Here is a 139,903-nt window from a genome sequence, read left to right on the forward strand (position 1 = left end):
TCAGGGGCTTCCAGTAGCTTGTCCCTTCCCCACACCCCCACCTGCGGTCCAAATACATGGTGAATGAATGCATGGGTTCTGTTTCAGCTCCGTGAGTCTGGAGGACTGGCTGGACTTCTCCAACACCAACGTGGAGAAGGCGGACAAGCAGAGGAACAACTCCCTGACGCTGAAGGCCCTGGTGGACCGCATCTTGTCCCAGACAGCCAGCGACCTGCGCCGGCAGTGTGATGTGGTGGACACGGCGTTCAAGAACGGCCTGAAGGAGACCAAGGACGCCAGGGACAAGCTGGCTGTTCATCTGGCCAAGGTGAGCTCCCTGGAGGGGACAGGGAAGAGCACATTTGGAAGGTTTCACCCTGGAAACCTAGGATGACCTCTGAGCGCATCATCTAGGGTTAACTGAGGAGTAAAGGTCATTCACCTCTCTCCGTCTCAGCAGCAGGCTTCGGGCTTTGGGGGGCTACAGCGGGACTTGGCCCCACTCCGGGCCTCCTTTGTTACTCACGGCTGCAAAGAACAGGCTATCTCATCACTCTGGGCCTTAGCTCCTCCTTCTGTGGAATATCTTAGACATTTATAGACTCCTGTTAGATTGTTCTCCTGATGTTTACCTTTTAATTCTCCATCACCTTTCGGATTAATCACTCCCAGTCGAAGGGTAGTTAGAAGCTCTTAATTGCATAGTTAAGTGGATTTTGAAGTATGGAAATTTCCTTTGCACTTGCTTTGGGGTCCAAAAAAACACTTCTGGAACTTGGAAAATATTTCTTCTGCAAACATGCATGGGAACGGAGGTCTGGCTTCGTGTCTTAACATTTGGCAGCGTAGGAAGCAAATAAAGCAGCTTGATAATACTTGTGATTCAAATCATGCTAGTTGTTGAAATGTCTTTTCCACAGTAAGCATATGAAAGCACTGTCTTGCCTTGTGATTTTAGGTTGACTCATTAAGAAATATTTTTAAGCGTGGAGCAAAAGCTCATCTCCAAAGCCCCTCAGTGTTTGATAACATTGGTTGAGAGTGGTTGTTTTCGTTCAGAAAAATTTTAATCTTGGCCCCGAGCTAAAAGAAATCACAAGAAAATTTTACCACTACTAAACCAATATGCTGCGGAGCAGTCGGGCCAGCCAGGATAATCAGCTTGCGTTTCTGAACGTCTTCTGTATGAGACTGTAATGGTGGACACGTGACATTGTACATTGGTCAAAACCCGTAGAATGTACAATGCGAAGAGTGAACCCTAATGTAAACAATGGACTTTAGTTAAGAAATAATGTGTCATTGTTGGTTCATCAGCTGTAACAAACATACCACACTAATACAAGAGGTTAATAGTAGGGGAAACTGTGTGTGGGAGGAGATAGGGTATATGTGAAAGCTATACTTCCTGCTCACTTTTGCTGTAAATCTAAAACTTCTTTTAAAACTAAAATCTGTTACTTAAAAAAAAAAATTCTTGTTTCACAGTTTATACAAAAACAGGGAGCAGACTGGATTCGGCCCCCAGGCCATCGTTTGCTGATTCCTGATCTAACCCACAGTATCAGTAATTTTGTTTTAAAGAATCTGTGTATTTTGGATTTAAGTATTTGTAAAATGTAAGAGAATTTGGTCTGATGTTTTTAAACTATGACTTAAAATACGTAATTAAATAGTTAATCCAGCCTTATGATTTTAAGTTGAAATTTTAAATTTGAAGTCTTTGTTAAAATAGTTGAGAACTTAAGATTAATTCTTTTTACTAATTTACTAGATTGGCAAGATCTTTTAAGAACTCTGGAAGGCCTTGTTTAAGACAATTCAAGTATTTATAAAAGTTATATATCACATTTATAAATTCTGCTTTACACAAATGTTCAAACACAAACTAAGTTTGAAGTGGGAGCAACTATTACTCATAATCAATTTAAAGTGATTGTTAACATTTGCTAAATTTAAAAATAGTATCATGTCTATGAGCTGAACTTAAGAAAAGTATAAGAAATGTTAAGAAAATGTTAAAGAAAACCAGATGTAATGTGTGGACCTTGTTTGGCTTCTAATTTGAACAAACCAACTCTTACTAAAAATATATGAGATGATCAGGGAAATTTGAACGCTAGGTTATTAGGGGATAACAAAGAATCTTTCTTTTGTTTGTGTGTGTGATAAAAGTATTGCATTTATGTTTAAAAAGAGTCCTTATGTCTTAGAAACACAAACTCAAGTATTTAAGACTGAAATAATATCTGGGATTTACTTTAAAATAATTAAGCTAACGGCAGGGGTGGAGAGAGGGTATTATAGATAAAACAAGGTTGGCCTGTATTGCTCATTGCTTAATTTGATGGTGGGCCCATGAAGTTCATTATACTATCTGTGTTCATGTATGTTTGGAAATTCCTATAATGCAAAGCTTAAAAAGAGGGGAAAAAAAGCTTACAGGAAAAATAAAATTTTAAACTAAATATTAACCTAAAAACCCGAGTAACTTCTGAGTAATCTTTTCTGTGCACAAAGCCACCGTCAAAGAAACCAACAAAACTCAGATTAAACTGCTCACTCTTTCTTCAGGCCTCTAGGGGGCAGAACTGGTACTAGCAGGTGGATTGATAAGGAAATGGGCAGCTTTCCGCCCATGATACAAAAGTACTTTGTGCCAAGGTAAGTGGGCAGCCTCCAGCCTTTGCTGAGGGCCTTCTCCAGGGAACCCAGGCTTTTGGGAAGGAGATGAGAAAACAATGGCCACTCATGCCCATTCCATCCGTGAGGTTCTGAGGTGGGGTGAGTTACCTTGCCCACCAGCAATCACCACTACAGGGAAGAATTCTGGGGCCCCGCTTGGAGGTCCCCTCTCCCCAACCTTCTAAGACTGTCTGCTGTTGAGTTTTGAGGAACACAGCCTGGCCTCACCTACTCTAATCCTCTTTGGAAGGTCATGGAAGAGATTGCCTCCCAGGAGAAAAACATTACAGTTCTGGAAAAAGCCATCCTCGACCAGGAAGGGCCCGCCAAGGTGGCTCACACACGCCTGGAGACCAGGACACATCGGCCTAACGTGGAGCTGTGTCGCGATGTGGCACAGTACCGGCTGATCCAGGAGGTTGGCGAGATCACCCACAACGTTGCGAGGTAGGCAGAGGGCTCCTGGGGCCCCATTTAAACCTGGATCGTGAGCAGGGCGGGGCAACATCAGCGTGGGTGAAGGCGGCAGTGCGCCAGGGCCTTTGCATCTATAACGTTTGAGGGGCTCCTTCCTAGAGGGCAGTCTCTCCTAACTCCAGCCAATTGCAGGGAATGGATCCCAGGGTTTAAATGTTTCCAAAGTCCAAATCCAGATGCTCAGGTAAAATCTTTAAACATTGGCAGTTCATGGGTTTGTCTGCCTTGTGTATCTGGCCTGCAGCCACCAATTTGAAATCTCTGTCTTAAGGAGGAGACAGGGGAAGACACATCAGTTTGGAGTCTGCACTGCAGAAGGGAATATATATCTCTTTCCTCTGAAATAGTGACGTGGAGGGATAAATTATTCCTTTACGTTCTCCCTCTTGTCCTAGATTAAAGGAAACCTTAGCCCAAGCTCAAGCAGAGCTGAAAGGCCTGAATCGCAGGCAGCTCGCCCTGCAGGAGCAGATCCAGGTCAAAGAGAACACCATCTACATCGATGAGGTGCTATGTACGCACAAGAGGAAGTCCATCCCCCTGCGGGATGGTGACGACCACGGGGAGTGGGCCGGGGGCCTCCGGCCCGATGCCATCTGCTGAGAGGAGGCTTCTCGTTAAGCCATTCTTAATAAACCAGGTCATAAAACAGTAGTATGGAACTCTCATTTCGGCTGGTGCGGTGGTTGTTTAAGGGACCAATTCGCTGTATTTGCACAGGCCATTCTTATGAGATCACAGGACTTGAGGCCTGGGGGAGGGGTCCAAGACATTTTCGTTTAGATTTATTTCAGTTCAGGGGTTGGGCTGGATCCCCTATTCAGACCATGCCCAGCTTCCTCCTGAGAGGACATGCAAACATTGCTCCTGGCTCTCAAGATTTCTCTTCCCTAGAAAACAATGTGGTGATTGCTGCCTTAGACCCCTGCCTGGTCTACAGGAAGCACGTCCAGGTCATACAGAACTTAGATGAGAGACGAGCAGCCCTGGGTCAGGAGTCCCCTGAGGTCTTCCCAGCACCTGTAGGCATCTCTCTGAGCCCTCCCCTGGGTGAAACTAAGACAGGCTGGGACCCGGGACCCTTTACTGCAGTGCTTGCACCTGGACAAACACCTCCTCGAGCAACAGAATACGAAGAAACTAAAAGGGACTAAAAATAACAGGACACATGCCCAGTCAGGGCAGTTATGAACAAGAAGACACAAAAAGGCCACAGACCAACTGCCATTTCTGAGGTGCCGGGAGCAAAAACAGGACTGCCCATGATCCCTGCACACAGTGCCACTGAGGGGGTGAACAGACCACCTAAGCCACCCTCTGGGCCCTGCCCACAGACTCGCCCCTGTTTTTACCCCATTTAAGGAACCAGCTTGCCCCTCCCCAAGCAAGGGCACCTGCTACTTGTTTTCGCTCCCTCGTGCTGCAGCCTGCCTTTCTCACCTGGCCTCTTAGCAATTTCTATTGATTAAAGAGTCCAAGAACCTGGGTGGGTAACAAGTTGATGAGGAAGGAGAAGCCCCAAGGGCCCTCCAGCTCCTAGGAGGTCAATCCTAGTGGGAGGGGTTGAGGAGCAGGCGAACCAGGTTGCTGTTTTCTGGGGCCATGGTGTGACAAAGTCACGCGTGCACGTGCATACACGCACATGCACACTCAGCTTGAGGGGACTGGAGGAAAGCTGACTGCTGGGCCCACATCCTTCCTTGCCTCTTTTTTGTAGGCGCAGCCAGGACTGCTGGGGACAACCAACCTTTGGCGAGTCTCCCAGCACCGGTCCTCAGAAGAGGGACTCAGTGATTGCCCGGTAAACGCAGCTATGAGGGAATTAGTAGAAGCAGCCCTTCTCAGTTCTCAAACCCAGCTACATATTAGAATCACTGGTGGAGCTTTAAAAACTATCCTGATGGCTGAGGCTCACTTCCAGAGATGCTGACTCCATTGGTGTGGGACAGGGGAGGGGAAGGGACTAGGATGTTGATATTTTAAAAAAAAACAAAAAACACTGGAAGTGATTCCAGTTGCAGAAAGCACTGGACTAGCTGGCCAGATAAGGCGGGGGTTCTCAACCTTGGCTGCACACTGAAATCCCCAGGAAGCTGGGGGGAGGGTACAGCTCAAGTGGCAGAGCCCATGCTTAGCAGGCACAACGTCCTGGGTTCAATCCCCAGTACCTCCATTAAAAAATAAATAAGTAAACCTAATTACCTCCCCCCTGCCAAACTAAAATAATTAAATAATAAATAAATAAAATATTTTTTAAAAACACTCAGAAAGCTTAAAAAAAAGATCTCCAACCTAAAGATTCTGATTTAATTATGTAATTGGTCTGCCTGGGTATTAGGAGCGTTTAAAGCTTACAGGTGTTTCTAATGTGCAGAACCGTTAGGACAGAGTTGAGAACTATTAGGATAAGAGAATGAATGAGCGAGGAAATGAGGAAATGGGCGAAGACATCAGTATAGCTGTTGTTTTATAATAACTTTCAATGGAATACAATCTGAAAATACTGAATCACTATGCTGGAACCTGCGACTAATATAATATTGTAAATCAATTATACTTTAATAAAAAATAAATGAATGAGTGCATGAAGGAATCTACAGTCCTACACATCACCCAGAGGACCCTGTGAGGGGGTGTGCACGTGTGTGCACGTGTGTGTGTGTGTGTGTGTGTGTGTGTGATACGTGTGTTTAGTTGCAGGGATGAGGCTTACCCACATCATTTTAGCATTGTAAGGTTCACATGACTAGCCAATCTGCTTAATCATAGGGTTTAATCAGTAACTACCTGGGCGCTTGCCCCCTGCCCCAGCCGCCGGTTTCCCTGGTAACTAATGAGCCAGTCTGACATCAACTCCTGCTAGAAATGGCAGCCTCCTCCTCCCCTGAGTAACCAAGCTTGTTTCCGCATCCTGCTTGCTGTCCACCGTCCACCGTGTACTGTCGCTCCAGGCCTTCACTTCGGACTCGTAAGAGTCTCTACCCAATAAATCATTGATGTCTTTCTTTGGGCTCGTGGCTGGGCAATTCTGAGGCCTGCAGACCTGCAGGGTTTAGCCGACAGAGGCCTGTAGAAAGGAACTCATGTTTTTGGAGGGTCCACTCTGTAGCAGGCATTGGCCTAAATGCCCTAAATGTATTTCCTTGTTGAATCCTCACAACCACCCTGGACAGATAGACCCATGATGGACCCTGTTTATAGACATAAAGTCAAGATTCCCAGACGACTTGCCTGCAGTCACACAGGAGTCAATGTTAGAAACTGGACCAGACCCAGGTCTCCAGAAGCCAGTGCCATTCCCAAGTCCCACGGAAGTGACTGGCTCCATCTGCCCCTGGAGCCCCTTGGCCTGACCACCATTCATCCCCAGAGCCTGTCGGGCATCTAATTGCAGCTTAGCTAGTAGACATCCCTGGGGTTGTGGGGCAGTGCAGTCCAGGCTTAGTGGGAGTGAGAAAGACCACATAGGGAAAGGTCCCAGGACCCAGTCAGTGGAGGTCTTGGTCCCAAAGAGCTTGCCAGGGGATCATTCTAAGGACAGGAATGTTGGCTGGACAGACACTAAAGAATGTCTGCTGGACCAAGAGAGCCCAGAGGCCAGGCTGAGGATGGGGCCAGTATAGACACACAAGGTTCCCAATTGCCTTTTCTTAGGAAGGAAGTACTGACCTTTATTCTGACGTTACAACCTTCCCACAATCGTGTTCACAGAAAGTGAAATCAAATTATATTATGAAATGGGAGTAGATGGTAATTGTGATTTGTCCCAACCCTTGGCAAAATAAAAAATTGACCACTCTATACTAATATATCCAGTTTGTTGTTTGGTTAGTTGGTTATTGAGTTAAGAAATTAGAAAACCTAGAAACTGAAGTTTTCTCTGGGGGGTTGGGGGTGGAAGCCAGCTTGTAGTGAGCTGAGGGGGAAAAATAAGAGGCAAGGCAGAGGAGACAGCAGGTGTACATCTTTTGTAGATCAGTGCTTGTTCTAAGATTGGTGGCAGCAGCATCACCTGGGAGTCAGGAAAGCAAACTCCTGGTCCCTACCCCAGACCTACAAAGTCAGAATCTCGAGGAAAGGAAAGTGGTTGGAGAGATAAATGGGATTAAAGGATGGTTTCTGTGGTCGTTGTTGTAATGTAGAAAACCCTTGAGCTTTTTTCTAAAAACTTTTTATTGAAATGCAACATACCTCCAGAAAAACACACGTGTCACAAATGTACAACAGTTGGGTGCACTTCCCTGTTGAGGAACCCACGTAACTAACCTCAGACTGAGAAACAGAACACCAGTAGCCCTCTCATGCCTCCACCTATCTGACTTACAACGACAGAGACGAGTTTCACCTGTTCTTGGACTTGATATAAATGGAAGCAAATAGGATGTGGTCTTTCCTGCCTGGCTTCTTTCACTCCCTGTGCATTTGCAAGATCCACCTACATTGTTGCATCTGCCCGTAGATCCCTTGTTCTCACCGCGGCGAAGCAGTCCACCGTGTGACGACACCACTTACTACTGAGTGTGGGCTTCCCAATACGGGACTGTTGCAATCAGTGCAGCTATGAACATTCAAGTCCATGCCTGTTGTGAACATACCTAGAACCTAGGAGAGGAATTTCTGAAGACTCGATCCTGTTTAAATGCTGTTAAGAAAGAATCAGCAGAAAAGACATGAAGCTAACAGGAGAGAAGGGGTCAGTGAGAGAAAGAGGTCCCTGGGGAGGCGGGAAGCAAGAGATGGGAGGGGTGGGGGCCAGAACCAGAGGCAGGGAATGGTTTTTCCATTGCAACAGGTGGAGCGGTGTGGAAGGCGGGTTTGTAGCTGGGGGTGTGCACGGGGGCTCCTTGTGTCTGCCTTTCCTACATTTAAGTAGGACAGATGGTGTGCCGAGAGTGCATGGTGGAGAGTTCAGGGTTTGAGGCAGGGGAGATGGAGGTTTGAAGTGGTCATGGTAGAGCGTGCTCAGCAGAGAGATGACTAAAGAACAAATGAGACTGCGGCACTCTTTGACGCTATACGATTTTGCCACAGAACATCTCCTTGATGTGAACCCCAGAGTGAAGGAACTTGGAAATGCCTAGTTTCCAGGCTGCGGCTCCCCAGGTGGTCTATGGTGCCACCTGCTGGACAAGAGCCACATGACGTGTTGACTTCACCACCCAAGTTGCTCCCCAGATAGAGAAACCCAGACCTGGAGTGGCCTCTGGCTGAGCCTTGACCCCAGCTGGAGACGAGACACCTCCACACCGGAACCTAGTCACATGTTGAGCCCTGTCCAGGCCAGTGTAACTCCAATTCTCATTCAAGCTCCCCTGGCCCTAGATTAGAGCCAGAACAGGTCAGGGGATCCAAGGACAGCACCCTCTAAAGCGAAGGGCCAGCAGGTGCTTTGGGTCCCAGGGCCTGTGGCTGTGGCCCTAGGGCTGGGCTCCTCCTTCCTGGCTGAGCTGTGTTCCCTGACGGGGTCCCTGCCATGAGAGACCCTCAGGCCCTGTGCCCCAGTGTGGCAGGCTCACGCACTGCCTCCCTGGCCCCATGCCCTGCCCAGACCTGTTCTAGATTCCACACCACCCTTCCCCAAGGCTGCCTCCACCTCCCACCCACCGGCTCAGGCAGGGCCTGCCGAGACTCAGCTGGGAAGGCTGGCAGGAAGGAGGCTGTGGCAGGTGCCGTGGGGCCATGGAACCCGAAGCAGGGCCTGTACTCTACCAGAAGCTGCTGGTCTGGGAGCCAAGCTTAGAGTCCGAGGAGGAAGAGGAGGAGATATCAGAGCAGCTCATTCCGGATCCCTGGGGGCCCCAGGACTCCTCTGGGTGAGTCAGGGGGCGGCCTGGGCACCCAGCAACTCAGACCTGAGGCTGGCAAGTCCCTCCCTCTGGGGCCCCTAAGGAGGGCCAGACAACCCTGTGCTTGGCCAGCTCAGGAAACTTTCTGGCTGAAAGAGGGGAGCCTGGGCTACAGCTCCAGGCCTGGCCTGTGCCAGTCAATCCAAGGCCTGTGCATCTGAAGGGACATCTGTACCAAGCCAGCCCCGCCAAAGGCTCCCAGCCCCCACCCCCAGCAGGAGACACTTGCTGGGCAGGTTGGGCCTGGCTACACCTGGCTGGCCCCTGCTCCTCCAGCCTGCCAAGGCCCCGTCAGGCATCCCTCCAGACTGGCCAGACCCTACCTCTCCAGCCCCCTCTCCAGAGACTCAGTTTCCCCCAGCTCGCTACCACCTCCGTCTTCTGCCAGGAGGCCCTTTCTCTTGCAAACTTACACTCTCACAAGCAAGACCAAACCTTTTGGGAATTATTCCCTGGGTTCTCATGGGGTTCTTGGGGGTCCCCCCGCCTGGCCCTGGCTCAGGACATCCCTCTCTGCAGGAACAAGGCTGGGGGTCTGCCCGGGGCCTGGGCCCGACTGGTAGCTGCCCTGCTGCTGCTGGCCATTGGTTTCTCCCTGGCCGTGAGGCAACTCCACAGCAGCAGTGGCTCTCCAGGAACGTTGGGCTCTGGGGCCCCTCCACCCAGCAGGCATTCCCACGGCCCTGGCGTGTACCCCCATGGTGCCATCATCAGCCCCGCAGGTCAGTGCCAGGAGCAGCTCAGGGGAGGGAAGAGGCTGGGGTCACTGGTCCCAGCCCGCCTCTCCACGACAGTCCCTTTCTTGCTGCAGCCACGTGCTCCCACCTGGGCCAGGAGTTGCTTGTTGCTGGGGGCAATGTCGTGGATGCTGGCATTGGAGCGGCTTTGTGTCTGGCAGTGGTGCATCCACACACCACAGGGCTAGGTCAGTGACAACCCCAGATGGTGAGCCCAACCCTGGGTCTGATCAGTAACCTGGAACTCAGGCAGTCAGTGGCCTTGACCTCAAGGCTGGCTAGTGGGTAGGAGCCAGGACTTGGGCAGTAGCCCCCACCTTAGGCTGTGACCCTTGATTCCAGATCAGTGCGATCTTGACCCCGGGCCTGGTTATTGACCCCTGTCTCCAGACCTAGTCAGTAACCCCTGACCCCAGGCTAAGTCACTGACCCTTCACCTGGGACTACTGAGTGCCCTTGACCCCAGTCTGTGCCCCTGACCCCTGTGTGACCCCTTTGTCTCCTCCCAGGTGCCATGTTCTGGGGCCTCTTCTACAATAGCTCCTCAGGCAACTCAACTGCCCTGACATCAGGCCCAGCCCAGACCCTGGCCCCCGGCCTGGGGCTGCCCTTGGCTCTACCTGCCCTGCGCCTGCTACACACCCACTTCGGCCGCCTGCCCTGGCCACGCCTGCTGGTGGGCCCCACCACGCTGGCTCAAGAGGGCTTCCTGGTGGACACATCCCTGGCCAGGGCTCTGGCAGCCCAGGGCACAAAGGGCATCTGTCCACTCCTTTGCCGTACTGATGGGACCCCCCTGGGACCTGGGGCCCGAGCCATCAACCCCAAACTGGCAGCTGTGCTACACAGGGCTGCACTTGCCCCCACCCCAGACCTCACTGGGGATGCCCTACTGAGCCTTCTGGCCCAAGACCTGGGGCTGGAGGGCCCCTCAGCTGGGCCCAGGCCCACCTTGGAGCCAGCACTGCGACTGCCTGTGCCCCAGGGCATCCTGTTCACCACCCCTAGCCCCTCAGCTGGCCCAGAACTCCTAGAGCTGCTAGAGGCAGCTCAGCAGTCTGGAGGGCCCAGCCCTGACCCCTGCCCACCACGCCTCCTAGCTGCTGGGACCACAGGGAGCAGTGTCCTGGCCACTGTGGACAGCGGCGGCTCTGTGCTGCTTCTCACCTCCTCGCTCAACAGCTCCTTCGGCTCTGGACACCTGTCCCCAAGCACTGGGGTTCTACTTAGCAACCTGGTAGCCAAGTCTGCTGCCTGGGCCTGTCCTCTCATCCTCCGTGGCAGGCTGGATGACAATGAGGCTGACGTTTTGGGGCTGGTTGCTTCAGGGACACCCGCAGTGGCCAGAGTCATGACTCATACCTTGCTCAGCCACCTGGTCAGGCCCCAAACCCATGCTCAGCAAGGACCCACCAAGAGCCCCAGACCTTGTATCCAAGGGACCCTGCTCCAGGTGGCAGCCCATGCAGAGCATGCCCATGTCTCCAGTGTCCCCAGTGGCTGCTGCCCCTCCCAGGGGTTTTAAGGCGGGGGGAAGTGTCTGGCAGGGAGGGCGGTGGGAGTAGAGGTCTCAAGCCTGGAGACAGGGGCAGGGCAATGGAGTGCATAAAGAATGTGCATCGGTTATGTGCTCACTGCTGGCTCGGGCCCTCAACTTCCAGCCTGGTCAGTTGCCTGGAATTGAGTTCCAGGTCTTTTTTCAGCTAAGGAACCTGAGGATAATGAGGAAAGAACACCAGGGCCTGGGGACAGCCCTGGGTTCAGATCCAGCTCTGGGAAGGACAGGTGGCAGAATGCCACACCCCTGCCTAGGCTCTGGGATCATGGGCAGAGCATGCATCTGGCATCTCCGTCTTCCCCTTCAGGCCACACTCTGCTGATCGCCCTCAACTGGGCTGGAAACAAAATAAAGAGCAAGTCTCCCGGACACCATGTGCCGTTCCAGCTTCTTGGTTAATTTCACATCAGCGTTTGAGGCAGCTGGTGTCTGGGCTTCTCCGTGGGCAGCGCAGGAGACTCACAACCAGGGATGCGGAGCCAGGCTCATGTCTTTCAGCTTTCCCTTGCTCTGCTCACCTCTTCCTCCTGGGGCACCAAGTACCAAATGTACATAGTAAATGGTTTATTCTCACTTTCTGAAACACAGTAGAGCAAGGAAGGGGTTGAGAGGGTGAGTAGGAAGTGACAGGGGCAGGGGCTGGAGCTGGGTGTGTGGAATTTCAAGGCTGGTGGGGTTGGCCCTCGCCTCCCCACCTCCCCAAGGGCTGGGGTCTCTCTGAACTACAATAACCCAAAGACAGCTTCTCAGGCCAAGAAACAGGGGTGGCCAGTAGCACTCCTCCCCCGCACTGTAAAAGGTATCTCCGATGTAACAAAAATCTTGGTCCCATCGCCTCTGCCTCCCCCTTCCTCCAACAAAAACAATTCTTCTCTCAGCTCAGTAAATGGTACACAATCTACCCAGTTATTTTAACCCCCAAACCTAGCATTCCATAACCCACTACCAGCTCCAGATCAGCTGGAACTTTCTCATGTTACCTTGGTCCAATCCACCATTGTCTCCAGCTGGTCTTCCTGCTTTTACCCCGGCTCTCCTACAATCCATCCCCCACACAGCAGCAGAATAATCTGTTAAAAACGTAAATAGGATCAGGGCTCGTCCCTGCATAAAATCCTTCAATGACCTCCCATCACACTCAGAATGAAATCCAAACTCTTGGTCTGCTTGATTGAGAGCAGAAGGGCCTGGCAGCCACACCCGGCTCCGCCTCCAGCCGGCTCCGCTCCCGTCTAGCCCCGCCCCCAGGCGACCCAACCCAGTGCGCATGCGCCGGGACCTGACCTGGAAGAGGCAGTCTTCGGAGCCCACGTGTTCGGCCAGCATGGCGGAGATGGAGAGTATGGAAGTCGCTGAGGCTGTGTCTACTGGAGAGGCCCCGAAGAGCGGCGCCCGGCCTGCCGACCGTCATGGCCTGCTGAAGCACAGCCGCGAGTTCTTGGACTTCTTCTGGGACATTGCGAAGCCGCAGCAAGAGGCGCGGCTTGAGGCCACAGAGAAGCTGCTGGAGTATCTGCGCACAAGGCCAAGGGTATGGTGGCGGGGCCTGGGGCAGGAGGTTGCGTAGATTCCGGCAAAGATGTGGCGGTGGGACGTGGGGCACGGGGTCGCGAACCTGGATGCCCGGGTGAGAGCGCGCTGAGGGGCGACGTGGGCGGGTGCCAGATGATTCTTCTCACTGGCCCACCTGAGGTTGTGCTTGATTTTGCAGGGGTCATCCGAGATGAAGTACGCCCTGAAGCGCCTAATCACTGGGCTCGGCGGCGGACGGGAAACCGCCCGGCCCTGCTACAGTTTGGCCCTGGCACAGGTGAGTGGTAGGTCCTGGAAGGGGACCAGCCGTGCTGGTCAAAACGCTAGGGAGTGAGGAGGGCAGATGCCTCAGCTGCAGGGGAAGTGGCAGGTGAGAAGTTGGGGGGGGGGAGGTGGCATCTGAGCAGAAGGGAGGTGTCCCCACGTGGATGTAAAGAAAGTGCGGGAGCAAGTCCTGTCTGCAGAAAAGCCCAGGCAGGTAGGGTAGGAGGCTGAGCAAGTTTGCTTTTGGGTACATGGATTGACCAGCCACAAGGTACATTGATTGAAGGCAATAAGCTTTGGGGTGGGTTCCCTTATCTCTGCAGGGTTCAAGGCCCTTTCCCCTCAACAGGCACTTAGCTAATTTTAGGCCACCTGTAAGGAGTGTGGAGTGATGAAAGGGCAGTAGAGACCCAAGCCCTTTAGGATCTAGGGGCAAAAGTTACTTTCTGAACCCCAGGTGGACATGAGGCAGGGAGACAAGATTCAACTCCATTCACAGCAGTGTTCCATCAGAGACATCCTTGGCCTCTGCCAAGGCCTCTGGGCAGAGTTGAAGGGAGAAGTGGGAGGAGGTTGAGGTCTGAGGAATGTGGCTGGACCACTCCCCTGCAGCCCTCTCTTCGTCCTGGCAGCTGTTACAGTCTTTCGAAGACATCCCCTTGTGCAGCATCCTGCAGCAGATACAAGAGAAGTATGACCTGCAGAAGGTGAAGAAGGTGAGAGTTAGTGGCCCCAGGGAGGTCAGGAGCCCAGGGTGGGGAACACTTGGGCCCTTCTCATCAGGGCCTGGAATCTTTTTCCTAGGGGATGGTGAGACCAGCTCTCTTCGCAAACCTGTTTGGGGTGCTAGCCCTCTTTCAGTCAGGCAGGCTGGTGAAGGTAAGAGCTTTGGGGATATAAGGAGGGATGTGGGCTGGCTTGGGAGTGATGGGGAAGGGTGGCACGCCCTGCTCATCCCCTCTCCCCCTCTGGGGGTACCAGGACTCCGAGGTACTGATGAAGTCGGTCAAGCTGCTGCAAGTCCTGGGCCAGCACTACAACCACTTGCAGGAGCAGCCCCAGAAGGCCCTGGTGGACATCCTCTCTGAGGTACAGGCTTCGCAGCTGTGGGGCAGTGGGGCCTTGGGTAGCACCACCTGTTACAGAACAGGGAGAGGATGCGAGTTGATGCATGGAAATGTAGCACCATCTGGTGGAAATAAAAGCGTGTAGCTTGACATTTCATAGTAACTATGTTTATAAAAACTTAAAGATAAGTATAACTTAGTAAAATGTTTTACTTGATTTAACATACCTGAAGTGTTACTTTAATGTGTAAACAGTATAAAAAAAACTGTAGAGGTTTTTTGAGGGAGGAGGGGTGCATATTAAGTCTCAAGTCCAGCGTGTGTTTTAAACTCACAGCGTATCTCCATTCAGATTAGCGCATTCTAAGTGCTCAGTGTCCCTGTGTGGCCAGTGGCTCCGTATTGGACAGTGCAGCTCTAGAACAGCACCTGGCATGTGACAAGGGGGTTAAACACATTTGCCATTGTTGTTTTGGGCAGAACTGGCCCTTCAGAGACCCTCCATGCCCAACTTGGGAAACGGAGATGGGCCAATACCTAGAATCCTTTGTTACTGGGGAAAAGGTAGGGATTGGCTGGCATGTCCCAGGCTGGGCCTTTCTGCACCTGAACTTGAATCCTAGCTCTCCACTTGGGGTTCCTTGTATAAGAAATGGGCTAGTCCTGAAAAACCTGAAGGAGGAATAATTAAAGGAGTGGCCCCAGGCAAATTAACATCAGTGGGATGCTTGTTAAAGACCCAGCTTCCTGGGACTTGGGAATTTGAGCATTTTAACAGTTACCCTTTGATGGTTCTGATGCCTAGCAAGGTGGATTGTGGCTGACCCTTCTCAGGCTGGCACTGTGCCAGAATCCTCGTGGGAGCCTGGCAAGTGGAATAAGGCCCAAAGCGTTCACCCCCATGGCAGGGAGACAGGATGCTGTGAAGGAGTTCCCCCCCTCATCCTGTCTCCCCACGCCAGGTCCCAGAGGCCGTGTTGCAGGAGGTCCTGCCGAAGGTCCTCAAGGCTGACTTGAGTTCAGTACTTGGCTCACCCGAGCACCTGGAGCTCTTCCTCTTGGCCCAGCAGAAGGTGCCCGAGAAGCTGGAGAAGCTACTGGGACCAGTCAACCTGTTCTCAGATGAGAACATCCCCAGGTGTGAGGGAGGTGGGCGGCTGGGCTCTCTGGTCCATGGGGGTGGGCATCCCTTCAGTCCCACGTGCCTGGCCCTTTATCTGTTCTGAGGGTGCCCTCTGAGTCCCCTCTGCCCTCCTCCACAGGCTGGTGACAGTGCTAAAGATGGCGGCCTCCTCTATGAAAAAGGAACGCAAGCTGCCCGCCATGGCCCTGGAGCTGCTCCGCCTGGCGCTCCAGGAGGACGTGTTCTCACGGTTCTGGAAGGAGGTTGTGGAGCAAGGGCTCCTGAAGAAGCAGTTCTGGCCGGTCAGGTGCGTGGACGCGTGGCCTCTCTCCATCCTCTCTCCCCTGTTAAGCGGGGATGGGCCAGTGGTCCCTGGGGACCGAGGGCTCTGACCAGGCTCTGTCATGCACCCCCTTAGCTACCTGTGTTTCCGCCTGCTGGGCACGGCCCTGCCCCTGCTGTCCAAGGAGCAGCTGCAGCTGGTGATGCAGGGGGACTTGATCCGACATTATGGGGAGCACGTGGTCACTGCTAAGGTGGGTGCCACCTCCTGTGGCCCATACTGACAGAAAGGGCCAGGCGACGGGGCTGCTTCCTGCACAGTTGTGGGCGGTGGGCCTCGGGTGTCAGCCCGCTGCCAGAAGAGAGGATTGCTCTTGGTGTCAGTGGTCCTGCCTGGGACGGGCAGGCACAGCTGCTGTTGGAAGGGACTTGGGATGTGGGTGTCTTTTTTTCCTCTGGGTAAAGTGAGCTACCTGAGCCCCCCTTTCCATCTTCCCCTCTGAGCAGAGTGTGGCGGGGCCGGCCCTTCTGCCTTCACGCCCCTCAGCCCAGGCACGGACAGCCAGCGGTCTGTCCAGACCCCCCTCCATCCCCAGCTGTCACACTAAGAACAGTCATCACTGATGCTGTTTTCAGCACCGTCCACGCACCCCACACCCCAAAGTGCTCGACAGGAGAATCAAGTAGTAGTTAAGAGCGTGGAATCGGGGACCAGACAGCCGGACTCCAGCCCTGACACCATAGCAGTTAGCTATGTACTGTGCACAGGTGGCCTCCCTTCCCTGTGCCTGCCTCTGCTTGTCCCGGAGACAAGAGGAGCAGTTCCTTCCTCCGAGTTAGGAGGATAGCCGGGCTAACATCCATGGGCGCTTAAAGCAGTGCTCCTTGCACAGAAGTACAGCTGGGCTTGGTGGGTGTGCTCCTCACTTCATCCCTACAGCTGGCTTTGGAGAGCTGCCATTCCGGTCCTCGGGGCGAGGGACAGGCGCAGAAAGTACGGAGCGGTGATTGAGAGTGCAGACTAGGGGGCCCGACTGACTGGGGTCAGACCCCAGCTGCACCGTTGGAGCCCTGTGACCCTCAGGAATTACGTCTAAGCTTTTTTGTGCCTCATTTTTTTCATCTGCAAAATAATTAAACCCTTTGTGCGAAGGGTCGTTACAAAGATTAAGCACTGGGGCAACAGGGCAGCCCAGCCTGGCGGGGCACCAGGGAGGAGTCTTCCCGGGCCCTGATGTGACCCAATGTAGAAGAAGCTGGCGGCAGGGCCTGTTCGACCCCTCCTGGCCAGTGACCCCCAATCCTGTACCCAACTCTCTGCAGCTCCCAAACCAGTTCAAGTTTGCTCCAGAGATGAACGAGTACGTGGAGGCCTTCCTCAAAGGCTGCCAGGATGACCCTGAGCGGCAGTTGGACATGGTGGTGGCCTTCACGTCCGTCACCAACCAGGGCCTCCCTATCACGCCTACCTACTGGCGGGTCGTGAGGTTCCTGAGTCCCCCGGCTCTCAAAGGCTACGTGGCCTGGCTGCGGGACATGTTTCTCCAGCCCGACCTGGACTCCTTGGTGGACTTCAGCACCAACAACCAGAAAAAAGCCCAGGACGCTTCGTTCCACGGGTGAGGGGGCCGGGCAGGAAGGGGCCTCTTGGGCCCATAGACCTGGATCCACCCTCCCTCCTGTCATGCCAGGTTCCACGGGAGGGAAGGGGAGGGAAGGAGAGGAGCCAAGCTGAGCCTTCACTCTTAAAGAAGACCTTCTCGGGCATGTTCCCATGCTGGTGATAAGGGCATTGGGGAGGTCTTTGTTGGTTTTCTGTCTCCAAGATGCAACCAAGGAGAATGGTTTTTGCCATCTCTAAATGGCCTCTGTGACCTGCCTCCTACCCGCAGGCCTGAGCGAGCTGTGTTCCGGCTACGGAAGTGGATCATCCTTCGCCTGGTCAGCGTCGTGGACAACTTGCACGTGGAGAAGGAGGAGGCCTTGACTGAGGAGGTGGCCAGGTACTGAGACATGCTTGAACCCCAGCTCCCCATGGGTGTGGCAGCCGAAGAATTGGGCCTCTTGCCTAATCCTGGTTTAGGTCCCCCTGGAGCCAGAAGCCAGAGGGGATCAAGTCGTCACGGGAAGCAGGCCATCCTCGCCTCTTGGGGCAGAAAGAGATTTAGGGAAAAGCATTTTGGGAGCTCACGGAAGGAAGGGACCCAAGGAGTGTGGGGCTGCGGGGGCAGCAAAGGCCCCCGGCTGGCTCTGCGCTCCCCGGACGCCTTTGTGCATCGACAGTGTTGGGGGCGCCTCTGTGCCGGAAGCTCCTTCACCCTCGCCACAGCCCTGAGAGGGGCAGCCGTGCTGGCAGAAGCAGTGGTGGCCTGGCCGCCAAGATAACACAGGTTATTCTGCCCTCCCCAGGTTCTGTTTTTTCCACTCATTCTTTGAGACAAAGAAGCCCACGTCCCAGATCCCAGAAACTGAGCAGTCCTTCTCCCCTCCTCTGGAGAGCCGGACCCGGGAGGTGGTGGGCAATGCCTTCTTCAGGTGGGCACTGGGCAGCTTGGAGGAGAGGTCTGAGGGTGGGCGAGCAGGCAGGAAGGGGGCCTTGGGAACACTGCCCCCTCCAGTTGTAAGCGGAGGCCCAGAGAGTTGGGGTGAGTCAGGGCATGGGGGTGGAGAGAGGTGGCCGTGCTCACCAGCCCATGACACTGACTCTTCTCCCTCCAACCACCACCAGCCTGCTGCAGACCCTCAGCACACAGTTTAGGCAGGCGCCGGAGCAGACCCAGGACAGGAGGCTCTGGACCCATCGCCTGGTGCAGTTTGCAGACATGCTTTTGAGCCATGGCCGCAACGTGGCTCCCCTGACGCCCTTCACCACTCAGCAGCGCCAGGCCTGGGACCGGTGAGAGGGTGTTGGGGTTTCCAGGGCGTGTGCAGGGCGTGTGCAGGGCGCTCTGGGGTCTGACACTGCCTTCAGGGGCTTAAGAGTGTACCTGTCTCACCTAGGATGCTAAAGACTCTGAAGGAAGTGGACGCACGGTCCTCAGAGGCCAAGGCCAAGGCTGCTGCCTTCCAGCACCTGCTGCTACTGGTGGGCATCCACCTCTTCAAGGTACAGCAGCCTGGAAGGGAGGTCAGGGACCTGGGGTCAGTGGTGGTCAGGAGAGGCTCTGGGGAGTTGAAATTGGGAGGTTTCCTAGGCCAGCTGCTCCTGGCTGGAGTTCCAGCTCGAACAATCACTCCACCTGCTTAGTGGGCACCAGCTACATCCGGAGTTTTCCCTGCAGCATCACTTATTTGTAATCCCCACACTTATGAGGCAGGTGCTTCTGTTTGACAGGTAGGGTAACTGAGACTCAGAGAGGCAAAGTAACTTACCCCAGGCCACACAGCTGTTGGCTGGGATTCAAGCACAGGGGTCTGACTCCACTATCTCACAGGGCCTCCCCAAACTGCCTTACTGACCAGAGGTGATGAATGTAAAGAGAGAGGGGGGCGCTGCTTCCTTCTGTCTGTCACGGTCAGTTAGAAGTGGGGTCCTGATTTTTCTGTTTAACTCTCACCCACCCGGAATCCATGGTAGTGGGTTGGGGTTAGCGTGTTTCTGTCTGGTGCTCCCAACGTGGGGTTCTGCTCCTGTCACAGTGTTCCTCGTGTTGTCACTCACGCTCCTTCTAACAACGGGTCCTCTGGAACCAGCTCTGTCTCTATTCTCTCCACCAAGAAGCCTTGACCACATTTGGAGCTCACGGCAGCAACTCTTTTGACCCTTGTGGTTTCCTCCTGACTACGAACCCTGGTCTCTCTAGAAGTTTTCCTTGCGAGTTGTGTGAGGCCCTCGAACTCTTAAGGAGCCTGATTAGACAGCACTCTCAGTTGCTCCTTCTGGCCTCATGGCTGTGGTTTCTGCTTTTAGGCCCCCGTCACTCCAAGCCCCACTCGTAGACAAGCTGTGTGGGTAATGGATTGGCCACACCGCCCCTTCCAATCCTTGGCGCTGGGCTTCTGGAGCTTGGCTTGGGTCAGAGGTGCCCAGCCACAGCAGGGGAGCTGGAGACATAGATGGCCAGGGCTTTGGGCCCCTGTTCTGGCCTTCATTCTGCCACTCCTGTCCCAAACATTGAAGCCACCCACCACGTTATAGGGAAGAAGTCTGCCTTTTCGGTACCATTGATCGCACACGTTAATTTCAACTCACTGGTTGGTAACTGGATTCTGGGTTTATCCCCTGGCAAGATGGGCTTAAATTGGTTTAAATTTAAATTTGTTAAAATTAATAGTTTTCAGTTCTTTTTCTGTAACAACATCAAGGCAGGTGTGGGAGGGAAAATCTAGAATTGCGAACTAGGAGGCTGGGCACCGATGGGGAAGTTGGGCGCCATGTTCCCTGAGGGCTCTCAGGCCATGACTGAAGTTCAGTGTAAGAGGTCATCAGCTCTTGGACTCCTGGGGTCTGGCTGGGCTCCTCTGTTCTGGATGGTAAGGGTGACCGGCTAAGGCAGTGGGGAGTCTTCTAAGACCTCAGATGCCAGCTCCTCCCAGCTCTTGGACTCCTGGGGTCTGGCTGGGCTCCTCTGTTCTGGATGGTAAGGGTGACCGGCCAAGGCAGTGGGGAATCTTCTAAGACCTCAGATGCCAGCTCCTCCCACTTGGCTACCCCTCCCCTGGCTCAGCAAGGGCTGGGAACAGAGCCTGGCTCCTGATTTTAATCCTGCCCTATACAGTCCCCTGCAGAGAGCTGTGACCTGCTGGGTGACATCCAGACCTGCATCAAGAAGAGCTTGGGGGAGAAGCCTCGCCGGACCCGCTCCAAGGCCACCAGTGGGTCATTGCTCCGGGGAGAGGGGCAGGGGCAGGTTCTGGGCACAGTTGGGACCCAGCATGGGGTGGTGGTGCCCTGCCCAGACTCAGCCCTCTCCACTTGCAGGCCTCCAGGAGCCGCCGTGGGTGGAGGTGCTGGTGGAAATCCTGCTGGCCCTCCTGGCCCAGCCCAGTCACCTGATGCGCCAGGTGGCCCGGAACGTGTTTGGCCATGTCTGCTCCCACCTGACTCCACATGCCCTGCAGCTCATCCTTGATGTAAGTCAAGGCCTTTGGGGAAGTGGGTCCCAGGATGGGGCTCTCCAGGCACCAGACTGCACCAGGGCTGCCCCATCGCCCCTGGTCCTCACATAACCTGCAGGGTGGTGAGGGCTTCTATCAGACTCTGCCTGATACAGTGTGTGCCAAGGGGTTGTCAGGTCTGAAGGAGGTGCTGGAGGGAGTGGCCTTCTCTCCTGGGCTCCGCTTTCCTCCCCGAAACGGAGGCCTTTTGGCCAGGACTAGATGGCGTGGTCAGCAAAGGCAGTCAGCAGGGCCCAGATGTCACAGAGCGGGTGAAGGGGCAGGATGGGTAGATGAGTCTGGGAATCTTTGTAGGTGCTCAAACCCGAGGGGAGCCAGGACGAGGACGACAACGTGGTGGTCATGGATGACTCCGAGCAGAAGCCACTGGAGGATGAGGAGGTACTTGCCGGCAAGGGGCAGGGCAGCTGGGCAGATGCGGTGGGCAATGGGGAGACGTGACACACGGCCGGCCCACCCACAGGACAAGAGCTCAGATGGCGAGGACAACAAGGGCAGCAAGAACTCGGAGAGTGAGGAGGAAAGCGACGAGGAGGAGAGCGACGAGGAGGACCTGGATGGGGACGTGGACCAGGGCTTCCGGGAGCAGCTGATGGCGGTGCTGCAGGCAGGGAAGGCGCTGGTGAGCAGGCGCCCGGCCAGGTCTCCCGGGTCCATCTGCCCATACGCGGCCAGGCTGCTCACAGCATCTGTCCCTCAGGGTGGAGCGGACGGCGAGGATGATGAGGAGGAGGAGCTGGGGGATGAGGCCATGATGGCCCTGGATGAGAACCTGGCCAGCCTCTTTGCCGAGCAGAAGCTGCGCATCCAGGCCCGGAGGGACGAGAAGAACAAGCTGCAGAAGGAGAAGGTGCTCCGGCGGGACTTCCAGATCCGGGTGAGCCTGCAGCTGCCCGCTGGACCACCGCGGTCCTCGGGTCTAGTCGCCCCACCTTTGCTCCCATCCCCCACCTGGCTGAGCCCACCCGTCCCGGCCGCAGGTCCTGGACCTGATTGAAGTGCTGGTGACGAAGCAGCCCGAGAACCCCCTGGTCCTGGACCTGCTCGAGCCGCTGCTGCTCATCATCCGGCGGAGCATGCGCACCAGCAGCACCAAGCAGGAGCAGGACCTCCTGCACAAGACGGCCCGCATCTTCACGTGAGTGCCATGGGCACCGGGGAAGCCGAGCCTCCGGGGCTTCCCAGATGGAAAGGGTGGGAGCCAAGATCCCTGAGTGGGCCTGCTTGGCTGCCCTGGGGGGCACACTTCACTAGTTGTCACGCAGCCCTCGTTCATCCATCTATCCTGCGACAATCAGCACAGGGTCTGTGTAAGACCCACAGCCCTCGGGGCCCCCTAGTCCCAGCCCTGCTTTCATGGTCACTGCAGTTGGGAAACCAGACTGGTCGCCAGCAATGACGTCCTGGGGCTGTAGTAGGGAGTGGATAGGAAACAGTGGGGACACCTAACTCAGTCTTGAGGTGCCAGAGAAGGCCCCCTGGGAGAGGTGTCAGCAATACGGGGAGCTGTAGAGCTGGTCAGGCCCAGAGGCCACAGGCAGGGGAGGAAGGCATGTCCAGAAGGAAGCTAGTCAAATGCAACAGGAACAGAAGAGGCCTTGTGGCCCAGCCCTGGCAGGATCGGGGCCCTCAAAGGTATTCACACCAAGACATGGGCAGGGTGCGGGGCTGGTTTGTCTTTTAGGAAAGGTGTAGCAGGGTGGGCTGTGCTCGAGCACATAACGAGAGACGAAGCAGGTGGCAAATTGAGCCCTGCCTTCCAGAGAGCAGAGAGGGTGGTGGAGACAAAGGCTCAGGAGTTGAGAGGCCAACTGTACAGCACAGGGTGGGTGAGGAGGGCCTGATGCCCCCCTCCCCTGCTGGCCCCAGGTCACTTCTTCACTAGTTCTCTCCGCCACCTGCTTGGGCGATGTTGAGTTTGTTGAGTATCCTGCTTCTCACCTCAGCTCTGCCCAGCCACCCAGGGTGCTGGGCACACAGACCCTGGTTTTGCTTTACAAAGGGCCTGGGAGTCACTGTCCCCCGAGAGACAGGTGCAAGGGGGAGATGTGAAGCAAGGGGGGGTGTTGGTCCATGGTGGAGCCTCACCCAGGGAGGCCTGTTCTCCTCTGGCTTTTCCTCAAGGCAGATCCACATGTGGCCCTGGGCCTCCCCCAGCAGCTTTAATCAGACTCCTTTCTTTATGTGTGTTTCCTGCCTGTGAAATGGGACCCGGGGCCCCAACTCTGGGGCTTGGCTCTGCTTGGCAGGGAGCAGGGCAGGGAGAGGACGTTGTAGGTAGCTCTGCCCGCTTCCCCTCCACAGGCACCACCTGTGTCGCTCCCGGCATTACTGCCGCGACCTGGGCGACCGCGTGGAGACTCTGTATACGCAGCTGGAGCAGCTGGTGCAGCAGGCCTGCCACCAGGCTGACTCCTCCATCTCCCTCTACTACTTCAACGCCGCCCTCTACCTGCTCCGGGTCCTGAAGGGCAACACTGTGGACAAGTCCACCCGCAAGGCCCAGAAGGAGAAAGCCAACGCTGACACCAGCACCCAGCCCCAGGGCACAGAGGTGAGCAGGCCCTGGCCCGGGAAGACTTGACCTGGAAAGTCCAGTGTCCACAGATGGGAGCGTGTCCCAGGCGGCGGTGGGACCATCCCCTCGCTTCACAGATGGGGAGTTGAGGCCGAGCCTTCCTTGGGACCCAGCTTCCAGCCTTCTGAAGGCAGCCAGGCTCTGCCCCCATGTCAGGGGCCCCTATCCTTGGCATCATAGCAGCTCTCTCTCACCTGGCCCAGGCTGCCAGCTGCTTGGATTTGAGCCTCGTGACCCCGGTCTATTCATCTGCACTGAGCTCCTTCCTGACCAAGCGCAACAGCCCACTCACCGTCCCCATGTTCCTCAGCCTCTTCACCCGGCACCCGGTGAGTGTCGGGCCAGGCCACCCCTGTGGGGCCCCTGCTTGGGCCCAGCCCTCACAGCCGCCTCACAGCCCTGTCTTTCTCTCCCCAGATGCTCTGTAAGAGCCTGCTCCCCATCGTGGTCGAGCATGTGGCAAGCCCCACACGGTCCCGTCATCAGGTAAGGGGCTGCCCATATCCCAGTCCAGGGCCTGTTTGAGTTACCCGCTTGACTTGTCTCTGGCTGGCTGTTCGCGAGGCCCAGGAATGCTGCCCTGGGGGGCGGAGGGTGGGCCCTGCCCCTCTGCCCTGGCCAGTGCCACCCTCCCCCCACCCCCGACTATAGGCCCAGAGTAGCTGAGGGTGGGGGACACTTCCCACGTGACCCGGGCCCTCTGGCTCCTCAGAGCTCATTCTCTGGCCTGCACGGGGGAAGCCTGGGGGCTGGAGAAGTTGGAGGAAGCTGCACCGAGTAGTAGAGGGCCAGGTCTCCCACCTGCCAGAGGAACCGGTCAGGAGCAGTTGGTTGCTGAGCCCAGAGCTTCTGTGGTGACAACCCAGGGAGGTTGGACCCAGAGCAGCAAGCAGGCAGCTCCCCCCCACATAGCCTAGAGTTTTCTCAGCCTGCTTGGGTGCCCAGCAGGCTCCCAGAGCTCATGGGGTCCCCCTGTAGTTCCCTAATCCTTGGCCCCACATGCCAGGGCTGCTGGTGACCACACTGCCCCCCACCCCAGGCCCAGGCCTGCCTGCTGCTCCAGAAGACCCTGCCCACACGGGAGCTGAGACTGTGCTTCAAGAACCCGGAGTGGGAGCAGCTGATGGGTCAGATCCTGGCAAAGGTCACTGAGGTAACAGCCACGGGGGACCCGCACGCACACCCCCACCTGCAGTAGTTCTCTGGGACCCGAGGGCTGAGAATTGCTGGTACTTTGCACCTCGGGTGGGTTTGGGTTGCCCCGGGAAATGTTTCTTCCCTCGGGGCCTTCGTCTCTGACGTGGGAGACAGGAAGGCCTCGGGCAGCTCTCCGGAGTGGCTCAGCCTGACCGCCTTCTCCCTAGAATCTGCGGACACTGGGTGAGGCTGAGACCAAGTCGGAGCAGCAGAAGGAGCTGTCCTCCTTGGAGCTGCTCAACACTCTCCTCAAGAACATTCATCATGAGGTGAGCTTTGGGCTCAGGAGGGAGGTCACCAGGCAGAGCAAGCAGCCTGAGCAAAGATTTGGGGGCAGGTGGGGAGCCACGTGAGGAAGGTTCTGGATGGCGAGGTGAGGAATCTTGGCTTTTTTTTTTTAATCTGGGAGAGGAGAGTGTCACACCCATACCTGGCCAGTTGCTACTACTGAGCTCCAGTAAGAAAGCTGAGAAGGGGCGGGAGCGCTGGCCACTGTGAGAGGCGGCGATGGAGATGCCTGGTGGGCAGCTGTTAGGAGGAAGCCCAGGTGTCCAGGGCTGCGGAGTGGGGGGTGCTGGTGGGCCGTCAGGGTGGGGGCCCAGAGGCAGCTGTGGGTGAGTAGTTCCCCCCAGGTCTGGCCCAGAGGAAGAGGTTTGGGGGTTCTTAGTGTAGACACTGGTCAAAGCCCAGGTGTGGGGTTAGCTCGCCAAGAGGGCGCTGCAGCGGGGAGACGGGGCCAGGGCTGAGAACGGCAGTGGGCTTGAGAAGCTGTGCTCAGAGTGGTAGAAAAAACCAGCAGAGGTGTGTTCTGGAAGCCTATGGATTTCAAAAATAACCCACTCAGTCCATGACAGGGATGGGGAGATGGGAAGCAGGGCTTTGGTGACCCTGATGTCACTACATGGTGCCCTTCAGGGTGGGAGGGCCTCCTGGCTGTGGGAGAAGAGAACAGAACCTGGCACCTGGGCTCTTTGTCCCTCCTGGGGTAAGAGACTAGTGATTTACGGCAGAAGGAGTGGCTGAGGGGCCACAAGGGGGGTGTGGGCTCCCAGAAGGCGTGAACTGGGCAAGGGTGGGAGGATAGGGACCGGGAGCCAGGGAGAGGCCATGACTCTGGTCACCGCTACAGCCACAGCCTTCCTGCCCCTCTGCAGAAGCTGACCGTGGACCTGACTGCCACCCTGGGCGTGCTGCAGAGCCAGCAGCAGAGGCTGCAGCAGGGGGAGCACCCGACCGGGTCCAGCCGCCTCCACGACCTGTACTGGCAGGCCATGAAGGTCCTCGGAGTCCAGTACGTTAGGGATGGGGGCTCCCACCTTGGGAGGGGCTGGGAGGTCCTCGTGCCACCCGTGTTCTGATGTGCATGCCCCACCATGAGAGCTTTGGGCAGCCTGGGGACCACAGAGGCTGAAGTCATTTTGCCCTCTCCGCACGCTTCCTTACTTTGCTCACTTCCTCCTAGGCGCCCCAAGTCAGAGAAGAAGGATGCCAAGGAAGTCCCTAAGGACATGCAGAGCCCCGTTAGCCTGAAGCGCAAGAAAAAGGGGTTCTTGCCAGAGACCAAGAAGCGCAAGAAACGCAAGTCTGAGGGTGCCACACAGGAGGAGGGTGCCAAGCCCGCAGCCACTGATGGGACTCAGCCCCCCAGCACTGGCAAGAAGAAGAGAAACAAGATGAAGTCCAAGGTCCCAGCCCAGTCCCAGGTGAATGGGACACCACCTACCAAGAGTCCAGCCCCTGACCCTCCTGCCACGAGCCCCGACATCCCTGCCAAGACCCCAAAACCACAGAAGAAAAATCGGAAGTTGTCCCAGGTAAATGGAGCCACCCCTGTGTCCCCCATGGAGCCAGCTGGCAAAAAGCATCAGAAGAATCTGCCCAAAAAGGGGGTCTCAGGCAAGTCACCACAGTCCGCGCTGCCACGGAAGAAGGCCAGGCTGTCTCTGGCCAGCAGGAGCCCCAGCCTCCTCCAGAGCGGGGCCAAGAGGAAGGCCCAGCTGAGAAAGGTGAGGAAGCTCTCAACACCAGCCCTGCCCCACTCACCCTAGAGACTCCGATTTTTTCATCGCAATTTTGATAAACCAGTCTGAGGTACTACTTACAGCGCTGTGGGGAGAGGGCCTGCCGCCAGCCCCCCGGGAGGTCCCGATGCACTGGTGTTTGGGTGGGTTAGGAGGACCCCGCCTTGTGCCCCCACCCCACCCTTAGGCTGCTTTGCTGCAGGAGCCACCAGGGCATGATTTAAATAGCTTTATTTCTTCATTTACAAGAGGAATATATTTGGCTTCTCTCTTAAGACTCTGAGATTCACAATCAGCAGCTCTAAAAAATAAAGGAGCAGTTTGGCTTCCGGAAGGAAGAGGAAGCAACACACGGACCTGGTTCTTGTACAACAAGAAAACATTGCTGGGGCCCCAGTTGAGGCCGGGGTGGGAGTGGAGGCCAGGCTGGTCTTTGGGGGATCCCACCCCTCCCTAGTCAGGCCCCCCAGGGTGCCCCAGAGCTTGGTGGGGAGTGGGTATTCCACCAGTTTACCCACCACTGAAGCCATGCCAACAACTACAGGCAGAGAGCTTGAAGCTGGCTCTGAGGGGCTCCTGCTGGCCACAGGGGCGTCCCCAGACCAGAACCACCTTGATTCCAGCGAAGGTACAGGGAGGGAGTGTGTGGAGCAGAGAGGATGGTAAGTTCCACCCCAGGGGCCGGCAGCCTGGTGTGAAGTTGGCAGCTGCACCCTGGTGTGTGGCGACGAGGGAGGCATGGTCAGAGGCTGGGTGAGTCCTGGGCTGTGGGGGAAGCAGCAGCCGGTGTTTGCATGGAGGTGGCTCAGGGCGTTGGCCTCTCCCCATGGGCCTCAACCTCTACCAGGCTAATCCCTGGGACAGGAAACTTAGTGGATGGCTGCTTCCTCTGGCAGCCAGAGCCCTGGCTGCTGCCCCATGGATTCTGGGAACAGTCCCCTGTGCCCTACCCCTGGAAAGGGGCCCAGCCTGGGGGCAGGAGTCAGTTCCTGGCTTCTGTGGTGGGGGGGGGGGTCATGGAGGAGATGGACAATGGGGTGCTACAGTGGATCCAAGGAGCCCTGTTAGGGGTGAGGAACCCCCAAAGGTCTCAAGCCTGGGGCACAGGTGGTCTGTCTTTGTCACCAGGGCCTTCACCCCTGGTGATGCCCACTGCAAATCTGGGGATGGTCCCCACCTGGGAGACCTCCAGGCTGAGCTGACAGCCAGCTCAAGGTAGGGAAGACAGCTGTCCTCCAGAGTGACCAGCCTGGCTGGAAGTGCCCAGTCCAACATCCCCGAGGTCAGAGGCTTAGCTGAAAAACTGTAGTCCTCACGGGCCAGGCCCTTAAGGGCGCCTCAGAGCCTGAAGCACCGCCCTGCGGCCTGGGCCACCCTTTCTCTGTGCAGTCCATGGGCTGTTGGATCTTCCAAGCTGCAGATAGTGCCTTGCCCAGCAAGCTGGGTAGGAGAATCCAGCCCCCTGGCCCCACGGTCTGGCAAGGGCAGAGACTTCCCCAGGATCACATAGGCCGAGGACAGGCCAGCCTCTCCCCACGCACCCACCGGGGTCTGTCTTCTTCCTGGGCCCCAGGACTCCTGCAGCCCAGACCCAGGCCTGGGAGTCTGTCTGACAGCGTGGCTCCAACAGACATAGCCTTCCAGATCAGTCGAGGACACGGCCTCTGTGAGCCACGGCCACTCAGCAGTCCCAGACCAGAGCTGGTGGGTGCCCAGCTGTGGGTCACACGGAAAGCTTCGGGACAGCCCAGCAGGGCCGGGATGCCGTGGGACACCTCCCAGACTAGGTAGGAGCAAGGGTTCTTCATGGTCCCAGTGGCACCTGGAGGGAGGGGGTCAGAGGTCAGAGGTAGGGGCCAGTTCGAGTTTCCCTCCTACACATTCCTTGCTGTTTGGAGAAACCGGCCTTTCTCCGCTTTGGTGGCAGGAAGGGTCTACTGGAGCCAAGGCGCGGGGGCAGTGACCTTAGATCTTGCACTGCTGGGAAGCTGCAGCCCCCAGAGGCCAGGCCCAGAGAACGGTCCAAGTAGTAGTCGGGCCCTGGCACTTGGAGGAGGATTCCGGAGGACAGAATCCGGAACAGAGCAGGGAGTTCCTGGCCCATCCATCCCTGACCTATGCCCCCAGCCCTTCTGAGGAAAGAAGGGGGAGCCAATTTACTGGAAGAGGAAGCCTGCCTCCCTTCCCCTGGATCCACCAGTCCATTCAGGCAACATTTCGGGAGGAAAAGGACCAAACCCAGGGTTGGGATGTGCTTGGGCAGGTGACTCATGAGGAACTGCCCCTGCTTTCAGAATCTCCCCCATCATGAGCCGAATGCTCCCACTCTGCTAACCCTGCCCCTTCCCTCCCCCAAGGAGTCCCACCCTCAGCTCCCCTGGCCTGCACTCACCGCCTCAGACTTTCACAGATGCCGGCGGCATCACCAGCTGGTTCACCCTGGGGGAGAGACGGGCGGGGGTCAAGGTGGCGGATCAGCGGGGGCTGGGCCCGGGCACTGCTCTGGCACATCGCATCACGGGGGCCGGTGGACCGGACGTGCTGGGCAGGGACCTCGTCAGCCCCAGAGGGAGGTGGGAGAGCCCAGGGGTGGGGAGAGGAGAGAGAGGAGTAAAGAGGAGAGGAGAAAGAAGTCAGAAAACAAGAGGAAAAAGAAAAGGTGGGGTCCCAGCTCTGAAAACTCTTAATTCCAGAGAAAAACTCAAGTATAGAACCACCAGGAGAACCCCAGGTCATCACGGGCTCCCCGCCTGTAGCCGGAGGCAGCATCACGAGGCTGGAAGGCTCGGGGGCTGGGGACCCCATCAGCCAGGTGACCCACCCGCGTGGGGGCTGTCACAGCCGAGGCAGCAGGCCCACCCCCAGCCCCACTCACTGCTGCTCAGCCTGGGCGCGGTCGCTGAGGAAGAAGAGTGCGGTGGCGAGGAAGAACATGCCACCCAGGACCACGACGAAGGGGCAGAGCATGAGGGCGTAGCCCAGGCTCAGGAACTCCCAGAGCGGGGAGTCCTTGGTGCTCTGGCGGATCAGGTCGGAGATCTGTGGGATGCTGGGCGTCAGGGCAGGGCCACCTCCCCAAGCCCGGCACCCAGCCTGGTCCCTCCCGCCCCCACTACTCACAAAGCCGATGAGGTAGGGGCTTCCGGCGTCTCCCAGCAGGTGGGAGGTGAAGCTCTGCAGGGCCACAGCAGTGGCCCGTCTTGTGGGGATGACCACACACTGTGCAGGAAGCGGCAGGTCAGAGGCCAGGAGAGCCAGGTGCACCCACCTCGCCCCAGCCCAGAGGTCACACTTCAGAACCTCCCACAGCCTCAACTCACTCTGCCTGGTGCCTTGACCCCTCTCTCCTGGGCCCTCCCCTCCTCCAGCTCCTGAGACCAGGCTGCCCTTGACAGAGAGCCAAGTGCAGAGGTCACAGAGAAACCAAGGCCCAGAGGCACACAGATCACACGTGGAGGCCCAGAGCTCACACGTGGGGCCAGGCAGCCCTGGGACCAGAACCCTGGCCTCAGTCCTGCCCTCGCCTCCCCACACACTGAAGACCCACCTTGGTTCCCCCTCCATGAGGACCTGCTAAAGCCTAGGCTGACTGGGGTGGGCGACAGTGGTCAAGCAGGACCCTGCCTGGGAGAGCCTCCACTTTTACCCCGAGCACCGACTGCCGGAGCTGCTGGGCCCCCAAAACCCCACCAGACCAAGCAGGCCCTGACCCATAGGGTCTGTAGCTCCAAAGCTGGGCAGGCCAAGGTCACACGAGAGGCATTGGTGGCAGAGGAGCCACCTCAGTGGGTGCCCTGGGCAGCCCCCTGCCCCCAGCTCCAGCTGCCTTGTCTAGTCAGAGCCCCGGCCTCTGTGGACAGTCTGCGAGCAGCCAGTGCCCACCCAGCACCCCACTACTATGGGGGAGGGGAGACCTGGATTGCATGGCCCCATTTCCAGGAATAATTAGTCACTTGGCTGTGACACTTAATAATAAAATGGGACACAATTTCCCTGGGACCCAAACCCTGTCAGCAGCTGGGGCTGCCCCTAGGGGTGGAGACAGAAGAGGAGGTCCTGCCCGCTGCCAAGGACACTTGATTCAGACACACTCCCTTCATCCAGCGTGTGCAGGGACCCCCGCCCCACCCCTGCCACCCCGTCTGGCTCCATGCTGGGGCACAGAGTTGAGTCAGACCTCCCCCACCACCACCTCCCAGCCTTGGACTAGTGGGGAGAGAGGAACACCTCCAGATGAAGCAGATACGCAGGGGAGCTGGGGTGGGGCAAGGCAGGCTTCCTGGAGGAGGGGAGCTAGCAGAGACCCGATGCCCAGGCAGATGCCCAAGCAGACTCTGATCTGCAGGCTGACCCACATTGTGGCACCAAACCCCAAGCACCCTGAAGGTCGACCGGTGAGTACTTCCTCCCCCTGCCCCCAGGGCCCACCCTGGCACCTCCAAGATACCCTCCCCACTGCTGGCCCCCTGCACTCCCCTTCTCCTAGTCCTCTCCTGGCCTTGACTTGGAGGATCCCTGAGGACAGGACCAGATGTCACCCCTGATTGCCACCCCCCCCAAGACTCCTGCCAGTTAGCAGGGCCACAACCCCCTCCTGGTTCCTCCTGGGCTGCACCCGTCCCTGCCCAAGGACCCAAGCCCCTGCCACCACTCAGATGGCCCTTTGTCCCCGGCCGGCTGGTCTGGAGCCCATTGTTGGCCCTGTGAAGACGGCCTCTGTCTGCCCGGCCCAGCCGCAGGCACTCCGGCAGGCGTGCCTGGGACCCAGGCTGAGCTGGGAGGGCAGAGTCCATGGAAGCTAAGGCCCTGGGGGAGGAGCACTGGCAGGCAGCACCACCTCGGTGCCAGCCTGGCACTGCCAGCCTCCCAGCCACAAACCTGAGCCTCCAGACATCCCCCTCCCCACCCACAATCCCCATGTCCTTCCCTTCTGCCTGCTCAACCCTCTGATGCCAGGCCCTGCCCCGATGCAGACCCCAAATCTCTGATCCCCTCCTCTGCCTCCACACTCACCTTCCCAGTATGCCTTCGTTCCCACGCACCCCTGACAAGCCCTGCCAGCTCTGCCCCCTCTTCACCCACCCTGGCCCCGTCAGCATGAGGCAACCTTGGCCTGCCTCACCATGAGGATTTCCGCAGTGATGGCCCAGTTAGAAAACAGCAGCGTCTCCCCAACAAAGATGCAGATCTGCCCAGGAGAGAGCAGAGCGACCATCAGGGGGCGCTCCACCCACCATCGACCCCAGACTGCCCCCTGCACCCCAGCTGCTGGCAGGGAGCCCCCCAAAACCTCCCACTCCTCCTGGCAGTCAGGCTGACAAGGAATTTGTGGATTATCTACAGGCTTCAGGTCAGGCCCACAGCTCTGAAGGACACCCAGAGCTCTGGGAAGGCCCTGGACAGAGCAGGGGCAGGCAGAGGGCTGGAGCCTCCCCGTGGGCAGGGAGGAAGGGCCCCTATGAGTCGGACTGCATTTCCTTTCCCAGGGCCCAGCTCCCCCCAACACCCTGGCACCCCTACTGCACTCACATAGGCCCCCACGATGCTGCTCTTGGCAGCCACAAAGATGAGGCAGATAAAGATGGCAGAGCCCAGCATGCCCACCGCACACACCAGTGGGTCGGCCCGCTGGGTCCTCAGGCGGCACCAGCGCGTGGCTCCTGCCCCGGTGACCACACCGAGAAAACCCGTAAAGCAGGTGATGGCGCCAAAGATGAGGCTGTGTGGACAGAGGGCAGTGGGGCAGGGGTGAGAGGGGCAGGGCTGGGCAGAGGGGCTGGCAGCATCCCTCACCACCTCGCCATCCCTGCCCCCTCCGCCGGCCCCCAGGCCCGGCCCTACCTGTCCTTGGCCCCACAGGGTGGGTTGCTGCACGTCTCTGCCGTCTTCTGCACGACTTGGGCGCGGTGCAGGTAGAGCGGGATCCACATGCCCAGGGCCCCTGTGGCGAAGGACACAGCCGACGTGGCCAGGGAGGAGAAGACGTAGCTGCGGCTGGGGAGAGGCCGGGGCAGCGACACTGAGCGGGTACCAGCACCCCTGCAGCTGGCAGACTCGGGCCCAGGCGTTGGGGCCCAGGAGGCAGGCTTTTCTCCCTCACACCTTCCCCATAAAGAACAGAAGGCCTCAAATGCCTTTCCTATGAGCCCCAGTAGTGAGGACTCCGGCTTCAGGAATAATAAACACTAGTAACCAAAATGTCACTCTCAGCCCTGTGGGCAGTGGAGACAGAGAGGAGGAAGTCTGGCCAAGAGCTCTGGGTGGGCTGCCCTGCGGACAGGGGTCCTCATCTCGGCACCCCTCCCTCCTCCCACCAGACCCCTCCAAGCACCACTCACTTTCGGATCAGAGCCTTCATGTCTCGGAGCCACGATGTCCGTGCCTTGAGCTGCCCGCCGAGCTGGTCGGCATGGCCTCTCTTAGTGGCCGGGACCAGGAAGAGGATGAGTGTTCCTGTGATCATGCCCAGGATGGGGGACACCTGGCAGGGCAGGGGGCACCAGGTTAGAACACCAGGGCCCAGGCGTCTGTTTCTGCTGCACCAGGATGGCGCGGTGCAGGCCAGCCGCACCTTCTCTGGACCCCGGGTTTCTCCTCTGGGCTAGAATCCCACCAGCCTTCCTGACTGGGCAGAGCCACTGAGGGTGAGGTCAGCACAAAGGGCTTGGGGGCTCCAAATGGGTTCTCCAGACCAGGGGCAGATGGGAGGGGGTACTGAAAGTAGAAGGGAGGGAGGGATGGTCAGATGGATAGAGGAGGGAGGACAGATGGCTGGATAGATGGACAGAGAAATGGATGGATAGATAATGGATGGAACAAAAGGAAGGAAGGTATATAGGCAGACATATAGAATGATAACTGGGAGAGGAGAGTTTCTGGGGGCAAGGAACCAGATACCATCTCCTGCCCACCTCTTTGGGTCTAGGAAAGTTTCCCAGGCCAGCTCCTTGTACTGGGGGGTGCTGGGAAGGGACTGGCTGGGCATGAAGCTCCCAGCTCATATATCAGGTAGGTTATCATTTGCAAGAGGCCCATGTGAGCCCCAGGAGACCAGAGGCTCAGGGGCCCCTTTGGGTCTTCCTTGCATCCAGCCCAAGAACAGAATCTCCCAGGCCCCAGGCTTCCTTCCAAATGGAAGGGGCTCATCTTGACAGCCTGGATTCCAATATACCAGCTCCTCCACCAGCTCATGAGAACAGGGAAATCAGTCCCCAGCCCCACCAGGCCTGAAGCCCATGGGCTGGGGAGTTCCTCTTCTTTTGCCCCCTCCCACCCTCAATCAAGAAATTCCACGGAGGCTGCTTCCTTCCTGCTTTTGAGGAAAAAACACTTTGTCTCAAGCTTCCTCTCCTTTGCGAGACTGGGGATCTCTGTTTCCTCTGATTGCCCTGTCCTGGGGCCTTGGCTGACTTGTGTCAAATCCTCCTGCAGGACAGGAAGTGGCTCCAGACCCCGGGGGCTCCCACACAGAAGCCTTGTCTCAGCCCCACCCTAGCGCGGTGCCGGGGCTCAAAGCAGGAAGCGCCATCGTGGACCTGGAATTTCCTGACATGGTGGGAGAGTCCTTCGTCCTCTCAGACTGGGGGCCCCTGAGGGTGGCAGGGCTGAGTCTGGCTCCCTGACACCTCAATGTGGACAAATCTAGAAGACCCAGGTATGAAGCCTGGAGACCAAGGCCTGCATCCCAGACTGGGCTCTGTCCCTGAGTCTCAGGGTGACCCTAGGCAAGAGCTGGTCCAGGACTGTCCTTACCCGCAAGGCCCAGTGCCAGTCTCCAGCCGCCTGCTTCACACTGGAGCCGGTGATGTAGCCCAGGCCGCTGCAGAGAAGATGGGCTCAGTCAGGCAGGGATGGGCAGGGCGTGGGGTGGCATGGAGGATGCTCTCTGGTCTACGAGGCTGCCCGCCCCTGCCACCCCGCCAGCTAGGGAACTGGTCCAGGCGTTTCTCAAGTCACAGGGGGCCAAACCTCAGGGAGAGGGAGTGGTCAGAAATCCAAGGGGACATTGCCCAGATCCTCACCTGCCCAGTGGGATGGCGAAGTAGAAGACAGACAGCATTAGCGTGCGGGTGTTCTTGGTGAAGAGGTCGCCGATGATGGTGGGTGCGATGGTGGAGTAGCTGGCCTCGCCGATGCCCACCAGCCCGCGAGACAGGACCAGCAGCCAGAAGTGCTGTAGGGGAGGGGCGGAGAATGTTGGAGGACTGTCCTGCTCCTCTGCCTGCTCATCTTTGGTCCCCGTTTTGCTTCCCATCCCCTGCAGGGTCTAGGAGCCAGGAGAGAGGATGGAGTCCAACCCCTACACCCTCAGGCCACTCCAAGCCTGGTTTCCCACTCTGTGTAGTGGGCCTGCTGGCTGGCTGCTGGGATGAAGCTGGACTTTCTCAAGTGGAGAGTTGTAGGCATGGCCTAGACAGGACCCCTCTGTCCCCACAAGCACAGGGGACCTAAGCCTGCATCTCCACTGCCACCCCCACCAACTGAGAGACGTCCTCTCTGGGTTCTGACCCCACCTTGGGAGCCTCAAGCCACCCCCACTCTGTGTCCCACCCCCTGGCAGAGCAGCTGGGCTGACCCTGGCAGCACTGAAAACCCAGTGTAAATAGGGAGTGGGCAGGGCAGCCCAGTGGGCTCAGTGCCCCTCCCCCTTACACACATCAAAGAGCAAAGCCCAGCTGAGCTGGGAAGGGTGGGGCCATGCCAGCTGCCAGTGGTACTAGCCCTTTGATGTAGACCCGGCCCCTCCATCCCCACAGCTGCCCAGGGCCTGAGAACCAACACGGGTCATCTTTCCCCAGCCCCACCCGGACCACCCATCCGGCCAGCATCACCCACGTCCAGCCATCCTCCGGGTCTCCCTGCTGCCCTCTCTCCATCTGCCCATATCTTTCCTGGTCCTCTCTCTGCGTCACTGGTCCTGCCCAACCATCTGTGAGCCTCTCATTTCCATAGTTCATTCACTCTCACTCTCCATCTCTGAGCTTTCCCCTGGCTCCTTGCCTCTGCTTCTCTCCCTGAGAATCATCTGCCCACAGCCTTTGCCTATTTTTCTGTTGGGTTATCTTTCTTGTATCTGTTTCTACTATATACTATTTTATAGATCATGGGTATTAACCTTTAATAAATAGGTTATAAATATTTTAGGTTATCTTTCTTTTCCACTTTGTTTACAGGAGGTTTCACCATACAGAAGCTTTATTTTGTGTTGTTTGATTTGATGCTGTCCAATCTGTTGATTTTTCCCTTAATGGCTTCCCTTAAAGGATTTCATGTCTTGCTCAGGAAGGGCTAGCCCATACCAGAATAATAAAAAAAATATTCTCTTATCTTTTATACTTGTTATATTTGAGAAAGAGAATGAGGGCAACTTCCTCATTCGCCTCAGTATAAGGGCAGGTGGATAAGACCTCTTGGACAAGAGATCTCATTGATTCCCCGCCCCTTCCCCCAGGAACCAGCTATACTGTGCGGTGGTTTTTGATTCTCTCTACTTTTGCTTGCACATACACATACCAAGGAGCAACATTTAGGGTCCCCTGCGTGCTTTTAAAAAGTAAACATCAAAAGACCATGCACACATCTTGTCCCACAACTTGCTTTTTTTTCCCCTCAGCCTCTGGAAAGCCATTTGTGTTGGTTAATTCTAGATCTAGTTCATTCATTTTTTGCCAAGAATCTCACAGTATGAATACACTCCATTCTATCTGGGCATCCCCTAGTCATGGTCATTTAGATTCTCTCTCTTTCTCTCTCTCTCTCTCTCTCTCTCTCTCTCTTTTTTTTTTTTTTTTCCTATTACAAAACTTCAACAAGCATCCTTAAGATGCACCTGTCACTTCGGGTCCACGAGTTGGGAGTTTCTTCACTGGGCATACACCTCGAAGTAGAAGACTGGGCTGTGGGATGCACACAGAATTTTACAAAATCCTGCCATTTTACTCTTCAAAGAGGCTCTCCCAATTTACACTCCCACCAGCAGCTTTAATAACACTTGGTATTGTCAGCCTTTTTAATTGCTGCCAATCTGATGGGTGTGAAATGGTACCTCATTGTGGTTTTAATTTGCAGTGCCCTGATTATTTGAGAAGCCAGGAACCATCTCTTTCTACATCTACTGCCCATTTGGGAATCTTCCCCTGGGATTGCCCGTCACTACCCTTTGCCTGTCTTTCTACTGGCTTATTTGTCTTTTTCTTGCTGATTTATCGTTCAAGATTTTTATAGTTTGCTTTTTTTTTTTTTTTTTCACTTTACTCTCACCTGTCTGGGACTGATTTTGAAGTATGGTTTGAAATACAGCCCAGACTTTATCACCCATCCAGATGTATCCATTCTCCCAAAACCATTTATTTGAGATGCAACTTTCATCCCACTCACTTCCCAGAGAGAGGAGGACACTGTTGCCTTGATCTCTGAGTTTATCCTTCTGCTGTTTTAGTTAGAATAGCTGTATTGTGATAACTGATAAGGCCAGGCCCTTTCATTGTTATTTTTCACAATGTTCTTGGCTATTCCTGGGCACTTTCTCTGCCAAATTAACTTCAGAATCACATTGCCAATGTCCACCAAAAACCCCCGTGGGACTTGGATCATGATTGCAATGAATTTCTAGATTAATTGGGGGTGAGCTGTCTATTCCTCTCTCTGCCTCTGCTCATCTCTCCCCAGTTCCCCCTCCCTTCCACACACCCAGAGCAGGGCCCAGCCTTGACATCGTGGTCCTGGGGTCAAGCCCAGAAACAACCCTGGAGGCCAGACGATCAGGGGCCTGGCCCAGGAAGGACAAGGCCCTGAGGGGTCCTAGAAGCTTCTTCTGGTCCCATCCCCATTTTTGACTGGCCGTCAGGCTCTACCTGACACTCCAGGCCTGGAGCTAACCAGGCCTGACCCTCCTCTGTGAAGCTGCCCTGTGAAGCATCCCCTAAACCTACCAATTCTCTCTGTCCTCACCTCCAGCCTCCACTGGATTCAGTGTAAATCTGACTCACCACTGCCCTACTTCAGACTCTTCCAGGGTCCATCTCTTCCCTCAGGAGGAAGCTCAGGCCTTCCAACCCAGCCTTCGAGGTTCCTCCTGACCTGGTCCTGCCTTCCTTTCCAACCAAAGCCCTCTCCTCCTCCAACTATCAACACACTCCATCATTTCTTCATCCCTAGGATGGCTCCCTCTGCCTGTGCTATCTTCACCGAAAGGCCTAATCTCCCTGACTTGCCTGCCAGCTCAAATGCCACCTCCTCCAGGAAGTCTTCCCTGACCACATGGATGTCAAGAGCCTGCTCTCTCTTCAGTGACGACTTTCAGCACTTCACACATCTTGAAGGCTCTGAGCATGGGAGCTTCTGTCACATCTTCCCACCCCCAGCCTGGGTGCTCCCAAGGATGGGGCCAGGGTCTCCTCCTCTGTCCACTAGGCTGAAAGCTCCCTGAGGATAGATCCTGGTCTCCTCCCCTTCTTCCTCTATGTCCCTCTACAGTAGCCATCATGTGATTGTCCTTGCTCTGTTTGAACATCCCTACTGATGGGACACTCACTACCTCTCAAAGCAACATACCTCCTCTTTGGAAGAAAGAGCAGAAATAACAATTTGTTGAATACCTGCCATGTGTCAGGGTCTGAACATTCATTAGTTCAGTTATTTCTCAAAACAAACCTTCAAGCTGAGATGTATTATCCCCATATTCAAGATGAGGAAACTGAGACTCAGAAAAGTTAAGGAAGTCTCTCCAGATCACAAAGCTGAGTGGGCAACAGAACTGGGACATTCAAACCCAGAACTGTGGGAGCCAAGCAAGAAACATCTTCCTTATGTTGAACTGACCTTTATCTCCCTACGACTTTGACCCAGGGAGTTGGCTGGTCTTCGGACAAACAGCAAAGGCCCAGAGAAGGGTAGTGACTTACCTAGGGTCACACAGCAAGATGATGGCACAGCCAGGTCTAGAACCAAGGGTCCTGACTCCTTGGCCAGCCTTGCTCGCCCTGTTCGTTGCATCTTCCCAAATCAGAGGCAGCTCAGAGAGAGTCAGGATGCCACACGGGGCTGCGAGTCCCTCAGTTCAAGGCCAGCACAAGAAAGGCCCCACATGCAGGACCAGTGTATAGAGGTACCCGAAGACCCCCTCATCCCACTGCACTTGGAAGACACTGTGTGGGGTTTGAGCAAAGGGTCTGGAACCCCAGTCTAGACTAGGACAAGTCAATCAGACTAGCCACCCGCTGGAGGAACCAGGACACACGGACGGGACACGCAGTGGTGCCGGGTGGGAAGCCCGGGCAGGCCTCACCTGCTGAGGGATGAAGGAGCTGGAGAACGTGACCGCCGACCAGAAGAAAATCCCGCAGCTGAGGATGACCTTCCTGTTGAAGCGGTCGCCCAGGTAGCCAAAGATGGGGGCAGCCACCATGAAGCTGCAGATGAACACTGCGCAGGGAGAGGAGAGCTGCAGGGGTGGGGCAGGGGCCCACGGCTGAGCCCACCAGCCCGGATCGCCCCAGCTTGAGGCCAAGGGCCCGTGAGACGAGGCTGGGCCTGGGCCAGGGGCTCAGGAAGCAGCCCTCAATCCCGCCAAGAGGGGCAACCTTGGCCGGGCCTGGGCCCAAGGGAGGCGGAACAGGCCCTCTGGATTAGGGTGACACCACGCCTCCATCATCTTTGGTGTCCAGCTGCAGGTGAGCCCTTTGGGAACTTTTTAAAAGAGTAAATATTTGTTTATTGAACACTTTTTAGGTGTCAGGAGCTTTGCCAGGGGCTCAACACACAGCATTTTGTGTATCCTTCTGACCCCTGTCCCACCTCACAGATGGGGAGACACTAAGAGAAGAGAATGACTTGCCCAAGGCCCCACAGGTGGTAAATGCCCCAGTGGGGATTGGACACTCTGTCTGTCTGACTCCAGAGCCAGTGCTCCTTATACTTTGCCACACTGCTTTCCTCATTATACTTGAAGAAGAGGTTCAGAGAGGGAAAGGGGCCTACCCAAGGTCATACCGCAGACTGAAGCAGAACTGGACCTGAAACCCCAGGTCTCCTACCTGCCAGGTAATACAGCCACCCTCACTCCCAGCCGACTGCAGAGGCTTCCCTGACATTTTGAAACATTGTCATTCATTTGTTCATTCACCCATTCACTCATTTATTCATTCATCCTTTCATCCATTCAATAAAGACAAAAATTCCATTCTAGTGAGAAACAGACCATAAAATAAAAAAGGTGGTACATCAGGGGGTGACTAGTGCTGAGGAGGGGAAAAGGACAGAAACAGGATATAGGAAATGTGTGCACATGAGAGAAAGACAACAGATGTTACAGTTTTAAATAGAAAGGGCTGAGAAGGTGACATTTCAGCAAAGACCAGGAGGAGACGAATCTTGCAAATATTGGGTAGAGAATAGCAAGTGCAAACGCCCTGGAGCAGGAGTGCGCTTAGCATATTTCAGGAACAACAAAGAGGCCAGAGTGGCTGGAGCAGAGGGACCCAGGGGAAAGGCCAGATAGGATAGGGCCTTGTGGCCAACTGTGGTGACTGTGGCTTCCATGGGTGAGAAAGGAAAACACCAGAGGATGCTGACAGAGGAGAGCTGTGACCTGGTTTTGTTCTTCCAGAACAAGAGAGCAGCAGTCTTAGAGGACCCTGTGGGGACAGCGCTACCAGTGATGGGAGGGGCCTTGGAGGTCCCAGGTGGGGGATGAAGAGGCCAGCAAGGCAGGGCAGGCACTAGGTCATGTCATGAGGCAGCCCCAGATTCCCCCTCCCAGAAGGCAGTCCCACAGCTGATGGGCAGATGGCCAGACAAAGGCCCGGTGGGCAGACAAGGCGGCCAGTTGGCCGGCCTCTGACCACCAAGCTGGCTGCTCCCTCACAGACCTGAGTCCCTAGGAGGCAGGCCGGACTAGAAGAGACCGAGGGTGGGGAGGAAGGAGAGGAGGAAGTGGACAAGAGGAGAATGGGCTGGGCTGGAACAATCTGACTGTCTCTTACCTAAATGAACAGGACAGTGGGTGTATGAGTGTGGGGGGAACCTTTTAATCCCAACTGTGTGATCGGAGCCTCGGGCAGAATCAGTGAGTGATGCCCGAATCTGGGCACCAGAGACATACTGCCTGGGCTTGAATTCAGCTCTGTTCCTTCCCAGCTGGGTGACCTTGGGCAGACCACAAACCTCTCTGTTCCTCATTTCAGTGCTGTGCTGATAAACATTTAACGACTGGTCTTCCAAAAAGGGAGGAGCCCTGATGTGCAGTGTTCGCCCGTTTTCATGGTGCAAACATTCCCACGATGGCCTGATTTCAAGCTACCAATATGATGTCACTAATCAGGGTTGGGAAGAGACATGCAGTCACACAGCGCTGCACATGTAGTTCTACCATCCAGGTACAATGGGCATAAATAACCTTGAGAAAATAAATAACCCTAGATAATAGCAAAACGTAGTAAAATCATTAGGGAGGGGTGAATTTTGAGTATTTGTTACCTTTGTTTTTAATATGTAGTTTAATTGTAAGTTTACATAATTTAGTTTTTAATAATGGTTGTATTTAACAACCAGCTCACACAATTCCTGAAAATTTAACAATCAGTTCTCATGAGCCTGTCTAAGCCAGCTCCCGTGCGCCAACTTCCTCATCTGTAAAGTGAAGATAAAAATAGCAGCTCCCTGCTTGCTCTGAACACTGGATGAGATAATGCTTACAAGGTGTTTCATGCCACGCCCTGCCCGGACTGGGTCAGCCTTGGTCAACACTGGGCCCTTGTTTAGATTAGTCAAGGTGGAAATTATTTCCTCATATCTCGAAAAAGAATTTTTCCTGCTGGTTCTGTCTCCCAGGACCTGCCTGAGATCAGATCAAGATACAGGCAGGAAAGAGATTTCAGTCTCATCAGGACTCACACGTGTTCAGGGCAGGAGGAAGAATTGTTCCGTCTATGCCTGTCTGTGTTAGGTGGGGAGTGCGCAGAAAGAATCAGAGCAGGAGTTGCCCCTTGTCTGGCCAGGGAGCAGATCCTGCCTGTGGGTTGCCCAGCTTAAAAAGTTAAAATGCCAGGGAAACAGCAAAGAGGGCCAAATCCTACCAGGACAGTGAAGGGAGGCTTCATGGAGGCAGTGATGACAGAGCTGGGCATTAAAGGATGCATAGGAGTTTACCGTGATAATACTTAAAATCAAGGATGCTAAAATACAAATTATAAATCTTTTAAGACTGTAAAATGATGAATGAAGCATGATGCTTATTGTTAATAATAACTGCAGTTACCCACTTATGGAGAATTTATTACAGGCAAGGCCCAGGGATGTGCCCTGGACACAAGCACAGATTATCTCATTTGATTCTCACATTATCTTCATCTCACAGAGGACACGGTAGAGGCGAACAGGAGTGACATCACGCAGCTAGTGTGTGGCTGAGCCAGACTTTAAACCCCGATGCATCTGACTCCAGAGTCCCAGCTCTAAATCACACTTCAGACTGCCAGGCTAGAACAGAGGACGATCCCAGCTGATGTTCCAAAGGTCAGAGACAGTTCAGGGTGTGCTGGGGACAGTGAGAAAGCCGTCAGGCTGCAGGATGGGATGGGGATGGAGGGGCCGTGGGAGGAGGATGGGGGAGACCCTAAGCCCTAGGACCAGGTTTGGTGGTTAATTGGAGGGCTGTGGAGATACACACACAGCATGCTCTTCTCCCCTTCAAGGGGGAGCACTGGACAAGCCGCCACTGGGTGGGTGGACAGGGGCTGAAGGAGTTGAGCCAGGCCTTGGCCAGACCTCGGCCATCTTGGTCCATCCCTACCCTCCTGTCTGCAGCGGAACAGGAAGGCAGCTCCCCTCCCCCACACTTCCCCCCTGGCTTTCTGCCGGCTCGTTTTCGTGGGCAGAGGCATCCAGGACTATGGATGTACTCCTGTTGGAGTGGCCACACCCTGTCCCCACCCCCAGCCTGCCAAAGGTCACCAAATCCTAGCCTGAGCTTTCCTGTCGGTCCCATTTTACAGCTGGGGCCACTGACAGGTGGAGAAACTTGCCAAAGATGACATAGCAACCCTCCTAACCCTGGACTCCCTTGTCCCTAAGTGCCTGCCCCTTGGGGACAAAGGAGTCCAAAGTCAGGAGGGAGACACAATCCATCTTTACAGCCCTGCCCTCTGCTCAGGGGAGACAAGAGAAGGGACCTCTCCCGGGCCTCAGGGATGTCACAGGCCAGCAGAGAGGCCTGAACACAACCAGGTAGGGACTGGAGGAAAAACGTTCTGGCAGAAGGTTCCACACAGACAAAGGCTTGGACATGTGAACCTTGTCCCAGGTTGGGGCACAGAGGCTTCTCTAGCCAGCAAGCAGCTCTGCTGAAAATAAAGACCAGCTGGGGCTGGAAGCTTCCCGGGCCCACCAGCCCCAGCCCCTAGTCTTTGTTTATTTGAGGAGAGCTTTCTGGGCAGACTGGCTGCCCCTCCCCTGGTCTCAGTAGGGGCGGCTTTCCCAACACGAGGACATCCTGTGGTTGGGGTGTGGGGAGGCCCTCGATCAGCTCACGTGTGCTGAGCCCACAGGTCTGGGACAATGGAGCAGCAGGCAGGGAGCCAGGGCAGGGGGGCAGGGCCGCAGAGGACAGTATGGGAGGAGTCAGAGCCCCTGGCTCAACCAGGAGAAGCTGGGTCTGAGCCTCCTCTGTAAGATTGGCGATGTCCCCTCCCCATAGGGCCAGCAGGAGGTCGTCACGGAGAGAGGGCGTGGACAGCATCCCTAAGGCGCAGTCCACCTCTCGTGGTGATCCCAGGGCTCAGCAGGCCGGCTGAAGGCCTTCTCCCTGTGGGCCCGCTGAGGAGGCCAGAGCCCAAAGCTCTGAACAACCCCCCACTGAGAGTTCTGTACCCTGGCAGGCAGCCCCAGGACCCAGCCACCCACCCCCAGCCCCCCAGGGCTGCAGAAAGGGTGGGCCCAACGCAGGAGCGGGTGAGATCTGTGCTGGGGGGAGCCCGCTCCCACACTGTGGCCTTGGAGCACACGTCCAGCCCCACCTCGGCCTGGGCTGAACCAGGGCTATTTTTACAAAGTCTAGATCCGGCCGATCTATTATTTGGAGACGACTCGCCATCCGCCACATCCTGTGGGCAGGGAGGGTACTCAGGCAGGCAGGGGGTGGGCAGGGGTCCGGCTCTGCCTGAGTACACTGTCTGCCCAGAGGATGTGGAGGAGAGCAGCCCAGGCCAGCCAAGATGAGAGGAAAGACCCAGGAATGCCTGGCCCCATCAGTGCCTGGAAGCCCACCACGCTCAGACTTCCTGCAGGAAGAGTGGCAAACATTCCTCCTTCACACTCCACTCAGGATACAAACCCTACGTTGGCCACTCAGGCTTCAGGGAGGGAGGTTCTTGGGCCTCCTTCCTGACAGGAGGGCCCTGGGGGGAGAGCCACGGGGGCTGCCCAGCTTTGCCTTCAGAACTCGGGTCTTTGCCAAAGCGGAAGGATGAGGGAGCAAGGCCAGAAGGAGACTCAGCCCCAGAGCAAAGGCATCGTCTGGTTTCAGTCTGAGCTGGCTCTTCCTCTGTCCCCTCTCCCCGCCCCCCATCCTGGCACTTCCTCGAGATGCCACCAACCCCAGCCCTGAGTGGCCTTCCAACTTCCTCTGCCATCCATTCCCACACTTGGCCCCAGAGTGAACCTCCTGCTGCACACATCTTACAAGGACCTGCCCTGCTCCAAAAACTTCTCTGGCTCCCCACTTCCTCAAGACAAAATCCAGATGCCTTTCACCGTCAAACTCTGCTGTCCAGCCTCCTCCCCTTCCACTCTCCCCACAGTCCTGCCCACAACTGACAAAACACATATCAGAGCCAGCAATGCCACAACCTCCACTCTCACTGCCCCCTTCCCCAGAGTTGCATTTATGCTGATTTCCTCAGATCCAGCTTCTAATTTGCTTATTTTCTCTTTAACTGGGTCTAATCTACTTGTTAACTTGGCTAATTATCACATTTTTTTACTTTAACACTATATTTTTCACTTCTGGAATCTCAATCTTTTAAACATCTCCCTGTCCTTTTTTTTTAATAATGTGCTATTTCTGTCTTATAAACTCTACTCTCTCTTTAGAGTTTTGAACGTTAAGCATAAAGTCCCTTCAAACGAGTCTATTCTCTGCAATTCTTCAGGAGTTGGTTTCTCCATTTCCTGGGCTGGTGGACTGTTTCTCACAAAAGTAGGAGCAAAAGTGGGCTATTTCATTTTGAACTTGGGTTTGTCTTCAGTGGGACTTGTCATCTGTGTCCCGTGCCAGCCCTGGGTCATGAAGGCTTCCCTAAAGAGCAGTTTGGGATTTGCCTCCACTGGGGTCCCTCCCTGCAGAAGTGGTGGAATTCCCAGGCCTGTACACAGCAGGGGCTGGACTAGGCTCCCTGCACAAAATCAGAGCCAGGAAGGAGATGTCCTTTCACGGGTGGGAAAACTCCCCACTGGCCTGGGGACACAGCTTGAAATCAGGAAACTTACCCTGGGCTCTGGGTGGAAACTGAATCACCCCTGCAATACAGAGCAAAGAAATCTCCAAGCCTTGAAACTAGGCCAGACTTGTCATACTTTGATGAACCTGGGTGATGGCTATACGGAAATATGTTATACTAGTTTATGTTTTACATGTATTTACATTTTTTCAGGATTAAAAGCGTTTACATTAAGAATACTGTAACAAGCTTCTAAGACACACACTGGGCCCCGCCTGCCTTCAGTATCAGCTCCCACCCCTGTGTTTGAGTTCAACTCTTTCCTTCTGGCACCAGGAAATTTCCCTGCTAGCTTTAGCTTTCAAACTCAACTCTGTCATTTAATTATGTTTTCTTGGCATATTTTATCCAGCTTGGAGGGGGTAAAAAAAATCTGACAAACTAACAAGCTGACTGGAACTCCTTTTTCCTGAACAAACTCCAACTCATCCTTCAAAGCCCCACTTAAATGTCCCCTCCTCAGGGATGTCTTCTTCACCTGCTACCAGGCACAGCTAGGTCCACATTCACTACTACCACCGCCACCACCCTGCCCTGCGTTCCCATAGTCCCCCAGGGTGGGGACTGGATACATCTGCTCCTATAGTAAAGGATGTCCAGGGGGAGGGTATAGCTCAGGTGGTAGAGCACATGCTTAGTATGCACAAGGTCCAGGGTTCAATCCCCCATGAACCTCCTCCAAGGGTAAATAAACCTAATTACCCTCCCTCTGCCCCCTCTCCCCCCCCCAAAAAAAACCAAACAAAAGGAGTCCACCTGAGCACAGGGACAGAGTCCATGGCAGAGCCCAGCACAGAGTCTGCCAAGTAGTGGGTTTGGCAGCAACACCCAAGAGCTGTAATTCTGCCCTGGGCTCTCACAGAGGCCAAGCTACGGCCGCTGCAGGGACCTCAGGGGCCAACCCAGAACTGGCAGCCACCTGCGGGGGGGCTGCCGAAATCAGGCTCTTCCCAAGCCAGCTTTCAGGCTCTGGTCCCAAGCAGGGGCAGGCCCAGGCCGAACCCTCAACCGCCCCCAACCCTGCCTCCGGGCCCAGCAGCCCCTGGTGCCCACAAATAAGCAGGCAGGCAACACAGCTCTCAGCCCTGGCCCTTTGATCTGGGCAAGCAGCAACACTTGGCTGGCGCCCTCCCCCTGGCTCCGACCTTATCAGGGCTTGGGGAAGAGACAGGTGCCTGGGGCCTGGGCCAATTATGTGATTTACTTGGTAGCCCACTGAGTCACATCCTGGTCAAGCTCGCCTGGTTTCTTGGCTCATTTGGCCAAAGGGACAAGGACACTACAGGGAGCCATCCCAGCTGTGCCCGGGGTAGGCAGTAGGGTGAGGGCCATCGAGTCATGACTAGAGGGTCTCGGAGACTCACCATGGCTCAGAGGCACCCACCCTGAAAACACTGAGACAACAGACACTTAGGTGCCTGGGATGAGCCTCCCCAATCCAGTGACCATCGGTGCCCAATTCCAGGCCAAGAGAACCACATATGCAGAAATCCCAACATCAGGCCTGCTGCTCTCACCAAGAGACCTTAAGCAAGTCATTTCCCCTCTCATGACCCACCTGGAAAGGGAAGCTGATCAGAGGGAGCTTGTAGGAGGAAGAATCAAACAAGATGATGCTGTGGTGATTTGTCCACCTCAGGCCAGGTCGCCAGGGAGAAGTAGGGACTTCTGGGACTTCTCTCTTAGCCAAGAAGGACAAAACTGTGGCGGTGCTATGACCCTCACGGCCCTCTCACTGTCTCCCTGGGCGGCTGCACTGGGCCTGACCTCAGTCGGTGGGGGCTGAATGGAGGTGGCTGGGGCAGACCAGTCAATAACACTAAGACCAGGGGGGGGATGAGGCTTGGGCTGGGTCACCAGTGACTCAGGGGCCACGGAGGGAGGGGGCTTGACAGCCACTCTCCCTCCTGCCTTTCCCTCACCAGTTCGCTCAGCAGCCTGCTCCTTCCCACGTGCCCTCTGGGCTTGAACTCTGTCTCCCCACTTTAAGAGCTGGTCGCTATATTGCGTAGAGCCCAGGCGGATGGAGAAATCTGTTCCAGGCCCCAGGGCAGGATGACTTGGTCTGACCCACACCGGGGAGGCCAAGCAAGGGTGGAGGAGCCGGTGGAGGGGCTTGGGCTTGAGGTGACGTCTGCAGGGGCAGGGACCTGGCCACACTTAGGAGGCGCTGGACCCCACAGCCTTGCCCCAGTCTTACCTCGGTAGTTCTCACATATTAGGACCGAACCCTGGAGCTATCATCTCACCTCTGTGAGTCCTGAAGACCCCTTCTGGGAAATGAGGACGGTGCTGAGTCTGGCTGAGTGGCTGTGGCCACCGGCCGTGGAGGGCTGGCACTGTGCATTCTGGAATGCCACCTAGACAGGTCAGGCAGGTTCCTAGACAGAGCCAGCTCACTCCACCCCTCCCTCCCCAGAGAGACCGGGAGGGGAAGGGGTTCAGACTGGAATGCAGACCCGTGGACCTTCTCCCCTACATCTAACCGGGCTTCACAGCCAGATGGACGCCAGGACAAAGGGGAATCGGGGCCAAGGGAACTAGCCACACGGCAAGGTCAGGCAGGAGGCAGGACCAGCCCTGTCTGGCTCTGAGTCTCTGCCCAGGCCTGAGGTCCTGCTGAGGGCACGGCCAGCACGGCCAGCACGGCCTCAGCCAGTGGGAAAATCAGGGAGCCAGGAGCTCAGGTCCCAGGGCCAAGTAGCAGGCAGGGCAGGGACAAGGCTGACGTGGACCCTGGAGGGAGGGGCAGATAACTGCATAATCACCTGCCAGCTGCCCTGGCCCAGGTGGGGCTTGGGCCCTGCCTCCCCACCAGTCGCAAGGCTGAGGGCCCCGGGGGACAGGGGCCGAGGCCCTCAGATCCAGGTCTTGTCTGGGACGCAGGTCCTCAGGCTCCTGCCCTGAGTTTGCGGACCAGGTGGCGTTTCCGGCTTTGGCATCTACAAGGTGATTCCCATTCTTGCGTATCACCCACGGCCCCTCAGGGCAGGTGTTGTTTGTTTTGTTTTACAAGAATAGAAGCACAGGCTCAAGAAGTGGTGCCTTCTGTGAGCGGCAACAGCGGGATTTGGACACAAGCAAGGCCCATGCTCTTTCCAGCGAGTCAGGACCTGAGAGAAGGCGAGCAGGGAACCCCCTACACCAGCAGGTGGAGACCAGATGGGGGCCAGGGCGGGAGGGGGGCCTCACCTGACTGCAGCAAGCCGGCGCCGCGGTCCTTGACCCCAAAGTGCTGCTGGATGTCCAGAAGGACGCCTGGGAGGAGAAGGCAGAGGGTGCTCACTGGCGCTGTCTGACGCCTGGGTGCCGCCATCCCCCTGACCCCACCTACGTGACCCCCAGTCCCAGCCCTAGACCAGCTCTCTTTTCACCTTGTAGGGCCCAGCCTGGCCCCATCTTGAGAACTCCACCCTGCCCAGTTTAGCCAGGCCACTGGGGACCCTGGAGGCCAAGCTTCCACCCCGCCCCCACCGGGCCTCCCGTTCTCACCCCGGGAATAGGACCCCACCCCCTCACCCAGCCAGTTCAGGGTTGGGGGTGTCCAAGGCACAGAAAGGCAAGGTTCCTCCCAGGTCACTCAGCCAGGTGGCACAGCCAAGCCTCCTACTGCCAGCCTGGGCCTCTTGCCCACCTGGGGCCTAGCTCCAGACTAGGAGCTGGGACCCCAGACATGGACCCTGCCCTCAGGGGAGACCACACAGCCCACAGCCCAGAGAGTGCGTGGGCAGCCACTGAAAGCTGCAGGGAAGCCCTCTGGCCGAGGAGGGGAGGGGAGGACCCGCAGGCAACGCTCATACCTGCTCACACGCACGTGTGCACAGACCCACGCTCCCCCAGCTGTCCTCAGGAGTATAACCAGGACCCCCAATTTTCCGATGCAGGAGCTGAGAGGCAGAGGGAGGCAGGGGGGCTCCAGGCCTGCCTTCTTGGGGGAAGGGGAGCCCTTGAGGCCATGTCTGCCCTTCTCCCAGCTTCCAGCCACCTCTGCTATCTCATTAGGGCTTTATATACCAAAAGGGGGCAGCAGCCAGAACAACTAGAAACTATGGGCAGCTGTGGACAGACCGAGCCATGGCTGTATGGAGGCCAGCAACCAGGGCTCCTGGTTGAGTAAGCACAACCCCCAGCCCCGCAGGCCCAGGGCCCCCGCCTCCGCTTATCTCTGAGAACAGCAGGAGGCCAGGCCACAGGCCAGAGCCCCCCTGACCACTGCACGTCTGCACTGAGAAGGGCTGGGGAGAAAAGAGACAGGGGCTGCCCCAGGAGCTCCCCACGCAGGGGTCAGAGGAAGGACCGGGCTCCTGCCTTTAGGGGACTCCCAGAACTATTCAGCGTGATGAGGATGACGTCAGCCTTTAAAATGTCGATGGTCTGCATTATTGAGAATTAAGCGCTTTACTAGTTTACCCCTCACACAACCCTATGAGGCTGGTAGCATCGTCCCACAGGATAGGTGAGGAAACTGAGGCACAGAAGGTTAAGCCACATGTTCAGAGTCACACGACAGGGAAATGGGTGAAATTGGAATCTCCAGACAGTACAAGGGTCCCATCTGCTGGCTGGGGCTGGGGGAATGGGGGCTGGGGGGAGTGGAGTACCCCTGTGCCCCTACTCGAGACCCAGGGCTGGGATGCTGAGGGATTTCCTGGGCTGCAGGGTCAGCCCGGCTGGTCTTCTAGCAGCCTGACAGCCCAGAGAAGCTCTCCTCCTTGTTAATACCCAGAGTGGATTCACCTTAATTACCCATAATGAAGAGACTGTGCAAGACCCAGTTAATGACTTAATAACTAGGGCGGTCTGTGACCTTGCCTTGAAGGCAGAAGCCAGGGGCCAGTCCTGGCCCTGTGGATGGCAGGGCCACCAAGTGGGGCCTCCGAGGTGCCCTGACCCGGCCTCAGAGGCCCCGAGTCCCATCAGGGCCTGTGGGTGGCATGGCTGGACCTGACCTTGGGGAGCCACCCACACTCACCTCCCAGCCCCACAGCCCATCCCCGGTCCTGGGCCAGGGCTCTGTAGCCTCCTGATCTGACCACATCCCTCTCGTATAATCGCTATCACCTGTGACTTCCCATGCTCAGGGGAGGAGCCAGGCCCTTCACCAGGCCATGAGGTTCAGCCCCGCCAACCCCGCCCCCAGCCTCACTTCTCAGGAATCACCCCTCCACCCCATTCTCCAGCCACCCTAAACTACTCATGGCCCCCCAACTACATACCCTCCCTCTTCTGACTTTGGCACAGTTTTGTTGGCTGAACTAATTCCTGCCATTTCTCTAAGACTAGTTTAGATGCCTCCTTTTCCGGGAAGTCTTCCCTGATCTCTCTCCATCCCACTACCCTCAATAAGTTAGTTGCCCCCACTCCCCTCTGTCCATCCTTCTTTTAGCACTTGTCACACTAGGATTAGTTAGTTCTACAGAAAAGACACAGAAGGATGTGGATATAAGCTCCTTGGACCCACTGTGGCTGGGAGCTAAGAGCTGCTAGTTGCTGGTTCCTGCTAAGTTCCAGCTACCATGTGAAGCTCTACAGATGGTACTTCTATCCCTGCTATCCATGCTGATCTATGACTATCATCCCATCTTACATGTGAGGAGACCCAGGTTCCGAGAAATAAAATAACTGTTCTTGCAGCACATAAGATGTCAGAGGTGAGATTTGAAATCAGGTCTATTGCCAAAAACCAAGCTGTTCTTCTACCGCAGCGTCTCTGCATGGTCCACTCTAGACCCTCGGCCTGGGGTCTGGCACACAACTAGCCCACAGTGACTTTGTGGAGTGGATATATAAGCAAAGATGGGAGAGGCTTGCCTCATCCCCTACTAGACCATGAACCCCTTGAGAGCTGGGACCATGGCCAGTCATCTCCAGAACCCAGGACAGGGACTGTCACAATTTAGGCATTGGGTAGACAGAAGGATGAGCAGAGTCAGGAGATGGTAGGAGGGTAAAACTCCGCCTGGGCCCTGCACTGCGGGTCCCCACCTACAGCCCAGAGGAGGGCATGGATCTGTGGTAACCACAGGGTCACTCTCTGGGAGGGAGGCCATATCAAAATGGGCATCATGAAGGTGGCAAGTGTCCACAGCAAATCGAAACACTCTTGCTTCCTCCCTGAGGCACATCCTAGCCATATGACTAAAAGTACTCCCCCCACCATACTCCGAGGTCCAGCATTTGCCTCTGCCTCCAGGAAGCCTCCCTTGACTTCCTCTACTACACAGAGTTCCTGGTAAGGGGGAGGAATGGGCATATCCAGATGGGCATCCAGGATCCCCAGGAACTCCTGAACAGTCTAGATCCCAGGAAGCTTTGGATGCCCCCACCTCAGCACCTCAGAACCTCAGACTTGGGTCCGAGGCCTGAGTTCCCAGCAGAAGGTCAGGGAAACACTTCCAGGGAGCAGGGGCTCATACAGGCCTTAAGATCCTAGGTCAGGCCCTGCCTGAGCCTTTCTGGGTTGTTTTTCCTCTCCGAGGCCTGGTAAAGGCCACAGCCGCAGGCGAGTGAGACCCCACTGGCCGCTGGCACGGGGAGCGTGTGTCATAGCAGCTCAGCCGGGCGTCTCAGATTTTCCTCTGGGCTCCTGGCCGGCTTAGACCCACACACCCCCTCCCTTCTTCACCACAGCCTTATTTTTAGCCTCTTTCCTGGAGGCTGAGGTTTAGTGGGTCACAGGATGGGCCTCACGCCCAGGAGCAGCCTCCTATAGTTCAGACCAAGCCTACTCCACCAGCCCCACCAGCCCGGGGCAGGCAAGGTGGGGCTCCCACCCCACACGCAGCCCCCCGCATCCCATGGCCACAGATCCCAGTCCAGGCCTCTCCAGGCAGTCACCCCAAATCCACAGCCAGAATCGTCCTCTGCCCACAGGGGCCTCCTCCCTGGGCCAAGAAAACATTCTGGAAAAGCAAGAGCACCTGAATTTTCTTACCCATTGACCCTAATTACACCCCTGTCAAGCCTCCACGGGGCTTGCCACTTGTCCCAGACCAACTGGCCCTCCTGCCTCTAGGGGCTCTTGGCCTGGGTCAGCCACTGGCTTGAGCTGTACTGTCAGCATTTCCGTCACCTTTGTCCCCTATACGCCAGCCCACAGACATGCTCACCTCTCTCTCATCCTGGTGGTGAAAGCAATCCTTCTTTGTCCTCACTGCCAGCAGCTCTTTCTCACTCCCCCTACTTCACAGCTGAAGTCTTAAAAGAGTTCTCGCCCCTCCCCTACTCCATGTCCTCACCTCCATCACCCTCTGAAACCAATCAACTCCTGGTGGCCCAACCCCATAGGCTCTCTCATCCCTCAGTGTCCCAGCCACCTGTACTCTGATTCCACGTCTCCACTCCCTGGTCCACTACCAGGCCGTGACACCCTCCTCGCCTCCCATGAATGGGCCCCAGCAATTCTCTCTCCACCACCTGTCCTCCTATCTGGGCTCCCTGCCTCCAGCCTCTCCCGGCCCATCCAGCATCCTTCCTGCAGCCTGGTCTCACACACACTTGTCAGCTACCTACTAAGTCCTGGGCTGGGGCTTCAGAGGCCACAAGATAGTTTCTGGACTCAAGAAGCTAAGGCCACGACCCAGTGGTTGCTCAACTCTGCTCGGGCTCAGAGGCGCCCAGGAGTTCTTCAGAATGCACTGGCCCAGGCCCCTGGGTCAGTACTACTGCTACCAACAACAACAATCATATGGGTATTAACAAATACTGAGTGCTTACTACACACCAGACACTGTTCTGAAAGTGTCACCTGTGTCAGTTCACCGAGTGTGGCTCCCCACTGCCACACAAATTAAGCCCAGACTTCTAGCATTTGTGGCCTCCAGATCTGCACAATCACCCTGTCCAGAGGCAGGAGCCAGGAATCTATTTACACACTGCCCAGGTAATTGGAAACCACTGGTCTGGATGGTCTGAGGCCCCCGTGACTTGTGCATTACAGTCCTCAGGTCTCCAAGCCTTGACTACACCTGTATCCTCTTCCTGGGCTGTTCATCTCCCCCTGCTGAGATCCATCTCATCCAGGGTAGGCCACCTGGTTCCCAAGCTCACTCCCCGAAGCACAGTCATCATCACCCCATGTTCACCCTGCCTCTCTCAGAGCAGCAGGCAGCATAGCTGCATTCCCAAGAGCATGGGCTCCAGAGCCAGAACATCTGGGTTCAAATCCGGGCTTTGCCACCTTCCCTGCTGTGTGACCTTAGGCAAGTTACTTAACCTCTCTGTGCCACTTTCCTCCTCTGTAACATAGATTATGGGAACTCCCACGTCTGTTCTTTTCTCCAAAATGGGGGCAGATGGCTAGAAAGACAGGGCCTAGGGATCTGAAAGGATGGGTGATGCCTACCATTGGCTGGTCCCTCTCGGAGGGACCCTGGTCCCCCTGTGGAGGCCTCAGAGCTGGCTCACTCTGGAAGTCTCACTCCTGCTCCAATGCTGGGCTACAGCTCCCGCCCCAGTAATTATAGGGGCCTGAGGGCCTGGCTCTGCTGACCTGGCTCTGGATGGCTAAGGCTGGGAAACCGCAGCCTGGCCCCGCCAGCACCTCCCCCCACCCCCCCAAGCCTAAGGGGATCAGCCAAGGCAGGGCTGTCAAGCACACGCACTTCTACCTGCCTCAGAGCTTCCACAGGGCAAGATCCTGCCCCTGGCCCCCAGGGACAAGCTGAGTGACCTCCAGGACCATCCGGCCCCTACTCTGAGCCCCAGGTTGCCCATTTGAGTGTGATATCCCTGCTGGGTCCATCCTAAATCTTCATCACATTTGTTCTACATATGCCAACCCTCCTACCCCCATGTCAGCGTACAAATCTGGGTCATCAATGGCAGGACAACTCAGTGGTCATCTCTGCAGGGACCATGAGGATGGGACCCCCAGCCCCATAGCCTCAACCCTCAGAGAGGCCCCACCCTGACCCTAGAGAACCTAGATTCCAAACTTGTCCCCATAAAGAGGACCCCATAGCACCTCTCCCTACCCAAGAGCCCTGCCCTCAGACCCCATCAGTCCAAGAGTAGAACCACCCCAGAGCTCAGAGAGCCCTGCCCCCGCTCCCCACCAAGCCTCTCTGCCCGGAGTGGGCGGCAACAGGCAGCCGGGCCTCTGGCCTGTGGTTCTAGTCTATCATTTGGGGCCAGCTTTCCTGGAACCAGACTTGGCCTTAGCAATTTGGGGGCTTTACACCGCCACTCCTTTCCCATCTCAGCCTCCCCAGCCCTATCCTGGCTCAGGGACTCCCAAGACCACCAGGGGCCGGAGACAAGGTGACCACACCCTTATCTGGACCCATGGAGGGCGTGGCCTATGTGGACACAGACCTAAGATAAGGTGGGGGGTGTGGGGAGAAAGGGGGTGGAGAGAGATAAGAGACCTCAGATCAGCGTAGCTCAAGCCCATGAACCCTCAGCCTTCCCTCGTGTGCTGCTTCAGGGCTGAGGCGACCTGCTCCCACTTCTCAGATGGAAAATTGAGATTCAAAAGGTGAAAGAAACAAAGGCCACAGACAGAACCAGGCAGGAGCTAGGCTGAGCTGACCTCCAAGCTCCCAGACCTGGCCTGTGCTCCCCATCTTATCCCAAAAAAGGGCCAGAAAAGAGGCAGTTCTCAACATGCACACCAACTGCCCTCACATGGGTGTTGGAAACACTGTGACTGAGTAACCCCCTCCCTCCCCAGGCACCGTCCTTTACAGTTTACAAAGCTTAATCGTGCTCCTTGCCACGTGGGACTCCATCTGGCAAGTCCATGCTGGGCAGTAAAGGGACCATGAAGACCCCATGGGGCTACCAGGTTGTGGGTGGGAAGGGGAGACCCCAGCAAGGTCTCCATGGAGGCAAAGAACAGAGGATAAGCAGGAGGCCAAAACCCCACCTCTAGCCTCCAAGCTCTGGCTACTGCATCCTTCTCACTTACTTCTTGCTGTGATGTATCTTACCTGGGACTCCTCTCACCAATCCCCCAACACCAGGAGAGGCCCAGGCCCGGAGTGGACCAGCATCCTGCTTCACATCTCCTCACAGAGTAACCTGAGGCCAGCCCTTCGCCTCCAGTGCCCTGTCTGCAGAAGAGACCAGGCAAAGCCACCACAGTGCCCTCCTGCATGTACAGGAGCCATTCTGCCCAGTGTGGGGAAAGGAGGCCCCACGGTCAAGGCTCCCGGCTGGACAGACAGGGACCACACGGACCACTGCCGCTACTTCCTTCCCGGAGACGCGAGGCCTGCAGCTTGTTGTGTGCCCCAGTCAGGACCAAAGGGCAGCACCACGAAAGAAGCCCCAGCCTCGGCTATGGGCGCCTGGTCTTGTCCAGGGTTGTCCAAACCTACCAACACACCTTCAGCCCAGAAGAATGGGCTTTGGGTCAGGCAAGGCTGAGTCAACACAATTCTGCTACTCAGTTGGCCAACGAGGGCCAGGCTTGTGCCGGCTCCCCACACATATTGGGGCCACAGAGATGACCAGGCTCAGCCCCTTGAGGCTGCAGGGAGAAGCCACCCTACCTGGGAGTAGATGCGGTGATGGTGGGACAGGGAGCTGTTGAAAACCAGCAGTTAGGTGCCCAGCTCAGCCCAGAGAGTTGGGGAAAACTGCCTGGAAAGAGGGCAGAGGCACCACTGAGACCAACCAGGAGATACGAAGGTTGGCTGCTATAGCAGCTGGGAACAGACCTGGTTATCCCGGGAAAGGCACGTGCAGGCAGAGCTGGGGGCCAGCAGACAAGAGTTCCTGAGACCAAGTCCTGTGCCCCATACAACCCTTGGGAGCAAGTCTCTGACCACAGAAAGAGAGGAACAGAATCATCAATCTTGGATTCAGGGCTCAGAGAGGGTCAGGATCTGCCTCAGGTCACACAGCCATTCTGACAAAGCCAGGAGCAGGAAGCTCAGCTCAGGAGACATTCAGGGCCCAAAAGGGAACCCAGCTCCAGGAGCCTGGGGATCAAAACAGTGTCCTCTTTCCCCTCTTCTACCCTCAGGATTTCAGGCCCCTACACAAGGGCAGAAACAAAAGCCATTTCCCGTCTGGGGAAGGGACGCGGAACTCCTCCTCTCTGAGCAGCTCTGACGCAGGAGGCCTCGCTCTCAGACCAGCCTGCACCCAGCAGGCTGTGGCCCTCCTGCCCCATTCACAAAGTGGGAAACTAAGGCACAGGCTGGGCCGGTCACCGGTCCTAAGTTCCAGACTAAGGTAGTGAGTTTCAAGGCGCTTCTCTGACAGGTCAGCGGCACTGCCGAGGTGCTGGCAGAACCAGCTGAAAGATGCCTGAGGAGCAGGAAAGCAAGGAAATGGGCAGCTGGTGGTTAGTCACTGGGGTGCTGGCATTCCAGGCCGGCCCGCGGTGCACCTGGGCACTGACCTACCAGACAGGCATTCTGGAATGTGGCCTTGGGACACCCCGCCCCGCAGACCTTACGTGGTGCTGACCTGGCAGTGGCCAGGGCAGGGCCACTCCAGGGGACAAAGCCACCTGAGGGGGCGGGGTGGGAGCAGTGTTGATATCCTTATCCACAAAGATAGCCACGGAGTTTGGGGCTTGACTTGGCTTCTACACACCCGGTGACATTGTAAAAGGCCCTGGGCCTCCGTTTCCCCAGCTGTTAGCTCTAGATAGACTCAACCAAGCAGATAAAAAAAGAGCCAAGAGCCCGTGCCTGCAGCCCCTCCTGCCCCCAGCTCAGGTGTTTGGGGAAGGCCCCATTCCTGCCAGGCCTCTGTTCCGGGCTGGATCCCCATACTCCTCTCTCCTTCTGGGTTTATGTTAGTGAGTGGTTGCCATGGATACCAGTCTCAGCTTCTTTGGCAGAAAAGGACTCCCCTAGGGTAGGGCTCTGCCTGTCCTCACCAGCCCCCTGCTCCGCCCAATTTCAAGTGCCTGGCTGGCCAAGGGGCTGGATCAAAGGAAAAGGCAATAGGTCTCAGGAAGGCAACAGGTGTCCCAGAGAAATTGAGGGAGGATCTCTGCTCTCAAATAGCCATTCACCAACCATGAACAGGGCCTGCGCCAGCTCTCTCTGGCTGGGCCTGGTTCCAGAGCAGAATGCTGCCACCTATACCCTCAGCTCAATTTCCATTTCACAGATGGAAGAATGGGAGCCCAGGGGCACAGGCAGCCCTGGCACCAGGACGCAGGGCTGGGAAGCAGAGACCCAGGACCCTTGCCTGAGGGGCTCCCTCCTTCCCCTGACCTGGCAGCCATGAGTGGGCTCAGAATGAAAAGTAGGTGGCTGCCAGGCTGGAAGGGGCCATGGGAGCAGGAGCCACGTGCCCTAGGGGAGATCAAACTGCCCTGTTTAACTGAGCTGAAATTCATCTGCCCAGAGGGCTTTTGCCCATGGCCAGCAGAATCTCTGAGTTTCCAGGCCAGAAGCAGGGCGCCTGCTTTCACCTTGACCAAGAGAAGACAGCACTGGGGGTTCTGGTCCTGCACTGCTGCTGTGTGACCTTGTATGAGTGCCAGCGTTCTCCTGGCATCAGTGTCCCCATCCACCCAAAGAGGTGGAGGGAAGGGCTGAGAGGTGATTTCTGGGCTACTTCAGTTTCATCCAACTGAAGCAATGCTCAGTAAGAAAAGCAAGAGTCAAAGCCTGGCCCTTCTCACCTGCTTTTCAGACCTGCTGCCCTCAGGGGGTTCTCATGGGGAGGAGGAGAGGCCATAATTAGCCAGATCACGGGGTGGCGGGGTGGCGCTGGGAATGCTAGAGCAAAGGCAGAACCTACTGGAGTTCCCAGGATGAAGACCAGCGCTGGTGAAGAAGGGAGGGGTTCGCCAAAGCATCCCAAAGGGGACTGTCAGAAACTGAGAAACAGGAGGACACCATGGCTAGGGCACAGCTTGGGCAGAGGGATGGAAGAGCAGTCTGCTGACATTTGTGAAGCTCTCCTAGGAGTCTGGCCTTTTCCCCCACGCTTAAGAGACAGTCTCAGTTATGCCACACATCCCGGGAGGTGGAGGGATGAAATGATCACTCAGAAAGCTCAAGCAACATCCCCAAGGTCACTCTCAAGAGCCTGGACTTGAACGCTGGCATCAAAGACTCTAGACCTTCACCGTCCACCATGGTGTCCCCTAGCCACTGTGGCCGTTGGGCACCCGAAATGCAGCCAGTGCAAACTGACATGTGCTGTAAATGTAAAACACAAACTGGGTTTCAAAACTCAGTAAGAAAAGTGGGCAAAATATCCCATTGATAGCTTTTCTACTGATGATATGTTGAAATATGTTAGATATATTGAGTGCAATAAGATACATTATTCATTCATATCTCCTATTTCTTTTTACTTTTTTAACGTGCTTACTAGAAAATTTTAAGTTACATCCATAGCTTGCATTATATTCCTTTTGGACAGAGCTGGTCTATACCACGAAGACAGAAATGCACAGGCTTAAAGGAAGAGAGTAGGAACTTACCCCATTTTTTGATGGGGTGCCAGGACCAGATGGTGAGGTTCTCAGGGATCAGGGGGGTGCAAATATCAAAGGTGACTGAGCAGTGGAGTGTCTGCATGCCCTCCTCTGCCCCAGCTGGCCAGCCAGCAACAGGTGGGATGACCACTCCCCTGCTGTGTCCCCCAAACCCCTAAGACACATCAAGCCATAGTAGTTGCCATAGAGATAGTAAATCTTCCTGAAAACAGCTTGGCAGCAAGGGGGTGGTGGTAGGAGAGTCTACCATAAAGAGAGAGGGAGGGAGCCAGGCTTATCCGGAGAGGAAATCTGTGATGCTGTGAGTTGGGGGCGGGGTGGTGCACGAGCTCCCACCCTAGCAGGAATGGGAAGGATGCATGGTGTTTGCACAGAACTTTCCGGGCCTTCCTCTCTACTGCCCCACCCCCCTTACCAATTCACCAAAAATTTGCTATGTTGTTCTCCCATTCTGACTCTTGGACCCAAGTGGGGGTGGAGGCAGAAAAGCACTAGGCCTCCCTGATCCCACCCTCCCACCTCAGCCCCTAGCAGTTTCCCTAAGAATAAGGTGAGGGGAGGGTCAGGAGGCTGAAAAAAATGTTTCAAGTTGTTACAGAAGCAGACCATTCATTGCCCAGCTGAGAGGGTGGAAAACACGGAGATCTCATGCCACTTTGCAGTGCACTCTCCGGACTACCTTGCACAAGGGTCGCCAGTTGCCTTGGTTCCCCAGCCTGTGTACAGAAGTCCATATTGAACTAACTACAGGCCCCCGATGTTCTCTGACTTCTCTCCACTATGTGGTGACACCTAAGCTCCCAGGTCCCAGGCAGCATGGCCCAAGCATGACAGAGCCTGGTGCACTTGGGTGATGCTGGGTATTCCTGTTCACCAGACCCAAGAGCCCTCTGGGGACAGCCCAACCCAGAAACTGGTGCCACTGGTACCCATTTCCAACTCCCCACAGGAAGAGATAGAGAGAAAAGGGGTCTTGAAAGTGGGAGTTGGGGGAGGGGGAAGCCTCTACTCTTGCATCAGAATTCTCCCTTCCACTTGACACAAAACCCCATTCAACAGAGGGGGAGATTGATTCCTGGGTAAGGGGACCCAGGTGGCGTATGGTTTGGGGGAGATTGAGTCCTGGGTAAGGGGACCCAGGTGGCGTATGGTTTATGCCAGGGATCTCCTCCCTCCATAAGCACAAAGTTTTCTTTAGAGTCAGTCCCAAATTCCACCCGCTATCTTTTTTTTTTTTTTTCCTCCTTGCAGTTTCAGATTTTACTAAGCTGTGGTTAGGCAGGTTCTGGCCAGCATGCCAGGTATACAATCACTGCTCTCCTGTGGCAGAGAGCCTCCACGGGCTAGCTTGGCCAAAGTCCTTTTCTCTCCAGGCTTCACCATTCCCACTGAGGGGCAGCTCAATTTAGGGAAAGTTCTGTACTCACAGACCCCTGAGAACTGGGGGAGGGGAGCTAGCAGACTGGAATCCCAGAACACCCTTCCATCGCCAAAGGGACCAGGGATCAACCACCTCACGAGGGGGGAAACAGACCTAAACACAAGCTAAGACCCGCCCAAGGTCACACACCAAGCACAGGAGGAGAAAATGTGGGACGAGAAGTGAACTCAGTTGTTCTATCGACCCCCAACCCCTCCCCAAGGCTGGTTCCAGGAGATGCTCACAGAGGATGAGGCAGCCCCTCTCTATCTCTAGTGGCCTGCGCCCTACCCCAGGCCCCAAGCGACATAGAGCAGGAAGAGGCGTCTTCAGGCCTCTAGCAGGGGCCAGCTGCAAACCGCATCCTGGGTCCCCAGGCGCCGCGGACCCGCCCCGCCCCTCCCTCCGCTTCGCTCGGCTCCCCGCAGCCCCAAGCCTTTGTCAGCCATGCGCTCACACACACATATCACCGCCGCCCGCGCGCACACACTTGGTCTCCCCGGGAGCACACCCGCAAGGGGCGCGCGCACTCGCCGCACGCACGCAGGGGAGTGGAGGTGGCGGAGGAAGGAAGGAACTGACGGCTACTGACAGACAGACCGCCTAGGCTGGGGGAAGGGGAGGAGAGGCCCGGGAACCTGAGGCTGGGCGGGAGAGGGCGCGGAGGCCAGAACGCAGAAAGGCGCAAAGGAGACTCGGAAAAGAGGACAACGGATGAGATGTCAAGGGCTGGCGAGGATGCGCCGGCTACTCCAGAGGTGGGGACTCTCCCAACCCCTAGTCTGGGGGTGCAGGGGGCAGTCCTTAAATTGAACCCATGGAACATGGGGCATCACTTGCCCAGTTGTGCCCAAGCGGAGGACCCTTAGGGGCCCCATGAAAGGCTTGGATATAGGGGGCCTCGGACCAAAGGCTCCCCGGGCTACCTCAAGGTAGAGGGTCCTGGTTCTCGGGCTGGGTGGGGCACTCGCTCACCTGCTACGGTGTACCTATCCAGGTAGTTGAGCACGTTGCCCAAGCTGAGGATGGCGGCGGCTGCTCCCCGTCCGCGGCCCAAGCTGGCTGGTTTGGGCTGCTGAGCGCCGGGGCCCTTGCCAGCGGCTGCACTGCTTGGGGTGCTGGGGGTGCTGGGGGGTCCGGACGGGGCCCGCCTCACGCTGCCCGACAGCGTTTGCACTTCATCGTCTGCAGCCGCGACTCCAGCGGCGCTCGCTGCCCGCGCCCCACAGCAACCGCCACCGCCAGCCCCTCGCTGCGCCCCCCGGCGCCGGCGCCGCCGCTCCGCGTCCGCCTCCTCCTCCTCCGCGCCGCCCGCCGCCGCCGAGGCGCATTCCAGGCACATCATGCCGGCCGGGATCGGGGCGGCGGGGGGCGCGGGGGACGCGGAGCCCAGCTTGGGCCCACTCAGTGCGTGCGTGCGCCCCGGAGCCGCCGCTGCACCATCCCGGCCGGGCCCCGTCGGCTCCTGCGCTCCGGCCCGGCTGCGGCTCTGCCACGGTTTCAACGAGACAAGCCGCTGTCGCCGCTGAGACACTGACAGCTGCGGCCCGGCCCCGCCCACCAAGGTAGCGCCCAATCAGCCCCGGGCTCGGGCCAGAGCCCCGCCCCGCACGTGCTGCCCCGGGGGGCAGGGGGGAGCCAGGCCGCAGAGCCCCTCCCGCCCGACGGGGGCGCAGTCACTCCGGAGCCGAGTGGCCGCGGAGGGTGGCAAGGGCCCGGACGGGTTTGGGGGAGCTACGGAGCTGGGAGTAGCATGCGGGGAGCCGGACTCCCCAGCACCCTCTCAGTGCCCTCCCTCCCCATTCCCTACCGTGGCGGAGACTCTGGGAGAAAGCTGAAGGCTCGAGCTCAGGGCATGTGGACATCCTGGAGAGAGGGTCTCAGTTAAGTCAGGGGCGCCGGTAGGAGAGCCCGTGGCCGCTCCAGCAGCTACTCATCCGCCATGATTTAGTTCAGGGAGGGCTGCATAAGAATCAAGTAGCTTGACTGTGGGGGCTTGGTCCAGGACTCAGGCCTCCACCAGGCACAGAAGGCTATGTCGCCCACCTCCCCAGGGAAACACAGATCCAGCCCCCAATCTTCCCCTGGGCCTATTCCTGTGTGCGCACCAAGGACCTACCCCTGCCTCACAGAGAGGCACCCTCTGGCAGGGAGAGCCAGGGCTGCAACTGGGACCCACCCGAAACAGGGCATTAAAAAGGGGCCTTCTCTCCTGAGGGCACACCAACTGTAAGCATCAGACTTCCAGCTGTGCACTGGGGAAGGGACAATAGCCCTGAACAGGAGATAGGAGGTTGGGTCATAGTGCAGTGGCATGACCATGGACAAGATCCCTAACACTCTCTGGGTCTCAGTTTCTCTCTGTGTGGGAACCAAGGAGAATACGATTCAGATGATCCAAAAGTCAATGCATGCTCACTCCCTGTTGGGGAAGAGGGAAGCCCTGTGTCCTGAGGAGAGTGGCTGTGTAGCTTCTGTATTCAGGGACTCAGTCTCCACTCTCACCCATCTCAAAGATGCTGTGGTTCTAGGAAACCCCACCCCACCACCACCAATTAATTTGTTTGAGCCTTTGATTGAAATGAAGATACCGTACAAAGTGCTGAGGACAGAATGTTAGAACTAGACACCAGGAAACCAGAATTATTCCGTGTTTCACACACATGTCCCAGGGCCCAGCTAGCTGCTGTCAGGGTTGGCCCTGACCCAGGTTGGTGTGATAACACTGGCCTGGGCTAGGAGCTCAGTTCCCACTTCAGGCTGCTCCAGATCCCACGTCCATCGGCAGGTGTATCTCGAGAAGGTGTCGGCCACAGTGAGTCACGGCATAGCCAAAGGGTGACGCAGCACAAGGCACTCCCCTCCCACTCCCGCCCCACTGTCTCTTGTGAGCACAGTTAATCCCCAAGCTGGTGTTTCTTGGCGCCTTCGAGGTGTATTTTAAATTCTGTGAAGTGACTAAAAATATGCTTCGTCGTGTTGGGTATGAATGACTGTGACGGGAGGGTTAGGAAAACAGATTTCATTCTGAAAGTTGCCTTGCTGCCTCTTTGCAGCTTGCTGGGTGCAGGCCTGAAAAGCTAGATGGGGGAAGTTCCATTGGGTGGCCCAGGATGACAGGTGATTAACAGGCAAGAACAGACCTAGGAGCTCCATAGGGATGGGACTGAGCTCTGGCGATGACCTTCATAACTGTGTGATGGTGCCAGCTAGAGGACAGGGCCCAGCTGTGGGATGCAGCCAGCTGTGAAGGAGGCACAACCATGGCACTAAGCCCAAGACAGTCTAAGGAACTGTCCCCTTCCCAGTCCCCAAATTCCTCATCCTTTCAGCCACAGCCCTGCCCAGGGAGGCAGTTTTAGCCCTAGACCAGAAAGGGAAACACTCCCTTTTCACAGCACTGCCTTTCCACCACTGGCTAGGCTCCAAAACAGGGGAAGATGACAGAGTTTTGAGCCTTTTAAATTTGGGGGACCTCTGAGCTGCCACCAAACAAGTCAGTCATTCCCACTCTGTGGGTTTTTCTGGGATTTTAGTTCAAAGGCACTCTCTAGAGTGGGTCCTTGAGTGGGATAAGGGGCCACCAAGGGCAGAGTGGTAGGGAGGACAATAAGCCCCTTTGAGTTGTGTGGCCCTGGGCAAGTCACCGTGGCCTCCTGAGAGCCTCAGCTAGCATCATGGGACCATCAGCTATAGAACTTGTAGGTTCTTATGTCCATCTCACCAATAAAGAAACTGAGACCCAGGGAAGAGAAGTAATCTGCCTAAGGTCACATACCTAGTAAATGCCAGGGCTTGCACTAAACCCAGGTATGTCTGCCCCCTAATCCAGTGTCTCCCCTACTGCTCCACAACGCTGCTTCTCCAGGCCAGAGCTTCCTCACCAACAGAATGGAGGCTGATCTCAACAATGGCTAAAGAGCCTCCTGATATTCACTCATTAAGACCAGACCATAATTTCAAAACCAGTGGGGCACAGGACATTAGTGGCCAGTGTTCCAAGGGCAAGTATACTGGGGAAATGGTGGGATAAACATAAATAAATAGGTTTCCTTACTGAGGAACGTTTCCAGGCCTTTAACCTGAGACTGTACATTGGGAATCTCCCACAGAGAGGTATAGGCTGCCGTCTCCCCATGTGTACTTGACCACTGAACATCTTGTAAGGGGACTACAGCTTTGCAGAACACACTCTGGGAAACACTGGCTCCTCCATGGCTGCTAACTGGGAGCTCAGTCCACCTCCCCTCTGCCCATCCCCCCACCACAGGAGCATCTCCAGGGCGCAGCCTCAGTCTCCCCTCTTCTCACATGGCACACTCTCTTGGCAGCCTCTCACCCATGCTTGGGCTTTCAGCAATCATCCACATGCCCAGGATACCCAGCCTTCATCTCTAGATATTGCCTCATCTCAAGGGTCCATATGCAGTCTCCTACACACTCCCCCTGGATATCCCCCAGCACTTAAACTCAGCACACCCAAGACTGAACTCATCCTCTTTCCCCTCAACCTGCTCCCACCCGGTATCCATTACCTCTTGACAAATAGCAGCAGCATCCACATTGTCCCCAAATGGAAACCTGGGAGCCATTTGGGATTCCTTCCCTACTTCTATGGCCTGTCCATTTTTTCTCTTTAATATCTCCCCATTGCTCACAGACTTAGCTCAAATTTCTCCATGTCTCACTTCAACCCTTTTAAAACTCAACACCACCTACCCCAACATACCCCTCTGGTTTTTTCTCCATATTACTTGCCAGTAATTTTTCTAAGTCACACATGTGACCCCATCACCACCTTGCACACAACCTTTCCATGGCTCCCCACTGCCTATAGGATTAAAAATATCTAAATTGCTTAACATGATCTCCATGACCCTTTATAACCCTTCATGACCCATGCCAATCTCCAGCCTCAGATCCCACTGCCTGTCTCTCAAAATTACACTCTACCACACTGAAAATGAAGCTTCCTGAACTCACTCACAGTTACTATACTTCCTGGAGCCTAGAGGAGTGGCTGGAATTGGGGGTGTTTATCTATAGTCCCCCCTCTCCCCTTGACACAAAAGCCCTTGTCCTATTAACACAATGATGATTCAGGACCACGGAGAGCGTCACCTGGGCATCCCCCTCCCCTGGCTTTTCAGTCCTGCACTGTCTATGCTGTCTACTTAGCGCACTCCTCCCACTTATCCTTCAGAGACCCAGCACAGACATGACTTCCTTCAGGAAGCCCTCCCTGACCCACCTGAACAACTGCCATTTCCTCCTCTGGGCTCCTTAACTAACCTGGGTATCCCTCCATCACACCAAACTCACTGTGCTAATTACACTTGTACATAAGCCCACCACTCCCCTCCCCGCCACCAGCCCCACAACAGACCCTGAGCCTGGAGGGCCTATACCCTGTCTGATTCATCCCCACAGTCCAGGACAGAGGAGGTGCTCAGAGAATGTTTGTTGATTGAATGAGTAAATGACACTTAGCAGGTGCTCAGGAAATATGTGCTGATTTGCATCATGTATCTGCTGCTCTGCATGACTCAGAAGCCAGCCAAATTCCTCTCCTAGCCTCTCTGGAAAAGGCATCCTCTCCCTGATTGGCTCCACCCTCTACTAGCTTCCCTGTGCCATTTGAGTACCTTCTCCACAGGTCACCACCCACAGGTGGGAGAGAGCATCTTCGTTCTGCTCCTGCTGTTGCCAAGCCAGGGACTTGTCGGAGCCCCTCCATTCCCCAGCCTGGGCCTGCCTCATAAGCTCTGCTCAGAACGCTTTGTCTCTGCCTCCCTCTCCAGCTCTGAACAGATGGCTCTGAGTCCCCACAAATACAGAAGTTCCTGTTCTGTCATTTGAACATTTTTAATGCTTTCTGAATTATAGAACCTGGACTCAGACTATCAGAAATGAAGACTCCCTTAAAGGACATTGAGTCTGGCCTCTTCCCTGTCCCATGGAGAGGCTGCATCTGAGTGGCCTGCCCAATATCATTGTAATGGACACTGTCTTTGGTTTCGTGTGTTTCTTGGTCTTTTTTTTTCTTTCATTGCTGTTTTATTTTGATGCTCAGTGTCCATTCCCCTTCATAATTGCACCCTAGTTTCCTGGACTTAATGGAGCTATAAATCAAGGCATGGGCATAGGATCCAACTGGGCTCTCTCATCCAGGGCTTTAAATCTTGAGTAGAGTGGGAAAAGGTTAGGGAAAAATTGTCTGGAGCTCTGTCGAGGGCCCCCCAGTAAGATGACCCAGGAGCCCTGGCTCCCGAATCTCCCATCTTCCCATAGATTTTGTGAGCTCCTGGTTTGCTTCAACAAATCTCTTTCTTAAGACATCAGTCAGCTCCCACTGCACACAACCCTACAACCTTAACCAATGTGGTCTCACAGAAGGAGCACATGGAGTCATTCACCTCCCTGTGTTGGATAAAGCTTGGCTCCAAAAACCTCTGGTGCCTCCTGCAGCTGCCTTGAACCAAACAAGCTCACAGGCCCACCCAGGCATGGAGGAAAGAAGGCACTTAAGGGAAGGAAACAGACAGACTGATGTCTGGTGTTGCAGGGGGACAAGCCAGGATTGGGGGGTGATCCCCCTGATGCATGTGTTCAACCCTCCAAGCCTGAGGTTAGGGTGGAAGAAGAGTGTTATCACCAGTACCCTAGAAACACATCCTCAAATGAGATGCCCAGGCACACACACACTGACAGGCACACCTGCATACTGGGATGACACCTGGGAGCTGGAATGCAGCATGTGTCCAGGAAGAGCAATTAACACAGGAAGTGAGCAGGTCAGGTTTGAGGGCCTCGTCCTGCTCAACAGCATGTTCCCCTATCAACATTCCCAACAAGTGAGTCTAGCGTACCAGGGACTGGGACCACTCAGCAAGTGACCTTTTGGCCAGAAAAGTTTGTGTTCTACTGACCACTCCTCCTGCCTAGCCTGAATGGCCAGGCTCTCATAGACCTACACCTGTGGCCTCAGCCTGGTGAGGTCTGAGGGACCAGCCCCAGACAGGAAGAGGGTGGGGAGCTGAGTATAGCTGGGGCTTGGGTTGGTTGCAGAACAGATACTGGGCTCTCCCTCCCAGAGTCCACCAGTCTCAGAGCTCCCGCCCTGCCTCCAAACCTCCTATAAACTCCCGGCAGGGCTTTCTGTCTAGCTCAGTCTCAGAAAGCACCACCCTGCCCTGCCTGGCAACCCAAACCTCAGAGTGCGCTTGAGTCAGATGGAACTACCCTGATTACAGGATTCGGCCCCATCTGAAGCCCTCCAGTCCCAGGCAGTCTCTTCTGCCTCCTCTCCCTCCCCCGAAACACATAACCCCTTCCTCTCCGACCAACCACACCCCTCCATGATTCATCACCAGTATCTTCTGTCTCAGCCCCCTGCACCTTTGACCAATCCCTCCACCAGGAATTCCCTTCCCCACACCTTCTCTGGCTATTTACCAGCTCTTAGGCCACCTCCTCAAAGCTTCTGAGGGATGTAGGCCCCCCTTCAGCCCACAGATGTGCCTCCCTTGGCCTTGCAGAGTGTCTCCCTATTTTTTCTGGGGCTGTGAGGTCCAGGACAGGGTTGGAGTCAGATTTACTGCCCAGCACCAAAACAGGAACCCACTGATACCAATATATGTTTCTAGAACTGGCATCAGTGAGGTTTCTGATCTTTCTCCCCAGCCGCTGGACTCCGGGATGGAGGAGGCAGGGTGGCTGGTGTTGAGAAGCCCTTGCCTATTTCCTGGGGGGTAAGCTTCACAGAGGTCCTCCCCAGGACTGTACGGAGGAAGATTCAGACCTTATTGCTGAGCTTCTGTGGAACTAGACCCAGCCTGTGAGAAATCACATGAGGCGTAGGTTCAAAAACCCACATTCAACACACCTCTTAAATATAACTGGGGCGTCCACAGCTTGGAGCGGACAGGAAGTGGCCCAGGTACACAGCCAGTGAATGCCATGGGGGACCATGACATCCTGGCTCCTGCACAGACTGGCTGCCTCCTTCTTAGGAGAAACCAAGTGTAATACCATGATTTATAATGAGAAATATATATTTGGTCTTTGTCCTGTTTCTGACACAGAGCTCCTAAAATCCTTGGAATTTCCTAGGTGATGAGGCCTGCACAGTGCCTTTTGTTTGTTAATGAGGTGACTTTTGGAATTCACCTAAGGACGGGGCTGGTTGCCAGAGAGCCAGCCACGTGATGAGAGGGTTGGAACTTTCAGTACTAAACCCCCACCAACCACCTAGGGGAGGGGAGAGGGGCTGGAAGTTGAGATCAGTCGCCAGTGGCCCATGGTTTAATCAACCATGCCTAAGTAATGAAGCCTCCATAAAATCCAGAAGGACTGGGTTGGGAGAGCTTCCGGGTTGGTGAACACATGAACATCTGGGGAGAGTGGTGCATGCAGAGAGGGCATGAAGGCTCCACGCCCTTTCCCTAGACCCTGTCCCATGCATCTCTTCCATCTGGCTGTTCCTGAGTTATAGCCTTTATAATAAACCGGTCATCTAGTGAGTAAATGGGTTTCCTGAATTCTGTGAACCGCTCTTGCAAATTAATGGAACCCAAGGAGTGGGGCGTGGGAACCTCTGAGGTTACAACCTGGACTTGTGATTGGCATCTGAAGCATAGGGCGGGGGTGGCAGGGGCAGTCTTGTAGGACTGAACCCTTAACCCGAGGAATCTGATGCTCTCTCTGGGTAGACAGTGTCAGAATTGAGTTGAACTGTAGGACACCCAGATGGTGTCAGAGAACTGCTTGGTGGTGAGGGAACGCCCCCCTCTCACCCCGTGCCCACATTATAATTGGCTATAGAACCCTTACCAAATACCCCCAGGAATCCTTTTTCTTGTAACTTCAGAGGCAGTCTGTTTCATGAGCTCCAAGTGTCAGATCGTGGGTTGAGGGGCTGGTCAGACCGGTGATGGCTGCTCCTGAGGGAGGGCTGAGACTTGGGTTGTGGGGGAGGTGTGGGCTGAGCTCAAGAGTCCAGCTCCTGGAGCTTGTCCCATCCAATGATAAGGGGCAGGGATGGAGCAAGCAAGGGTCAGGAGGTGAGCGTGAGTCTAAATCACTGCTCTGCCCACAGCTGCTGGGAGGCAAGCCCAGCCTGGCACAGCAAAGGTGGCGATCAGCGAGCGAGCAGTGATTGCCCTGCAGGGCACCGGGGGAGGGGGAGAGGCACTCATGCTCATGGCAGAAAGAACATGCCTCCCCACTGCTGCCCGCCTGGAAGCTGTTGGTTTCCTGCAGGGTCCACTGTGTGCAGCTGCTCTGAACCCAGTGGCCAAATGTGAGTTCCACAGAGCCAGCTTTCCCCATGGGCTGGGTTGGGATCAGAGCATGGGGTTGGGGTGGGGGCCAGGGTGCAGAGCACAGAGGTACACGGCCATGCGAGTCCCCTGGTGTGGCTCTGGGGCAGCGGGGTCTGTGCAGGCTTGGGCACTTCTCAGAGCGGTTCCCTACATCTTACAGCCACACCCCCACACCAGCCGGAGGAGAAACCCACCCTCAAGACTGCTGATTCAGCCCCATCTTTTGCTCAGAGGGTGAACTCACACAGAGCGGTGTCCTGTGCCCTCCTGACCCCTCAGAGTGGGGAAGCTGGGTCAGAGCAGGCGGTCCAGGGTGAGGACACATAGACACTCACGCTGAGGAGCCCCCTTGGTTTCCAGAGCAGCAGCCCTGCATCCTTGGCCCAGACTGCCCACCTCCGCCTCTCTTGCTTCCAATCCCAGCAGAGGCACCTTGAGGCTATAAATAACAGGATTGTCTACAGGCCTATATCCATGGGCTTTGTATTGGCCATACTTTAATCGGGGCCCACAGGCAGCCAGGCTGAGGACCCCAGGCTGGAGCGGCCTCGTGCTGGGTGTAGGCACAGGCTTGGGCCTCCCACGGAGGGTGGTGACAGCTCAATTCCCAGCCCAGCCGCAGGTGCTGCCAGCTATCTAGCCGGGAGCAAAGAAGTGGCAGGTGCAGCTCGGCCAGGGTCCCAGAACCACAGCCAAAGGTGGGCAGAGGCACTGAGGCAGTGGAGGCCACCCGGAGGGATCCAGGCCAGGTGGGTGGGGCCTCCTCACTGCAGGGCAGGGGCCTCAGTGGTCCTTTGTGGAGGCACTCGTGCCAGGAAGTAGGCGTTGGCTCTCCGCGGCCTTGCCATCCATGTCCTTATTGTCCGGGGTCCCTGTGGGAGGAAGGAGCTCAGCCAGCCCCAAAGGAGGCAGAAGGTGTTTTGGGATCAGGCCTGGGCACAGACTTTCACGAAATACCCTAGCTTCCATTTTCAAAATAAATTCCAGATCTGACTCCTTGTCTCTGCCTTCAATGTCATCACCATGGTCCCAGCCCCGCTGCTCTCCCCTGATGGCTGCCAGCCTCCTATAGCCTCTTTGCTTCAACCCTGACCCCCTACAGTCTGTTCTCAACACAGCAGCCAAAGTGGTGCTTTTATGATGTAAATCAGACACCCTGGGGCTTGTCCACTGGAAACTCCATAGCAGCTCCCATCTCACTCAGAGGTAAGGCCTCAGTCCCTACATAGGCTCCCAAACTCCCCATGTTCTGGCCCCATTACTACCACCTTCGTCCTTACCACTGGCCCCTTGCTCCTGCTGCATTCACACTGGCCTCCTTGCCCTCAAACACATCAGGTACATTCCTACCTCAGGGCCTTTGCACTGGTTGTTCCCTCTGCCAGGAGCACTTGCCCCCAAATAGCTGCATGACTCACTCCCTTATCTCCTCCAAATCTTTGCTCTAAGGTCACCTGTGCAGCAAGGACCTCTCTGACCACCCTTTCAAAAATTGCAAACCTGCCCCGACCTGTTCCTCTCTCCCCACTTTCCTGCTTAACATCTCTCCATAGCACATATCACCTCCAACATCCTCTATCTTTTGCTTCTTCTGTTTGTTTCTTGTTTATTTCATTTTCATGAGGGCTTAGACTTGGCCTTCACTCCCCAGCATCTGCAACCTTGCCTGGCACATAGCAGGGGAGTGATAACTATTTTTGAATGAATAAATAAATGAAGGAACAAATGAATCAACTCGCCAGGGGCTCAGGGGGTGGCTGGTGCTCCTTGCTCCTCTGGGGTCAGCCCTGAGCCTGGTATGGGTGCAAGGGGCAGGGGTACCTGGGCCAGGCTGCTGGGCCCGGGCCTGGTCTCTCTCCAGGTACAGCGCAGTCAGCAGGAAGCAGCCGCCACCCAGGGTGATGACGAAGGCACAGCACAGGAAGCTCTGCTGGAGGCTGAGGAAGCGTTGCAGGTAGGAATCGGGGCGCCCGGCCCGCAGGACGCTGGAAATCTGCAGAGAAGAGAAAATGGGTCTGCCAGGCCAACCAGGCCAGCCTCCAGGCCTTCCTCCAGGCCAGTTCCTCCTCTAGGCCCTCCCCATTCCCTACCCACTTAGGCCTGCCTGGAGTCACCCAATCTTACAAGTCCAGTGAGGTAGGGGCTGCCGGCATCTCCCAGGATGTGGCCCACTGTGATCTGAAGCGCCTCTGCTGTCCCCCGGCACCTGGGCACCACCACAGACTGCAAAACACAGGAGAACCAGGGGAGCTCTGCAAGTGAGGGCAGAGAGCAGGTGCCCCCTCACACCCACTCCTGTTCCCCACCTGCCACAGGCCTGCCTGGCAGGATGACAGGCTGGCAAGGGAGTCAGCAACTTCAATGCCTGAAGCACCACCACCAGGACATCAGGCCCCTCCTCGGTTCAGGAAGGTTCCCCAGTCTCCTGGGATTGAGCTGCCAGGCCCCTGATGGAGGCCACCCTTCCTGAGGGTTTGCCTGGAACCAGGGAGACCAGGCCTGCCTGTGACAACACTGATGGGGCTGGGGCGTCCCAGCTCAGAGGCCCAGGAGGTGGTAGTGTGGGCTGTAGGGTGAAGCAGGTACACGGCTAGGTGTCTGCATGTGTGGGCACCTGGGTTGGGTGGTGCGGGGGCTCAGCCTCTCTCTCAGGAAGTTCAAGCCCCTCTGGGCAGAGACTAAAGGCAGCCTTGCTGGAAAGACCTACGTGGTAGAGGGTGGAAGGTTAAGAATATGAATTCCGGAGTCAGGTTGTCTGGGTTCTAATCCCACGTCCCCCACTCGCTAGCTGTGTGACTTTGGGCCAGCCACTCCACTTCCCTGTGCCAGCCTCCTCATCCCCATACGGGGCTAATAGCACCTGCATGGAGGATTTTGTTTATTATCATTCTCCATCTGGTACCTGGAGGCTTCAGGTGGACATCAGACAGAAATAATGCCCTATGAGTCCAGGAGGCAGAATGCTTCTGGGCATTTGAATATGCTGTGCCTTCTGCCTGGCGAGCCTTCCCCTATCTGGTCCAGCTGGAGCATCCCTATTTGCCCTTCAGGACTGACTTTGGGCTCACCTCCTCCGTGAAGCCTTCCAGAGTTCAGGTGCCTACCCTGAGCTCCCACAGCCCCTGTGTGCATTCCTAGCTGAATGCACATTCCCCACAGCTGGAAGGGTTCCATCTTTGTCCACCTCCCCTCACCCCTACAGCGTCTGGTTAGCAAAGCTCCTGTCTAATTTCTCCCAGGCTCCCTGGAGTACAGCAAGGCGCCAGGCACAGAGGGGACTCGCTGAGAGTCTGCCAACTAAGTAAGTCAGGTAGAACCATCTGGGACACTGGTCCCAGAAGAAACTCTGCCAGAACCCAGGGGTGCAACGAGGGACGGGTGTGGGGGGAGGAGGGGTTCAAGCAGAAGCCACATGGTCATGTGGTCCCAAAAGGGCAGCCACAGGGGAGCTTTCCACCCCAGAGTCTTATCCCCAAGGACTAGCTGTCCATAATCCAAGCCCATCAGAGAATAATAACAATGATAGTTACTGACATTTATTAAATGCTTCCTGTATGCATTTTATATATCTCCTATATATATTTTCTATATCCACTCAACCAACCCATGAGGGAGATAAGATTACAATCCACATGTTACAGATAAGGAAACCCTCCACAGAAAGGGTGAGTAACTGGCCCAGGGTCACCCAGCCAGGAAATAGCAGGGCTGAGATTTGATCCCAGGCCTTCTCCTCCAGGGTCTGACCGTTGATTACTCTGCCATTAGGAGCAAGGAGGAGCCTCTCCAGCAATATTTATGCATTTGTTATAGAATGCTTGAACAACAGCAAGGGGAACTAAGAGGACAAACTCACCCCTAGCCTCACAAGTGGGAAATTGGTAGCGAGAAGAGGGAAAAGCGCTCCTGGCAGGGGACAGGGTGAGCCAAAGTGGAGGCAGGAGCCCAGGGACTGGGAGCCGCAGGACTGGAGAGAGGAGCCTTGTGGGTGGGCAGGGCACTCCCGAGGGTGACCGGCTGGTCCTGGAGTCACTGGCACTGAGCCACTCTGTCCAGGTGATGAGAGAAACCGGGCCTCCCACTCATCACTGGGACCTGCCAACAAGCCTGAGAAGGAACTGACCACAGCTTTGCACGTTCCCCAAGTGCTTCCTTCTCACCCCATAATTATGTGATTACTCACTGGTGGTTCTGGGCAGAAGGGCAGGGCCTCCTAGAAGATGGGCCCTAAGCATCCAGAAAAGTCCATGCAGGGGCTAGGGCTGCTTGGATCCTCAGAGAGCCATCCCTTCCTCCCTTCCCAGGAACTCAGACCTGCTGGAGCCAGACCAGTCCCTGCTGCTGGTGGTGGGAGAGGTCTGTCTCCCCAAGTCAGTTCAGGGTCCCCAGGTCTCCATACAGCCGAGGGGCCAAAATTGGGCCCCCCACCAGCAGCTGGAGAGCCCAGCAGGTAATTTTAGAAGTTCAGAGGTTTTGGGTTCCCAAAACGCCAGGCTCACTCTATTCTGAGACAAAAACACCTCTGTTTTTGACTCACCCATCTTAGAAGAGCTGTTCCCTTTATAGCCTGGGGCATAACCAGCGCCAATCAAGGGTCTGCACAAAGTCTGAGTGGCAGCCACCAGGTGCAGACTCCCTGGCAGCCTGCCTCCCATCCCCGACTCAAGCCTCACACCCAGACACCCCTGGGAGGGAGAGACAGACAAGAGAGCAGACGGCCACCTAGGGGCAGGAGGCAGTGCGGGAAAGCATGGAGACACTGATGGAGAGAGAACGGGAGAGTGACTGACGACCACCCACCCGGGCTAGGGGATGGTTGCCAGGGGTGGTCTGAGGTGGGTCTTGGCTGTGACAGGGCCAGATCCTTTTTATTAACTGACCTAACAGGAGGCAGGGTCTTCCCAGTGCGCAAGGAGTCAGCTCCACATTGGAGGGTGTGTGAACAAGGGGAGGGACTGGGCTACTCAGAATTTTGCAAGGGGTTCACGGGCTGGGCGGCTGGCTATGCTAGACCAGCGATCTCCAGGTGCCTTCTGAGCAACATCGCCATCAGGATCCCATGGGATATTCATTAGAAATTCAGACCCCTGGAACCCAACATAGACCCAACCAAATTAGACTCCAAGGACAGAGGGCCTGGAAGCTGAGCTTGTAACAAGCTCCCCCAAACCCAGTTCTTATGCCCCATGAAGCTTGAGAATCACTGGACCAGAGAGCCCCTGAGGCCCATCCCCCAGAGAATCTGGATTCTCCTCCTTGTGGAGAAGGGGGGCAATGAGAGGAGTGTCCTTGAGGCAGGACTGACGTGGGGCCCGGGGAGTCCTCAGCGACCCCTCAGGAACACCTGTGACGCAGACACTAGCTCACTGGTCCCTGGCAGCCTGGGCGTAACTGGTAGGTCCTGTCTTTCTACCTACTGCGCACGTGAGCAAACCAAGGCCAGAGAGGTTGCTACTTAGCCACCCAGAGAGCAGCAGAGCTGGGAGTGGAAACAAGTGGGCTGTTCTAGAACCCTGGTTCTTGGGCTCTGCTGCCCTCTCACCTTCTGTGCCTCAGGAGCCAGGGCAGGCGAGCAGATGGGACCTCCCTGCACTTCCTGCCACACCAGTGTCCCCTACACACTTCCTGCCCCTGCCTGCTTCCTCCCCAGCCCCCATCCCACTCCCTGCTGGCCCCTCTCCACCCACCTCCCCTCCTGCCCCCTGGAGGCTGCTCCTGCCTCACCTCTAGAAAAGGAACACCTATGTCCTATGTGGAACCTATGTCCTGCCAGCTCCAGCTGCCATCCTCCTCAGTGCAGCTTCTTACAGGAGTTACACTCTGGGTCTCCTCGCCTCCCACCTTTCCTCACCCTGCTCTGAGCTGGCATCTGTCTGCCTCTCCACTGCACAGCCTGGGTCCCCACAGCCCGCCTCTCACCAGCATTTGGCCCAAGACCACTCCCTCCCCAAGCCTTCCCCTCTCTGCCAGAGGACTGGGCTCCAGGAACTGCAGGGACTGGTCCAGCTCTGGCCACCAAAGTGTCACAAGGCCGTCCTTCACTGAGGGCCTTCGGGAAGGTGGGCAGGTGGGGGAAGGGGAGCAGAAGCTTTCCTGGGATGACAGGTCCTGGCTAAGCTATGGGGGCTGCAGGCCTCTGAGCCTGGGGAGGGGGGTGGGGAACAGCGGGTGGGCTGGATCACGTCCAGCCCGTCCCCCAGGGCAGCGCCAGTCAGCTCCGCAGCAGAATCAGATGGTTCAGACTATGGCTGACTGGCTCCCAGCCCCTCCTCTCCCCTGACCCCTGCCCCCAGCCCAGACACAGCTCTGCAAAGAGCCTGGCTCTGCCAGGTTAATCATTCTTGCAGACATAGACACTGGGGGACATGGGCGCAGTCCTCACATATCTGGGGGCTGTCATGCGGAGCAGGGGGCAGGAGCGTGGGGGACAGGCAGAGGGAGCTGGGGCAGGTTTCAGAGCACAGGCTGGGGGGGGGGTAGTTCATCTCCCTGTGCCTACAAGTGGGCGACACCACTCAAGACAACGTCTGCCAGCACGATCCCATATACCGAGGGCTTTCCCTCAGGCTAGCTCGCTCACCCCGCCAGGCCGGTTGTGATTACCCCTTTTTATAGGCAAGGAAACTGAGGCCCAAGGCCATTCAGCAGGTCTGTGGCTGAGTCTGGGCTGCAGCAAGTCTCCCGTCTGAAGGGAGGAAAAGGGAAGATCCACCAGCCCTGCAGCTGATATACCCATCCAGGAGTCAAAGACAGGGCAGCCCTGTCTACACTCGCTGAGCCTGGGCCGTGGGGACAGGGAAGAACATCTAGACAGAGAGTGAGCCTCCGGTCCACAGTAGTATTCAAGCAGGTCTTGTTGACTAGTTAAATGACTACCCTTCCTCACAGCCCTTTCAAACCGAGATTTCAGGATGCCAGGCTTTCTTTGGGAGATGGACGATGAGAGAGCAGAAACCTCTGACCTGCTATCAGAACCCAAGCCAGCATTCTCGGTGCTGGACAACAGGCAAAAGCTCCACACAGTTCTTCTCATTTCACCCACACAAAAATCCATGAGGTGTTTTCATATCCATTTTCCACACACAGAAACTGAGGCTTGGAGACACAAAGTGACTCGCCTAGGCCACACACAGTAAGTGGCAGAAGCAGAGCAGAAACCCAGGCCTGTTTCCTGAATCCAGGTTCATGCCCCTTCACTAGACAGCTCTCAGCCGACTGCCAAGCTGCTCTGGTTCCCTCACGCCCAGCATTAGACCATGCCAGGCTGCCAGGAGGCAGGAGGAGGGCTCTTGGGGTCCCCCTCGGTCTGGGACCCTGCGTAATCCACAAGGGCATAGCCCTTCAGTGTTCAAAAACTTCCCCTGCATGTCTCCTAGAAGGAGGCAGGGAGGCTGGGCAGAGAGTATGTGGCTCAAGAAGGGTGGTGCTAGACTCTGAACCCAGCAGTCGTGTGATCAGGACAGCAGCCGGCCTCGCTATAGCCTGAGCCGGCCCCTTGCCTTGCAGCCCCTGATATGGGAGCTGGGGTGTCCTGGACCCACCTGGGCTCACTGGCCTTGAAGTCTGGCATCCCTGTCCGCACACCGAAAGCGGAGGCTGCTTACTGAGAAGGAGTATGGTCAAGAAAGAGGGAGGGAGGGAACCCTAGAGACAAAAAGCCTGGGCCCCAGTCCTGGCTCAGTGCCTTTGCATGCTGTGTGAGCTTGGTCCAGGCACCTGCCCTCTCTGAGACTCCATTTGCTCATCTACAAAATGGGAGTGATGGTCAGAGATATATGTTTGAGAGTGTCAGGGAGGCCCCTGGTCCAAGGCAATTGTTCATTGACCTTGGTTCCTTAACCCATGGTCTCTGAAGCTCTCCCAACCTCCAGTGGCCACTCAACAGCAGAAGTCCAGCGGTGAGTCCACAGTGTTCAAGAGGCCCCAGGACCAGCCCTCCACTCCAACTGCCACACCTACCAGCAGGATGTCAGCGACCACTGCCCAGTTGCAGGATAGAAGCAGCTCCCCAAGGGCCAGGAACACCTGTGGACACAGGGCGGCCAGCGTGAGGCTTTCTGGACCTCGCGCCTACCCCTCCCCATGTTGTTTCTTCCTACCCGTGGAAAGGGGGATTCAGGCTGCACAGAGGAAGGCACTGTTGAGACTTACTGGGGTGGATGAGGTCTGGAACTATTTTCCCAGTTCCAGCAGCCGCCAGGATGGGTAGACATTCTCATGGGCAGACAGGCAGCCATGACCCAGACGGGAGTTTAGAGGAGAAAGGTCCAGGGGCTGCTTCAGGCTGCCCACCCCTCCCCTTGTTCCCTGAAGGCCTGTGTACACCAAGGAGGTGCCTACTGAATGCCAGCCAGACCACTTGGCCCAGGCATCCCATCGACAGCCCCGCCCAGGCCATCCCTCTCCCAGACCCCTAGGGCGGCGCAGGGAGGTAAGCAAGCCTGGCACAGTGAAACTGCTGGGTCAGAGCCAGGGCTTGCCAGAGGTCGATAGCTGGCCCAGGGCAAAGCCAGCCTGGAATACTGGGGGCTTCCGGCCCCATCCAGCACCCACCCCCACCCTGCGCACCGGTGGGGCTGGGATAACCTTGTGTGCCAGACCCCTGCCCCGATATCTGCCAGCAACAGGAGGCCCCTGTGGGCCTGTTCCTCCCAGCTCCCGGAACCCCCCAGCTACTAACAAAGGATTAGGACAATCCTCATTCCACTCACTCAAGAAGAGTTTAATGAAGCAGCAAGGAGGGAAAAAAGGCTCATTTCTCAGAGCTTCTAAGAGCTTATTGCGGGAGTGGAATTAGTCATTCTTGGAGTCACGGGACTGTGCCCAGGGCAGCCCAGGCTCCAGCACCCAAAGGCTTGCAAACACCCAGGACAGAGGAACCAAAGGAACTGAATACTTGCCAGGCACATCCACCCTTGTCACCCATCTAATGCTCAGCCACCTCATGAGACATATCATTGCACCCATTTCACAGATGAGAAGACTCAGGCCCCAGGTCACACATCAAGCCACTCTCCGGTGAGCCCCTCACCCCCGTGGCTGACCCTGTACGAGGTGGGGGACAGGAGGCTGTCCGAGAGGCCCCAGCAGCCACAGTGCTGGGGAAGGCTGGCACAAAGGAAGTCAGAGGAAAGCCTAGAATGGGTAGGGCTTCCCAGTGGAGGTGGCGCTGAGCACAGCCCTGAAGGATGCGCAGGATCAGGATGGGCTGAGAAGAGCCCCCAAGCCACGCCAGACAGAGAACCCCCATGAGCAGAGGTGAGGAGGCTGGGCAGGCAGGAAGGTGGCCCAGCGCTGCAGAGAAAGGGCTGGATGCACCAAGGAGGGGGAGTAGCCGTGTGTCCTCCCAGTCTCACCAGCCCTTGGGCCTCCGCAAACTGGGGAACCCTGAGGGCAGGGCGGGTCTCCCTCTGGGCCTGGGGCCGGGGCCAGGCACCCACAGAGGTCGGAATCAGGAAGCGGCTGGCGGGCGAGTCTTAGGCGGGGCCCAGGCAGTCTGCAGACCCGCATTCCAGCTTGACAGGGTCTGCCAACCCGGCCTCCTGGAGCCACATGAAACCCCTGGCAGCTGACACCCAACCTCCCCTCAGACTCCCACCTCCACCGGGGCTGCCAGGCCGCTGCCCTCCTCACGACTGCCGCTCGCGGGCATCCCGCCCTCCATGCCCCGGGCACCAGCCCCTCCAAGCTGTGCTCTCTGCTGGAGCTGAGGCCACCGCCTCATCTCTCCCCCGCTCCCCCATGCCCACAGGACATACTGAAATACACCTTTTCCTTCCTCCAGCTGGAGTAGGGTGGATCCTGACCCCAAAATAGAGCCGGCAGGAGGGAGGCTGCAGCCACAATGGGGCCTTTCAGGTGAACAAGTCGCCCCAGGAGGCCAGGTTTCCTCAGACACACCTGGAAACCCACCCCATGCCACCAAATCCTCGTCTCCACAGGATGGCTTTGAGGGGTGAAGGGCCCAGCTGCGGAGAGGCCGCCGCCTAATCCTGTAATTACAGAGTCTCTTGAGGCGGCTGCCTGGGCTCAGGGAGGGACACTCCATCAGAGAGGTGCGCCCTCCTGGGGGTGGACGGCCCGGCCCCACCCTGCCACGTGGGGCCACCCTGGGAGGTCACCACCCCTCTGGGCCTTGGTTTCCCCAGCCCTACAACGATGGGGTGGCCCAGATGCCACACCAGGTGCCTCCAGGGCCAACTGCCTGGGCTGTTAAAGCTGGGAGTTTGTGTTCCCCCCCGGGCTGCGTGTGAATCGGGTCTTAGAGTCCGAGGGCTTCCACGACCACTTCAGACTTGGGTTCCGTGATCATAAAACAAAACAAACAAGAAGAGCCATGGTTTGAGGTCAAGTCACGGTGAAGAATGAAGCCAGCTGTTCAAAGCTCCTCTGGCATAGGCCCCTCAGCCCCACCCCGGACACCCTCTCCTGCATGGCCACAGGCCCTTTGCACTGTCCAGGTCCCCAAACCAGCTCTCTCCTGCTGTCCCCGCCCATCCCCCTACCCCGCATTACTGTCCTCACCCAGGGCAGTTGAGGCAGCTGAGACAGGCCCAAGGCATGGACTGGCCCTCAGCAAGCTGCCCAAATTGCTTTTCCCCAGGGATGTCCTCTGCCGCTCAGACCAGACACAGAGGGAGGACACATGCCTTGCTTGCCCTCCAGTCACTGATTCCTGTCCATTCTGCATCCTGAATGTCCCTCAGATCTGCTCCCTCCTCCCACCCACTGTGGGAGGCCTGGTCCAGGCCACCCCGGGTCCCTCCTCCCCACCACTTTCCCAGGCCCCATCATCGCTCCTGACAGCAGCCCCAGAGGGGACTTCCAAAAGGGAAATCTGACTCTGCCCTTGTCCCCTTAGCGCCTGTGCAAGCTCCCCTGCACCCTGGCTCAGTCCCCCTGGGTGACAGGGCCTGGGAATGCCGCCTGGAGCCTGAGAAACGTGGAGCCCCTCAGCCCCGGGCCTTTTCCATTTCAGACTCAAGAGGATTTCCCTCGATCTGGGACCACGACAATGAATACTTCTGGCCTGAGTCACCCCTGGCCGGAGCAGCGTGCATAGACACACAAGCTCACACACAAGAGCTCCAACACACATGCACTCATACCTAGACACACAACCTGGGAGACACACACAAAACTCACGCACCACAAGGACACGCATATGCAGGGCAAAGGGATGATATTCTAAGTATTAAAACATGTGTGGCAAGAGTACCAACCAACCAGACGGTGGCTGCCAACACTGGTGCAGGCTTGCTGGGGTGAACTTGCTGGAAAATGGCCTAGTGTGTATGCTTGCAGGCTTGTGGTCTCATAACACGGACAGCAAGTTGTCCACACACAGTCACACGGGCACACACACGTATGAAGGTGCACAAGCTTGCTCCTCCTTTTGTACTCATGCACGTATATGCACACGGATGTGAACACACTCATACCTTCACACACACACACCCCTCCTCATGCACACCTGCACACACAGGTAGGCATGGGGAAGGAGCAGGAGAGAAGCTGGGGCATCCGCCCCAGAGAAGGCTCAGCCCCTGCCGGGTAGAGAGGACAATGTCTTTACCTTGGCCCATCTCAGTCTTCCAGCTGGGCAGTAACTGAGCTCTGAACTACAAAGAATGGATTCTAGGCGCCCCCAGGAAAGGAGAAGGCAAACATCCCCCAAGGGCCAGCTAAGGTCCATCCTCCCCTTGCACGGGTCACCTCCTCGCTCAGTGTGTTTGAGCCAGACGGGACACAGGCCCCTAGCACAGACTGGCTGCCAGCAAGCTGCCGGGCTGGCTGGCACACTTTGCCCCTGGGCCTGCCAACCTGTAATTGCAGGCCTGGCTTCAGGGCATAAGGGCACCGCCCAGCTACCCGGGGGCCAGCAACAGCCCAGCAGCCTGGTAGGCAGGCGGGTGGGGAATGAGCTCCAGTCCTCCTGGAGAATTCAGTTGAGACTGCAGGCTCTCCATGAGGGCTCTGCTGCCCATCCAGGAAGAGACCTGTTAGATCCTGGCAGGAAGGTAGGGCCCTCCAAGGAAGGACAAGGGGGGCCTCTCTCAGCCCCGCTGAGGCAGCCCCTGGCAAGGCCCACTTCCTGTAGCCCAACATGCAAGAGAAAAAGGGCTTATCCAAGAAGCCCCCCAGGGCCAAGTGGTAGAAGAGATCCCCAGAGCTGGGGCACCTGCACAGCCCAGCTGTCTGGGCTACCCGGGGTGAGGGCAGATCCTACAGCCAACCCTAGAATCCTTAGCTGACCCTGACTACAGCTATGATGGACACACATCCTGGCTGCTCCCCGCCAACCACTGCATTAGGCTCCCTTGTGGGCACCAGGCTGGGCAGACACAGGGCCTGCACCTTTGGTCCTTGCTCAGGAGTCTTCAAGCTAAGAAGGTAACATTCTGTCCCCGATGTAAAGACCTTGGTGACAGCCAAGCTGGCTCTGCTCTGTGTGGTGGTGGCCACATCTCTCCTTGTGCAAGCAGGGAACTCAGAGTTATGATCTAGCTTGGGCTGGAAGGAGCCTTAAAGATCATGTAAGGCAACTCCTGTATAAAGATGGAGAATTGCAACTGCATACTTCCCTTCCCCCTCAAAGTGAAAAACAGGAAGTCAAGGGGGAGGGTTTAGCACGCATGAGGTCCTGCGTTCAAGCCCGGGTACCGCCATTAAAACAAACAAACAAAGAAACATAATTACCACCACCACCCCCAAAAAAATAGGAAGTCAGGGGAGAAAATATTTTTCACCAAGGAAAAGAACAAAGCCTAATGAGATAAGTATAAAATATTGGCAGCCAAGAAAACAAACAAACATATGATTCTGGAGTATAGCCCTTCTCAGCTCCCCACTCCCCAAAGCTGTTCTCCAAAACCCCCACATCTGGAGGGAAATAAACTGAGTAGGGGTCTTTTATACCCACTCTTAACTAAGAACCTGTGGGAAAAGCTACTGGGGAGAAATGGGTAAAACTGGAGAAAGTGAATAATGACTCCAGTTACTGACTCCACCTGAAAACGGCCCTCATTTCAGAAGGGAATCCCGGTAATTAAGTAGAAGGAACCCTGTGGTAGAGCATTTACCTAAATCCAAGGAGAGCAGAGCCCAGGTGTTCTGACAAAGGCTCCTCCTGCTTCACCTGAGCCCTGTAATTTCCTCAGGCAACAAAACCTAAGACTCAACTCTCAAACTGCAGCCCCTTTGGAGAAGAGAATGGTCACAGAGAAGGCTGGAAGAGAGTCAGAAACAAGAGTCCCCCATGCTATATCAAAGCAAATCTGGTATCGGAGCAAAGATGTCCAAAACCAGACAAGGGAAAAGCACTTAGCATGTGAACTGTGCAAACGTACAGAAAAAAGAAAGACAGAGGGAGGAAGGGATTGGGGGGGGAGGAAAAAGAAAGAAGGAAGGAAGGAGAAAGAGGAAAAAGAAAGAGAGAGGAAGGGAAGGAGGAATGGGGGTGGAGGAGAAGAGCAAAGAGAAAGAAAGAAAGAGGAAGGGACAGAGATGGAAAAGGAGGGAGGGAGGGTGAGAGGGAAAAGGAAGTGAAGAAGGAAGGAAGAGAGAGAGAAATGGGAGAAGAGGAAAGGGGGAAAAGTGGAAAAGGAAGAAGAGAGAAAGGAAGGAAGGAAGAAAAAAGAATACAACCTAAAAGAAATAAGAGAAGGAACAGGAAGAAATTCCTTATAATTGTTTCAAACCATATTGAACATTAATTCAATAAGGAAAGAGCTCAAAGATGAAATGAACCCCCAAGAGGATGAACTATAAAAGATATCACAGGCCTATGGAAATAAACAGAGGAACAAACATTATTACAGAACTAACAAAAATGTTTAGAAACAGAATAGACATCAAACGAAGTAGAGTCATGGATACAGAGAAAAGACTTGAGATAATCTCACAGACTGATTGATTTTTGAAAACATTTAGAGAGGAGTAAATGATATGGAAGACAGACAAAGAGGATCAGGCCTGGGACTATGGTGTGGCAGGGAAGCACCTAAGGTACCAAACTTAAGGAGGCACTCAGTCTCCGAGTTGCGGAAGTGCAGAGTCAGCCCCTGAGAGTGAGTGCTTCCTTAAATCGTGTGACCTCTATGCCTTGCTGGCCTCATCCTAGTCCCAGCCCAGAAGATGATCCAATACAGCTAAAACATCCAACAAAAACAAACAGAAGAAATATTCAAAGAGATGAGACAGGGAGGGAGGATACTCAGGACTGCTTCAGCAGATAAGAACACTGTTCTGAAGAAATTTTTATGTGATGTAGAATAGTTAGCATCAAAACATAGCCAAGTTGTTGTGAGCAGCTACTAACATGGCTCCAGAAAACCACACCTCTTCTTTTCTCACCCTTGTGTGGTCTGGACCTAAGGGTGTGCTTTTAATGAGCAGAACACAGCAAAAGTAATGGGATACCACTTCTGTGATTAGGTTACAAGAGATTGTGACTCCCCTCAATAGACTCATCTATTGCCTTCTCAGCCTGCACACTTTCATGAAGGGAGCTGCCATATGAAAGAGGCCAACACAGCAAAGGAACTGAGGGCAGGCTCCAGCCAACAGCCAGTGAGGAGTTGAGCCCCCAATCCAACAATGTACAAGGGTCTAAATGCTGCCAACAACCACTGAGTGAGCTTGGCAGTGGATCCCTCCCTAGTTGAGCATTCAGATGAGACCACAGACCCTGGACTAACACCTTGACTGCAGCCTGCAAGAGACCATGAAGCAGAGCACCTAATGAAACTATGCCTGGATTCCTGACCCACAGATACCTGGGAGATAATAAACATGTGCTGTCTTAAACAGCTACACTTTGGGATGATTTGTTACGCAGCAAGAGATAACTAATACACCAGCTAAGCTACTGAATTTCAAGAATAAATCATGAAATCTCCAGGTATCCAGATGGAAAAAATGAATCAAATGAAAGATTTTTAAAACTTTATTCCCCAGTTTATCGGCAATATTTGATATCAAAAGACAATGGAACAAATGTCTGCAAAGTCATGAGAGAAAGAAAATGGGAGCCAAGAATATCATACCCAGTTGATGTTGCTCAGCTAAAGAGGAAAAGAGGAGAAGACAATCTCAAATATGAATGAATCAAAGGAATACAACCTCTCTAGGTTTTTTTTTTTTGAGGAGGGAGCACAGAATGGGGACAGAATAGATTAAAAACTATTTAACCACAAAAAACTGGATAGACAGTTATGAGCTGAACCATACTAATGAACTCAGGAATGGAGAATCTATGTAACAGACTGACAATGAGTACTGAAACTATTTAAATCTGAGACTACTAGCAAACAACTGTTAGGACAATGTTTACAGAATAGAGTGTGAATGTTATAAATCTAGAAAAAGTAAAATAAATAATGTAACTAACAAAAGTCAAGAGACTGGGAGAGAAGAAGGTGGGAGATGTAAAAAGGCTGGTCAGAAAGGAGGCAAGAATATACAATGCAGAAAAGACAGTCTTTTCTGCAAGTAGGGCTGGGAAAGCTGGACAGCTGCATGTAAATCAATGGAGTTAGAACACTCGCTCACACGACACACAAAAATAAACTCAAAATGGCTTAAAGAAACTTAAATATAAGACATGACACCATAAAATTCCTAGAAGAGAACATAGGCAAAACATTCTCTGACATAAATCATAGCAATGTTTTCTTAGATTAGTCTCCCATGGCAAAAGAAATTAAAGCAAAAATAAACAAGTGGGACCTAATCAAACTTACAAGCCTTTGTTTTGTTTCATGAGGGGGAGGTAACTAGGTTTATTTATGTTTATATTTGGAGGAGGTACTGGGGATTGAACCCAGGACCTAAAGCTAAGCATGCACTCTACCACTTGAGCTATACCCTCCCCCTCCAAACTTACAAGCTTTTGGACAGCAAAGGAAACTATAAACAAGATGAAAAGACAACCTAGGGACTTGGAGAAAATACTTGCAAACCTTGCGACAGACAAGGGCTTAATTTCCAAAACATGCAAACAGCTCATATATCTCGATATCAAAAAACCAAACAACCCAATCAAAAAATGGGCAGAAGACCTAAATAGATATTTCTCCAAAGAAGACATCCAGATGGCCAATAGGCACATGAAAAGATGCTCAACATCGCTAATTACTAGAGAAATGCAAATCAAAACTACAATGAGTATCACCTCACACTGGTCAGAATGGCCATCATTAAAGTCTACAAATAATAAATGCTGGAGAGGGTGTGAAGAAAAGGGAACCTTCCTACACTGTTGGGTGGAAATGTAAATTGGTGCAGCCACTATGGAAAACAGTACAGAGATCCCCTAAAAAACTAAAAATAGAGTTACCATATGATCTAACAATCCTACTCTTGGGCGTATATCCAGAAAAAACTAATTCAAAAAGATACACGCACCTCAGTGTTCATAGCCGCATTATTTACAGTAGCCAAGACATGGAAGCAACCTAAATGTCCATCAACAGATGAATTGATAAAGAAGATGTGGTATATATATATATATTTCAGCCATAAAAAAAGAATGAAATAATGTCATTTGCAGCAACATGGATCGACCTAGAGATTATCATATTAAGTGAAGTTAAGCCAGAAAGAGAAAGACAAATATCATATTGATATCACTTACATGTGGAATCTAAAATATGATACAAATGATACAAATATTTACAAAACAGAAACAGACACACAGACATAGAAAACAAACTAATGCTTTATAGGAAAGCAGGGGGAGGGATAAATTAGGAGTTGGGATTAGCAGATACAAACTACTACATATAAAAGAGATAAACAACAAGGACCTACTGTACAGCACAGGGAACTATATTCAGTATCTTGTAATAAACTATAATGGAAAAGAATATATATATGTCTAGCTAATCACTTTGCTGTACATCAATAACTAATGCAACATTATAAATCAACTATACTTCAATTTTTTAAATATATTTTTTAAAATAAGAAAAGAAGGCTGGTTAGGATTCATCAATAAGTCCAAAATTTTAAAATTAATTTCAAGTTAAACAATTCCTCTAATTTCATTTCAATTTCTTCAGGTAAATTCACATAAATGAATTAAACGTTACATGAGTCCATTTATATGAAATATCCAGATTAGGCAAGCGTTCAGGACAGAAAGTAGATTAGCAGTTACCTAGAGCTGGGATAAGGGAAAGGTTGGGGGAAAATGGTGAATGACGATAATGAAAATGAAGCTTCTTTTTGAGGTGATGAAAATGTTCTAAAATTGATGTGGTGACGATTATAAAACTCTGTGGATATACTAAAAACCCACTAAATTGTGCACTTTAAATGGGTGAATTACACCTTAATAAATTTGTTTTTAAAATTACCATAGAACCTCAGCTTAATAAAAAATATTTCAAAAAAACACACAAATCTGTGTGTAAAGACAGAAAGACACATACAGAATGATGATCCATAACAAAAGTGGAAGTAAACAGGCCAAGATGTTAAGAGTAGCTAATTCTAGGGGAGGAAAAAATGGGAATTGTTATTGTCTTTGCTTTTGTGCTTTTCTGGTTTTGCTTTTGTTTTTCAGTTTCCCCCAAATAAAGATAGAAAGGTTATTGGACAGAGTGCAGTGGAGTGACTCATTGGCCCCAACGCCTGCTTTCACAGTGGTAGCGCGATGCATCCACATCCCTGACATGTCAAGTGCCCCAGAGCATGATCCTTGGTCCTTTTCCCTTTTCCATCCAAGCTCAGTTCCTCGGTGATCTCATTCGGACTCATGGCTGTAAATAACCAGCCTAGAGCTCTCTCCCAAACTCCAGAATCATACATATCCAACTGCCTCTGAACATCTGCAGTCAAATGTCTTCAGAGGCATCTCAAATTTAACATGTCTAAAATTGAACTTCTAACCCCACCCCTTCCAAAAAAACCAACTCCACACTCCTCTCAGCCTTCTTCATCTCAGTAAATGGCCACTCCATGTTTCCAGTCACTCAGGCCAAAAACCCTGGAGTTACCCTAGACGAATCACTTTCTCTCACACTCCACGCCCACCCTGTCAGGAAATCCTGTTGCTGCCACTTCCAAACATACCCCGAATCTGACCACTTCTTCACACTTCCTCTAGAACTAGCCCACGTCAAGCCACAAGCATCTCTTGCCTGTATTATTGGAAAACCTCCTAGTGGGCCTCCCTGTCTCTGTCTTTGTCCTTTTTCACTCTGTTACAAACACAGCAGCTGGAGAGACCTTGGTAAACCACGTGGTGGTTAGTTACAAAACAGCCTCCAAGGAATCATGCTTCTTGGTATTCACACCCTTGTCTAGTCCCCTTCCCCGGTGAGACTGGGCTGGCTTTGCACTTGGCTTCAGCCAATAAATAAGGCAGAAGTGACGCTATGTTGTTCTTGGCCTACGCCTTAAGAGACACGGCAGCTTCCATTTTTGCTTTCTTGGAATGCAGGTCTGAGACCACCCTATAGGTAACTGGGTTAGCCCGGGAGAGGATGAGAAGCCACATGGAGGAGCACGGAAGAACCGACAGCCAGACATGAGTGAGGCCAGCTTGGCTGTTCCAATCCACCCAGTCTTCCAGGGGAAGGCTGCCATAGGAGTGAGCACAGGTGAATCAGCTGAGAAGCCATTCAGCCAACTCAAAGAATCGTAAGGACTAATAGGGTGGGGGTACATAGCTCAGTGGTAGGGCATGTGCGTGGCACGCGTGAGGTCCTAGGTTCAATCCCCAGTACCTCCATTAAAAGAAATAATAAATCATTGTTTTAAGCACCAAGTTTTAAGTCGATTTGTTACTCAGCAAAAGATGACTGATACAAAGCCTCACACAGATCATCTCACTTCTGTGCTAGAAATCCTCTAATGGTTTCCCATTTCACTTAAATTGGAAGCCAAAGTCATCCTATGTCCAGGGCTCCACACCATCACGGCCCCCACCACCCTGCCATTCCGTCTGAGCTCATCAACTCTGCTCAACCCTGGCTCACCCCATTCCAACCCATGTCCTTGACTGTACCAGCCATGCTTTCCCCAAAAGGGCCTTTGCACTTGCCATCCCCTCTGCATGGAGGGCTCTCCCCCGCTCCACCCCCATACCCACATGCCTTCTTCTCTCACTGGCTTCAGGTTGCTGCTGAAGGATCACCGACTCAGTGAGGCCTCCCTGACCACCTTGCACAACCCAATCCCTCTTCTTGTCCACTTTCCCTGCTCTGTTCTTTTCCACAGAACTCATCCCCGTCTAACCTACCATTTATCTGATGTTTATTTTATTACACATATAATTTTGCCTGTTCTGTTCAATGCTGCCTCCCCAGAGCCTAGAGCAGCACCTGGCACACCGGAGGTGCGCTGGGGAATATTTGAGAAGTGAGCAAACATTTCTGCTCATCCTGGCTGGGACCCGCCTCACAGCCACCTAACCAGGGCTTCGGCTCAGCCCGTGAGGCGAAGCAAGGTTTGGGGGTGAAGATTCCACTCTCAGGTTTCTCACCTGTAATGCGGAAAGAGCAGCAGGGAATTAGAGACCCCTCAGGTTGGGGCGGGGTGGTGGTGATGGGGTTTCCTGGCCGCTTGCCCTGACACTCTTCTCTGTAATGTTGGATATCAGCAGGACCCAGGGCACTACGGAGGCTGTCTTTTCCCAAAACAGCCACTGCAATATTCCCACATGCTCTTGCAGATCACTGCTAGTCTCCACCAACAGATTGAATCCATCCTCTCTCCCCTCAGATCTGAGCAAGAAGTCGTAACTCAAGTCAAGAACAGGATGCAGTGAAACTGATGCTGTGTAACTTTCAAAGTAGGTCATAAATGCAACACAGCTTCACCTGGCTCTCTCACGACTCCAGTCCTTGGGAGCTGGCCACCACGTTGTAAGGAAGCCCAGGCCACATGGGGAAGTCACAGCGCAGCTGGTCTAGTCAGTAGCTCCAGCTAAGGTTTCAGCCAACAGCCAGCATCAACCATCAGATGGCCCTCAGCCTCTGATGATCCAGACCCCCACCCCTATTCTGCCTTTAACCCTAAATGGAAAAGAGATACGTTATCCCTACCCTCCAATCTTGCCCAAATTGCAAATTCTTGAGCAAAATATGTGTTTTTGTTGTTTTAAACCACTAAGTTTCATTACATATCCATAGTAACTAGCACAGGTCCCAAATTAGCAACTCAATGAAGCCAAGATGAAAGGACTAGCACTCCCATTTCATAGCTGAGGAAACTGAGGCTCAGCAAAATTAAGACCTTGCCCTAGCTCACACAGCTAGTAAGTGAAGAAACAGGAATGATGTCCAGGTCTTTCAGACACCTCAATGCATGCTCACTCCCATCTCCCTCCCTTCCAGCTCCTGCCCCTCCCTCGGACCCCAAAGCACACCCAGGGTGGGACTGCCAATGGTCAGCCATATCCTCCAGCTACCAGGCCAGCAATGATGGAGCGCCTGCCCTGGACTCAGTCCCTCCTCTGAGCACAAACCCCTTCTCCTCTGAAGGGCAGCAGCTCTGGGAAAAAGGCCAAGGAAGAGGGTATGAGCCAAGACCTGCTGTGTGTGTCTGGATCCCAATTAACAATCAAGAAGTCAAGTTCCCCTGCCAAGGGGACTGGAAGGAGGGAAGAGACGGAACCCTCTGCTCCTGCAGGTGGGCCCCAGGGCACAGGCTCCCCGAAGGAAGGCCCCAGATCAGACTTTATATGCTCAGGAAACCTCACTGCCATGAAACATACAGCACAACTTGGCCCCACTTCAGGAAATTTAGGGACAGGCACACCCACGATGCTGCCAAAAACCCTTCCTTCTCATGCAATGCAGTGACAGTCACAAAAGCAGTGGGAGAAAAGCTATATGCAGCTGAAGACACACATGTACACACACTTCCCACACAATCTGCTTGCCCTGATACACATGTATATGCACACTCATGCACAGCCATGTATGCAAAACAGCACACATAAGCCATGTGCACATACAGAATGAATATACACGTACACACAATATATGTAGAGCATGACTGTACAGGTACAAAGATGTATACATGCAAAAGCACACATATCTGCATTCATATTCACAGGCCTGCATATACTCACACTTAGATACATGCACACACTAGCACACATTCCTTCCCAGGAAGCCCTATACATTTCCCCTGGAACCTATCAATCTCCCTAGGACTTGTAGAGAAAGTACGAGAAGAACTTTGGTTCCTGCAATCTGAGAAGGTGAAGGGAGGGATGGACTGACAGAAAGATGGGTGGATGGGTGGATGGGTGGATGGATGGATGGACAGAGGAAGGATGGGTGGATGGGTGCATGGGTGGATGGATGGATGGACAGAGGAAGGATGGGTGGATGGATGGATGGGTGGATGAATGGATGGATAGGTGGATGGATGGAGGAAGGATGGGTGAATGGATGGATGGATGGGTAAATGGATGGGTGGATGGAAGAGACTCAAATGACTCTATTTTGAAACTATTTTGAACAGAAGCCAATTCCTCAGCCCTCTTTGATCACCCTTTCCGATATTGGTCCCCATAGGTCCCCCAAACCTAATGACTATCCTTCATGGTGGAATACAACCAGTTTCCACCCACTGAAGTTTTAGGAGTGATGTCATGTCCCATGGAATCCAGACTCCTGTATCTAACTCTCTACTAACACTTGTACTTGGTTGTCAGCCTCTCACCACAAACTCAGAATGTACAAACCCAAGTGTTCATCTTCCCCCAAATCCCACTGTTCCTGTCTACTTTCCTATCTCAGTTAATGGCCTCTCCCTCCTTCCAGCTACACAGGCTAATATCCTAGAATTCACCTTCGACTTTCTCTCACACCCCACATTGAATCCATCAGGAAACTCTGATAGCTCTACCTTCAAAATACACCTATAATTCAACCACTTCTTACCACCTCCATTGCTTCTGCTCTTGCACCCCTCCCCACCCTCATAGTAAATATTCTCAACAGAGAAGTCAGAGTGATTCTATTAAACATCAGCTGATAATAGGAAAACAATAGAGAAAAATCAATAAAACCCAAATTAACTAACCTTTAGTTAAGCTGACCAAGAAAAATGGGAGAAGACTCAAATTACTAAAATCAAAAATGAACAATACTACCGACCTTACAGAAATTAAAAAGATTACAAGGGAATACTATGAATAAAATTCCTTAAAAAAGGCAAACTACCGAAACTGACTTAAAAAGAAATAAAAAGTCTTAGTTGACCATTAACAACATTGAGTCAGTAATCAAAAAGCTTCCCACCAACAAAAGCCCAGAACCAGATGGCTTCACTCATGAATCCCAACAAATGTCTAAAGACAAATTAACACAAATCCTTCACAAACTCTTCCAAAAAATAGAAGAGGAAGAAACACTTATCAGCTCACTCTATGAAACCAAAGACATCACAAGAAAACTACAGGCCAATATTACTTACGAATATAGATGCAAAAATCCTCAACAAAACACTAGCAAGCTGAATTCAGCAAAACATAAATCTGATTATACATTGTGACCAAGGGAGGGTTTATCCCAGGAATGCAAGGTTGGTTAAACATACAAATATCAATCAATGTAACACACCATGTTAATAAGGGACAAACCACATGATCATCTCAAAGATGCAGTAAACGTAAGCCAGATCTCCCAATCCTCAGTACAAAACCTTGTCTCACTCTTAGTAACAGCCAGTTCCATCTAATGTCCACAAGGTCCTACCTAATCTTATCTCCATCACCTCTGTCCTCGTCTCCCTTTCTCGCTTCACTCCACACCAACCACAGTGTCCTTCCTGGTGTTGCCTAAATCCACCAGATACACTCCTACCTCAGGGCATTTACAGTGTCTGTTCCCCTAAATATTCACAGAATTCACTCCTTCACCTCCTGTAGGTCTTTACTCAACAACTATCTTCTCAGTGAGCCTCCTTGGTCACATTATGGAAAATTGCAGCCCTCTCCCCCCAACACCCACACTTTCCCTGCCTCCCACTCTATTTATCCCAAGCATTTCTTATCATCTGAAATATTGTGAACTTTACCTATATATTTGGCCTGTTGTCTGTCTCCCTCAACTAGAACATAAGCTCTCTAAGGACAGAGATATCTTAGTCTGGTTTACCCATTGCTGAATCTGCAGCATTTAAACTAGCATGCTGCTTTACAGTTACTCAATAAATATATGTTGAATGAATGAAAACAGCTGGTCACTTAACTACTCACTCAGCAAGCAGTGATTACCCCACCCCAAGTGCCTGACACTCTGCTTCAGGCTGGAGCACTGAGAAAGATGGGAACCAACCTGGGTCCAGCTGGGGGACAGGTCAGAACATAAGTAACCAGGACCCAAGGAAGACAGTGCTGAGGAGCAGCAAGGATGAGGAGAGAGGATCAGGGAACCAGGGAAGGCTCCATGGAGAGGTGGTGCCCTCACCGGCCCCCGAAGGCACAGAATGACCCCGGCATATGGAGAAGGGGTGGGAGGAGAGGGAACAGAGGGAGCGCCCAGATGTGGGAAGCATGGGGCATGTCCTGGGAATCAGGACAGGACCTGCGTGGCGGTACTGTATGGGGGATGAGGCTACTAAGGCTGCCAGGGAGGTTCATGAGAGGCCTTAAATGTCAGGACGAGGAGTCAGGCTTAGTTCCAGTGGCACCAAGGCCTTTGATGGGGAAGCTCCGCTGTGTCACTCTGGCAGTGTGGGAAGAACAGGTTGTAGTGGATGAGCAGGAAGGCAAGGAGACCCGGAAGGTGGCTCCCAGGACAGTCCTGGAGAAAGACGGCGAGGCGTGAGCCAGAACAGGACAGAGGGGGCCACAGAAGAGTGGTACTTTGGAGGTGTAAAGGGTTTTACGACCGGTGTGGGTGGGTGGGAAGGTCAGGCAGTGCAGGGGGAGCTGAAGCCTGAGTCTCAGGACCTCAGAGGCACAACAGAGCGCTGGAGCAGGGATCTGGTCAGGGGGTTCAGAAGGAATCACACCTCTTCTAGAAGGCTGGAGTTCTGGCCGCAGGGCTCAGCGCCGCTGGGGATTGTGCAAGGCCCAAACTCGAGCCACAGGGAGGGGCAGCCTCCCAGCACTGGAGGATGGATGCACCCTGGCCCTGCCCACCTTCCTGCCCCTCAGCCCCTCACTGCCCAGGGCAGGCCTGGAGAAGAGATTCTCCAGCTGGCTTTGTCAGCCAAGATGCAATGTCATTTCTGGATGAGCCATCCAGCTCTGGAGATGCGCCAGGCTGCAGAGCAGGGGACAGCTGTGTCCCCGAAACACAGCCAAGGAGCCTCTTCCCGGAGCCAACCAAGACAGTGGCAGAAGCAGAACTGGCAGGGGGTCCGAGGGCCCAGCCAATGTGGGGACAGGCCTTAAATGGGGCCTCCATCTGCCCGGGCCCCAGCCTCCCTGCAAGGTTGGGCCCATCCAGCCCCCACCAGCTGGAGATGATGGTCCCAGTCACACTCCCTCAGCCATTAGGCACTAAGGCATGTACTTAGTGCCTGGTGTCTGCCAGGCTCTGTTTCTCTCCCACGGGGGTGACAAGGGTCAGTGCAGCATGAAGGACACAGACTTTGGAGTCTGCAGAGCTGAGTCTGAGTTTCATCTGTCCTACTCTTTATGTTGCTGTCTCTGGGCCTCAGTATTCCTATCTGTCGAGTGGGAACGATAAATACCTTTTGGCACAAGGGCATCGTAAGGATAAAATAAGAGCACGTGTGGAAGGGAACACTAAGGGGACTTGTCTGTTTCCCAGGAATTTCAGCGGAAGCCCAACCAAGGCTGAGGACCCACACCTTAGAATAGGCGTCAGACACACCCTCAGGACTAGAGAGAAATGGAACTGTCTCATATGGCCCCGCAACTTGTACAGATGAAGGCTGGAGACGCAGGCTGGGGGAACTTATGTGAAGAGTGAGAAAACTGAGTGAGGGGCTATGGGCGGCCCACCCATGGAGGGGCAGTGCCTATCAGGAAGGACACTCGCCTTGCTCCCTGGCCAGACGCTGACAAAAGCTAACCTTCCTGCACCAGGGCCACCTGAGGGGCATTCACAAAGTCCATCCTCAGGACACCCCAATGCACGTCACCTGGGAGCAGGAAGGTGCATGAGGGCGGGGAGGGGGCTGCTGCACCCTAAGCTTGTCCAGGGGTTCAAACAGGCACCACAGAGAGGAGATAGGCTTGGTGGCCACAAGAGGGGAGCCCCAAAGGGTGGCTGCCCGGGGCGACAGGGTCAGGCAGGAAGAGCTGGAAGGGCAACCCCCAAAGAGGAGTAGAGGGAAGCTGTGACAGGACACAGGTTAACCATGTCACCTACATCAAGGCCAGGGGCCCGCAAAACCCACAAAAGTGCCCCCAAGAGACAAGTCGGCCAGCATCCGGGCATCAGCCGCAAAACAACTCCAGACACGGATAACACGTGGCCTGTTTCCAGTCATCCTTCCTGGCCCGCCCAACCCTGGAGGGGCCAGGATCTCAGGGGAGGCGTGGTGTCAGCGACTGGGGTCAGAGATGGAACAAGAGAATCCAATCAAGTGGAGCTCTCCCTCTTCCCCGTGCAATTTCTGGGCCTGGATAGAATATTTATTTGGAAATAGAACCAAACTTTTGATTTAAATGGGACTTCATGAATGTAACTAGAAAAGCTATGGGGTCTGGTCCTAGGCAGGAGACACACCCGAACTGACAGGAGAACAATGAAGCTGTTACTGATTTGGTCTCAGAGTCCAGCCTGCTCAGTGAGCCCTGCCCACATGTGCCGAGGCTTCTGTGTCCCCAGGGCCTTGGGACCAGGGAGTGGGAGGGTAAAGGAGGGGAGTTTGACTGGTCTGCCTGGGGCTAGGTGGGCACCTGCTTCCCAGAGTCAATGACTCCTTCTCATTGTGGGACAGTCAGAACCAAGGCTTTGGGGAGCCAAGGACACTGCTGCACACATTTGGATACACCAGGGTGCCTGATGGGACACCAACATGGACTGAGCCCAGCGGGAACAGCAGATTCTGACGTGAGCATAGTAGTCTCGGAGGGCTTTTGGAGGAGGTGGCCTTTGAGTTGGATCTTGCAGCAGGAGAAAGATTTCAGGATGCACAGAAGAGGGGAATGGTGCCCCTGGCGGAGGGAATGGACACACGCAAGGGAGGTGTGAGCACCTGTCACCAGTACAGCCGGATAGTGAGGGGCATGAAGGGATGTGATGGGATATGGATCTGGAAGATGTGATATCATCACTATTGTCACCTTTAAAACAGTGTCTAGGCTGGCTATGGCCAATCTGGGCCTCACTTTCCTCATCTGTAACCTGGGGAGAATTAACCTAGTTTTTCTTGGACTCACATCCTGGGAATAAAAGGGTCGTATTCTCTCTAGTCACAGCATTAACCAGGAGCTCAGATACGCTTTAGAGTCAGAAAGGCTTAGGCTCAAATACCAGTCCTGCGCCTTCCTAACTGTGGAACTCTAGGTAAGCCTCAGTTTACTCATCTGTAAAGTGGGGATAACAAAGCTCCACCCAGAAGGAGTGATCAATGATGTAATGTGCGTAACATATGTAAACACCCGGCACAGCATAAGCCTGTGTGGAACTCGATTTCCCTACCCACCCCACCCAACTCCCACCTCCAAAGGAGCCCTCACTTACATAAGAGGCCAGGAGGGTGGTCGGGGCCAGGACGAGAGCCAGGTAGAGGCAGGGGGCTGCGGCAAGCAAGCTGGAGGCACAGATGAGGGGCTCAGCCCTCGGGTTGACTTTCTTGTATCTCCTTGAAGCCTCTGCTCCCAGGATGACCCCAATAATGCCAGTCACAACAGTCAGTGCCCCAAAAATCAGGCTGATGGAAAAAAAGCAGAGAGGGGTTAGTCAGCCAGTGGGGCTAGGATAGGGGTCTAGCCACCTGTCCCCCAGTGCATGATCTGGTACCACAGGGATGTGGCTATGGGTCCCTTCCCCTCCCTCCTGAGCAATGCTAGTGGCTCCTTGGGACACGGCTCGGGGACCCATGTAGTCCCCTACTCATCCCATCCCCTTTCCTGCCTCATCCTGCAGATGCCACTGGCCACGTGGGTGATCTTCCCAGCACCCAGTACCCCAGCTCCCAGCCTGCCTCATCTCCGGTGACCTCCTCCACTGTCTCACCACCTGAAACTGCCCTACCACTTGAAACTGCCCCACTCAGAACTCTTAATTCTACAGTCCCACTCTGGCTCCAACCTCCTTGCCTTGTAGCCTCCAATACTAATGGGAGTGGAAGCAAATGAACATTTACTTGTTGAGCTCCTGTAATGCACCGGCCCTCATCTGGGCATTGTACACACCCTCCCTCCTTGAGGCCCATCCTCCCACTCTCCATCTTTGAACACCTCTCAAGTAGCCCCCTCCTAACTTCCCTACTTTCCCACCTACTCCTGGACCTACTTCGACTCCACTTGGCCTCTCTTGCACCTCCCTTCTGTGGGCACCTGCCCCTCCAAGACAAACTCCAGACAGGTTCCCAGAGGATGCTTTCTAGAACACGGATCTGACTATGCCCCTGCCTAAAATTCTCCACCAGCTTTTAAACACCTTCCAGATTTGGCTCCAACTCATTGTGGTGTACATGGACCTTCATGATCTGACCCTGTATGGCCTCAACCCAAAACCCCAGTTCCATCCTCCTTGGCCCCCAGACTAGTTGCTATCCCCACTTTGTACTTTTATTCCTCCCTCTGAAACACCTTTCACTAATTTTTCCACCTACCAAACTCCTACTCATTCTTCAAGACCCATCACAAATGTCCCCTCTTTGGGGATGCTCTCCCCTGTCCCTTTGTTGATTCCTTCACTTTTCTCAGTTCCCATAGCACCTTTTGTGTCTCTATCATCAAGGTCATTCACTAGGCTGTGAATTCCTAGAGAACAGAAACCAGGTTTGGTTTACTTTCTCGACTTCAGGCTGGGAGTATAGCGCCTAGAACACAAGAGAGATACATATATATTTTTTAAGCAAATGAGCTCACTGATCCTTTCCGGAATTGCCAGGTGGACAGCTGAGGAAGGTTAGGCTAAGAAAGGTTGAGGCCAAGATTACCCAGCTAGTGAGCTGCAGAGCCAGGATTTCAACACAAATCTTCAGCCTCCTGGTCCATCCTACTCTCCGAAGCCTCCTTTTAAAGGAGCTCAAAAGGATGCTGAGACTAGTATGAACTCTTTAAAACACAAATGTAACTAGGACCTTTCCAGCCCCTCAGAGCCTCCCTGTTGTCCTCAGGGCAAGTTCCCGGCCAGCACAGCAGGACTGGCCCCTGCTGACCTGTGTAACCTCCTGTCTTTTCTCCCTCCCTCACTCTGCACAAATGACCAGGAATTCTCTAAACTTTACCCTACACCTTCCAGCTTCCCTGCCTTGGCCCACACTCTTCCCTCGGCCTGGAGCACTGCTACCCTCACCATCATTCTCCACCTGGCCAGTATCTCCTCCTTGATCCAAACATTTCCAAAATGCCAGGTGCCTGCTATTACCTCCATGGCTCCCACCAAGATGTAAGAACAGACAGATGCAAGACTATGGTTACTGACAAATGGAGTGTCACAAAAAATCCACCTCACCTCTAAACAACTTCTGTGAAATGTCCATCCCACAGGTGAGGACTCATGGGTTTATTCCCCTGCCCCATCCCCTTGGTTTATAGGAGATAATGTAAAGCCCAGAGAGGGCAGGAAACTGCTGGAGATCACACAGCCTTTCATTGGCAGCGCCAGGGTCTCCTGGCCCTCCGCCTACCAAATGAAGCATGTGTGCCCTTAGGCAGCTTAAAGGTGCTCACCAAACCTTCCCAGCCTTCCAAGCTGTACCAGGCTCCAGCTCAGACCAGTCAAGTGACCCCGAATCCCAGATGAATGCTATCTGTCTCTGAGTCCTGGTGTGAGCCGGCCTTGGCAGGTTCTTAAGACCTTTGTAAGACTTAGGATTGATTATTCAGAGAGGCGATGTAGAGGAGGCGAGGAGGGGCGGGGGTGGGGGCAGCCCCTGAGCAGGAAGTATGGCCAGAGGACACATTAACCATGAAGTGCCCCGACCCCGACAAGGCCTTCCCAGAATCAGACTCTCAGAGCCAAGAGGGTCCTTAAAGGCCTGCAAGTTCTATGCTGATCCTCTGTACAATGGCCCTGGCAAGCAGCTCTCCAACTCCTACTTACATGACCCCAGGGGTGGGAAGCTCATTACCCCCATGCTGCCCCTTCCATCTGGGCCAGCTCCGAGTTTTGGAAATTCTCCCTCTGGCAGAGCTAGAATCCTGCGTCCTATAGCTTTGTGCTCCAGCCCCACCCTCACCGTGGGGCTTAGCCTAACCATGGAGAGTGTATTAAAAGCTGAGGTCTGTGCAGAACCCCAGCACTGGGACCTCCTACCACTCTGTAGTGGGTTGATTAATGCCCCCCCAAGACATCTATGTCCTAATCTCTGGTACCTTGTACGGCAAAATAGACTTTGTAGACGTGATTACATCAATGATCGTGAGACAGGGAGATTATCCTCCATTTTTTAGGTGGACCCTAAATGCACTTGCAAGTGTCCTTATAAGAAGGAAGGGGAGGGAGATTTGAGACGTAAGAGGAGAAGGCAACGTGACAACGGATGTAGAGCCTGGAGTGACACAGGAAGGCCAGCCACCACCAGAAGCTCGAAGAGGCAAATCCCAGACAGCCCCCAGAGGGAGTGTGGGCAGCTGAACTTGGTTTTGGCCCAGTAAAACCATTCTGGACTTCTGGCCTCCAGAACTATGAGAAAAATTTCTGTTTTAAGCTACCAAGTGTGTGTGTGTGTGTATGTGTGTGTGGTGGGAGAGTATGATCTGTTCCATCAGCCCTAGGACACTAACACAAACAGCCACGTCCATTTCTCATCCAGATTCTGTGAAGGAGCTGAGTTAGAGGAGGAAGGTGAGCCGAGAAAGGGGAGGTGACTTGCCCAGGAACACACAGCCAGTTAAGGCCTGAAGTGGGAATGGAGTCCTGTTTTTTCTCCACTTTTTCAAGCTGCTGTGGGACTTCTAGGACTCAGTCTTTGCCTCCAGGGAGATAAGAATCTAACTGTAGAGCCAAGACAAATATAGGTCTCCTTTGATGCATTGATTCATTCACTCGCTGGAGGCTTCCTGAGCACCCACTGTGTGCCAGCTGGCGGGAGAGATGTTCAAGTCCATTAACAGTACCAGGCAGTCTCCAGGGGCAATAGGAAACAGAGCTGAAGAGCACCAGCTTTGGAGTCTGAATCCTGGCTCTGCTACTCGTTAGCTGTGTGACCTTGGACAAGTTATTTACCCACTCTGATCTTCCATCTCCTCATTTGAAAGACAGGAATACTAGGGTTTATTGTCATAAAACCTCAGACGGTTTGTCACGTAAGATGCTTAGCTCAGGGACCAAACTAAAGTTACAGCTTAAGAAGCAACAATGAGAAAAGGGAAGGCAGCCATGGGCAGAGGGCCCAGCTTGGGCAAAGGCAGACAAGGGAAAGGGGCAGAGGACATTCTGGAACTTACGCAAAGTTCTCTCTGGGCATTAGAGAGGGAGGTAGAGGCAAGAGAAGAGGCTGGGGAGAGGGGGTAGTGTCCCTGAGGCCTCAGGGCAGAACACAGAGCGCTGAGGAACTCGGAGGAGCCCATCGAGGCAGGATCAGGGAGGAGGAGGGGTCTGCAAGGAGACTGAAACGCATCAGACGGAGGAGGAAACTGGGCTAGAGAGCTTTAAAGAGGAGGCGGGAGCAAGTAAGAGGACTGAGATGTTCGCTCTCCATCAGGGGGTCATGAGGCCCTGGAGAACGGGGTCAGGTGGTGGAACAGGAGCACAGCAGGGTGAGGGGGACGGGGAGCGGGCGGGCAGTCCCAGGGCTGAGTGCCTGCCCTCCATGTGGCTTCTGCCTCTCCCCCTGGCCCACTCTGCCAGCAGCTTTCCCAGGGCTGTCAGTGCCTTAAAAGAGGCAGAGAACACACGAACGCCCGTGTGAAATCCCTAAACCAGGTAAGTGATGAATCATCCCAGTGCCTCAGTCTGCCCTCTGTAAAATGGGATGACCCACACTACGGGTCCCTCCAAAGGAAGGTTGCCTAAGAATCCCAACCTCTCACAGCCCCACAGAAGCCTCACTCACCCCAAGTGCCTTCTGGATCCCCAGAGTAGGTCAAGAGTTGGAAGACAGGGACAGGGGCCCAGAGAGGACAAGGGAGCTGCCTGTGGCCACTCAGTGCAGCACAGCTCAGCCCGAGCTAGAACCAGGCCAGCCACCTGCCAGAGGAGCCCCAAGCCCTGGTGTCTTCACAGAGCTCTGTAAGCCCACACAAACTGAGGCTGGGGGCTCAGAACCTCCCGAGAACTTCCCCACCAAGAGCCCCCCACCCAGCCTGGGCGCCAGAGGCCCCTCACCTGTCCTGGCTGTTGCATGGCTCCTGAAAGCAGGGAAACTGCAGCCCGTGCACCGCACGGGCCTCGAACAGAAACTTGGGGGCCCAGAAGCCCAGGGCTCCAGTCACAAAGGCCATGGCTGTCACTCCAAGGGTCGACCACACAAAACTCCAGCTGCAAGAGAAAGTGCTCTGGCTGGAGCCGGCAGAGGGCTGGGGCTGGGGGGGTCCTGTCTGCTTCTGCTCGCTCCTCTCCCCTCTCTCCTGGGTACTTGGTCACCCTGGCACTCGGGTGGCTCCAGGCTCCACATCCTCCCTGACACTCCCTAAGAAGCCTTCCTCCCTCCTCTCTGCAGGAGCAACTCTCCCCAGCCTGAAAGGCTCAAATCCAACATCATGTTCTCCATCCAGCAAGATGTCCCTGTTGCCTCACTTTCCTCTAAGTACCTTCCACTCGGCTCATGGCTCTGTAACCAAGAGAGTGGGGGTCCTCTCCATGCCCCACATTTTGGTAAATCATGAGACCTGGGCATGCCAGTGACTCCTGTCTGCCTCCCCAACCATGCCTAGAACAGAGAGGGATGCACTCCCATGAGGCTTGGAGAGGTAAGTGATTCACCCCGGCATCTTCCCAGCCACCCTGAGAAGCTGGCAAGGCTAGAGAATTATGTCCATTGAATCAATGAGGGGAGTGAGGTTCCAAGTTTCAGGTCACTCAGGGATAAGGCAGAGGCAGAGCCAAGGCTGGAGCTCACGCCGCCTTCCTCCCTCCCTTCCTCCCAGCCCGCATTCTGTCACATGGCGAGGTGAAGGGGGCCTCCAAGTCGGGGAGGGACATCTCAGTTGGTGAATGGGAGCTCAGAGGAGGAAGAAGGTTGTGAATGTTGGGACAGTCAGGGAGGGCTCCCTGGAGGCAGAGGGAGGTCAGTGATGCTAGGGCAGACATAGGGGTTTTCAGTGACATGAGGGAGAAGAGGGACACTCACTTTCTCCCCAGGTATCTGACGTCTTCGTACCAGGTGCTCTTTGGGCCCCCCACGGCCACTACCCCCTGCTTCTCAGCAGCTCCCCGGGGTGGGTCTGGAACCAGCAGGATAAGCAGGATCAAGGCCACAGCTTCCAGGCAAGGCATGACCTGGGGATAGGAAGGTCCAGGAAGCTCAGGGTCACACACTCCTGCAACCCAGGAGATCCTGTGGGTGGCTGAACTCTGTGGTCCAGGCTCTTGGGATGCTCTGTGCCCTGGAGGCGGGGGGTGGGCAAGGGGGGAGAGGGACTCATTTCCCCAGAGTTGGTTATGCACAGAGCTTAACATACCACTGCTCCCAACCCCCCACTCTGAGTACAGCCTCTCTGGGGAGTGGGGTGCCCTTGGTATTTGACTTAATACCCGTTTGTCCTGTACAGACACTACTATTGGGAGCAGTGAGCCTGACATGGTGGAGAGCTAGAGGCCTGACTACCCTGGCCCTGACTGCTGAGGACTTGCTGCTCCAATAACTGTCCCTTTTCCCAGTCCACGCCTCCACCTGCCAGGCCAGCCCTGCCCTAGTGTCCTTCCATCCCTGTCTCACTAATCCTCAAGATTCCATAAGGCAGCCTTTACTCCCCCCCAACTCTACAGATAGGCAAAGTGAGGCCCCGAAGAGGGAGGGGACTAGCCTGAGGTCACAGAGCTAGCCAACTGAGCAGCTGGGATTTGATCCCAGGGGCACGACTTTCAGAGGCCACATTCCATACGAGGCCCCCAATGTCTGAAGCTGCTGACATCTAAGCACCCCCCACGGCGCCAGGTACTGTGCCAAGGGGCTAAGGCCACTAGAGGCTGGAAAGTCCCTGCTGGCCCAGTGGGAAAACAGAGGGAAGAAAAGGAAGCTGGACTCACTCGGAGGGCCCAACGCCAGTTCCCGGTCAGCTCCGTCACAGCCGACCCCAGCACATAACCCAGACCACTGCGGCAGAGGGGCGGGGAAACAGCAGTGAGGGGAAGGAGGCAGGCCCGGGGCCCCAAGACCAACCTAAGCGAGGGTGCGCCCACCCTAGGGAGCCAGCTCTCCGCAGCTCATGGCCATTTCACTGGGAAGAGTGAGCCACGTGAGACCCAGATGGCCACTGCCCTTGGTCAAGTCACTGGTGACCTCTGGCTCCAGGCCCAGCCCCAGCACCACTGTCCACTGTCTCCCAATACGAGGACCATGCACCTCCCCAAGGCTCAGCCCTGCCCCAGTGAGGCAATTTCAGGAAACCTGAGTCAGAGCTCAGGGTCCTGACTGCAAATCCCATTCTGCCCCACCCCACTGTGGGGTACATGGCCCAACCCCAACACACTTCCCTGTCTCCCCTCCCAGAGCCGGCCCCTCCCTGAGCAGGCCGTACGGCCAGGGGTATCTCACCCCTTCCTGGGGTGGACTAGCAGGTAGGGAGCATCCTCATTACGTATCTCTAACTCCCACCATAGCCCATCAGTCGATGTTATTGGCACCATTTTTACAGATGAGGAAACTGAGGCTCAGAGAGCTAAAGGGACACAGGGAGGAAGGGGTAGAGTTGAGATTCCAAACCCAGCCCTCCTGCTCTGACGTCTCCTCCACCCAGCCCAGCCCCTGTTCTGACTCCTCTGGGCCTCAGTGTACCACCCAGAGAAGTGGATCCAGAGTAACACCAACCTTCCAACAGGAATAAAGATGTAGAAGATGGCCAGCACTCGGGTCCGCTGGTCCCTCACGAAGAGGTCACCCAGGACGGTGGGCGCAATGGTGGAGTAGCTGGCCGTGCCGGTGCCCACCAATCCCCGGGACAGGAAGAAGAGCCAGGAGTACTGGGCAGATGGGGACAAGACCGCAGTGAGTTCCAGAAATCACATCAGGAGGATTGTTATCAGAGGGACCGAGGGCATCTGGTAGCACGTGCCCCAGGAGAGGAGGAGGGGATCAGGGCTCCAGACACTTCACCATCCTCCCAATCCAGGTTCCCCAAATCACACGGGTGCCCCCTGCTGGTGCCCACAGCTGCTACCTGCCCCCCACCACCCAAAGGAGCTCTCTTCCTGGGCATCGTCTTTGCTAACCAGGCCACTTCCCCCAGACGGGAGCGATTACCCTCACCTCTAGCCCCAGCACAGCCAGGCGGAAATAAAGCCACGGTGCCAGAGAGGAAGGCCTCTGTTAAGAAAGTCCAACGGGCTTCTCTCAGCCCTGGAATGCCCCGCCTGGCTCAGCAGGGGCTGGATCAGGGAGGAAGCAGTTTGGGGAGGGTCCCCCAGGGGCCTGGGCAGGGGTGAGAGCACCTACCCGGGGGGAGATGAAGGAACTGGAGAGGCCTGCTCCTGACCAGAGCAGGATACCGAAGCTCAGCGTGGCCTTGCGGCTGTGCCGGTCGCCCAGGTAGCCAAACACGGGTGCAGACAGCAGCAGGCAGCTGATGAAGACTGGAGGAGACATACAAGGGACAGCCTGCAGCCCCCCAATAAAGGTGGGGAGCAGATGGGCCCAGCAGGCTCAGAGAAGGGAACTGACTCAGATACTTAAGCTTGGCAGTGGGTGGAGGCCAGAAGGAAGAAAAATAAGGTGAATCCCCAATCTCCATCATTGCCCAGTCAGGAGGACTGGGAGGGGAGTGTAGGGGCTGGGCCCAGGCTCAAAACCCAGGCTGCTCGCTCACTGTGAAACCTTGAGTTACTAATTCCACCTCTCTGAGCATCAGCCCAACACTGGAGAAGTCAACATCCCCCTACGAGGCTCTGCAAAGGTGAGACTACAGTGACACTGAACATCATCCCCCAAGGCATGGAGCTGCTAGTGCGGGGTCTTTAGGAGAACTTCAGCCCCCTGTGAGCCGGATGTTGGGACTAGTCTGATTTTGCTCTCAAGCCTCTGCTGGAGGTGGGGGGTGGAAGGCAAAGGGAGGGGGAGGCTGCAGGTGCCTCCTTTGAGCAGACGAGTACAGTTTAGAATGAGCGCAGTGGTTATAAACCAGTGGTCCCTGGAGGCTGGAAAAGAGTTGGTTTTCCTAAAGCTGGTAAAATATTCCCCTGACGCTGCTGTTGTATTTATACCTTTTTTTTTTTTAAGTAAACGCTTACGAATTGGCCTCCGGACTAATGAATGCGTTTGCTATTCTGCGAAGACAAAGAAACTGCCACGTTTTTTCTTGACTATACCACGTGGATAGTTACCCTCACTGCTTCTGTTCAAATAAAAAACGCCTCCACCCTTCTCGGTGTGTCCTTGGCCTCCGAGAGCCGGCAGGTGGCGAGGGCAGTCTGACCCTCCTCCACCCGGTCGCACCAACCGAGGCCCTTAGGCTGTGGAGGCCCCGCCCAGCTCCAGGGTCTCCATTCATTGAACACTGATGATTGACACTTCCTGAGCCCAATGAGTGTTCAGACTCGTCCCAGCTCATCCCACTCCGCCCTGACCCGCTCCGTTATTGGGTTGAGCCCCGCGCAATTGCGGAAATTAGGCCAGTTTTGACCTACAAAAACGACAACTTAATATGGCTTGGCCTAATACTCTACAGAGAATGGTCTTTGGTGTCAACGGCATTTAAAAATTTAATAGCTACTGCCAAAACAGGCCTCCAAAAAGGCTGTATCAATTTACACTTGCGTAGAAGTGTGTACATATATGCCAGCACCCTTGCTGAAATTTGATAGGATCAATCGATTTGTGTTCATTTAATGGTTGAATAACAAATAGCGTCTCGCTGACGTTTTGATCTGCATTGTCCGTATTCACAGTAAGGCTGAGCTGCAGTTCCTGGGTTCACATCTGCCCAGTTTTCTATTGGGCTGTTTGTTAATAATTTCTCCCAGTCCTTTATATTTGTTTTAAGGATTTAAAATGCAAATTCGGAGGTGGGAGGGTATATAGCTCAGTGATAGAGCGCATGCTTAGCATGCACAAGACCCTAGGTTCAATCCCCAGTACCTCCTTTTTTAAAATGTTATAAATAAATAAACTAAATTAATTCCCCCCCAAAAAAAAGTTTTAAAATAAAATAAAATGCAAATTCTGCGACTAAATACTTAGGCTCACATCCTGACCCCACCACTTCCTAGCTGTGTGACCTTGGGCAAATTCCTTAACTCTCCTGTTCCCCTTTAATCAACTGCACAATAAGATATTAATAGTCCTAAAATGAAGCATCTAAAAGGCAGTGATACGCTTTATGTGAATACTCAACAAAGTTACCTATTACTATTGCTAATTGCATTTATAATTTCAATCACCATCATACAGAAAAATTTAGCTTTGAGGTAGTCAAATTTATCACTCTTCCTCAGGGGGGGTTATTTCGTGTCTTGTTAATGCATATCTACTTTACCTAAAGATTATAAAGTATTTCCCCAAATCTTCTAATGCTTTCATGAGATGTGGGGCAAGAAACTTTTATAGGTTGTAAACACCTTAAACCTGCAGGTCTCCTGGGGTGGAGAAGCCTACACCCAGGGGGAAGGCAGGCACCCCTTCACTCCCAGCATCTCCAGATTCACATCATTTCTGTCACAAGGTGGGAGTAATTAAGGAGCACAGGGCTAAGGGAAGGACTCTACAGGCAGCTACCTGGATTTGAATCCCAACTCTGCGACTTACTAGCTGTATGACCTTCAGCAAGCCCCACAACCTCTCTGTGCCTCAGGTTCATCATCTGTAAAATGGGCATAATAATAATCCCTGGCTCGAGGGCTTGTTGTGAAGATTAAATGAGTTAATGTTACAAAGCATTTAGAATAGTGGCACATGGTCAGGGTCACATCAGTGTTCGTTAAATATTGTAAATCAATTAACAGAGTCTAGTAGCTTCTCGGTCCCGTGGTGGTGGTGGTGGAGGGTTGTCTGACCACTGCTTCCACCCACCTTCCACCCCACTCTTATAGCTTGATGAGCCCTCTGAGTCATCAGTTTCCTCCATTCAGCAGCCCTGCGGACAGACAGCAGAGTGGGTCTCAGGGCCTTTGCACAGTGACCCAGAAAGGTGAAAAGACTGACCTGAGGTCACCCGGGACAAGCCTGGTCATCCAGCCTCCAAGCCCACTGCCCTTTCCAAACGCCTTTTTGGGCTGCCTCTGCGGAGAAGACCCTTCCCTTCATCCGGTCTCAAATACACACACTCACACACACACCTCCCCACCACACACTCATAAGCACATCCTTGCATTCACATGCTCGCTCGCTCTCATACACACAAACTTCTCCCTCCCTGCAGCTCACTTATCAGGGGCCTTGTAGTAGTAATCCTGCTCACCACGGTAAGAAGCAGGGCATGGAAATGTTGACTCAGCTACCATTATCTGTTCAGTCTAGAAGGTTGTGGGTATTGAGTCGAGAGACTCTCTTTGGCTACAAATATGACTGGGAGAGCAGCACCAGCTGCCGGCCTCAGCTCGGAGACAGGAGTAATTGGAAAAAAACCATGATCTATCATGATCTACTAACTCTTTTGCTTGGTGCCTATTAAAGAAGTTTGTAGAACTGTGTACCCCTTCACACATTTTTGGCTGACATCTAAAATGTTTTTATCGTCAGTTTAAATAGAGGCAAAGGATGTGATTTCTAGCATTCTTGTATTTTTTTTAACTATATTGTCATCCAAATCCTTAGGGCTGCAGATTGAGTTCATTCAGTTTATGGGAAATGTCCATGCTAGAGGCTAAGGGGCAAAGCCAGTCCTCATTTGCCAAATCAATCAAACAAATCAGACTGGTTGTCTGTAAGAGAGATATTAAACTGTTGGCTCCATTTTTTTTTTTTATTGAAATAAATGTGTTGACACCCATCCCTGAGACAACCATCTCATTTATGAGTTCTCAGTCATAGATAAATAGTAGACTGTCACACGCCAGCGGGACAGCTAGATAAGGCTTGGCGCCTCGCCATCCTGGGTTTGTGGCCTGGAGGAAACATCTCCAGTCAGTGTCTACTGATGCTCTCTCTGTCCTGCTCCTGGGGCCTTGTCAGCAGAGGCCTAGCCGCCACGACGGGCCCCTCTGTCCGGCACCCGGAAGATTTTTACATCCCAGGGCAGTGTACCATATTAAAACTCAGAAAGGAGGGAGGGTACAGCTCAGTGGCAGAGTGCGTGCTTAGCAAGCACGAGGTTCTGGGTTCAATCTCCAGTACCTCCACTATAATAAATAAGTAAATAAATAAACCTAATTACCTCCCCCCCCCAAACAAACAAACAAAACTCAGAAAAGGGGAGAGATGTTTGGCACTTTTTCCTGCCAAAAGTGGTGGGCAGGGGATTATTATTTTTCTGTCTGGGTTTTTTTTGTTGTTGTTGTTGTTGGTGGTGGTAGGGGAAGGTAATTAGGTATATTTCTTTATTTTTAGAGGAGGTACTGGGGATTGAACCCAGGACCTCATGCATGCTAAGCATGCTCTCTACCATTTGAGCTGTACCTTCCCCGAGTAGGCAGGTGATTATTAAAGGGGAGGTGGGAAAGAGGAACCAGAGGCTTGTTCTCTGGCAGATCTATTTTAGGAAAATAGAAGATCTAGACACGGATTCTCTCAAAACTGGAGCGAGCATACGTGTATCCTGTGTTGTGACAGTGCGTGCACACATGTGGGCACATGCGTGTGTGTGTGTGTGTCCCCATCCAGACACCCACAGGGGAAAGGTTAGTGCCTCATGCCCCAACCACCACCCACCCTGAAGGGGGAGGTGTGGCCGCTCCCCACTGCTGGACAGTAGGCCCCAGTGGGCCCAGACCTCATCTGAGCCCGTGCAGAATGCACGTGTCTCTGTCCGTCTCCTGGTCATCAGGTTTTTCAGGTCCGTGAGAAGAAAGCACACATGAGGATTTGTCAACCCCCAGCTAGACTCCGGGACAAAGCCCAAACAAACATGAAGAATGAGTGACAAGTCCACAGTCAGGATCTGAAGCTCCAGAGACTTCTCCGGCCTCTCCGCGTCTCCCCTTGCCGCAGCACCTACCCTCAAACACTGAGAGGCTGTTCAGGCACCAGATCTCAATGTGTACTACCTCCTTCTCCGACCCAGACTGTCCCTCCCACCCAGACACCATGCATCCTCAGTGCCCCCTCCTCTGTGCTGGGGGACTCAGTGAGGCTCAGCCTGGCCCCCGTTTCCAGCAGCTGGAGCTAGACACTGCAGAAAAACCCCATCCAGCCCAAGCCCAGGGCCCCAGCTCCAGGGCAGGGGCCTCCCTCCTTACCCGTCTGAAGCAAACCAGCATTGCTGTCACTGATCCGGAAAAACTTCTGTACGTCCAGCAGCACTCCTGTGGACAGACAGACAGTGCTCGGGAAGTGGGAATAGCCTGCCAGGCCTCTAACAGCAGCTGCCCCCGCGTTTGGAACAGGCCCACAGCTGACCAGCACAGCACAATTGTGACCCCTGGGCCCACCCGTTCTCCCCATCCCCGCCCCCCACGCGCATGCGCACAACCACACACATGCGCAGACACAGTTTCAGGAGCCGGCACGCAGAGACGTGCGGACATCAAACATCCCTGGAAACACACATCCATGCACAAGCATGCATGCCCAGACACAGACACACAGTCATGCGGATCCACATAGGTACATACAAACAGGCATGCCCAGAACCATACACTCACAGAGGCAGAGATACAGATATACACACGGGAGCCTGCACGCACCGACATATAAGCCCAGTCTCGGACACCCAGACACCCAGACACACATACAGCTAGACGTACACATAAAGACGCCCCACATCAGAGCGACTGGCAACCATTCACTTAGATTACACGGTAAACAGAAGTCCCCGGGATCGTGCAACACAGCGGCCCTGCTGGTGTCCAAACTCCAGACATCCACAGACATACGTATACACACATGAGCGTGTACACATAGTCATACGTGCTCTGGCCTGCATGTGTACACACACAAGCATACTTTTCCAGAGGCATGAGCACCCAGACATGAGAGTGCCCATGAATGCCTCAGAGACAGGTCCCACTTAGGTCCCATCTTAGCCCCATCTCCCTGAGGGTGGCAGGCTCTGGCTCTGCGCTAGGAGTCTCTGAAGCTAGGCCATGGGGTGCTGCAGTGGGGGGCGCTCAGCCTAATGCAGAGAGAGGAAGCGGGCCACTGGGCACCAGGCTCTATTGCCTGAAATCCCCTCAGCCCCTTGGTGGTATTTCAAAGTTAGTCAGGGTGCGAGGCACCTGCTTCTCTGAGCTGTGAGGCTCTGTCCCTGTCATTACTCTGAGTTATAGGATGGCTGAGGGCCAGGTCCTGAGCTGGACACAGAGTTGTTTCCCTAAGAGGAAACTATCACTGTCCCCATTATACAGATGAAGAAACAAAGGTCTGGCCACCCACGGTGGTGCAGCTGGAACTGGGGGAGCCAGGACTAGCATCCTAGGCAGAGGCAGCCCGCCCTCCACCCAGCGTCACAAGTGGGGCCCTGCAGAAACACCCCACAGCAGGAATAAAGGCCTACAATCCACACCCCAGAGACCTGCCAGTCAGTGAAGAAAAACCAAAGAATCAGCGAATCAAAGTAAAAGATTTTTGTTCTGACATTCACTTTGGACCCAATTGCCACAGCACCCAAATACCCACTTGTACGTCTTCCCTTTCAGTATTTTTCATTACACAAATGAGACATAGTCATTGGAAAGAAACAGAAACACAGATAAGCAAGTTAAGTGGCTAAGTAAAAATGCTCTCTAATTGCACTCACATTGGGGAACGGGACTCTGCCCCTCATTTTGGCTCCTCCCAGCCCGGTGCTGCTCTGTGGGCAGCCTGGGGCCAAGTGTGGGTCTGGCCTCCCAAAGACCTGCTTCCCACAAGAGAATTCTCCTTGCATGAGAATCACCTGCCCCCAGCAGTCCCCAGGCACTGGGCGGGGTGTCATTTCCCAGGGCCTCCCTCAACCCAATAACCTGGGCCGCTTCTCACACAGCCAGAGGAAGGGCCTCAGGCTGGCAGGACTCAGGGGCCGCGAGTCCAGCCAGGGCCTCTCAAGGCGAGTGACAGCGAGAGCAGGGCCCCCAGCCTGCGCAGCTGTGAGAGCACCACACCCCTGGTTGCCCCACTCCTGCCCTCTCCCCTTCTCTTCACACCCCCTGCCTCCCCCGAGTCCAGGACCCTCAGCTTCAGCCTGATCCACCGCAGTAGCCTCTGAAACACCTCCCTGTCTCCTTTAGCCTCCAATCTCCCCACTTGAAAAATGTTCCACGGCTCCCCATTTCCTCAGGAGAAACAGCAAGCTCCCAGCCTGGCACCCAAGAAGACTATGATCAGGCCCCAAAACCCCTTTTAGAATAATTTCCTGCTTTCTCCCCCTCCCTCCAGCCCAGATCAGAGGTGCACTTTCGCCCCATGTGCCTTGGCTCAGGCTGACCCCTCTCTCTGAATGCCCTGGCCTCACCCCATTCCTTCCCTGCCTTACTGGTTTTCTCAGCCTTCAAGACCCAAACCATATGCCCCTCCTCTGTGAATTCTGCCGGAAGCCTCAGTTTTTCATCCTGGGGCTGCCCAGCTGATGCCCTCCCGGATGTCCTGGATTAGAGTTACTCATGCATGCGTTCTGTGTTGCCCTGAGCTCGTCCAAGACAGACACCCACCGGGTCTGGTGCTGTCTGTCTGCAACCCCTGAGTCCCAGTCAATCCATAGCTGTGAGCTGCTAACTGATGAATCAATATTCTGGCCTCAGGGATGCCCAGCTGCCGCAGGAGCCCCCTCTGAGCTCCACGGCAGGTCTGTGCTTCCATCATCCCGCATCTCTCTGCCTTATGGGAGTCTTGTTAACGCGTTCCTCCCTCTGCCCCTTGAGATGGTCATTCCTGAGTTCAGGAGCTACAAGGCTGACTTACCCTCCCCTGGATCCCCAAGGCCTACCAGAGGGTCCCTCCCACAGTGCTCAGTCCATCTTGAGTGAATCCGTGATCAAGAGAGAAGAGGTTGAATCTTGAATGAATGAATGAATGAGTGAATGAGTCAGTCAATCAGTGAGTGACATGAAGACAGTGCAAGCTGAGCCCTGGGGCCTAAAGGAAGGCGGAGTGTGCAAGGTTTGCACGCAACCTGCTGCCCCAGGAACACCCAGCCACCTAGTTCTTGCTTGGTAGTAGGGTCAGGCTCCCCTGTCCACCATGAGCTCACCCCGATGTTGTACCCAGAACCACCAGAACTTTGCCCGAGGCCCAGTCCTCCCTTCTGTCCTCACGCACCCATCCTCTGTCATGCAACCATGCCTGTGTGCATGCTCTTAATTTGGGGCTGGATTGGGAACTCAGTTGGCCCTCCCCCCATTCAGGCAGAGCTTAAACCACCCCTTGGGGTGAGAACAGCATGGATGTGCTCCCCAAGAAGAAAGTTTGTTGGACAGAAGGCCACTGTGGATACAGGACAGCCAGCAGGTAGATGGGCAGGTACCACCCAGGATGCCCGTCCCCTTCCTCACCTGCGATGATGAACCAGTTCATGTAGTTCAGGAGGTTGATGTAGCAGAGCACCGCGGCAGCCAGGTAAACTCTCCAGCGGGACAGGCTCCAGGGGGCGAGAGTGGTCGGAGAGGGACACTGACCTGAGCCCAGCTCTGGGGACTGGCCCTGAGGTCCCTCCAGCCCAGGCTCCCCGCACTTCATGGACATGCCCCCAGCCTCCCCAGCCTGCAGCTCCCCACCCAGGATCGGTGCCGGGGCAAAGACACATCAGCTCTGCACCGAGTCACTTCCTGTGGGCTCCCAGCCTCCCAACCTCAAAGCAGCTTCCCTAACCACTGAGTATCTTATCGCAGGTCCCTGTTGAGCCCACTGCAGCCTCGCCGGTGAGATTTCACCATCTCCAGCCTCTGAGGCCTGCTGGGGGGAGGAGAGCTCCTGGCCCCGCCACCCAGAGTAGATGGCCCTTTTGACCTAGGCTGCAGCTGCCATGGCCGCAGTGAGGAAGAGAAGCTTTGCAGGACAGGAAGTGAGATGAGTCTCCCAGAGTCCTGTGCACTGTGAGAGGGTCTGTGAAGGAGGGACTCGAAGCCAGGTCATATCAGGAAGGCTGGGTGTGGGCCAGGAGAGTGCACTGAGCTGGACCGTCAGAGGAGGCCAACACCTGCTCCTAACATCCCACCTAGAGAAACAAAGACGGCGAGTGGCTGCCGAATGGGAAGGCAGCCTGTGGGCAAAACTCATTCATGGATGCAAAATCTGGAGGGAGATTTTTGATGAGGGGCATGATATTGGCATGGTCTTCAAGTGTCTCCTTATGGATTGTTTCTTAGTAGCAGGTGGGAGGAGGGTAACAATGCAGGAGATGAATCAGGCAACATTTTGACGGAAGGACTAAAATAGCATTACCAGATCTTTAAGGGTTGGGGAAGGAAGTGTTTGGCTTGGTAACTCCGTCTCGATGTGGTTCGAGAATTCTCCTCTGGTTCACCGTCACGGCCATGTATTTGTCCATTCCTGAAACGGCCACTGCGCACATCCACAGGCTCACTAACTGCATGGATGGTCTTGGGGAAACCCAGGGAAGTTCAAAATCAGGGCCTCCAGCACGAGCACATGGCTGGCACTCCGGTGCTGGCTTTGGGTCCTCTCCGCAGGACCGCCTGAGTGTCCTCACAGTCTGGCATCACGGCCAAGACCCTACCCCAGAGCTGGACTCACCACTCACTGACCCTCTGATCTTAGGCAAATCAACCTCTCTGTGCCTCCATTTCCTCATCTATAAAATGGGGGTGATAATAGTACGTAACTCACAGCGTTGTTGTGGTTTAAATGAGTTTGAAAAGAAGTACCTAGACCTTCAGCTGGTAAGGAAGAAGCGCTATGTCACTGTTTGTTAAATAAAATAGGGTTTTCCCCGGCACACGTAGATGAGGCTTTGGTCTCAGCCCTGCCCTCAGGGCTGAGGAGTGACGAGCAGAGCTATGTCCTCAAGTATGAGTGAGAACCCAAGCACACAAGTGCGCACCTGCGTGCGTGCGCACGCACACACACACACACACTCATGCAAACCACACAAGAGGGTGCATTGCAACTAGTCAACACCAGGACAGACCTGCCACCATCTGGACGCTACTGCCCCAGGCAAGGCTGGTCACAGTCATCCCTGTCTAGAGTCCAGCCCTCACTGTGCCAGCCCAGAAGGCCACCCTGTCTTGGCTTTCAGAGCAAAGGAGCAGCTGAAGGAGTCAGAATCCCCAGCATTAGTCAAATCCAGGAGGCTGGGTGTCGGCCAGGAGCACAGCATCGGAATACGATCAACTGCCCTGGACTCCTGGGCTTCCAAAGTTGGGATCCCTCCAGGGACCCAGGATTTGACCCCCAAAAGGGTTCTGGAAGAAGAGACTTTGTCCCAGAGGCATTTTAGGAACAAATTGGAAGAACATCATGTCCCAGGAGCAGGAGGCCAGCGGGAGGCAACACAGTGTCCTAGATGACCAAGAAAGAATCCTGGGTTCCCACACCACGAGGCGCAAACAGGATGCCTTCCCATGCTTAGTCTCAGCTTCCCTATTTGGTCGTTGGTGGTCATGGTGGCAGAGGGACTGGATGGCCCTCAGCTTCACAGTTGGTGTGTATGTCTCTCACTTGAAGGGTCAGGAAGTAGAAGGTTTCAGGCTTGGTTAACTCAGTAGCACCATGATGTCATCAAAGACATCAGTGTTCGAGGGGAAGGTATAGCCCAAGTGGCAGAGCGCATGCTCAGCATGCACAAGGTCCAGTACCTCCTCTAAAAATAAATAAATGAATAAACCTAACTACCTTCCTCCTCAAAAAAAAAAAAAAAAAAGATACCAGTGTTTTCCATTTTTCCTCCCTGAAATCTTTATAGAGTTCACCTTTGAGTACATATCCATTGCTGCATAACAAACTCCCCCCAAAACATATGGCTTTAAGCAACAAGAGTTTTTTATTATCCCTCATGGCTCTGGTGGGTCAGCAATTTGGAAGCAGCCTATTGGCCATTCTGGCTCGGTCCCTCAGGTGGGTGCAGCGAGATGTCCGAGACAACACTCATCCGAAGGCTTGACTGGGGCTGGAGGGCCCCTTTCCTAGGTGGCTCACCCACGTGGCTGGCACACTGGTGCTGGCTGTTTGGTCCTCGCCACAGGACTGCCTGAGTGTCCTCACCATAGGGCAGGTGTCCCTGAGTGTCCTTACAGTGTGGTGGCTGGGTCCGCCAGACGGAGCAATCCAATAGGGGCCAAGGCAGAGACACCAATACCTTTCACAACCTAGACTTCTAGGTCTGTGTTCTGCTGTGTTCTAGTCGGTCACACAGGCCAGCCCTGATTCACTGTGGGAGAGGACCACACGAAGGCATGAACACCAGGAGGCACAGCTCACTGGAGAGCCTCTTGGAGGCTTGCGACCACAGCCCTCACCCACTTGTCATCTCACATACAAGAAGGAAAGAATGTGCAGCAACATGGATGGACCTAGAGATCATCTTTCCAAGTGAAGTAAGTCAGACACAGATAAATCTCATATGACATCACTTATATGTGGAATCTTAAAAATGACAGAAATGAACTTATTTACAAAACAGAAGTAGAGTCACACAGAAAACAAACATAGTTACCAAAGGGGAGGGAGGGATAAATTAGGAGTTTGGGATTAGCAGATACACATTACTATACATAAAATAAACAACAAAGTCCTACTGTATAGCCCAGGGAACTATATTCAACGTCTTGTAATAACCTATAATAGAAAAGAATCTGAAAAAATAGATATATATTCTTTTATTTTATATATACACACACACACACATATATACATATATAACTGAAGCATTTTGCTATACACCTGAAACTAACACAACATGCAAACCAACTACACTTCAATTTAAAAAAAAAGAAGGAAGGAGATTTCTCCTGAAATATGTTCATGTATATTTATCTGGGAGGAAAACCTTTCCCAGAAATCCCCCAGCTGGCATTCCTTCAGGACCCTCCAACCAGGTTTCAGCCACATGTCCATGCCCCCGGTGCAAAAGAAGCTGGGGAGGAGGTCACCATGGGAGGCTGCCTCCGTCAGTGAAGAAGAGGAAGGAAAGTAGCCGTTGGGTGAGCAAATAAAGCCTTTCACAGATAGCTAACCACCTCGGTGCCTGAGAGGGTCGCCTGCCCCACAAGAGGAAGGGAGCAACCGCACTCCCAGGAAAAGGGGTGTCATGTGACCCCTTATGTTTGGAGAGTTTAAACAAGTCCTTGGTGTGTGTTCCCAAGGAGAAAAGGAAAACAAATTCTGGATCTAGACAGCAGCAGATGCCAAAAACTGTCCAAACCCAGGGCTCCTGAAACTAGCAGTCACCCTAGCCGGTGGGAAGTATACAGGAAAGAGAGCTCATGAAATTGAGAGCCACAAGCTTGGAATCTCAAGCCTGGGAGCCTCCAGCTGACTTTAGCCCACATTCTCAGAGACGCACCAGCATCATTCACCAAGTCCTGCAGATAGGTTGGGACCAGGCTCCAATAGCGGCACCATGTGGCCATAAGGAGCAACAGCAGCCATGAACTATTCCAGGCACAGTGTTATTAAGTTCCCGAAGTTCACAGATAATTCAGAGTGGTCTCAAGATCCTGGATTTCTTGCTAATAAGACATGTGCATCATGAAAAGATGCTCAGTGTTGCTAATTATTAGAGAAATGCAAATCAAAACTGCAATGAGGTACCAACTCACACAGGTCAGAATGGCTATCATTAAAAAGTCTACAAGTAACAAATGCTGGAAAGGGTGTGGAGAAAAGGGAATCCTCCTGTACTGATGGTGGGAATGTAAATTGGTGCAGCCATTATGGAAAACAGTATGGAGGTTCCTAAAAAACTAAAAATAGAGTTACCATATGTCCAGCAATCCCACTCCTGGGCATGTATCCAGAGAAAACTCTCTTTGAAAAGAAACACGTGCCCAATGTTCATAGCAGTACTATTTACAATAGCAAAGACATGGAAGCAACCTAAATGTCCATCGACAGATGAATGGATAAAGAAGAAAAGAAGATGTGGTATATATACATAAAATAGAATACTATTAAGCTATAAAAAAGAATGAAATAATGCCATTTACAGCAACGTGGATGGACCTAGAGATTATCATACTATGTGAAGTAAATCAGACAGGGAAAGACAAATACTATATGATATCACTTATATGTGAAATCTAAAATATGACACAAATGAACGTATTAACGAATCAGAACAGACTCACAGACATAGAAAACAAACTTATAGTCACCAAAGGGGAATGAAGTGGGGGAGGGATAAATTAGGAGTTTGGGATTAGCAGATATATGCTACCATATGTAAAGTAGATAAACAACAAGGACCTAGCGTATAGCACAGGGAACTATATTCAATATCCTAGAATAAACCATAATGGAAAATAATATGAAAAAGAATATATATATGTATAACTGAATCACTTTGCTGTACACCAGAAACTAACATAACATTGTAAATCAACTATACTTCAATAAAAAATAAAATAAAAAAGGGAAGACGGGAAAAGAGAAGGAAAGGAAGAAAGAGGGAAAGAGGAAGTGGGCAGAGTCTGATGAAAATGAGGAAGAGAATTTTCTAAACTCCTCCCTTCCCTTGCTCTCACTGTTCCCTGAGGTTTTGATATCCATTCATTGGCTTCATGATGCCTTCTCCTACTGGTGTTTCCAAACCCCTACTCAGAAGTCACCTCCTCTGGGAAGTCAGCAGGCTTGACTGAGTGCTTATCTTCTTTATTGGGATTTTCTGTCTTCCCCATGGGTCAGCGAGCCCCTAAAAGGAAAGGCACCCTTTCTGCCTCCTGCAGAGTCTGGCTCAGGCCTTGACCAGAGCAGGTAGACAGAAAGGGTGTTCTGAATGGATGAATGAAATGGGCTTCTCAGGGACCTAGGGGAGCCACTCCTGTAGTGGTGTTTACAGGTCCCACCCTCTTTGGTATCGCCTGGGGTCTGAGGAGCCAGGCACAGCCTAAGTGGTGGGCTGGAGCTGTTCACAGCATCACTCTGCCCTCCAGCACTGGAGGTCTGCTCCCACCAAGCAGAACCCCGACTCTCTCGTTACGTATGTAGGGTGAACTGTTTTCCAGGGGACAACCTAGACCCTCATGCAAATAAGACAACACCTGTCTTCCTCATGTACACGGGAAACACTGAAAGCTTCAGGAGGACATAGTTGAAACTCAACCTGAGTCATCACTCCCAGTGAAAGAATTTGGAGACCCCAGGACTTGGGGCTCAGGTTCCAGTTCCAGCTCTGTGTCCAGGTGACTCATGTCAGCTGTAAGAAGAGGGAGTTTCCGGCTCCTGGCTCCTGTGAGATCATCCCACCACCAAGCCACTGGAGAGAAGAGGTCCTCACAGCTCTCCAGGAGAGCAGACACTGGAGACGGTAACTGCCCTACTCTTGGCCACTGTCTCCTAGGAGTTAAAGTGGCAAAGAGGAGCCCATGGCCCCATACCAGGCAGCCTGAACTAATTGGCTATTGCTGCTTAGCAAATTGCCCCTAAATTTAATGGCTTAAAACAATAATAATATTTTTCATTATAAGAATTATATGAGGGGAGGGTACAGCTCAGTGGTAGAGTGTGCACTTAGCATGCATGCACAGGGTCCTGGGTTCAATCCCCAGAACTTCCATAAAAATAAATAAATAAATAAAACCCTAATTACCTCCCTTCACACACAAAAAAAAATTAGGAAAAAAAAAAGAAAATATGTGCAAGTCATATATCTGATAAAGGACTTGTCTCTAGAATCTATAAAAAAACTCTTGCAATTTAATAATAAAAAGACAATCCAATTTAAAAATGGGCAAAGAATCTGAATAGACAGTTTTTCAGAAAAGATATGCAAATGGAAAATAAACACAGGAAGAGATGACATCATCATTTGTCAGGGAAATGCCAAGTGAAACCACAATGAGATACCACTTCATACCCCAGATGGAGTAGATAGTAATAGGCACTGGTGAGGATGTGGAGGAACTGGAACCCTTGGGCACCACTGGTGGGAATATGAAATGATGCAACTGTTTAAGAAAACAGTCTGGCAGTTCCTCGAACAATTAAACACAGAGTTACCAAAAGACCCAGCAATTTCACTCCTGGGTAGATATCCAAGGAAATTGAAAACATATATCTACACAAAAACTTGTACGTGAATTGTTCATAGCAGCGTTTTTTTGTAATAGCCAAAAGGTGGAAACAACCCAAACGTCCATCGACAGACAAATGGATAAATGAAATGTGGTATATGCATGCCATGGAGTATTATTCAGCAATAAAAAAGAAATGAATTCTTGATACATGCTACAATGGGGATGAATCCTGAAAATATTATTAAGTGACAGAAGCCAGTGAAAGACAAAATATCATATGATTCCATTTAGATGAAATGTCCAGAATAGAGAAATCTATAGACAGAAAGTAAGTTAGTGACTGCTTAGGGCTGGTGGGGGGTTAGGGGGATGGGGAGATAGGGAGTATAGCTAAAGGGCACAGGGCTTCTTTCTGAGGTGATGAAAATGTTCTAAAATTGACTATGGTTAGGGAGGGTATAGCTCAGTGGTAGAGCACATGTTTAGCATGCATGAGGTCCTGGGTTCAATCCCCAGCACCTCCATTTAAATAAATAAATACATACATAAATAAACTTAATCGCCTCCCTCCCCTCAAAATTGAAATTACTATTAAAATAATAATAATAATAAAATTGACTATGGTGATGGTTGCACATGTCTGAATAGACTAAAAAAACAAAAAAACTTTGCAGTTTATGCTTCAATTGGATGAATTGCATGGTGTATGAATTATATCTCAATAAGGTTGTTAAAATATTAGTAATTTATTATCTCACGGTTTCTAGGAGCCAGGAATTCAGAAGCAGCTTGGCTAAGCAGCTCTGGCTCAGAGTCTGAAGGTTTGGCTGAGGCTGGAGATGTCTCACTCACACAGCTGGCAAGATAGCTCTGGCTGTCTGATGGGAGGCCTCAGTTCCCCTCCAGGCAGCCCCTTCTACCGGGCTGATTGAGGGTCCTCATGGCAGAGCAACTAGCTCCCCCTAGAATGAGCAACCCAAGAGACCAAGACGAAATCCGCAATGCCTTTTATGACCTTGCCTTGTAAATCACCCTCCATCACCTTCACCATATTCCACTGGTCCCATAGACCAGCCCCGATTCACTGGGGGAGGGGACTCCACAAAGTCATGAATACGAGGAGGCACAGCTCCTGGGCGGCCACCCTGGAGCCTGGCTATTGTGACTAATTTCCCATTTTTCTGCAGGCCACTGAGCCCCTCCCCACCTTCGTCACACCCCTCATCCCGGACCAGTTACCATCACCCCCTGAGCCCTTCAGCCGCTTCTCCTATTCTCTCTCTCCTCTATTTTGATCCAATTTCCTGTCTTTCATCCCTCTGAGACCCGTGGTCCACCAGCACCAAATTCCCCTCCACTCTTCACTTCTATTTACAATCCCTTGACACCTTTTAGCCCCAAATGAACATAATCATCACTTGATGACATGGCTTTCCCTGCGAACTCTCAGGAGGAAGGTGCTTGCTTTTATCCCCTCCTCCTCCTCATTTCACAGAACCTTGGAGCCTGGTGGATGTCCCTCCTGCTCCACACGCCACTTCCACACCATCTTCCTTCCTTGTCTTTCAAAACCCCAGCTCCTGTGATGCTCACAGCGTCAGACTCAGCCCTGCAAAATCACTGTCCGTCCTCAGGCCTCCGTTTCCTTGTCTTGTACTCTTGCTCCTCTGTCCTTGGCTTTGTCCTCACCTCTCAGCCAAGACTGCTCAGGGTCTCAGCAGATCGAGGTCACCACATGGCCTCCTGATAGTCAGGCCAAATGATCTTATTGCTCCTGGCTTCTCAGCAGCAGAGGACCCAGCGGACCTCACCCTCTTTAAATACCTTCTTCTTCCAGCCTCTGTGACCCACGTGCTCTTCTGGTTTTCCTCCTGCCTCGGGGTCTCTGCTATTTCTGTAGCTGAATTCCATCCTCTGCTGTCTGGATGTCCTGGGGCACCTGGACACCCAACAAGCATCGCAAACTCACCACAAAACAGAATTCTTGGTTCCTTCTCCCAAATTCCTCCTCCCTCAGTCTTTTCACACCACGAAGTCACCATCATCCACCCAGACACTCAAGTGAAAAACTGGATGAGCTTTTGCACAAGGCCCAGGTGAGGTGTGCGCGTGCACGGACATCCCGCACCAGGAGCTCTGGTCTGAAGAGCCAAGTGTGTGGCCTCTGGACGTGGAGTTCTGTGAGTGAGTGGAGCTGTTCTCAGCACAGAAAAGAAAAGGAACCCATGACCGTTGAAGTGCTGAAGATTCCCGGTATGCAGAGAAAAGAAATAGGTGAAAATCAGCCAAGGGCAGAGACCTCTGGGGCAGAGCCCAGGAGCATCCAAACAAGAGCCTAGGTCTGGTCATCCGTGTCCCAGTCACAATGTGACGTCACTGCCAACCAGGGAAGCTGGCCAGGGCCTTTAGCATCACTGTTGTTACCATGCGCTGCCCTCGTGGCCAGCCTTCAGTCTCTAGCCCCTCCTGGAGGCTGGGCTGATACCTGCTGTCTCCAGCCCCTTCCAGAGGCAGAATGATACCATGAAGCCCAAAGTCCCCATCATAAATCACATCGCAAGACTGTCTAGCTGTCAATGCTCCCAGGAAAACAAAGACACTCCCATCAGGCAGGACATTCCAGAGCCAGGAGACCACCTCCCAGTAGCCAAGGGCAAAGGCTAGACCTCTCTTTGGATTCCACCCATATGAGATCATGCAGTATTTGTCTTTCTCTGTCTGACTTGTTTCACTTCACATGATGCCCTCAGAGTCCATCCATGTGGTCACAAATGACATCTATCACGTTTCCTTGATCTGTTCATCCCTCAACAAATGCAGAGAGCCAATAATAATAACATCTTGAATAACAAAGCTTCATCTGGGTCTGTTGCCAGGCGACCTGATTGAAGGCAACAATTAATCACTTGTTTCTCCTTGACCTGTGACAGTATTTCCCAGTCTTTTTCTTCTCTTTTTCTCCTTTTTTTTTTTTTTTTGTTATTTGCAGATACCAAATTTCAAAATGTCGTACTTTAAAATAAATAAATAAACCCAAATTAGTCTTTTCCTTCCTTCAGCAAATCCTGCTGACTCTGCCTCTAAAATACATTTTTTGAGGGGGAGAGGAAGGTAATTAGGTTTACTGATTTATTTATTTTTAGAGGAAGTACTGGGGATTAAACCCAGGACCTCCTGCATGCTAAGCATGTGTGTACCACTTGAGCTGTACCCATCCCCTCTTAAAATACATTTTGAATCCATTCTTTTCTCCCCACCTCCAGCACTTCTGGCCAAATCCAAGCCACCATCATCCCTCACCTGGACCACTGCAATGGGATGTTAACTGTCCCCTCTGTTCCCACCACCATCAGTCCATGAGCTACATAGCAACTAAATGATCTTTGTAACATGGAAATCAAGTAAAGTCACTCCCCTGCTGAAAACACTCCAGGGGCAGAGTGGAGTGGAGGAACACTTCCCAAATGCTTTCTACCACAAGTGGAGTAAAATCAAGTCACTTTTCTTGCATTCAGTTCCCAGTGATCTGACCTTGTTGTCTTGACCACACATTTCTTATCAGCCTCCGCCTTGCTCACTCTGATACAGTCACAGTTTCTGTCCCTCAAACACAAAAGCTCATCCCCATTTCAGGGACTTAAACAATCCCCTCTGCCTGAAATGCTGCTCCTTGAGATCTTTGCACAACCAGTTTATTCTTATTCAAATATTAGCTTAAATGTAACCTCTTCCAAGAAGCCCTCCATGACCACTCAATTTAAAGAAGTCACACAGTCACTCTGTCCTTGCTCCACAGTTTAATGCTCTTCATAGTTCCTATTAATATCTGATCATTTCCTGATTTATTTCTTTTCCTTCTCCCCAGTTTTAACAGCTGCTGTCATCACCAGTGCCTGGCACTCAGGCCATGATCATTCACATTTTAATAAAGGAATGAATTGTTGTGTGTTTTCTGGCAGGTCAGTGCTATTCTTTGAACTTTCTCTGGGAAATGAAGTTATGTGACTGAATAAACTTTGTTTCTGAGGATGGATCAGCCTTTAAGGCAAATCAGAGTTATGATGGTCAGTGACCACCAGGTGTCGCTAAAGACAGCTTCTTCTCTAAGAGGCGGGATGGGTGGACTAAAAGGGTCTCTAAGAACACTTGAAGTCAGCACAGGTCTACTAGGGGCAACCCTGCAGTGGGGGTCTCCAGTGATTCAGCCAGCCAGGCAAAGCTCCTGGGGCTGGGGCCTCAGTCTTCCCATCTGTCCATTGGCTGTAGACTCATTGTCCAGGTTCTAGGTCAGACCATTTTTCTGTGGCAGAATCAGGGTGGGAGGAAGGAGGATGGAAAAGGAGAAGAGGGTCCCCTTTCCCTCCCTCTTCTGCTCTCAGGGGCCCTTCCCTTGGGGCAGGGACATGTCTTTCCCTGGGTGTGCTCCGGGTGCCCACACACTCAATGAGAAGCCACCTCTAACAGGGTGACTTCATTATCACAATGCCTGTGGTGAGGCAGAAGTAATCATACTCCGCAGAATTCCTTTTGTGGGAGTTGGGGTGTCCCTGGAGGAGGAGGGAAAATGTAGTTTTCTAAACAAACAAATGTTAAAACCATTAGTAGCTCTGGGTTCAGCAAAAACAGGCTACCAGCCAGACTCGCTAACAGACCAGAGTCTGCAGACCCCTGCTTTAGACGAAACCCCAAGATGAAGCATTTGGGGTCCCAGGCGTCCCTGAAACAGAAGAGCCTTGGGGAGACACACTGACTTGTGCAAGGTCTTCAATTCCTTCAGATAAAACACATAACAGAGAACAGACGCAACTATGCATGAGTCCAGAGAAAGATCAGTTTGGGCTCTGGGAGAGGAAGGGGAGACGGAGCCAGAGACAAGGGGCTTCGGGGTGACTCTTCCTAAGACCCCAAGTCTGCAGGAAGAATGAATTTTCCTACACACATCCAAGTGGTCAAAAAGGTTAAAGCGAGGGGGGTTATGCCTCTTGCCAGAACCCTCATCCTCATCCTGATTCCATCCAGTCCCCAGAGAAAAGGGGGCATCCTTTTAGGGACACATTCGGACCCCAGACCAACGAAAGGCCTGGGAACACAGTCTCTCTCCTCATCAAATACCCTAGGGTGAGCAGGGGGAGGAGTTTTCTTCCAACACAGGGACGACAGGCCAGGCCGGGCCTTCTCCGGGGAGCAGACCCCAAGTCAAAAGGCAGAATAAACTGAATTTACATGTCTATCTATATATCAGTATCTATATCTGCATATAATCAGCCTTACTGATGTATAATTCACATATGATGTTTTTACCCATTGAAATTGTCCAGTTCAGGGTGGAAGGGTATAGCTCAAGTGGTAGAGCACATGCTCAGCATGCATGAGGTCCTGGGTTCAATCCCCAGTGCCTCCTCTAAAAAAAAACTAAATACCTTCCCCCATTTAAAAAAAAAAAAGGAAAGAAAGAAATTGGCCAGTTCAATGGTTTTTGTTAGTCTATCCACAATTAAGAATCATCACCATAATCAACTTGAAAACATTTCATCAACACAAAAAAAAACCCTGTACCCAGTCACTCCTCATTGCCCCACAACTTCTCCCCTTTAACCCCCCCCCCAACCCCAGCCCTGGCAACCACCAGCCTATTTTTTGTCTCTATGGATTGGACATTTCTGGACATTTCATATAAAAGGAGTCATACATGCGGCCTTTTGTGTCTGGCTTTGTTCATTTGGCATGTTTTCAAGGTTCATCTGAAATAGAGCCGGACCCTGTGGGGGTCCTCCCTGGTACAAATCCTCTCCATGCCCCCCTTTTCTTGTTAGTAGGACATAGATTTCCTTCAGCCTCCTTGACCTTCCCTGAGTTCCAAAGTGCAGGTTCAAGCAGTTGCCAATCAGGGAAGGGAGGAAATGCAGAGACAAGGGAGGAAGAGTCAAGAAACAATAGCGTGGCCTTGCGGCACAGGGTCCTGGTTCCTCCTCAAGGAATATACACAATATCTTTGAGTTCTTCTGCAAGAACTAAGGCCTCCACCCAGATGGAGGATGGTAACTTCAGGCTGAACACAAGGTTGATGAACACCACCCCCATCCCTCACCACCAACCAATCAGAAGAAAGTCACACACCGGCAGCCTCCATCCCAAACTTTGCTTAAAAACGCTCCTCCCCCCAAACCATCAGAGTTCTGGTTTTTCAAGCCGGAGCTACCCATCCTCCTTGCTTGGCCCTGCAAAATACCTTTCTCTGCTCCAGACTCCGATGTTTAGGTTTGTTTGAACTCACTGTGCGTCCGGCACACGAACTTAGAAGTAAAGTTTGCTGGGTCAAATGGCAGCTCGGTATTTAACAGTTTGAGGAACTGGCAGACTGCCTTCCATGGTGGCTGCACCGCTCCACACCCCCACCAGCGATGCGCAAGGGTTCCAGTTTCCCTAGGTCCTGCAAACATTTGTTATCTGCCTTTTTGATTCTAGCCACCCTCGTGGATAAGCAGTGCTATCTTACTGTGGTTTTGATTGGCACTTCCTTCATGACCAATGATGCTGAGCATCTTCTCATGTGGTTATTGGTCATTTGCATATCTCCTTCAGAGAACTGTCTATCCAAATCCTTTGTCCATTTTTAAAATATCTTTTTATTCATATTTATCATTTTACTGTTCAGTTGTAAGAATTCTTTATGTATTCTAGCTAAAAATCCCTTCTCAGCTGCACGATTTGCAAAACTTCTCATTCTCCCACAAGTTATCTTTTGACTTTCTCTGATATCTGCTTCATACATTTTAAAGATACGTTATTAGGTAACACAACTTGAGAATTGTTTTATCTTCGTAGATTGTTCCTGTAATCATGATGTAGGCACTCCTGCTTTCCCTCATAAATATTCTTTGTCTTAAATAATATTTGGTTTGATGTTTGTAAAGATACACCAGCTTTCTTGTGGCTGGTATCATCTAATTACTTTCAACCTTCCACATCCTTGTTTTAGATGATCCTCTTGTAAACAGCGTGAGTCTGGACTCTTTTTATAATCCAATCTGACAGCCAATCTGGCCAAGTTGGTGCATTCACAGTTATCGTGACTCAGGTTAATGTGAGGTGTCTGCAGTCTGCCAGGGGCTGGACGGGAGGAGGGAAAGGAACTGCCATCTATCAGCTGTGAGTTTTGTGCCAGCCCTGTGCCAGGTGTGTCCCACAGGTGTCCCTGCTCAATGCTCACACCGTGTTAGCATAAATGTCATTACTCCTATTTTATAGAGAAAGGGATGAAGGCTATGAAAGGTTAGGTCACCCAAAGCCACACCGCTAGTAAGTGGCAGAGTCAGGGCCCGAGCTGGGCTCCAGACCCCATCCCCACTACCTGCAGTGCATCTAGGAACCCTCCCATAGTGGGCAGGAATCCAGCTGCCCCTCCAGGGTCAGACTGCAATAGAGAAGGAAAAGGGTTTCTAGGCAAAGGGAACGGTCACAACTGGGTGCTGGGTGCCCAGGTGCAGCCTGGGCAGGAGGGTGGGGCCCCTGTTCCCCACAGGTCTGCTCCCCACACTGCCTCCCACCTCCCACCCCATTCCCCTGCATTTCTCCTGCCTGAGATGCGCCCAGTAAGTCAGGCGGAGAGCTTCCACAGGAACCTGAGAAGCAAAGCAATTCTGTTCTGTTTCAGTTGTGTTCTGGGGAGATGTTTAACAAACCACTGAGTGGGGAAGAGGACTCATAGTATATGCCAACTACCTTGGTGTAAATACTCTCACCGAGGCCAAACTAGCAGCATCACTAAACACACAGAGTACCTAATCTGCTCCTGCAAACCTAGAAGAGCCCACTCCAGCTGGCTGCCCTCCCTGCTCCCTCCCAGAAGAGTCTGCCAAACGGAGGGTGGGAGCATGTACCAGAGGCTCTGCCTTCCCAGTGGGGTACAGATGCTTCGTGCCCTGCCCCGCCCCCCCGCCTCCAGCTGGGCTTAGCATTCTCTGCCCTTCAGGTCGGAGTACAGAGACACAGCCTGTCGGCAGGGCTGGAGAAACTGAGGCTGAAAGACAGCGCTTGCCATGGCGAGGGGGGCGGGTGTTGTGGAGACAACGGATGCACCTGCGAGTGTTCGTGTGTACGCTGAGCACGCGCACAACTCCCTGGTGTCCATGCGTGCCTGTGCACACTCACGTGTGTATGTGCGTGAACACACCTATGAGCTTAGGGGCTGTTCTTGAGGTTGAACCAGAGCATGAACCTGTAAGTCGTGATTTTTTTTTAATGTGATGCTTTAAAAAAGTACCCCCGTGCTAATTATGCCCACAATTGTGTCCTAAGCTATTAACTGCAAGAGGCTTCTCTCTGCCTTGCTCTTCTGAACCTCTTCCCACCTCAGTCCCCATGGATACAGGAAGTTCATTCAGCCTGGGTCTCACATAGGAGACAAACCTAGAAACTGGCTCCTGGGGAGTGGGTTGGGCCAGGCAGACGTTCATGAGACACAGCTGAATCCGAAAATCCGCAGGTGAGTGGGAACCAAGATCAAGGAGGACAGAGAGTGGGAGGAAGCTGGGGGCTGGGGGGCAGGCTGTCGGCAGGAGGTAGTCACTAGTCACGGAGGGGATGGAGCACAAGTGGCAGAGCCAGTGATACAGGAAAGGGATGCTCAGGACCCCTCCATCTGTGCAGGGGAAGAGCCTTCACTCCTCTGTCTGCAGGCACCCTTGGCCCCACTGCACAGAGACTGTGGGAGGCAGGGGATGGACGCGTGTCTCTATCAACTCAAGGGACCAGTGCCGGCCAACTACCAGCTGACTCCATCACTTAAAATGAATGGCATTTTCTTGGCTCCAAATTTTGCTGGTGGGCAGAGCCCCAGGGAGAGACTGAATTCCCAGAAAAGGAGCTGGGAGTGCTATGCCACCTGAGGTCCCCAAATGCAGCTCAGCCTCTCCAGCGGCACCATTCCCAGGACTCCCCCTCTCCCCTCCCCTCCTTGTGCCTCCCTCCCCCTCCCTCCCCCCCAGCTCACTGCACCCATCATCACAGGGCTGGTCAAAGTTCTCCCAGAGGACTGTCTGCAACATATATGCAGGTGTGAATGTGAGTGTCCACTGACAGTGCACACACAAATCTGTGTGTGTGTCCATGCCTGTGCATGCTCAGGTGTGTCTGTGTGTGCATAACACACCCAAGACATACACACACACAGACCATATGTGCCTAGACCTTGAATCCTCCTGGGGGGTAGTAATTTTGCCAGTATTCCATAGATCACCTACAATGGATGTCACAATGACAGTCACTTATATTTAAAGTCCCTCAGAAGCCACCCCGTTCAACCCTAGCAGTGCTCCTCAGGGGAGGTCACCATTGCTATTTGAGTAGAGATAATTCTTCCGTGATGGGACCAAATCCCAACCCGCTGCATCAGTTTTATATCCCTGGTCCCAAAACTCTAGGCACAAAACGTTAGTAGTGCCCCAGAAATGCCCTCACAAGTTTCCAACCTCTCTTGGAGGTGGGACAGTAGAGTCCCAGGTGAGGGCACCACAGGCTTTGTCCAGTAGCTGGATATTCTCCACAGAATCTCTGGAAAGGCTCTGACCCCTGCTCTTCAACTCCCAGGGATTGCTCCTGCCTACCTCCTGAAGCCCCACCCACAGACAGTGCCACCTGGAAGAAAGGTCCACATCACTCATCCCACTTCCTCCCTCAGGGGCCACCCAAGGGCTGACCCCACTCACCGGGGCCTCACAGCGCTCCGAGGAGGCCAGGCTGGGAGGCAGTAACTGCTGTGTGGTGGGCCTCACACACCAAACAGGTGGGCTGGGGCAGGAGGGGGGTCCTGAAGACTCACCCAAGAAGAGAAGAAGCCCCATCTGACCAGCAAGAAAGCTGCAGAAACCAAGAGGAGTGCTGAGCTGGGCCAGGTGGCAGCTCTCAGGCCTGAAGCTTCTAGAAGCAAGAGATGCCCACAGATATTGAAAGCGCTGCCTTCCCTCCTGCCTTCCTGTTACCACTCCTTCAGGTGGGTGAGTATGGTAGGTGGAGAGGAGGGTTCGCTAGGAACTGAAACTAGAGAAAAACTGCTCCCTACTCAGACCCAGAGGGGCCCTGCCAGGCTAGTGTGTGGTGTAGCATGTGGTGATGAGGGCGTGGGAGGGGTGGGGGTGCTGGGAGGGTTGGTGGTGCACGCTGCCCACGTCTTTTGATGGGTCTACAAACTCCATTCCCTTGGGTGCATGCTGATGAGCCCAGTTACTGAGGTTCAGAGTGAGCTACGTGGAGCTTGGCAGAAACTCCCCAAATGCTTCCCAATGCAGTGTCCCAGCGTCCAGTCCACTCCCCAGTGCACTGCACCCGCCGTCCAGTCGCTCCCGTCCTCCAGGGCACCTTTTACAGGTGAGACCCAGAGGGCTGGGACCTGGCTGGATTGGGACCTCACTGTGCCAACTGTCCCACATCCACCTGGGGCAGAACTTTTTTGCCTGATGTAATTCCTGGACCCTTGAGTTCCTAGCATCTGATTTAAAATACTGGAGTCGCTTTAAGTAGATTTTATTGAGAGGAAGACCTCTGGAAGCCAGATCTGTGCACACAAACATCTTCCATCTGGCAAACAGGCTAATGATGCTTACCCAGATTTTTAAAAATCTACTTTGATGATGATTATCTAATAATTTTTTTCCATATGAAATCTTTCCATTGGTTTTTCCCAAAGTATCTTCCCTTGCAGCAGATTTGAAAGAAAAATTTTAACTTTGGGTCACATCAGCCTGTCTTCTGCCCTCTCTTCTCATCAGCTAATAGACTACACTTTGGACAAAGCTGCTTAGGGGAGAAAACTGAGTAAGAAAAAAACTATAGACTTATCAAAACAGAAATTGTGGGCGGAGATTATCCATATTTACATCTTCTTTTTCTCTTTCTTTCTCTCCTCCTCCCTCCCTTCCTCTCTCTCACTCTTTCCTTCTTTCTCTCTCCTGTCTTTTCTTTCTTCTTTCTCTTCCCTCCCTCCTCTCTCCTTCCCTTCTTTCCTTCTTTCTAGTTTTACGGGAAGATTCTCTAAGGTTTCTCGCACTCCTTAAGCCCCTGGTGGCCTAAAGCGCACCCTCCACCTCTAGCCCTCCCCCCACCAGCAGCACGTGGCACGTAAAAGAGAAGAAAAACCCAAAACTCAGGTACTGAGCAGTCTCTGCCCACTGCAGGTGAGAACCTGAGGTCAAGGACCCGAAAGGATCCTGTGAGTCAAGGGGAAAATAAGGGTTAATTTACATACGTCTCCTTTTGACCAGATTTTCCCCAACGTCTTCCCACCCACCTCCACCTCCACCAGAGCAGGGGTTTCCAGCCCTTCCCCGCCCGCCGCCCCAGACCCACCTTCAGGCCGGGCTCTCTGTCCCCTCCCAACCAAGTCCGACCAGACCACCTAGGACGCTGGCTGGGAGCACAGACGGGCACACGGCCCAGCAGGAAGTGTCCGGAACCGATCTGCCCCACGCGGTCAGACCCGGTGCGGCATCCCCGCGGACGCGGGCTCTGAGCCCGCCCAGAGCCGCATCCCGAGGCCTGGGGGCCTGGAAGTCGGCAGGGAGGGTGCACCCGCTCCCCCACTCTCTTCCTGTCCCCTCTCTCCCCTCTCCCCTCAGCCACACTCGCCCTGAGCTCCGGAAAAGTCCGGGGGCCGGCCGCGGGGTCCCCAGGCGTTCCCTCTCCCATCTGCTTTCTTTATTATTCTAATCGACCGCTGGGGACACCCTTTTTCAACTGCCGAGAGCTATGCAAATGACCGGCGTGGGTATTCTTATTACTAAGGGGCGCTCGGTTTCAAAACCGCTTTGAATGTTCTGGCACCAAATCCCGTCTGTTCCGCGCCTGGGGGCCTCCGTGGGCCTTTTTCCTGCTGTGTGAATTGCAGGTGGGAGCCCACCCTTTGGCCTTGCCGCTCGGAGAGGGGGTAGCTTGCCAAACTAACTGGGGAGGGCCGAGAACTCGAACTTGGAGTTGGGGGGACCAGGGCTGGATTCTTCCTCTGCGCTTGTTATTGTCTGATCTTAGGCGCCTAACTTCACTTAGTTTTCTCACCCAAAGGGGACTGAACGCCCTCCTCAGAGTGTTGGCATGTGACCCTCTGTCCCGCGAATAGAAGTAAATGCCCTGGTGCCTGCGCTGTAAAGGACCAGGGCCTGTGAGAGGCGGGTGGTCATCTCCACTGGCTGTGGGAGGACTGGCAGGGCTACTGGCTTTAGCAAATTTTTAAAAAAAAGGATGCCCAGTTAATTTCAGATAAGCGACCTTTTTTTTCTAAAAAATATCTAAATGTGTCCCATACAATATTTGGGATATAGTTATGCTAAAAATTATTCTTATTCATTACCTGAAGTTCAAATTTATTTGCAAACCCTAAAAGAGAGACTTATAATGGGTTCTCTCGCACCCACCTGAGAGTTTTCATTTGGAATTCGGAACTCTGGGAGAGACGGGGTGAGAGCCACTGGAAGAAACTTCGGCTGGATCTAGAACTTAGAATCCTGGAAAGTGCACTGGCCTCCAGGCCAGGTTGACCTGCTCTCAGGCCAGAAGCAAACACACTCTTCCAGCCTGGATAGGGGCTGGGCTCAGTGCGCCCCAGTTTCTCCCTTCCCCGCACCTCCAATTTACTGGCTCCTCCTCTGGCTCTGGCTGGTCTGACCATCAAGCCAACAGCCCACTCCCCAATTCACCATTCCCTACTCCAGAGGGGCAGCAGAAGGCATCACAGAAGAAGCTAGACGGAGGTAGTAAGTCAGGAGCAAAGCCAGCTCTGTGTTAATTACCTTCCAGGAAACCAGGTTGTGTCACTGCAGAAAGCCAGGAGCACAGGACACACCCCAGAATCGGTTTAACCTGCTGTGGCCAGACTGGCTGAATTAACCATCCCTCAGTTGGACATGTGACCACTCCATTCCTATGGCCACTGGGAGGACATTCATCCTACAAACATTTTCTCATCTCCTTTGTCCATCCCACAGGCAAGCTTCAAGTCACACCTCTTCTTCCATCCTGACTCCACCCCCTCACCTGTCTGCCTCTCTCCCTTCTCCACTGCACCTAGTAGGTCCCTCTGCGTCCATCCCCAGGCCCCACTGCTTGGCTCAGACTCAGCAGCGCTCAGCTGAACTACTGCAGCCTCTTCCCCACTCCCCAGCTCCCCCAGTTCTCACCCCATAAAAGCAGGTCTCATCTTGCCACTGCAAATCCTCTGTTTTGCATCAGAGGCCAAGACCCAGCCCTCAGGGATGGAAAAGCAGGACAAACCAGGGTGCCTGAATAAAACATGCCTCTTCCAGTCACCCAGGAGAAACTGTTACTCATCCCAGGTGAGGGGGCAGGAAAGACAGCTCCTGGGAGGGCTCCAGCCCAGGCTGCCCAGCCAACTCTCATCAGCTGAGGTGAGGAAGTGGGGGCACAGCGGCTCAGCCTAGGGTAGGGGCCAGACCCCACTCCAGTTACAAACTGTCCTCTGGGTTTCTATCTCAGATGCTCAGCCTCATTCGTAATATAAGAAATGTAAATGAAAACTAAGAGATACTATCTTTCACCTATCAGATGGGTAAAAACAAAACTAAAAAAAACTACAAAAGGGAATTCATGTTGGTCAAGGTGTCTGAAAACAGGCCCCCCACATACATTGTTGGTGGCAAAGTTAATTGGCACAACCTCCTTAAAGGGCCAACTGGTAATATTGATCAAAAAATGAAATATATAAATTCTTCAAGATCCCAGCAATTCCACTTTCAGAAATTTACCCTACAGGTCTACAGGTGCCTGGTGACATATATAATATGCACCAGGATATTCACTGAACCATAGTTAAAGTTTGGGACATAAACAAGAGTGTAGTTAATAAATTATGCTCCAGCCATACAATTAAATAGTATGCCCTATTAAAACAAAACGAGGCAGCTAGGTACTAAAATTAAGTGATCTTAATTAAGATTGATTATCTGCAAAAACAAAGTGCTGAACAGTTAGTACAGCATATAAAGTCTGTGATTTTTCAAAAATGTGAATGTTTGAGGGGGAGGGTGTAGCTCAGGGTAGAGTGTATGCCTAACATGTACAAGGTCCTGCGTTCAATCCCCAGTACCTCCATTAAAAAGAAAAAAAAAAAGTAAATGTTGGGTAAGTATTGAATACCTCTGGCAGGAAACAGTTGACAACAGTGTCCGAGGGCAAATTGCTAAGGACCAAAAATGGCAATGGAAGGGAGACTTACTTTTTTGTGTCTTTTGAATTTTGTGAAACATTAAATTGACCAAAATATTATAAAATAAATATATGTTATATGTATATAATATATATGTGTGTATAAACTAATTTTAAAAGTAGGTGACTTTTCTACCACAGTGGAAAGTCCAGGACCCTTCCAGACCTCAGTTTTCCATCTAGACAGTGGGAATTTGGGACCAGAAACTGTTCCTGTAAGATTATTTCTAAGACTTACAGCTAACCAACCAAACAAGTACTGGTGTGGTGTCCACAAGATGGCATTTGATGGCCTGGGGAAGGGGACAGTATAAAATGGCATTAATGAAATCAGGATGCAATGCCCATCACCTGATAGACAGGGTCACTCCTCTGAATCCAGAGAGGGTGCCATGGGAAAAGCTGCATGCGCCTGCAAGGGGGGACACCTGCCTCTCCTGCAGATTTCAGTTCCCCAGGGCTTGGCAGCTTCTTCTCTCCCATCACCTTTCTGCTTCTCCTCCTGTCACTTCTCTGCCCACCTGCCTCCACCCCTGAGTCCCTTGGTTGGCCCAGGGGAGGAGCTGAAGACAGCAGTGGAACAGGTTCTGTGGGGCAGAGGGAAGGTGCCTACCTCTTCTCTGACTGAGGTCCTGGCCTCCCTCTGGTCCCTTCCTAGGGGACCAGGCTCTGCCTAGCTTACCCTCTGGCTTGCACTCAGCACTCTCCTCCCCAACTCCCTGTGCGCATTTCAAAAGAGGCAGCTCTCATACTTCCGGAGCCCTACCCCCCAGCTCCTTTCCCACAGCCAGGCCTCCTCCTTTAACAGAGGATGTCTGTGCCCGAGGCTGGGAGACCTGAGATGCCCGCTACACTGAGCCTCCCTGGGAGGGGAGAGGCTGCAATCTGAGCCCTCAGAGCACACTCAGAGGCCCCAGTAACAGAAAGCCACCTCCCTTCCAAGCCTCCTACTGGGGTCCACTCTGGCCTTTTCTCTTAATGACTGGGAACCAAAGGGATAATACAGGGGAGTCTGAGGAGCAGAGGGTGGATGGGTTTCTTGCCCCTCATTCTCTCTCCCTTCCTCCCTGGGTTTTCTGTCCTAGATCAATCCTGGCTCCCTCTCCTTCCTGGGGCCTCAGAGTCCACCTGCAAGAAGAGGGGTTTGGGCTCAGAAAGCTGCATGTGACCCGGTGCCCCGGGTGGTTCTGATGCAGGTGCTGGGTGGACAGGCTTAAAGCAGCAGCCTGCCTGTACACTGCAGAAAGGTTTTGTCTTACCTTCCTCCTGGGTGTGCCCTCAGAAGCCAAGAGTCCGAAGTGAGCAAGCAAAGTGGGGCTTCTGGGAAGAAGACAGATGGTCCTCTGGGTGGGTCTTGACTCTGAAAACTGCTGCCATCATTGGGTCTTTACCTGAAGCTTGAGAAGGAAGCCAATGAAAAAAAAGAGAGCAGAGTCAAGCAGAGAGAGATGGAGACCTGCCAAGGCCTGGGGATGGCTCTTAAGCCCTGATTTAGTAGGCAAGCCACCCTAACTCTGGGAGTCAGGGGACCCAATACATCCTTAGGCAGTAGGAAGATAATGGAGATTAACATAGCAGGGAGAATGACATGCAAATTTCTATCAAAACAACTTAAAGGAGAGGCCCTCAACTGGATACTTATCCTCTCTGAGCCTCTGTTTCTTCATCTGTAAAATGGGCATGATAATATCTACTTCAAAGAATTGTCAGAACTAAATCAGACGACCCAAATAATAAATAATGTGTTTGGGAGGGGTGAAGGTCATCGAAAGATACAAACTTCCAGTTATAAAATAAATAAATTCTGGGGATTAATGGACAGCACGGTGACTATACCTAACAATATTGTATATTTGAAAGTGCCTTAGAGAGAAGGAAGTCTTAAAATTTCTCATCACAAGAAAAAAATTTGCTACAACCAAGAATACTCTATCCAGCAAGGCTCTCATTCAGATTTGATAGAGAAATCAAAAGCTTCACAGATAAACAAAAGCTAAAAGAATTTAGCACCACCAAACCAGCCTTGCAACAAATGTTAAAGGAGCTTCTCTAGTCATCAAACCATAAGAAAAGAGAACAAAAAGAAGAAAGAGGGGGGGAAAAAAAAAGACCTACAAAAGATTGCTTTGGCAATTCGGGGTCTTTTATGGTCCCATATAAATTTTGGAATTGTTTGTTCTAGTTCTGTGAAAAATGTCATGAGTATTTTGACAGGGGTTGCATGGATCTGCAGATTGCTTTGGGTAGTACAGCCATTTTGATCATGTTGATTCTTCCAATCCAAGAGCACAAGATACCGTTCCATTTCTTTGTATCATCTTCAATTTCCTTCATCAATGTTTTACAGTTTTCAGAGTATGGGTAGCCTCCTTGTTTAAGTTTATTTCTAGGTCTTTTGTTGTTTTTGATGCAATGGAAATGTTTATGCCAGTTATAAAATTCTAGTTTTTGAAGTGGAAAAAAAAAGTGAATGAAGGGCTACAGATGGCAAAAATCCTTCTTTCTTATCGGTGAGTTGTATTCCATTAGATAAATATACTGTATCTTTTATAATCTGTTCATCTATTGATGTGCACTTAGGATGCTTCCATATCTTGGCAATTATAAATAATGTTGCTGTCAATAGCAGGATATATGTATCTTTTTGAATTAATTCTTATTTTGTGGTTGACTTTATTCTTTGATAACTATGTAAGCTTAAAAAGCTAAAGCTCTAAACGTTCTTAGAAACAATGAACAGTACATATATGTAAATTTTAAAAATATGTGCAGTATATTTTGTATATGTATTTACATGCAATATATTGTATATGTGCAGTCAAACTGTAACTATTTTACCTAATAAAACTGAAAAATGAAAAAAAAATTTAATAGATAAAATAAAGAAGAAAGACACATGTTCCTAATGGCAAACATTTGTTGACTCTTTTCTACTTTACAGAATGTACTGAAGTTTTCTTTTCTGCCTTTGATCCATTTTTGTGAAGGTTCCATGGATATTTGAAAGGTGTGTGTTCATTGTGTATAAAGTTCTGTACAACAAGTTGCAAACTGTCCACTATACATAAAGTATGGTCAACAAATAATAAATAAAAACAAACCAAAAAAAAAGAAAAAAAGAAAAAAATTTGTAACTATGTGACATTATAGACGTTAACAAAACTTATTATGTTAACCATTTTGCAGTATATAAAATCATTATGTTGTACACTTTAAAAATATGTCAATTATATCTTAATAAAACTAGGGGAAGTTTTAAAATAGTGCATAATATTAGCTGTGATAAATGAACTTTTCCTCACACCATATACCAAAATTAACTAAAAAATGGACAATAGGCCTAAAAAATATAAGACTATATAAATATACTCCTATATAAATATAAATATAGAACTTCTAAGGTAAATCTTATGTGAAAATACTAATGGTCTTGGGTTTAGCAAAGATATCTTAAATGTGACACAAAAAATACAAACTATAAAAAAAATAGATAAATTGGACTTCATTAAAATAAATACTTTTGCTCTTCAAAAGACACTGTTAAAAAAATGAAAAGGTGAACCAGATTGGGAGAAGGTATCGCAAAATATGTCTAAGAAAGGGCTTATAACTAGAATATATGAAGAATTTTTTACAACTCAGTAAGAAGACAACATAATTTTTTTTTAATGGGCAAAAAATTTGAAGAGATCCTTCATCAAAGAAGATACATGGATAGCAAATGAACATTTGAAAAAGATACTCAACATCATTAGTTATTAGGAAAATGCAAAGTAAAATCACAACTATGTACCACTAGAATGGCTAAAAACTTTTAAAAAACTGACCTTCCGAGTGTTGGCAAGGATGTGAAAACTGGAACTTTCGTACACTGCTGGTGGGAATATAAAATGGCAAACACTTTGGAAAGCAGTCTGGCATTTTCTTTAGGGAGTGAAATAACTATCATACAAGGCAGCCATTCTCTCCTTAGATACTCACCCAAGAAAAATGAAAATATGTCCACACAAACTTTACACAAATGTTCACAGGAGTTTTCCTAGTAACAACCCCAAACTGGGAACAACCCAAATACCCACCAACAGAATGGATAAACAAATTATGATATATCCATACAGTGGAATGTTATCTGGCAATTAAAAGGAGCAAGCTATTGATTCACACAACATGGATGAACCTCAAAATAACTATGCTGAGCAAAAGGAGACCAAAAACAGTGTATTTGATTTCATTTATGTCAAATTATAGAAAATGACAGAAAGGGTATCAGTGGTGCCTGGGGCTGGGGTGGAGGGAGAGAGAGATTACAAAAGGGCACGAAGAACTTTTAGGTATGATTCACTGCCTTAATTAAGGTGATGGATTCATGGGTGTTTATATGTGTTGAAACTCAAATTATACACTTTGAATATGTATGGTCAATTGTCTGCCCATTATATTGTAATTTTTAAAAGGTGATTATGAATGAACATGTGTTGAGCATATCTAGGTACACCCAGGCACTGAAGGTGCACACAGAAGTCAATCCAGATGCTTTTAAACACAAAGAACAGAAAACCCAACTTAAAGCGGCATAAACAATAATGAAATGCATTATGTCATCTACCTGGAAGGCCAGAGGCTTCAGGTACAGTTCGATCCTTTCCTTACGACTAGACACCCTATCTAGCTACATCATGGACTCCCCATAATTGTCAGGGAACTCAGTTGCAAATAACAGAATATACTCTAGTTTAAGCAGCCACATAAGTTGCAAAAGGTAAGTCACAATTCTGTTTGTTCCATCACAGTGTAAACATCTTAGTTTTTTTCTTAAATCAACATAGAAACTAGAACATAAAGAAAAACCAGATGAATGTACCTCTTGATAGAAGTCCCCAATACCTTATATAAGGAGTCTTGGAACAAAATCAAACCCAAATCTGATCTGATCTCTAGATCTGATTACCACTTCACAGAAAATAGAGAAAGCAGGAGAACATGTTAAATGATACCATGATGATGTGGTCAGTAAAATACTGTCATATCAGGAAATTATACAAGAACAAATGACTAGATTTCTTCAGCAAATAAATTGCAAGAAAAGACAAACAGAGATTGGGGGGGGGGACCTAGAGATTAAAAAAGACTTGAGAGGGGGAGGGTATAGCTCAATGGTAGAGCGCATGCTTAGCATGCATGAGATCCTGGGTTCAATCCCCAGTACCTCCATTAAGATAAATAAATAGACCTAATTACCACCCCACAAAAATTAAAAAAAAAAAGTGAGACATATAAACAATCAAAATATACAAACCTTTTTTAGATCATAATTCAAATAAACTATAAACTAGTAAGTAGTTTACAGTTTTAAATAGTAATACTGATAAACTATAAATAGTAATAGTAACAATAATGATATAGCTGGGGATATTTGAATACTCAATATTTTATAATATTAAGGAATTGTTAATTTTTAGATGTGATAATGATATCCTTATGCTTATAAAAAAAAGAGTCCTTATATTTTAGAGATATTGACTATTACAGGTGACATAATATGTCTGGATTTTACTTTAAAATAATTGGGAGTGGAGTAGGGAGATATTGGCCGTGACTTGATAGTTGTCCAATCTGATAATGGGTATACAGGGATAATTCATTATTCTGCTCTCTGGGCCTTTGTATATGTTTGAGATTTTCCATAGTAAAGAGCTCTAAATCAACAGTGAACTTCAGGTGGGAGGGTATAGCTCAAGTGGTAGAGTACATGCTTGGCATGCACGAGGTCCTGGGTTCAATCCCCAGTACCTCCTCTAAAAGTAAATAATAAACCTAATTACCTCCTCCCCCCAAAAAATTTAAAAAAAAAAAACCCAATGAACTTCAGGGTGTGAGAAATGACACCACTATCCCACTGGGATGTACCCAATACTTACTCCAACCTTAGGTGGCACACTCTGTCTCGGCCCCAAAGAGTTAAAAGTAAGTGAAAGAAGTAATACAGCATGCAGTCTCCTTTCCTCCCACAAGGCACACGATGAGTGAGTAAAAACTCTTCTGAGATTGCTGCAAAGCTGAATGATTTTATGGGCTAAGAGAGAGACTGTCTGTGATAATGAGTATCAGCTGGATTTCCAAGGGCTTTTGTTGATACTTGGCAATGTGCCCCTGCCTTGGTTTGGATTCTCCCAGAAGCAGGTCCTAAGACAAAGATTTGAATGCAAGAGGTTTATTTGGCAGATGATCTCAGGAACACCTGTAGAGGAGTGGGGACGCCAGTAAAAAGCATTATCAGGTAGGTGACCTCTGTGGGCAGCAGCGCTCCAGTTTGCAGGGGGACCTCCGGGGACCAGTGCAGAACATGCCCCTCAGAATTTCCCCACCTGAGGGGTGGTGAGCTGGAGTAAACACCAACTCAGATCAGTTGCCGATTGAGGACTGCTGGGGGTAAGAAGGACCGGTTTGTTCTCCCTCACTTTTGGCCATAATGCTGGTAGAGCCGAGTCCAGCCAGAGAGAGAAAAATCCTCCCACAGAGAGATGCAGAGTGTGGTGTCCAAGGTGCCCAACCTTGAGAAACCCAGCGGGGCCTTGCAGCAGCAGCTATAGTTCCTCTAAAAGAATGACTGTTAGCATTTTGATCATCTAATTATATCAATATACCCATTGCTTAAGTCAAGCTAAATAAGGTGCCCAGGTGCAGTAATGCTTTTTTAGGGGGAGGGGTGGTGGTGCTTGTGGGACTTTGTCAAAGATAAATGGCTGTGAGCTTGCTCTTGTGCAAATCAGCATGCTCTGTCCAGAGCCAACCACTGTGGTGGGGGACACAGCCATTCAAGGTCCTCCCTGCTGAAGAACCAGATACAGTTCCATCTCATAATGGGAGCAGAATCTTTAAGGCCATCGGGTTAAAAGCCCTTTATTTTCTTTGGAAAGATAAGCTTTTTTTTTTTTTTTTTTTTTTTTTTTTAATGGAGGTATGTGGGATTGAATCCAGGACCTCATGCATGCTAAGCATGCGCTCTACCACTGAGCTATACTCTCCTTCCAAGGAATGATTACCTCTTAAGGATGAGATTTATGTCTGCATGGAGGGTAGGAATTAGGTCCTGAATGATGCAAGATCCCCTTTCACCTCCAGACTTTTCTCATAGGCACACAC

General features: G+C 53.0%; 5 protein-coding genes across 26 annotated transcripts in view; 3 read left to right on the forward strand and 2 right to left on the reverse strand.

Annotated features, from left to right (window-relative positions):
- TEKT1 (tektin 1) overlaps positions 1-3,798 on the forward strand; it is a 28,290-nt gene extending 24,492 nt beyond the window's left edge. For both annotated transcript variants that reach the window (XM_074342518.1, XM_074342519.1), the window contains exons 6-8: positions 88-310; positions 2,918-3,114; positions 3,540-3,798. In XM_074342518.1, coding sequence (XP_074198619.1) covers positions 88-310; positions 2,918-3,114; positions 3,540-3,747 — 628 coding nt within the window. In that variant the 3' untranslated portion in view covers positions 3,748-3,798. The remainder of the gene's footprint in view (positions 1-87; positions 311-2,917; positions 3,115-3,539) is intronic.
- Positions 3,799-8,823: 5,025 nt separating this feature from the next.
- GGT6 (gamma-glutamyltransferase 6) lies at positions 8,824-11,659 on the forward strand. The gene is made up of 4 exons (XM_010969956.3): positions 8,824-8,957; positions 9,510-9,712; positions 9,802-9,915; positions 10,237-11,659. Exons 1-4 carry the CDS (start codon positions 8,824-8,826, stop codon positions 11,250-11,252), a joined length of 1,467 nt encoding a protein of 488 aa, XP_010968258.2. The 3' UTR covers positions 11,253-11,659.
- A 909-nt stretch (positions 11,660-12,568) lies between these two features.
- Positions 12,569-26,820, forward strand: MYBBP1A (MYB binding protein 1a). The gene is made up of 26 exons (XM_010969953.3): positions 12,569-12,816; positions 12,997-13,095; positions 13,715-13,798; positions 13,887-13,961; positions 14,064-14,171; positions 15,112-15,287; positions 15,412-15,579; positions 15,691-15,808; positions 16,878-17,173; positions 17,447-17,557; positions 17,964-18,089; positions 18,283-18,450; positions 18,555-18,660; positions 20,273-20,369; positions 20,476-20,627; positions 20,967-21,053; positions 21,136-21,294; positions 21,373-21,549; positions 21,653-21,810; positions 22,977-23,226; positions 23,454-23,579; positions 23,668-23,736; positions 24,290-24,403; positions 24,615-24,716; positions 25,602-25,738; positions 25,910-26,820. The coding sequence occupies exons 1-26, from the start codon at positions 12,610-12,612 to the stop codon at positions 26,493-26,495; spliced, it is 4,056 nt and encodes a 1,351-aa protein (XP_010968255.3). The 5' UTR covers positions 12,569-12,609; the 3' UTR covers positions 26,496-26,820.
- Positions 26,683-69,455, reverse strand: SPNS2 (SPNS lysolipid transporter 2, sphingosine-1-phosphate). Of its 20 annotated transcripts, none has more exons than XM_074342551.1 (15): positions 68,635-69,455; positions 61,613-61,764; positions 48,155-48,220; positions 47,212-47,310; positions 46,521-46,547; positions 38,755-38,891; positions 34,490-34,641; positions 34,221-34,287; positions 32,807-32,949; positions 32,310-32,462; positions 31,998-32,187; positions 31,591-31,656; positions 29,589-29,687; positions 28,861-28,907; positions 26,683-28,290 (listed from the first exon to the last, which is right to left on the reverse strand). In XM_074342551.1, the coding sequence occupies exons 2-15, from the start codon at positions 61,665-61,667 to the stop codon at positions 27,807-27,809; spliced, it is 1,785 nt and encodes a 594-aa protein (XP_074198652.1). In that variant the 5' UTR covers positions 61,668-61,764; positions 68,635-69,455; the 3' UTR covers positions 26,683-27,806. The 20 variants fall into 20 exon arrangements, 16 of the variants coding, with proteins under 16 accessions (XP_074198652.1, XP_074198650.1, XP_074198654.1 ...); XM_074342549.1 differs by having other exon boundaries at positions 47,212-47,322; XM_074342550.1 differs by lacking the exons at positions 61,613-61,764; positions 68,635-69,455 and adding exons at positions 29,344-29,507; positions 60,778-61,322 and having other exon boundaries at positions 28,152-28,290; positions 47,212-47,322.
- A 141-nt stretch (positions 69,456-69,596) lies between these two features.
- SPNS3 (SPNS lysolipid transporter 3, sphingosine-1-phosphate (putative)) lies at positions 69,597-113,098 on the reverse strand. Of its 2 annotated transcripts, XM_010969952.3 has the most exons (12): positions 111,908-112,544; positions 108,680-108,745; positions 103,788-103,924; positions 103,164-103,315; positions 102,383-102,449; positions 101,484-101,632; positions 100,520-100,672; positions 95,759-95,948; positions 77,085-77,150; positions 71,250-71,348; positions 70,947-71,118; positions 69,597-69,997 (listed from the first exon to the last, which is right to left on the reverse strand). In XM_010969952.3, exons 1-12 carry the CDS (start codon positions 112,095-112,097, stop codon positions 69,909-69,911), a joined length of 1,530 nt encoding a protein of 509 aa, XP_010968254.2. In that variant the 5' UTR covers positions 112,098-112,544; the 3' UTR covers positions 69,597-69,908. The 2 variants fall into 2 exon arrangements, with proteins under 2 accessions (XP_010968254.2, XP_045362604.2); XM_045506648.2 differs by lacking the exon at positions 77,085-77,150 and having other exon boundaries at positions 111,908-113,098.
- Between the last annotated feature and the right edge of the window lie 26,805 nt (positions 113,099-139,903).

This window comes from Camelus bactrianus, chromosome 16, assembly GCF_048773025.1.
Source record: "Camelus bactrianus isolate YW-2024 breed Bactrian camel chromosome 16, ASM4877302v1, whole genome shotgun sequence".
In the NCBI taxonomy this organism is placed as follows: Eukaryota; Metazoa; Chordata; class Mammalia; order Artiodactyla; family Camelidae; genus Camelus; species Camelus bactrianus.

What these genes read in the sequence shown, in the direction of transcription:
- GGT6 (XM_010969956.3), top strand. Translation starts at nt 8,824, where the DNA reads ATGGAACCCGAAGCAGGGCCTGTACTCTACCAGAAGCTGCTGGTCTGG. An exon ending in TGCCATCATCAGCCCCGCAG is followed by an intron (nt 9,713 to 9,801) that starts GTCAGTGCCAGG and finishes TTCTTGCTGCAG; the next exon opens with CCACGTGCTCCCACCTGGGC. An exon ending in TCCACACACCACAGGGCTAG is followed by an intron (nt 9,916 to 10,236) that starts GTCAGTGACAAC and finishes GTCTCCTCCCAG; the next exon opens with GTGCCATGTTCTGGGGCCTC.
- MYBBP1A (XM_010969953.3), top strand. Translation starts at nt 12,610, where the DNA reads ATGGCGGAGATGGAGAGTATGGAAGTCGCTGAGGCTGTGTCTACTGGA. An exon ending in TGGTGGACATCCTCTCTGAG is followed by an intron (nt 14,172 to 15,111) that starts GTACAGGCTTCG and finishes TCCCCACGCCAG; the next exon opens with GTCCCAGAGGCCGTGTTGCA. An exon ending in GGCGGGACTTCCAGATCCGG is followed by an intron (nt 21,550 to 21,652) that starts GTGAGCCTGCAG and finishes TCCCGGCCGCAG; the next exon opens with GTCCTGGACCTGATTGAAGT.
- SPNS2 (XM_074342552.1), bottom strand. Translation starts at nt 61,147, where the DNA reads ATGATGTGCCTGGAATGCGCCTCGGCGGCGGCGGGCGGCGCGGAGGAG. An exon ending in TGATCAGCTTCCCTTTCCAG is followed by an intron (nt 38,892 to 46,520) that starts GTGGGTCATGAG and finishes CTCCCTGCGCAG; the next exon opens with TGTTCATCTGCAGCTTCATG. An exon ending in GCCCCTACCTCATCGGCTTT is followed by an intron (nt 28,908 to 29,588) that starts GTGAGTAGTGGG and finishes TCTCTCCCCCAG; the next exon opens with GGTGAACCAGCTGGTGATGC.
- SPNS3 (XM_010969952.3), bottom strand. Translation starts at nt 112,097, where the DNA reads ATGTCCATGAAGTGCGGGGAGCCTGGGCTGGAGGGACCTCAGGGCCAG. An exon ending in GAACTGGTTCATCATCGCAG is followed by an intron (nt 108,746 to 111,907) that starts GTGAGGAAGGGG and finishes GTCTGTCCACAG; the next exon opens with GAGTGCTGCTGGACGTACAG. An exon ending in TGGTCGCTGACATCCTGCTG is followed by an intron (nt 71,349 to 77,084) that starts GTAGGTGTGGCA and finishes TGTGTTTTGCAG; the next exon opens with TCTGTGGTGGTGCCCAGGTG.